This window comes from Poecile atricapillus, chromosome 27 (genome assembly GCF_030490865.1).
Source record: "Poecile atricapillus isolate bPoeAtr1 chromosome 27, bPoeAtr1.hap1, whole genome shotgun sequence".
NCBI classification, from domain to species: Eukaryota; Metazoa; Chordata; class Aves; order Passeriformes; family Paridae; genus Poecile; species Poecile atricapillus.
This window is the reverse complement of record NC_081275.1, coordinates 2,071,501-2,199,708: the sequence shown is the minus strand read 5'-3', so window position 1 is coordinate 2,199,708 and position 128,208 is coordinate 2,071,501. Positions and strand designations below refer to the sequence as shown.

The 128,208-nt window shown below is 54.7% G+C and overlaps 5 protein-coding genes and 2 non-coding genes across 17 annotated transcripts; 5 read left to right on the top strand and 2 right to left on the bottom strand.

Annotated features, from left to right (window-relative positions):
- The first annotated feature begins 632 nt into the window (after nt 1-632).
- FBXL20 (F-box and leucine rich repeat protein 20) lies at nt 633-43,321 on the top strand. 7 transcript variants are annotated; one of them, XR_009279661.1, is made up of 17 exons: nt 2,493-2,510; nt 2,609-2,734; nt 13,100-13,161; nt 19,553-19,607; nt 21,607-21,681; nt 26,062-26,156; nt 27,046-27,114; nt 27,438-27,533; nt 27,736-27,862; nt 30,475-30,549; nt 32,256-32,386; nt 35,788-35,848; nt 36,590-36,634; nt 37,833-37,889; nt 39,723-39,935; nt 40,633-41,489; nt 41,526-43,320. XR_009279661.1 is itself a non-coding variant. In XM_058857857.1 (16 exons), the coding sequence occupies exons 1-16, from the start codon at nt 2,508-2,510 to the stop codon at nt 40,738-40,740; spliced, it is 1,398 nt and encodes a 465-aa protein (XP_058713840.1). In that variant the 5' UTR covers nt 2,493-2,507; the 3' UTR covers nt 40,741-43,320. The 7 variants fall into 7 exon arrangements, 6 of the variants coding, with proteins under 6 accessions (XP_058713844.1, XP_058713846.1, XP_058713845.1 ...); XM_058857857.1 differs by having other exon boundaries at nt 40,633-43,320; XM_058857861.1 differs by lacking the exons at nt 2,493-2,510; nt 2,609-2,734 and adding an exon at nt 633-668 and having other exon boundaries at nt 40,633-43,318.
- A 7,734-nt stretch (nt 43,322-51,055) lies between these two features.
- RPL19 (ribosomal protein L19) lies at nt 51,056-54,668 on the bottom strand. Its single transcript, XM_058858189.1, has 6 exons — nt 54,569-54,668; nt 53,568-53,674; nt 53,054-53,176; nt 52,701-52,821; nt 51,742-51,852; nt 51,056-51,246 (listed from the first exon to the last, which is right to left on the bottom strand). The coding sequence occupies exons 1-6, from the start codon at nt 54,571-54,573 to the stop codon at nt 51,123-51,125; spliced, it is 591 nt and encodes a 196-aa protein (XP_058714172.1). The 5' UTR covers nt 54,574-54,668; the 3' UTR covers nt 51,056-51,122.
- A 4,108-nt stretch (nt 54,669-58,776) lies between these two features.
- CACNB1 (calcium voltage-gated channel auxiliary subunit beta 1) lies at nt 58,777-72,016 on the top strand. Of its 4 annotated transcripts, XM_058858083.1 has the most exons (14): nt 58,777-58,891; nt 60,169-60,255; nt 61,687-61,806; nt 62,184-62,306; nt 62,403-62,539; nt 62,627-62,703; nt 65,427-65,446; nt 65,590-65,670; nt 65,764-65,822; nt 67,248-67,357; nt 67,983-68,134; nt 68,245-68,340; nt 69,460-69,645; nt 70,991-72,016. In XM_058858083.1, the coding sequence occupies exons 1-14, from the start codon at nt 58,805-58,807 to the stop codon at nt 71,366-71,368; spliced, it is 1,713 nt and encodes a 570-aa protein (XP_058714066.1). In that variant the 5' UTR covers nt 58,777-58,804; the 3' UTR covers nt 71,369-72,016. The 4 variants fall into 4 exon arrangements, 2 of the variants coding, with proteins under 2 accessions (XP_058714066.1, XP_058714065.1); XR_009279683.1 differs by lacking the exons at nt 58,777-58,891; nt 60,169-60,255; nt 65,427-65,446; nt 70,991-72,016 and adding exons at nt 60,595-60,672; nt 62,946-63,091; nt 70,042-70,954 and having other exon boundaries at nt 69,460-69,916; XR_009279682.1 differs by lacking the exons at nt 58,777-58,891; nt 60,169-60,255; nt 65,427-65,446; nt 70,991-72,016 and adding exons at nt 60,595-60,672; nt 62,946-63,091; nt 69,972-70,954 and having other exon boundaries at nt 69,460-69,916.
- A 2,202-nt stretch (nt 72,017-74,218) lies between these two features.
- TRNAI-UAU (transfer RNA isoleucine (anticodon UAU)) lies at nt 74,219-74,308 on the bottom strand. The gene is given in 2 exon segments: nt 74,219-74,254; nt 74,271-74,308. It is a non-coding gene; the product is annotated as a tRNA-Ile (tRNA).
- Nucleotides 74,309-77,935: 3,627 nt separating this feature from the next.
- TRNAC-GCA (transfer RNA cysteine (anticodon GCA)) lies at nt 77,936-78,007 on the top strand. Its single transcript has one exon. It is a non-coding gene; the product is annotated as a tRNA-Cys (tRNA).
- Nucleotides 78,008-79,153: 1,146 nt separating this feature from the next.
- Nucleotides 79,154-104,078, top strand: PLXDC1 (plexin domain containing 1). 2 transcript variants are annotated; one of them, XM_058858214.1, is made up of 14 exons: nt 79,154-79,322; nt 80,481-80,605; nt 84,159-84,302; nt 85,199-85,268; nt 86,310-86,432; nt 86,662-86,780; nt 86,908-87,007; nt 87,976-88,071; nt 91,559-91,640; nt 94,348-94,405; nt 95,589-95,724; nt 100,690-100,725; nt 101,521-101,681; nt 102,405-104,078. In XM_058858214.1, the coding sequence occupies exons 1-14, from the start codon at nt 79,268-79,270 to the stop codon at nt 102,522-102,524; spliced, it is 1,425 nt and encodes a 474-aa protein (XP_058714197.1). In that variant the 5' UTR covers nt 79,154-79,267; the 3' UTR covers nt 102,525-104,078. The 2 variants fall into 2 exon arrangements, with proteins under 2 accessions (XP_058714197.1, XP_058714196.1); XM_058858213.1 differs by having other exon boundaries at nt 95,586-95,724.
- An 11,885-nt stretch (nt 104,079-115,963) lies between these two features.
- FBXO47 (F-box protein 47) lies at nt 115,964-127,487 on the top strand. The gene is made up of 10 exons (XM_058858093.1): nt 115,964-116,000; nt 116,413-116,583; nt 119,789-119,865; nt 121,384-121,461; nt 123,013-123,121; nt 124,179-124,355; nt 125,340-125,486; nt 125,920-126,062; nt 126,384-126,543; nt 127,341-127,487. Exons 1-10 carry the CDS (start codon nt 115,979-115,981, stop codon nt 127,457-127,459), a joined length of 1,203 nt encoding a protein of 400 aa, XP_058714076.1. The 5' UTR covers nt 115,964-115,978; the 3' UTR covers nt 127,460-127,487.
- The last annotated feature ends 721 nt before the right edge of the window (nt 127,488-128,208 follow it).

Sequence of the window (128,208 nt, the reverse complement as noted above, 5' to 3'; positions counted from 1 at the left end):
GGAATATTTTTGCTTATTCTCAATTATTTTACATCTTTCAGTATTCAGAAAGATAAAATAAAGTGAAAATTTAAAATATAAGCCAAACCTTTTAATCTCAGGCGGTGAAGCGAAAGCGGAGATTAAAAGAAACTGGTTCTTTTCCTCGATTATCATGATGTACATAAATCCCTGGCTGGAAAAATCGCTGGAATTGTAAATATCCCGGCTGCCGCGGCAGTTTTTTTGGGCGGAAAGTGGAATTTCGACTTTTTTGGAGATATTGCAGAGAACATGTTTATTTACATGCAAATAAACCCCTTTGGTACAAAGCGGTGTGGGCTCCGTGCTGGGGGGGGGAGGGTCACAAGGGCATCCCCGCCACGCTTGATTTTCCCGCGAGAATGACATCACCATGACGTCACTCCCGCGCCGGCCGCTGATTGGTTGAACTCGCCGCTCCCGGAAGAGAGCGGAGGGGCGGGGGACGCCCCCCCCCCCCCTCCCGTTCCCGGGACCCCCGATCCCCGCAGCCCCCCGGACACCGGGGGGAGGATCCTGCGGGCCCCGCAGCCCCGGGAAGGGGGGGTCCCGCACCCCCGGGAAGGGGGGCAGCGACCCTCGCTCCGCACCGGGGGAGGGGGCGGGAGGACCCCCGCGGCGGCGCGATGGGGGCGGCGGCCTGCGGGGTAGGTGGTGGGGAGGGGGGGGAGCCTCGGTCGTGTGTCCCCCCCCCCTCCAACCAACCTTCCTTCTCCCTCCCCATCCCTCCGCCCTCCCCGGGGCAACCCCGCTCCCGCATCCTCAAGGCAGCCCCGGTCCTGCACCCCCTCCTCGCGGTCCCCCCGGGCAGTCCCGCTCTCCGACCCTCTCCCCTCTCCCCCCCCGTGCTCCATCCCCCTCGCCCCTCTCTCTCCCCTCGGCAGCTCCGCTCCTCTCTGCATCCCCCTTTCCTCCCCCATTGCCCTTCCCGGTGCTCTCCCGCTTCCCCCGCGCTCTCCCTTTGCTCCCAAACCCCTCGTTCCGCCCCCCGCTCTGCGCCCCTCTCCCCCCTCCCCTCCCCTTCCCTCTCCCCGGTCCCGCTCCCGTTCCCCCCCCTCCCCTCCCCGCCGCCCCCCCCCGCCGGCCGCGCCGTCCAATCAGCGCTCGCGTTGCTGGCAGGTGCCGAGTGTTTTTGTTTTGGGTCGAAGTTGAGGCCGGAGCGGACGCGGCGGCGGCGCCGGGCGGAGGCCGCGCTCCGGCAGCCCCGCACCCCCCGGGCCCCGCGCCCCCCGCCGCCCCCGGGCCGGCCCCGTCATGCGCAGGGAGATGAACGGGGTCACTAAGAGCCGCTTTGAGGTGAGGCCCCGGCCGGCCCCGCGGGGGGAGGCCCGGCCTGGCCCGGCTGAGGAGGCGCGGGGGGGGGGCGGCCGGGCCGTGGGGTCTGTGTGTGAGGGACCCCCCCCCGAGCGCCCTCAGATCCCGCCCCGCACTGCGCGGCCCTGGGGAAAACCGCGGGGGGACACGGCGGGGTGTGTTTGAATGGGGCTGGGATGGGGGCCGGAGGTCGTGGCTGACGGGTTCTGATTTCTGTGTGTGAAACTTCTCCCTTCCACACCCCCGTTGTCGGGGGGGGGATGTTCCGCCGATGGATGTGAACTCGTTTTTTGGGGGGGGTCTGTGAATGGGGCGGGGGTCGGGGGTGACTGTGGGGACGGGGAGAGGCTCAGGGTTGTGACCCCCAGGTTTGGGGGGTGCTGGTGTGAAGCTTCTCCCCATTTTGGGGGTGTCCCGTGTGTGGGAGGCTGGGGAGGGTCTGCCAGGGGGGTCTGTGGGTGGAGGGGGGGGCTCAGGCCTGGACTCCCGGATTTGGGGAGAAATTTCTGGTGTGAAACTTCTTTCCCTTCCATCCATTTTGGGGAGGGGGTTCCCCCGCCTGATTTAAGCCCGATTTAAACATCCCTGCTGTGGATGGGGCTGGGGTGGATCTGTGGGTGCTGGGGGGGAGTTTGGGGGGGTGAAACTTCTCCCCCGCCCCATTTTGGGGGTTCCCCCATCTGCTGCAAACTCCCGGGGGGATTTTGGGGAGGGGTCGGGGGGGACAGAGCTGCTGCCAACGTGTTGCTGCGGGCCTGAGCGCTGGCAGCGAAGTTGATGATGGAGCAGGAGATGTGGAAAATTGCGCCTGGAAAACACCAGAGCCTTTGGGGAGGGGGAAAGGTGCCCCCAGCGCCGCTTTTTCATTTTTTGGGGCAGTAGCCGGGGGGGAAAAAAATTTGCTTGGAGGGAGGTGGGGGATGGAGAGGACGGAAGGAGCGGAGGGTAAACAATGAGATCTATTGAAAGGACATGGCACAAAGCGGAGTGTGGAGCCAGGGCGATTCCAGCCGCATTGTTGTCCCAGCTGTCTTCCCGGGGGAGGAGGAGGAGGGGGGTAGGGAGGAAGGGCAGCGGCGGGATTTACTTCCCATCGCTGCGGAGGATGGAAATCCCTGCCCGCTCCTTCTCCGGACTGCCCGGCCCGTGCGGGGGACAAAAAAGAGCCTGGAATGGTAAAGACGTGGCTGTTCCCCCTTGGTGGAGAGGGGTGGGATGGCGATCCAGGGAAAATGCTGGTGAATGGTAAACTGAGGCGGCTCTGCTTTCACAGAGTGAAAACTCCGTGTGGAATTCCTCAGCCCTGGAGCTGAGGAAGGTGCAGGAAATGCTGGTGGTCTCATACTGCACGTGGGATTGTTTTCTTCCTCCATCAGATCCCTGTGAGATCTGCAGCAGTGTGAGTTTGGGGGTGGGCTCAGGTTTTTTTGAACGTTGTAATATTCGTGTTTCTGTAGCATCCGGTGCTAAAAACACTGGGCTCACGCTGGGAACTCCAGAGAGGATCCTGCACACGAGCCCTGCATTATCCAGGGTTATTGTATTTACTGTTCTGGGCTCTTCTTGCCTGCACAGTTTGTGGGTTTTTATTTTTTTTTTTTAACTTCTGAGAGCTTTATTTTTTTAATTTTGCACTGCTGCAGATTGTCTGGTTACAGAGCAAAGAGTAAAAGCAGATTTTGGAGGGGAAATATCTCATAGGGCATCCACATCCTTTTCTTCCTCATCCTTCATCTTGCAGTGCTGGAGTTCATTCCAGTTTTGGGAGGATTTTCCTCAGGGTTGCACCAGGACACGATGAACTCGATTCACTGGGGGAAAAAGAGTGGGGAAGAACTTTGGCTTGTTTTGGGTGGGGTTTTTTTTCTTTGCTGGAATGTTATTTTCTTCTCATAGTAAAAAAACAGACGAGTTGGAAAACAAGCAAAATGCTCGAGGAGCCTTTGAGGCCTAAATTAATTTTTCAAACCTATATTTATACAGGAGGAGTTGGTGTGTTATAGAAAGGCTTATTTTGAGCTACAAGAAGTGCCTTTAAACGTCATCCTGTTTCTTGGCTTTTTTGGTTGCTGTGTTTTGTGTTTTGCTGTGGCTGCCCCATCCCTGCAAGTGTCCCAGGCCAGGTTGAAGAGGGATAATCTGGGACACTGGGACACGTCCCTGCCCGCAGCAGGATGAGTTTTAAGGTCCCTTCCATCCCAAACCATTCCATGATCATAAATCCAAGGCATCCTTTATTACCCCAGCACGGATTATCTCTGACCCACTCACCTGGAAACTTTCAGAGCTGTTTTCCTTTAACTCCATCATTAAATCCTTTCATTCCACTGAGGTTATGGCGCTCAGAAGAGCTTCCAAAATGTGTGTTCACACTTAGAAATGGATTTATTTTCCAGAATGGGTGAAAATTCCTCTCTGCTTCCTAGAAACCAGTTTGTAATGGTTGTGCTTTGCAAGGGAAGGGTCTGTGAGAGTTCACATTTCATAGGACGGGGGCAAAATCGGGCAGAAATGGCTGGAGACTGGGAGTTCCTCCTCTTCCTCCTCTTCCTCCTCTTCCTCCTCTTCCTCCTCTTCCTCCTCTTCCTCCTCTTCCTCCTCTTCCTCCTCTTCCTCCTCTTCCTCCTCTTCCTCCTCTTCCTCCTCTTCCTCCTCTTCCTCCTCTTCCTCCTCTTCCTCCTCTTCCTCCTCTTCCTCCTCTTCCTCCTCTTCCTCCTCTTCCTCCTCTTCCTCCTCTTCCTCCGATAATGCCAGGGCAGTTTCCCTGGCTGAGCAGGGCCTTTGAATCTCATTTTGGGGTAAAACCAGCCCGATCAGGGGCTGTGGCCAACATTTTGTGTCTGTTTCAGACTTGAAATGAAGGCTGAGTTGCGGAGGGGGAGGCTGGCTTGGGTTTGCACTTGGTTTATTGTCTTTTGTGGAGCCACGTAAACAGATTCCTGAGCCATTGTTGTTGGGTAATTCACAAATCCAGTCGTCAGGGGGGTCAATAATAATAATTCCTTACTGTAGGAATAAAATGTGGTGTGGAATATGGGCCGAGCCCCTTAAATTGGACTTGCTTGTGGGTTTCTGATTCCAGGAAAAGTGGAATTCTCTTTTTCCTGGGAATGCCATGCCCGGCCCCGGGAGCATATTGGGATTAGTCCCTTTACAGGAGGTGTGGCCACCGCAGAGAAAATCACCACTTACTGCAGCAAAGCAAACAAAAAGGGAAAACATTACCCAGATTGACTCCTAATTCTCTGTGGTGTCGGTTTAATGCAGAACATGCCCCGACAGATCCCAATCCATGCTTCTATTTGGGATTTCTCTGCTCTCTGCCTGATGAAGAGCAGCCAAATATCAGCAGAGAGGAGGGGAGGCATCTCCTGGTGCTTCTGAGTGACCCCTGGTGCTCTGGGAGGACTCCCTGAGCAAGGCCCAAGTTCTGTTGTCCATGTTCTCGTGCCCTGGGATGTTCCCTGGATCTGTCCTGGGTTTTCCTCAGCCACATTGTCAGGATTAAGTAATTCTCTTTCTTTTTTCTTCTCCCCCGACTGAACCATCCATGTTGTCTCCTCTACATCCTCAAAAGCAGCAGCACACAGAAATCTCCATCCTTTCCAGCTTCCTCTGGGAGCCTCCAAACCCTCCAGTGAGCAGGAGGTGTGTGTGTCCATTGGAAATGAAATTTTGGGAACTCCAGGGATGTCTCTGAGGAATGAGGGTCTGTGGTGAGCCTTGTGAGCACCTTCAGCCTGAGAAATGCATCGATCTGTGGCATTTCTGCTGTGGATTCAGGGTGCTCAGTGTGAGGGAGTTCTGAGCCTTCTGAACCTCTGTGGTTCCCAGGTCTTGTTTGATTGTAGAGATGTGAAATGAGCTAAGCTGGATGGGAAACTTCAAATGCTCCAAAATTGAGTTGCCCTCATGAATTAATCCTGTGTTGAGAAATTGAATAATCCCATTTTGGAATCTGCTGTGTTCCTGCCTCTGAAACGCTGTCCCTGTGTTTTCAGGGGGTTTGGCTTTAGGGCTGATCCTTTTGGGTTTGTCCCTGTTCCCTTTCCCGGGCTGCTCCTTGTGCTCCTGGCTGGGGCTTTACTGTTCCAAGGAATGGAGGTTGTGCAAACAGAGGGACACAAACAGGGCAGGGAGCAGGGATAACTTTGCTCTGACTCTCCTTGCAAAAACTGATGTAACACCATGGAATTTGATTTTATATGTGAAGAGAAACTGTTGGTGACATAACCCAGGGAACACCTGAGGTGGCACAGCTGAAACAGGGTTTTTTTTTTGGATGGTATGTAACAATATGGCTCATAGGTAATGAGAAAAACTGTAAAAAAATAAAGATTTGGGGAGGGGGAGTATCCAAGCTGATGGATTTTCCATATTCCTGTTCACTCCCCCACCCTCATTTATTTTTAATTTCGGTGCCGTGCCACATCACACGTAACACTTTTTAAACCAGCGCTTCATTTGGGCAGGTGAATAATAAACTCTTAATTTATTTGGTTCAAAGTGGTTGTTGAAATGATGAGATAGGAAGAGATATAAACCACAGGTTGTGTTTCACACCCCCACTGCTGGCCTGTGTAGAGGGAAGAGGGATTTGGGGACATTGGGAAGCAAAAATCAAATTGGTTGTGCAAAAGGGGCTTGGCCCAGGCCCCAGGGAGAGTGGGAAGGGTTCACCAGGAAAATTGGCCTCAGTCTGTGTCACCCGAGAGACAGAGCTGCTGTCCCACATTTTTATTGCTCTTTTTGCTCCAAATAGGATTCACTTCTTCCTTCTCCCTCTGCCAGGAGTTTTGTCAGTGGCTTGGGTGACAATGGGAATGTTGACCCATCTGATTTTACAGAATCCCAGGATGTTTTTTGTTGGAAGGGCCTTAAAACTCAGCCAGTTCCACTCCTCAACAGTGGCACAGGTTTTCTTCCACAGGCACACAGATAAGGAAAAGGGGAGGATTTTAAACAGAAAGAGGAGAGATTTGGATATTGGGAAGAAATTGCTGGTTGGGGAGGCCCTGGCACAGATTCCCAGAGCAGCTGTGGCTGCCCCTGGATCCCTGGAAGTGTCCCAGGCTTGGAGAGCTTGGGATGGTGGGAGGTGTCCCTGCCATGGCACGGGTGGCACTGGAGGGTTCTCCCAACCCAAACCATTCCACGGTTTCATTTCTGACTCCAGTGAGGGATTTCCTGGGGGTGAACAGCACAGGGATCCCTGGTCCCACTGGGAGCACCAAGGGACATTTTGGGGAGGCTGGGTGGGGACAGGAGCTGTGCCTGTGTGACGAGAGAGGGACTGGGAGCCGGCACCCACGGGCACATCCCATTTATTTTGGACACCGTCATTAATTGGGGCCTGGGACACTGCACTAATTACTGTTTTCGCTGGCTGGGAGCTTCCTTTGAGTCACACCATTGGGAAAGTCAGCCCTGGGAGGGTTTTACCCTCCCTGATCCGGGGTGAAACCTGGATCTGAGGAGGGGCCAGTCCCCCTCTGCTTGGGGTTTGTGCTTCCCCACCTCATCCCACAGTTTTCCTTTGGGACAAACTCTCCCCATGCCCTTCACACCTCAGCTCAGGTGGGTTTTTTTTATTTAAGATGCCATCATTTGACTTTATTTCCTAATATTTATGCCAATGATCCCAGCATCTTCTTACATAATAGCTGGATACAAACCCAGCAGTAAAAAAAAGCAACACTCTATTGCCAATAATAATAATAGTAATAATGATAATATTACCAGTAATAATGACAGAATTGCAGGTGTTGGGGAGGGGCAGAACTATAATTTATCAAAGCAGCTTATTTGAATTGTGATGAGCCTCAGAGAGCTGGCTAAGTCTTGGGTTTAGGCTGAAAATACTGAATCATGTCTCAGATTTTGGGTTTGATTCTTTTTTAATCCATTCTAAATGTATTTGTAGTAAATTGTTGCTCTGCTAAAATGAGCTTCTGACAAGATAAAAATAGTGATGGTGGGTGTTTTATGGTGAGGGACTGTGCCATGGGCTGTCCTGGGGATGTCAGGAAGTCTCTGTCTTATTTTTACTCGTTCTTTTTGGGTCTGGATGTTGTTCTTATGGACAGTGCTCTACATTTAGAACCTTGGTGGGGATGTGTGAGAAAGCAACACCGTTTTCCATCAGAAATCTGTGCTGGCTCACCGAGTCCTCGGGTGTCCCTGTGGGGTGCTGAGGTTCCTGCAGGAACTGGAGCAGCCCTGGCAGCAGGAATGGGGTTGGTGCTGCCCAGCTCTCACCCCATCCCTGTGATCCCTCTGACACTGGGGGGCTGTTTTCTCATTCAGCTCCAGGTACAACTGGTGGGGAATCAAAGCTGATTAACTGTGAGCTGCTGCCTCCCCGAGCTGTCCCCGAGCTGTCCCCAGCTCCTGCCAGGGCCACCCGGAGGAGCCGCTCGGATGCCGCCGGTGGCTGTCGGGTAACTCGGGGTTAACTGGGGGGGATGGAATTGTGATTTCAGCTGAGCACACCGAGGGTTTGGGGTGGTTTGGGATGGTTGGTTTGGGGAGAACTGTCTGGCAGCCAGGACTGGGGGAGGAGAACAAAACAGGTGAACAAAAAGCAGCTGAATGCACCCGTTTGGCAGCAGGTTCTGAAGGGGTTCTCTTTCAGTGGGATACGGACACGTGGCAGCTGAAATGGGAGTTGTGAAATCAGTGGGGTTTTGGTATCTCACCTGTGCCTCTGGAGTTTTCCTTTCTGGAGGCAGCAGCACGACCTTGTCCCTTTGTCACCCATCACTGAGGGATTTCCCTGCGGGGCAATTCCTGCACCAGGGATGTGCAGTGGGAAGAGCTCCATCCCAGCCTCCATTCCTGTAGGGTTGGACTGAGGTCTGGATCACTGCTGGTTCAGAACACCTCAAAAAAAGCTCTTTATTTAATGTGTCCCAAATGCAGGCTGGGCTCAGGTAGCTCCTTCATCCCAGCAGGAATTTAAACTTTCCCAACCAAGCAGCGACCGAGGAAGCGGCGATGCGACGCTGCCCATCCAGCCCCCTGCCTATCCAGCTATTTTTAGGAATATTAAGCCTGTAATAAGCCTTTTTGGCCAGGATCTATTTCTGTTTGTCCTGCTTAGTCAGGATTTTGCCTGAGCAGAGCTCTGGTTGGGAGCCAGAGGGGCGAGCACGGCTGGGGCAGGAGGGCAGAGCCCGCGTTCCCGTTCCTCCCGATCCCCACGGAGCATCCCGACGGCCACACCGGAGCTTGTGACAGCCTGGCCTCATCCAGCAGCCAGCCATTTCCTTGGAGACTTCATGCAGATTAAACTGGATGGGTTTTTAAATAAAATTCCCTGTGAATTTTATTTAAAAAATAAAATTCCCTGTGAACAAGCTAGAGGGAAAATTCCCTGGGTTGGAGCTGCTTGTGGATGTAAACAACTTCATTCTTTGGATGGCGTCCTCCGAGGAGCCCTCGGATTTCGCTGTCACTTCACTGTGACTTATCTCTGCAGTGTAATATTTTCTTTGCCTCCAGGAAGGCAGCTCAGCCTGCTCCAGCTGCTGCTTCCCGAAATCTTGTCCTGGGAAGGGAACCGACGGCTCTCATGTCTCTGTTATTTGAGCCTTGTCACAGCGGAGGAATTTTTGTCCAAAATGAGCAGAACTCGAGGCAGGATGTCAGTACATATTGACCATGTTTGTAAGAAGTCGTCTCAAAGCTTCACTGAGCTTTTCCAAAGGAAATGCAGAGTGAATTCCACATTTTTCCTGTTGTTCTGTGGTTCGTGCTCAGCTGTTTTTTACTCGGTTGGAGTTGTGGGTGAGGTTTGCTGTGAGTTTTGTCTTGTGTCAGTGACTGTACTGGGCTTGTTCATCTCCATGTGGACCATTACAGATAAAATTGGTACAAATTCTACCAGAAATCCTGGAATTTGGGCTGGGAGCCAGCAGCCTTACAGCTGGAGGAACCTCCCAGTGCATCTCAGACTCAGGGTTTAAACTCTGAACAAATTCACACAGAGCTTTCAGAACACAAAAGACTTTTGGAGCTCGGAAGGTTCATCTCCAAAGTGTCTTGATGCAGACTGGGTGGGCTATAAACTCCAAAATATTCAAGCTATGGATGTAATCCATGATTTCTGCCATCAGTGGTTGATTCCCCGCCTTTCCCAACCTAAAACCAGTTTCCAGAGCGCATGATTTGCTCTCTAATAATTAATAATTGCAGCCTGTTTTCTGGCTTGGTTTGAATTGCTTCATTTCCTGTGGTTATGTGCAGTTGTGGAGGGTCTGGGCAGCATTTCCTCGTGGATCAGGGCTCGCAGAACCCTGGAATATCCTGAGTTAGAGGGGCCCATGAGGGCAGTGAGCTCCAGTTTCATCCTCAGCACACCATTACCTGCAAGTTTGTCACCTCACACAGTTTCTGTTCCACAAGCAAACAAGCTGGAGCGGTTTAAAATCAGAATATTTACCAATATTTCATAGATTATGGTTTTAAATTCTGCTTTGTTTCTTTGGTGTGAGCTTTGCTTAACACAGAGACGTGCAGTGCTTTGTTGGTTGAGTTTCTGGGAATGTTTCTGGCTTTTATTTGCTGCTCACCTCTGAGGGTGGTTTTTATACAGAAACAGGCATCACCTTCTCCCTTCCCCGCTCTGTGTCTCCCTTGCTGTTGTGGTGGTGCTTCCCAGGCACCCTCAGGCTCTCCAGAGGTGCCAGATCCAGGTTTTTTTTCCCTGGAGTGAACATCAAGGTGGATAATTCTGTCTCAACCGACCCAGGTGCTTCCTCCAGCCTTGCAGCCAATAATTCCCTGAAGCTCTGAGTTGTCTTCATCCCTTTTTCTCCATCCAGCTTTGAATTTTCTGCTTGAAAGTGTTTGGGTTCGGTGTCGGGCTGACACCGTGTTGGCAGCTGAAATTCCATCAGGAATTCCAGGGTCAGGACAAGGGGAATGGCTTCACACTGATAAAAATCCAATCCTGGATTGGGTGTTAGGGGAAAACTCCTCCCTGTGAGGATGCTGAGGCCCTGGAATGGGTTTTCCAGAGGGGATATGGGGTGCCTGTGCCACGGACCAGGCTCCAAAATCCATGGAACCTCTTGGCTCCTGGAATCAAAAGAGCTTTGGGTGGGAAGGGACCTTAAAGGCCACCAGTGCCACCCCTGCCATGGCAGGGACACTTTCCAGTGTCCCAGGATGCTCCAAACCCTGTCCAGCCCAGCCTTGGGCACTTCCAGGGACCCAGCAGCTCTGGGAATTCCATCCCAGCCCCTCCCCACCCTCACAGGGAGGAATTCCTTCCCAATATTCCATGTGGGATATTGGCTGCAAAGCTGCTCCTCAGTGGAGGATTCTGTGCTGTGATTCTGTAAAATTGAAAATTTACACACAAGAAAAATGTGATTTTCTGTGTCCTGTCCAGAATAATTTCTTCTATTGGACAACACCTGGTGTTAAAGAAGATAAAAGAGACGCTAGGAGAAGCAAATTTGGGGTATTTATTTTTCTTATCCCATGAAGCATTTTGAAAACCTGGAAGTCTAGAATAGCCCCTGACATTTTTTCAGAGCTTTATTTTTGTATGGACTTGCCAGAAGGACCCCATGTCCGTGGTATATTTAGCTGTACATGCTGCCATGACTTAGCAAAATCCCAATTCCAGCCTGTTTTCACCCAGCCTCTGCCATCTGAGCCTCAGGCTTTGAAGGAAGGCTGGAGAAAATAGGTCTGGAGATGCATCCTGGCTTATTCCAGGGGAGGGAGAATTCCAGAGCTGAGGTTTTCCCATGGAGCCCATCCTGCCTGGGCCCTGTCACGGTTTAAGTCCAAGGATTTTTATTTTTAGTAAGACAAAAAACAAACATTCCTTTAGATTAGTGCTGGTCAAAGGGAAACTCCTGCAGAAACCAGTCTGGGGATGGGATTTGTGCTGGGACTGAGGTGAGATTTTCCTGCTGAGGGATTTGATGGGCAGAGTTCTCTGTGATCAGGAGGAGGCTCCTGGAATCTCTGCTTTAACCCTTCTTGCCCTTGTTCTGCTCTGGTTCCTTTGTGGAAATCTGCTCCTTTCATTTTTCTGAGCCTTTTTTTGGGGAGGAAAATCCTGATTCAAGGTCTGGACAGTGGTGGGAAAGGGTTTGGATCTGCCTGTGTGCTCCTGTAACTGGGGGGAAAGGAATCACATCTCATTTTCCCATGAATAATTCCTCTGCATTCCTCCTCCATTAGAGCTCCCTCCATGATTTCCTCAATCTCCTAATCAATCAGCTAATCAATTTAATTAACTGGTGCTGCCCCAGAATGTGCAGGTGCTGCTCTCCCAGCCTTGGGAATGTCTGTTCCCACCCACTGTGGCTCCAGAGTCACCTGGAGATGTGAAGGAAGAGCCCTTTGCGAGCTGGGAATGGCAAAAGCTCCGTTTAATTAAATTAAATCAGCAAATTGGGCTGAGAGCTGCCAGGCTGGCTTCTGCTCAGGACCTGTGATATTCCTGGTGGGAAGTGATAAAAGGGTCTGTGGGGGGAGCAACACTTCTGCTGACTGACATTTTGGGAAGGAAGTTTGAGAATTCCCACTTTGGCACCGTGCTCTGGCAGCCTTGGGATAATTCAAAAGCAAACTGGGATTTGGGAGCACAGCGTGTGGCTCTAAAATCCTGGGGTTTGGTGCTCTCAGGGGGTGATGGTGTTCCTCAATTCCCAGTTTTCCATCACCAGCTGGAGCATTTAGAGGGCCATTTAGTGGCAGCACATTGGATTTGATGGGAAGTTGTGTTGGGATTGGATCCAGGCTCAGGTACAGGATATTTGGGATGTGTTGGGATTGGATCCAGGCTCAGGTACAGGATATTTGGGATGTGCTGGATCCATGCTTGGTACAGGATATTTGGGAGGTGCTGGATTTTCCCCAAGGCCAGACAATACCAAATCTTAGAACTGTTTTTATTTAGGTTCTTCTCAAGAGCCCTGTGAGGCTTTGCTCTCTGTTTTCCTTGGCATTCCTTGGAAAAGAGAAGTTTCTCTTGTTCTTAGAGTGTCTGAGATGCTTTTACCTGGTCCCAAAGTCCATTCCAGGTGCATCAGGTGTTGTCCATGGATTTGGAGGGCTACAAGAGCCAGCTCTGGCTTCGTTGCCTTGGAAGAACACGGAGCTTTCCCAGCATGATCCCTCCTCCTGGTGCAGCACCAAAGATCACAACTCCTTTAAACCATTCTTGGTGGTTTAAACATCAGTCCTGTTTGTCCCAGAGCTCCTGAGGGCTTGGGAGAACGTTCTGGGTTCTGCAAGACTTTGTTGTTTCTCTGTTCACCTTTTCCATCACAGAAACCAACCCTGCTGCACCTGCACCTTCCACCTCTGGTGGATATTTGGACTCCTCTTCCTCTCCCCTCCAGCCCCTTGGCCAGATGTTTGGTCTGTAAAACCTCCCAGTTTTGATGTGTCTGTGCCTTGGTGCACCCCCAAAGTGCTGAGGGAGCCTCCCCAGCTCACAGCCACATCCTAATTATCATTTCCTTCACTGGAGCAGCTGCAGATCTCAGTTTATATTTAATCTCTCAATCCACAGAGCATCCTTGCACTGTGCTTTAAGATATTTTGATGTAATGCTCCACCCAGCTGTGGTCCAGTGCAGGAGCTGGAAAGCTGCAGCACAAAGTTTACCTGTTAGGAATTTACTGGTCCAGATACCTGGAAACAGCCTCATTAACCAACCACTTCTTCCCTGGGGTAAAGCAGCGTTTGTTCCCTTGAGTTGTGGCTAAATTGTGCCATTTTTTTGTGTTTGCAGATGTTCTCAAACAACGATGAAGCTGCAATCAACAAAAAACTGCCCAAAGAGCTGCTGCTTCGGTGAGTCCTCCCTGGCCACCGGTGGGTTGTTATTTGCATCCAGGATTTTGCTGCTCTGCTCCCAAATCATGAGCTTGGATTGGGTCACTCATAAAGCCAGACCCAAACAGAGGCAGGTCAGAGGTCTGTGTCAGCAGTTTGTGCTAAATGGGATTAAGTTTTGGGCTTTTAAATGCTGGATTGATTCGCTGGTTGTGTGGTGAATGAAGGAACTTTAAATCAGGTCCTTAATGAGCGTGAGGATCCTCTCATTAATCCTCGTGGTGAGGCTGATGTGGAGAACAGGATTCTGCTTCTCTGAGGAGTTAAAGCAAAAGTGAATCCCTCTGCTCCAGTTAAACTCAAGTGGACTTTGTCCTGTCCCAGGTGTTCAGCTCCTGGCAGGATGGTCCTGTTGGCAAACACCAAACAGATCAGACTTTGTGCATCGTTAGGGTTGGAAAGCCCTTTAAAATCTCTGTGGATAATTCTGCCCTCTCCTGCTGCCCCTCTGGAGGGGAGTGTGGGGGTGACTGTGCCTCGTTTTAGGCTCTGGAAGTAGAGCTGAGTTTGTCAGTGCTTTGAGCTCAGGTGTTGGACTGGAGATGGGGAAAGCAGAGGCAGGTGGAAGCTTGAATTATTAACAGCAACAGCGTTCTTACACTGCAAGAAACTGGTTCTGTCAACACTCAGTGACAGTGAAGTCTTGGGAGGCAAACATAGCTCAGGGAAATGCTGCTGGCTCACCTCTGGAATGAAAGAAACAGGGAAAAAGGATGAGCATCTCTCATTTTCAGTGCACTGCCTCTTCTGGAAGGGTATTTCCCACCTGATTCAGCTGCTGTTTCCCATCTGATTCCATTTCTTTTGTTCCAGTGTTCCTCAGCCCAGAGCACAAAGTGTGGCTGTTGGAGGCTTCCCTGCTGCCAGGGTGGATGTTTGGGATTGGGGCCTGGGACACAGGAAATGGGTGTGGAGATCCCTGTGTGAAACCCATGAGGAGCAGGATGGAGTCACAACCTCCACAGCAGGAGTTTGCACAGGTGGCAGCTGCTGTGCTTGTCCTGAATCATGGCTGGGATGTGGAGGAGCAAAAGAGTGGAAAAAAATTGTCTTTCTGTGTTTTCTGAGATGATTTCCTGAGTTGAGTTTCTGACAGGAGCAGATGCAACCTGTGCTGAGGTGACAAGAGTGTGGTGGGTTGGGGACAGGTTGTGAAGAGCCCTGATGAGTGAGGCAGGGAATCTCTGTGGCACTGGGAGTGTGGGGAATAAGGCAGGGAGAAAAAGGTTGGGTGGTGGAATGTAAATGGGATTTTGCATGGATTTCAGGGGAAGGAGAAGTGTGAGGGTTTTGGGCTCCCCAGGAACAGAACCTTGCTTGGAGCCAGGGTGAGGTTTCTGATAGCTGGAAGGGGAAGGATCCTGAGTGGAGCCAAAGGCTGAGGTTTGTCTCATTGCTGTGGGTGTGAAGGTACAGCCACCTCCAGGTGTCACCTCCTGGCTCTCAGCTGGCAGGGGACAAAGCTGGGGCAGGCAGAGCAGTGCCAGGACATGGACTGGTCACCACCTGCTGGGGCTGTCCCATCCTGGGAGTGTCCCAGGCCAGGCTGGACATGGTTCCAAGCAACCTGGGATAGTGGGAAGTGTCCCTGCCATGGCACTGGATGAGCTGTAAGGTCCTCCCAAGCAATTCTGGGATTCCATGAGCGCTGCCAGACAAATGGAGAAGGATTTGTGGTAGGAAGGAGGGATGGTCCTGCACAGAGCATCAGGGAATTGCATCAGGACAAGCCCCAGTGTGGCTGAGTTCCCACACTCCTTCCCTGTGGAAATGTCTGTGCCTGTTGTGTCCTGCTGTCCCTGACCATCCCAACCTGCTGTAGAGCAGGGAATTGTTCAGGATCAGGTGGAACCGCGGGGAAACGGGGAGTTGATAAATGTTTAAAGCTCATAAGTAATGGTTTGGAGAGCTGGAATTCACTGTTAGCATACTGTGAAAATTAATTACTGTGCATTGACAGTGCAGCCTTTGAAAGAGAAGCTTGGATGGGTTTTCTGCGGGAATCTCCTGTAAATGGGTGTCACTGTGTGCAGGACAAAGGCTGGTGTGTTTGGGCACTGCTCTGTGAAGTCCTGTCCCTGCTCTGGGCACTCTCAAACGGCTTTGGGGTCCCCTAGTGAAAGCTGCACTTAGGCAAAATAAAGAGGAGGAGGAGGATGTGAAAGAGGAGAACGGCAGCCTTTGTTATCCCTGCAAACGCAGGGTTGGACCAGGAGGGATGGTGCTCCCGAGGGCTGTCCTGGGACATGGCCCTGCCCAGGGTGCAGCAGTGACATCGTGTCCTGCCCCACCTGGAACAGGGACATTTGTCCTGCGTGTCCAGAGAGCAGGACAGGGGTGGGGAGGTCACAGAATCCCGGGATGGTTTGGGTTGGAGAGGATCTATGGGATTGTCTGGTTCCACCTGCCGTGGCAGGGACACTTCCCACTATCCCAGCCTGGCCTGGGACACTCCCAGGATGGGACAGCCCCAGCAGGTGGTGACCAGTCCATGTCCTGGCCCTGCTGTGCCTGCCCCAGCTTTGTCCCCTGCCAGCTGAGAGCCAGGAGGTGACACCTGGAGGTGGCTGTACCTTCACACCCACAGCAATGAGCCAAAGCAGCAAAGAGCAGAATTCCCTCCACTGTCCCCTCCTTCCTTGGCTGCCCCAGCTCCTCCTGGGCAGTGTCTGGGCAGTGACTCCAGTGCTGAATCCATGGTCCCTGCTGGCTCCAGCTGTGGCTGTGTCCCCAGAGGAGCAGCCTGTCCCTGTTTCCCTGCATTCCCACTGCTGTTGGAAAGGTGCTTTCCTTCCCTGAGGCCGCCTGCCAGTCCTGGGAGCCAACCCCCAGCCCCAAACCTGGATTTCCCCTGGCAGAGGAGATCTCTGCTGCCCTCCTGAAGATGTTTCCACTCCCATAGTGATGTGGGGCTGCAGCACAGCTCCTGCCTGGCCTGGGAGCAGGATCAGGCTGCAGGAATTCAGCTGTTCCTGCTGGGTCACAGGCAGGTCAGGCAGTTTTGCAGCTCTCTCCCAGCCTAAGCAGCTTTGCCTCCGTGCTCTGCCCATCCAGCCCTGCCCAGCACATCCCCAGCCCTGGCTCTGCCATCCCCACACGCTGATTTATCCCTCTGCAGCTGGAGCTGTGCCTGGGGGGAGCCATGGTGTCTGTGCCCCTGCCCAGCCCAGTGGGAGCAGGGTGGAACTGGAATTGAACTGGGATGATTTGGGGCTTCACTGGCACAAATTGGGGTGGGTAATTTTAGCAGGCTGGAGGTCTAAGCTGGGCTCACCTCAGAGCCCGCAGCATGCAGGGATTTCATGAGAGTCTTGACCTTAATCTAATTAGAGCAGCAGTGGGAAAGTGAGGAGTCCTAGAAACCCCTGAGTGGATTAAGAGGTTGAAACCTGAAAATTGCTCAAAGTGAGTGTGTTTTACCCAAATTGTGCAGAGCTAAGCTGTTCAGACAAAATCATACGCATAGGGAGTCCCTTTGCAATGAGACAATTTAATCTGCTGCAATTCCAGATTTAATTCCTGTTGGGGAAGCTCAGTCTGCCTTCATCTGTGATCACTCTTGGATGATAAAGTTAATTTTGTGGATTATTTTCTCCACTGTTGATTCTGAAGAATAAAAACTGCTGTAAAAGGGCTCACCAGGCTGCTGTGAGCAGGACAGGAATCCTGCTTGGGTGGAAAAATAAATGTCACAGCACGGTGCCTTTGGGCCTGTTAATGAAGAATTGGGAAAAATCATTCAAGTATTGCTGCTGCAGCTCAGTCACTGCTTATTTGTGGTGTTTGGGGTATTTTAGTGTTGTCCAGCAGTTCCTTGGAGAGGGAAAATCCCATCCTCAGGGCTGCAGGGGAATTCTCAGCTCAGTGCCTGCAGGACTTTACCTGTGCTCCTGCTGCTCTTCCTGCTCCATGGGGAGCAGCTGGATCTGGTTCTGAAATGATGAAAATCCACAACCAAGGAGTGCCTGCTGTGAAAAAGTCCTTTTTGCAGCCTGATTCTGCTGAATTATCAACTCAATGTCTTGGACAAGTGCAGGAGGAGCTGAGGGAACACTGGAAGAGTCTCTGGAGCTCCTCAGAGCTGAGATCTCCGCGCTGGGGAAGGGAGAGGGGTGAGGGTTTGGCCAGGGTGAATCCCTGTTGTTGTGTGTTTCTGGGAAGGGAGGAGCAGGAAGTGGAGGAGGATTTATCCCAGATCTCCCAGCCCTGATGAGGTGGTTATTAACAGTCTGGGATTCCCATGGAGTCGGGAATTTTAATGAAAATAGAGAAAACTTCCGTTGTGAGCGACCAGTAGAACTTGAAGTTTTATTTACTCCTACGATGGGAATTTGAAAGTAAGAATTTTCCCCAGCTTCTCTCATTTTCCCAGGCTTTCCTGGTATTGTTGTGCATGGACATGGTGCTGAATAAACCCTTGGACACCAAGAAATGACATCAGGCTCAGGGGGAGCCTTGTCTGTGGGCAGGGAGGATGGAACTGCTCTGAAATCCAGAATCTGGGATTCCAGACAGCGTTCAAGTGCACGTGGGCTCTTCTCCACTGTCAGATCACTCAGATTTGTCTCTTGATAAGATCAGAAGTGCCTTGAACCCCTTGGATCTTAACCCCTTAACTCCTTGGATCCATGAGTATCCCTGGGAAGTGCATGAGCCACAGGAGGGAGCGTGGCTGTTCATCCTGATTTAGCTGAGTGCTGCTGTGTGATGCCTTTAGCATCAGAGTTCTGATAAATAATCTGCATTTCCCACCAGGAACAGCCTTTTCCCCCAGTATTGGGGTTTCTGAAGGGCTTTTTCCATCCCTGCTTCTCAGGATGCTCGTGGCTGACAATGTTTGCCTTCTCTTTCGGGTGGCCTTCAAGTTGAAAATATGAAATTAAAATATTAAAGCATATTGTGGTTGAACTTTTGCATTATCTTTGCAAAAACTCCAGTTTTATAATTGTTCCCAAAGGGAACGAGACCTTGATGTCCTCCACTTGACCTTGTCTTTTTTGGGACACCATTGTTTGAATAACCATAAACCAACATGGAAATCCCTTTAATTTTATACATTATTGATGTTTTGGTGCAGATTGGGAGCTCTCCATGGGCTCGGTGCTTTCTGCATCCACAGCTGGGCGGGGGGGTGTGATCCCCAGGGAAATCCTGGCACTCTCAGCTGTGGAATTCCTTTATCCCAATAATAGCCTGGCAGTCCTGGGGTGTGCCCTGGCCCAGGGTGACACTCAGGAGTGGCCACGGTGTCATTGTCCCTCCTGGCTGAGCACATCTGGCTCTGCCACTGGTGGAAGTGCAGAATCCTGGAATGGTTTGGGCTGGAAGGGACCATAAAGCCCATCCAGCCCCACTGTGGGACACCTTCCACCATCCCAGCCTGGCCTGCAGCACTTCCAGGGATGGGGCAGCTTCTCTGGGAAACCCAGGGTGGAATTTCTTCCCAGTATCCCATTCATCCCTGTCCTCTGGAAGTTTATCCCCATTTCCCTCTGTCCTGGCGCTCCAGGCCCTTGGAAACAATCCTGATTTATCTTTCCTGCAGCCCCTTCAGGTACTGGGAGGCCACAATTAGGTCACCCTGCAGCTCCTGTTCTCCAGCCTGAGCAATCCCAGCCTTTCCTCACAGCAGAGCTGCTCCAGCCCTGTAATCACTGCTGGGAAACTCGGGAATAATCCAGGCACCAAAACCGGGCTGTGGCACTGCCTGGATCCTGGGATGGGAATGAGGGGTGGCCCTGTGTCCATCCTGGAGCTGGGAATGAGGGGTGGCACTGTGTCCATCCTGGAGCTGGGAATGAGGGGTGACACTGTGTCCATCCTGGGATGGGAATGAGGGGAGGCACTGTGTCCATCCTGAACCTGGGAATGAGGGGTGACCCTGTGTCCATCCTGGGGCTGGGAATGAGGGGTGGCCCTGTGTCCATCCTGAACCTGGGAATGAGGGGTGGCACTGCCACTTCTGGAGCTGTTGCTGAAGGTGTTGGAGTGTTGGAGTCCCTCCTGTGCAGAGTCAGAGCCAGCCCAGCATCCCTGGTGGTGCTCCATGTCCTGGCTCAGCCTGGGGCTCCTGCAAGGGTCACTTGGGGGGAGCAGTCACAGATTTGGGGTCAGGAACCACTCCAAGGTGTGAGGTTTCTGTTTCCCAGTGGCTCCATGGCCGTGTTTTGCTTCCATTTGGGAAGTGCTGCCTCTGCACTTCCTTTCACAGTTCAGCTTTCAGCCGAATCACAAAGCAGTTCTGCTGTCCCAGTCCTTTTTTTTTTTCCCTCTCCTCCCCTTTGTTTTCTGCATCCCCTTTTGTTTTAAATGTCAATAACCAATAAGGTATCTCTTATTTCTGTTCCAGAATTTTCTCTTTCCTGGATGTGGTCACTCTGTGTCGTTGTGCTCAAGTTTCCAGGGTAAGAACCTTCCTCCTTCCTGGTGGATTTTAGCAGGGGGCTGGATTTGGGTGACAATTCTCCCTCTCCAGCCCTCCCCATGGGGGTTGGGCCAGGGAACTTTGTGCCACTCAGCTGGGCTTATTCAGCATCCCCTGGAAGTCCTGGAAAATTCCCATAGCACCAGTGAAGGGGAATTCCAGGTTGGAATAGCATTTTCCAGTGTCCCAGGTACAAAGGGGAGGGAGCTGATGTTTTGCCCAGAACTCTCCCCTCATTCTGGGTTTGTTCAGGGAGCTCACCCTGCTGAAATCCCCAATGTGGGATGAGCCCAAAATGACATTGTGTGGTGGAAATACGTGAATGGGAGTACATTTGGTGAAAATAGAGGAATTTTAATTTAAATTTCAAAGATGCTGCACAGTCAATGAAAGTTCATTTTCTCCTTGGATGTAGCTGGAGTAATCACAGAATTAAAGTGAGGGGTTGTTCTTATCCTTGTGGGCTTCAGTTAATGAAACCCAGCCTGGATTATTTGCTTGGGAGAATTCCTCCAACTGGACTGGAAGGTTCAGTTATCTGGAGCTGCCAGATTTATCAGATGCTTTTTCCTGCCACTGGTAACTCCCAGGGGAAGCAGCACAGCCAAGGGTGGGGTGGTGTCACCCAGCACAGACCCATCAGTGCTGGCTCCAAACCTCAACCACAAACTGATTTAATTACTCCTAGCACATTGGAATTACAAAAAAAAAAAAAAAAAAAGATTCAGCATCGTTAATTGCATTTAAAAATACCCTGTGTGGTGTCTGGGCATTCCAGCTGTCACCTGAAGAACACAGGTTGTGCAGGGAAGAGCTCCCAGCTGGAATCCAGCAGAGCAGAATGGGCTCTCAGGGGTTCTTTGCCCATGTCAGGGTGTTCTCCTGGGCTCTCAGGGGTTCTTTGCCCATGGCAGGGTGTTCTCCTGGGCTCTCAGGGGTTCTTTGCCCATGGCAGGGTGTTCTCCTGGGCTCTCAGGGGTTCTTTGCCCATGTCAGAGTGTTCTCCTGGGCTCTCAGGGGTTCTTTGCCATGTCAGGGTGTTCTCCTGGGCTCTCAGGGGTTCTTTGCCCATGGCAGGGTGTTCTCCTGGGCTCTCAGGGGTTCTTTGCCCATGTCAGGGTGTTCTCCTGGGCTCTCAGGGGTTCTTTGCCATGTCAGGGTGTTCTCCTGGGCTGTCCCAGCTCCTGTTTGCACAGGGAGCACAGCATTCCGTGGCACAGCACGGGAAGTTCCTGCAGGGATGTGCAGGAAGGCTCTGGAACATTTCTGCTCATGGAATTATGCAGCCACTGGGGCATTTCCCACTGCTTTTCTCCTGGCCATAATCAGACCTTAAAACAAACATCAACAGTGAGGTTTAAACCCAAAAAAAAGCAATTAACACTCAGTTCTGTCGTCTGTTGTGGCTCTGCACCAACTCCTGCCCCAGAACTGGTGTTGTGTGATGGGGAGGAGCTGGGATTTGGGATGGAAAATCCCCCTGTGTTTATCCCTGCCTCTTGCACAAGGCTGGCTCCTGGTTACTACAAGCTCCACTTGTTTACCTTGCTGACATAAACCCAGCTCTCTGCTCCCCATCTGGCTGAGGGCAGCTCCGAGTTCCTGCTCCTCCTTTGGGGCAGGAACCACGGCAGATTTTGGTGATTTAAACACAAACCAAGCCCTTTGTCACTGCAGCTGCAGGGGGGGAGCTCACCTGTGTCCTCTGGGAGTAAATCCCAGCCAGGAATGTGAAGATTGCCAAGCTCCAGGTGCTCTCCTGGATCACACCTGCACCTCCCAAGGGAGTGGAAGCAGCCAGGGCAGCTCTTCCCTGGCTGGGGGACTCGGAATTCCCAATTGTGCCTGCCCAGTTCTCCCTGCAGGAATTACCTCTTGCTTTCCCACCTGGAACAGAATGTTGTTTCTCTGTGACTAGGTCCCCACTGACCTTTTTTTTTCATATTAACCACACATTTACATTTTTTCCCCTGATAAAGGCATGGAATGTTCTGGCCCTGGATGGCAGTAACTGGCAGCGAATTGACCTGTTTGATTTCCAGAGGGATATTGAGGTATAATTAAGTGACATACAAACCCATTTTTTTTTTCTTGTTAAAATGTAATTACAGCCTAGAATGGATTCATACTCCCAGCATAACCCTTTCTACCTTCCCTGGAGATAGAAATCATTAATTTCAGTTCTTCTGCTTCAGGGAGTCTTTTAAAAGTCTTGGCAATCCATTCAGCTTTTGAAAATGGACAGAATTCTACATCCCTAGCAAGACTTAAAGGTAGCAATGGCAGGAAAGTAGTTTTTGTCTGTTCTGAAAACAGAAATCGGTAGAAAAGGTTGATTTTTGGGAAAAACTGCTGCTTGTATGGAAAAGAATTTAAGCTACTCCTCCTTGCACTCAGATAAGAACAGACTGAATATCTGTTGAAGCATGGCCTGCAGTGTTTGTATCTTTAATACCAAAAATTGAAATTGAAGCAAAGGTGATTCAGGGTCCTGTCCCTAAAAGATGCAGCTTTGGAGCTGCTCCATTGTGGCTGAACCCGTGGGATGTGGATTCTGCAGCACCAGTGGGGGTGGAGGCTGAAAATTCAAATTGCATTGAGCAGGAAAAGGGATGAGGAAAAACCCGATCCTTAAGTCTCTTATCAGGATGTTTTATCCTGTTTAAATCACACTGGAGGAGGGAAATGGGGAAAGTTTCACATTGGAGGAGGGAAATGGGGGATGTTTCACATTGGAGGAGGGAAATGGGGAAAGTTTCACATTGGAGCAGGGAAATGGGGAATGTTTCACATTGGAGGAGGGAAATGGGGAATGTTTCACATTGGAGGAGGGAAATGGGGAATGTTTCACACTGGAGGAGGGAAATGGGGAATGTTTCACATTGGAGGAGGGAAATGGGGAAAGTTTCATGTTGGAGGAGGGAAATGGGGAATGTTTCACGTTGGAGCAGGGAAATGGGGAAAGTTTCACATTGGAGGAGGGAAATGGGGAATGTTTCACATTGGAGGAGGGAAATGAGGAAAGTTTCACACTGGAGGAGGGAAATGGGGAAAGTTTCACATTGGAGCAGGGAAATGGGGAATGTTTCACATTGGAGGAGGGAAATGGGGAATGTTTCACATTGGAGGAGGGAAATGGGGAAAGTTTCACATTGGAGGAGGGAAATGGGGAATGTTTCATGTTGGAGGAGTGAAATGGGGAAAGTTTCACATTGGAGGAGGGAAATGGGGAATGTTTCATGTTGGAGGAGTGAAATGGGGAAAGTTTCACATTGGAGGAGGGAAATGGGGAATGTTTCACACTGGAGGAGGGAAATGGGGAATGTTTCACATTGGAGGAGGGAAATGGGGAATGTTTCACATTGGAGGAGGGAAATGGGGAATGTTTCATGTTGGAGCAGGGAAATGGGGAAAGTTTCATGTTGGAGGAAGGAAATGGGGAATGTTTCATGTTGGAAGAGGGAAATGGGGAAAGTTTCATGTTGGAGGAGGGAAATGGGGAATGTTTCACACTGGAGCAGGGAAATGGGGAAAGTTTCACATTGGAGGAGGGAAATGGGGAATGTTTCACATTGGAGGAGGGAAATGGGGAATGTTTCACATTGGAGGAGGGAAATGGGGAATGTTTCACATTAGAGGAGGGAAATGGGGGAAGTTTCACATTGGAGGAGGGAAATGGGGAATGTTTCACATTGGAGGAGGGAAATGGGGAAAGTTTCACATTGGAGGAGGGAAATGGGGAATGTTTCACATTGGAGGAGGGAAATGGGGAATGTTTCACATTGGAGCAGGGAAATGGGGAAAGTTTCACATTGGAGGAGGGAAATGGGGAATGTTTCACATTGGAGGAGGGAAATGGGGAATGTTTCATGTTGGAGGAGGGAAATGGGGAATGTTTCACACTGGAGGAGGGAAATGGGGAATGTTTCACATTGGAGGAGGGAAATGGGGAATGTTTCACATTGGAGGAGGGAAATGGGGAATGTTTCACATTGGAGGAGGGAAATGGGGAAAGTTTCACATTGGAGGAGGGAAATGGGGAATGTTTCACATTGGAGGAGGGAGATTTGAAACGTTTCACCTTGGAGGGAAATGGGAAATGTGTGGCTTTAACTTGTGGTAGACGGAGGAATCAAGCAGCTGCTGAGTGAAAGTTCCCACTTTGTGGGAAATCCAGCCCTGATTTTGCAGGAAAGTGTTGAAATCATCCCTTTGTGCAGCTGAGAGTCAGGGATGAGGAGAAAATGGCACCTGGACAGGGATGAGGAGGAGGAAGAGGCACCTGGACAGGGATGAGGAGGAGGAAAAGGCACCTGGACAGGGATGAGGAGGAGGAAATGACACCTGGACAGGGATGAAGAGCAGGAAAAGGCACCTGGACAGGGATGAGGAGCAGGAAAAGGCACCTGGACAGGGATGAAGAGCAGGAAAAGGCACCTGGACAGGGATGAGGAGCAGGAAAAGGCACCTGGACAGGGATGAAGAGCAGGAAAAGGCACCTGGGCAGGGATGAAGAGCAGGAAATGACACCTGGACAGGGATGAGGAGCAGGAAATGACACCTGGACAGGGATGAGGAGCTGGAAAAGGCACCTGGACAGGGATGAGGAGCTGGAAAAGGCACCTGGACAGGGATGAGGAGCAGGAAGAGGCACCTGGACAGGGATGAGGAGCAGGAAATGGCTCCTGGACAGGGATGAGGAGGAGGAAATGACACCTGGACAGGGATGAAGAGCAGGAAGAGGCACCTGGACACGGATGAAGAGCAGGAAATGTCACCTGGACAGGGATGAGGAAGAGGAAATGGCACTTGAGCAGGGATGAGGAGGCGGAAATGGCACCTGGACAGGGATGAGGAGCAGGAAAAGGCACCTGGACAGGGATGAGGAAGAGGAAGAGGCACTTGAGCAGGGATGAGGAGGAGGAAATGACACCTGGACAGGGATGAGGAGCAGGAAGAGGCACCTGGACAGGGATGAGGAGCAGGAAATGTCACCTGGACAGGGATGAGGAGCAGGAAGAGGCACCTGGACAGGGATGAGGAGCAGGAAATGGCACTTGAGCAGGGATGAGGAGGAGGAAATGTCACCTGGACAGGGATGAGGAGCAAGAAGAGGCACCTGGACAGGGATGAGGAGGAGGAAGGGGGCACTCAGCAGGGTCTGAGTGCCCTGGGAGAAGGAAATGGGGGATTTTGGATCTTCATAATGAATCCTTCACCTCATAACGTGCCCTAAAAATCCTGGAGCCATGGAATTGTTTATTTAGAGTGGAGTTCTCAGGGTTCCTGATGTGTGGAGTGGCAGGAGATGGGACTGAGGAGATGGGAGGAGGCAGAGGCTGGGAATACAAACCATGCTCTTCCCATTCCTCAGTGCTTTTTGGGTGGTTTTCATGTCCCTGCACATCAAAGCCATGTTCTTACCCAAGCCCAGGCTTCCCCTCTGAAAACAAAACTCTGGAATTTGTTGTACCTCACCTCAAAGTTCCTGCTGGGCCTCCTGGCATCCTCAGGCTCTGCTGTAAATGGATTTACGTGAAATGGAAATGTAAATGGATTGAAGTTAAATCCATCAATCCATGTAAATTCTTGACAGAAACACATTTGGCTCCTCGAATTTGAGCAGAATTCATAGACTTGATTGAGGAATTGCAAAATCAGGGAGTGTTTCAGCATTTCCAGCCTTTCTGCAGGGCTGTGGAGGTCGAGGGCGCTCCCGTGGTGTCCCCGAGCTCACCCAGCTCCCTTCTCTGATGCTGGGGTTGTGTTGAGCCTGATTTGGGGTTTTTTAGACTGGAAAAGAAGAAAATCCTCATCTTCCAGAGGTCCCAAATCCCAGTTAGTCCTGGAAGGACCAAGGGATGCTCCTGCTCTGTGAGGAACAGCCAAAGTGCAGGGGAAGGTTCTGAGTTTCTGGTACAAATATTCTCCAGTGGTTTTGCTCTTCAGTCCCAGGGGAAAGGTAAATCCTGGCTGTAATGGGGTCTTTGGATCCAGATCAGAAATTAAAAACCCTTTTCTGGATCTCTGGAGCACAAATGGTTGAATTTCCTGCAGGAGCAAAACACGTGGGCTGGTTCTCATCTCTGTTTTGGGTAGAAATTGGAGTTTATCCGTTGGCTGTGCCTGGGAATCCGGGGTGAAGCTGCTCCCACCTTCCTTAGGGAGTCTGATCCCATGTCCAGGAGCTCCAAACCAGAGGAAATTTCTCAAAATGCTTTATCTGCCCTGCTTTAGGTGATTGCTCCTTGTCTCTCCATCTTCAGAAGCTGAATAATTCTCCCTCCCCCTCCCTTAGCCCATCCCCACCGCATTTTTATTCCCTTAGCACCGTTTTCCCTCGAATAACAAATCATTGTTTTATCTGCAAAACCTTCACTTCAGCTTCCTGGAGCTCTTTGGGGTTCTCAGGTGGCTGCTGCTGTCTCCCCCAGGGCCGAGTGGTGGAGAACATTTCCAAGAGATGTGGGGGATTCCTGCGGAAGCTGAGCCTGCGGGGCTGCCTGGGAGTGGGGGACAACGCCTTAAGGTAGAGCTGCACCTTTGGAACAGGCTGGAAAAACCAGGATTGGGACAATTTATCCCTTCAAAACCCTCAGGGATGTCAAAACCTGGACAGCAGGGACAGATATTATTAATTTCTCGTTTAATGTATCAAATTTTTTTTCTTATTATTTCGTTAATAATTTTTATCATATCATTTGTCATTTGTAAAAATAATTTATTGGGGTTTTGTCACTTAATTTAGCATTTTTAACCTCATCCAGCAGTTACTTCTCTCATTTCTCATGAGAATAAAGCCAAGGGGTGAGGGTGATGGGCACTGGGTGCCTCCAGGCTGGGACAACCCAGGGCAGGAGGTGGGGCAGCAGAAATCAGGGATTTTCTTGGGTTTGTTCACGATTTTCTTCTTGATTTTCTTGATTCTTTTCTTCTTTATAGATTCTTTCCTTGATTATTTTCTTATTTCTTGATTTCCTTCTTGGTTTTTTGTGGTTCTTTTCTTTTTCTTGATTTTCTTTTTGATGATCTTGATTTTCTTCTTGATTTTTGTGACTCTACTTTCTAGATGCCTTTCTTTACTGATTTCCTTCTTGGTTTTCTTCTTTTTTTTTTTTTTTCTTGGGTTTCTTCTTGGTTTTCTTGATTATTTTATTCTTGATTACTTCTTTTTTGATCTTCTGGGTTTTCTTCTTTATTGATTATTTTCTTGATTTTCATTCTGGTTTTCTTCTCATTTTTCTGGATTTCTTTCTTGATTCTTTCAATTTTCTCCATTTTCTTCTTGATTCCCTTCTTGATTTTCTCTATTTTTCTTCCCCAGTCTCTTTGAGACCGTAAATTTTGTAAATCGAATTTTGTAAAATTTTAATCTGAATTCCACTGCCTGACAAATCCAATGTTTTCCCTTCCCCCAGGACCTTTGCCCAGAACTGCAGGAACATCGAGGTGTTGAACCTCAATGGTTGTACCAAGATCACGGATGCGTGAGTAAAACCCTTCCCTCTTCCCTGGCTATTCCTCTTCTCCCTCTCTTTTTTAAGGGAAAGCTCCAGGGGTGTGGGAGGTTTTCCATGGAATGGTTTGGCTTGGAAGGGCCTTAAATCCCATCCATTCCCACCCTGCTAGGACAGGGACACCTTTCACCACCCCAGGCTGCTCCCAGCCCTGTCCAGCCTGGCCTGGGACACTTCCAGGGATCCACAGCTTCCATCCTCAGCCCAGCCTGCCCATCCCATGGGAATTCCATGGGAATTCCGTGCTCTGGGATGAATCCATTGCAGGAGTTGTCCCCGTGTGTCTCTTCCAGCACCTGCACCAGCCTCAGCAAGTTCTGCTCCAAACTCAGGCACCTGGATTTGGCTTCCTGCACCTCCATAACCAACCTGTCCCTGAAAGCACTGAGGTAGGAGCTGCCAGCTGGGATTTCCCGTGGAATTCCAGCATCATTGAGGCTGGAAAAGACCTCTGAGATCCTCCAGCCATCCCTCCCTCTGGAGCTGGGCTCTTCCCGCTGTCCCAGAAATGGGAATACCGCAGCTCCTGGCTGGCAGCAGGATTTTTCCCGAGGTAAATGAGCTTTTCCATGTGTGTCCCTGTGTCCCCAGCGAGGGATGCCCGCTGCTGGAACAGCTCATCATCTCCTGGTGCGACCAAGTGACCAAGGACGGGATCCAGGCGCTGGTGCGGGGCTGCGGGGGGCTGCGGGCCCTGTCCCTCAAGGGCTGCACCCAGGTACAGTTTTCCAGGTACACTTTTTCCAGGCCTCTGGAAAAGTGGGAATGGCCCTGGAAATGCAGGGATTTGGGTTATTCCCTTCTCCAGAATCCCCCTGGGGTTGGAGGTCAGGTGCTGCTGTGGAGGATTTTCAGCAGCCCCGAGGAGTGGGACAGGGAGTGAGTCGCTGGTGGAGCTGGGGAATCCTTTGATCCCAGTTTTCCTTTGGAGGAGGTTGCTGTGATCCATGGTCAGATCCAGCTTTGGGGAATCCTTTGATCCCAGTTTTCCTTTGGAGGAGGTTGCTGTGATCCATGGTCAGATCCAGCCTTGGGGAATCCTTTGATCCCAGTTTTCCTTTGGAGGAGGTTGCTGTGATCCATGGTCAGATCCAGCTTTGGGGAATCCTTTGATCCCAGTTTTCCTTTGGAGGAGGCTGCTGTGATCCATGGGCAGATCCAGCCTTGGGAAGGTTCCAGGGCAGCCCTTCCCTCTGGCTGCTGATGGAATTCCCTCCCCCTGCCTCGGATTTGTAATCAGGGAATCTCTTTTTCCTTGGAAAACACCTCTGCAGCCCTGGGAGCACAATCCCGTTCCCTCAGGTACATCCCAGAAACCTGGAGAGTATTTATATATCCCAGAATAAAAATATATTTATTATATTTTATTATCCCACAATAGATACATTTATATATTTATATATCCCAAAATAGAAATATTTTATTATCCCAAAATAGATACATTTATATATTTATATATCCCAGAATAGAAATATATTTATTATATTTTATTATCCCACAATAGATACATTTATATATTTATATATCCCAGAATAAAAATATATTTATTATATTTTATTATCCCACAACAGATACATTTATATATTTATATATCCCAAAATAGAAATATATTTTATTATATTTTGTTATCCCACAATAGATATATTTATATATTTATATATCCCAAAATAGAAATATATTTATTATATTTTATTATCCCACAACAGATACATTTATATATCCCAAAATAGAAATCTATTTTATTATGTTTTATTATCCCACAATAGATACATTTATGTATTTATATATCCCAAAATAGAAATATATTTATTATATTTTATTATCCCACAATAGATACATTTATATATTTATATATCCCAAAATAGAAATATTTTATTATCCCACAACAGATACATTTATATATTTATATATCCCAAAATAGAAATATATTTTATTATATTTTATTACCCCACAATAGATACATTTATATATTTATATATTCCAAAATAGAAATATTTTATTATCCCACAATACATACATTTATATATTTATATATCCCAAAATAGAAATATATTTATTATATTTTATTATCCCACAATAGATACATTTATATATCCCAAAATCTGTATTTTGGGGTATATAAATGCTGAAAGGGATTTTTTTTTAGCCTTTTTTACACTTTTATGTTCTTTAAACTGACTTTTCTCTAATCTTTCTTTATTCTCTTACCTGAGGAATCATTAAGAAGTTTGATAAGTAAAATATCTCCCTTTATTATATTTTATTACGATGGCCACAGTAGTAAGAATAATAGTGATAATTTTGTAAGACTGAAAATAATTATAAATTATGATTTATCATTAATTAAATTTATTAATAAATTTATAAATTTATTAAATAATTAATAAATAATAAAAATAATACATTATAATAGCGATTATAAAATAAAAATAAGAATAAAATAATAAGAATAAAATAATTACTTATAAGGATAATAAGGATAATAATGATGATAATAATGATGATCATTATACTAATGATAATAGTAATAATAATAAAATAAAATAACAATAATAACAATAATAACAATAAAATATAATAATGAGAATAATGAGAATAATAATGATACTAATGATAATGAGAATAATAATACTAACAATAAAATATAATAATGATAATAATAATGGTAATAATAATAATGGTGGTAATAATAATAATAATAATAACAATAAAATATAATAATGAGAATAATGAGAATAATAATGATACTAATGATAATGAGAATAATAATACTAACAATAAAATATAATAATGAGAATAATAATAATGATAATAATAATAATGGTGGTAATAATAATAATAACAATAAGATATAATAATGAGAATAATGAGAATAATAATGATACTAATGATAATGATAATAATAATACTAACAATAAAATATAATAATGATAATAATAATGGTAATAATAATAATGGTAATAATAATAATGGTGGTAATAATAATAATAATAACAATAAAATATAATAATGAGAATAATGAGAATAATAATGATACTAATGATAATGATAATAATAATACTAACAATAAAATATAATAATGATAATAATAATGGTAATAATAATGGTGGTAATAATAATAATAATAATAATAATAATAATAATAATAATAATAATAATAATAATCCTCCAAAGCATTTTTGGGGCCAGGCTCTGCTCCTGATGGGGTAAAAGGCAGGAACGCTCCTGCTGCTCCTGTGCTGCCTTTCCCTCCTTCCCAGAGGAAATCCCAGTGTTCCCAGTTTGAATTCCCAGTGCTCCCAGCTCCCATCCCTGTGTTTTCCTTTCCAGCTGGAGGACGAGGCTCTCAAGTTCATCGGTGCCCACTGTCCCGAGCTGGTGACCCTGAACCTGCAGACCTGCCTGGTGAGTGTCCAGCATTCCCGGCCGGAATGTGCTCTGTCCCCCTGCCCAGGGCTCACCTGTCACCAGCAGCCCCTTGGTGGCACTGCAGGGACACCGAGCCCCACACCTTGGCTGTGTGCAGGGTGTTCTCCCTTCCCTCTGACCCCGTCTGAGGGATGAGCTGGGAAAGTTCTTCCTCTGCCAGGCCTCTGCTCTCGTCCCCGTGTGGAGCTGAGCTCACGGCGGTGCTGTGCCTGCATGGAACAGCAGCTCTGCAGGGCCAGAAATGGCTGTTTGTTTGTGGCAAAAAATAGATTGGCATGGGCTCTGTGTCTGTGCCATCACTGTCTGTCACGGGGACTGGGGTGGATGTGTGCAGGGATGGGGATGGATGGATCCCCAGTGTCCAGAAATGGGGATGGACAGAGTCCTTGTGTCCAGGGATGGGGATGGACAGACCCCCAGTGTCCAGGGACAGGGATGGACAGACCCCCAGTGTCCAGGGATGGGGATGGACAGACCCCCAGTGTCCAGGGACAGGGATGGACAGACCTCCAGTGTCCAGGGATGGGGATGGACAGACCCCCAGTGTCCAGAAATGGGGATGGACAGACCCCCAGTGTCCAGAAATGGGGATGGACAGACCCCCAGTGTCCAGGGATGGGGATGGACAGACCCCCAGTGTCCAGGGACAGGGATGGACAGACCCCCAGTGTCCAGGGACAGGGATGGACAGACCCCCAGTGTCCAGGGATGGGGATGGACAGACCCCCAGTGTCCAGGGACAGGGATGGACAGACCCCCAGTGTCCAGGGACAGGGATGGACAGACCCCCAGTGTCCAGGGATGGGGATGGACAGACCCCCAGTGTCCAGGGACGGGGATGGACAGACTCCCAATGTCCAGGGACAGGGATGGACAGACCCCCAGTGTCCAGGGACAGGGATGGACAGACCCCCAGTGTCCAGGGACAGGGATGGACAGACCCCCAATGTCCAGGGACAGGGATGGACAGACCCCCAGTGTCCAGGGACAGGGATGGACAGACCCCCAGTGTCCAGGGACAGGGATGGACAGACCCCCAGTGTCCAGGGACGGGGATGGACAGACTCCCAATGTCCAGGGATGGGGATGGACAGACCCCCAGTGTCCAGGGATGGGGATGGACAGATCCCCAGTGTCCAGAAATGGGGATGGACAGACTCCCTGTGTCCAGGGATGGGGATGGACAGACTCCCAGGGACAGGGATGGACAGACCCCCAGTGTCCAGGGACAGGGATGGACAGACTCCCAGTGTCCAGGGATGGGGATGGACAGACCCCCAGTGTCCAGGGGCAGGGATGGACAGACCCCCAGTGTCCAGGGACAGGGATGGACAGACTCCCTGTGTCCAGGGATGGGGATGGACAGACCCCCAATGTCCAGGGATGGGGATGGACAGACTCCCAGGGACAGGGATGGGGATGGACAGACTCCCTGTGTTTTTCCAAGCAGGAATTGCAAAGCCCTGCAGGAATCCCAGCACTTTCCCCCATCCCTCACCTGGCCCAGCTCCAAAACCTTTCCCTGCAAATATTCCCAAATCCAGTGAGGTTTATCCTCCCTCTGCTGCACCAGTGAGCCGAAACAGCAGGAATGTGGAATTTTTTGGGCCAAAAGAGCTGGAATTTGGAATGGAGAGAGGGAAATCCTGCCGGGATTGAGGCTGTTGTGGTTTCCTTGGCAGCAAATCACGGACGACGGGCTCATCACCATCTGCAGGGGCTGCCACAAGCTGCAGTCCCTGTGCGCTTCCGGCTGCTCCAACATCACCGACGCCATCCTCAACGCCCTGGGACAGAACTGCCCACGCCTCCGGTCAGTTTTCCCAGGATTTCCCCCTTGGAACACACAGCACAGGCTCCAGGTGGCGTCTGAACCATTCCACATTCCACATTTTTCGGGGTTTTTTTATCCCTGAGTGTTTGGGAGAGGCTGGTTGTGATTTTTGAGTTGGCCCCCCAAATTCTTGAGGTTTAAACTCGGGTAAAAGAGCTCCCAGCGTGGCACCCACAGGCTCCATGTGAATCCATGAAGGAAATTTGGGATTGGGTTACTTCTGTCTTGGGAAATGGGGAAAAAAAATTCCAGTTTAACCAATGTTTCCTTCCACCCTGAGGCTGAACGGGTTTTTCCTGGTGGTTTTGTAGCAGGTGGAATTTGGGAAAACTTCCCCTCTGCCTGGCAGGGAGGGCTCCCATCCTCTGCTTGGTTTTCCTGGCTTTTTTAAGGATTTTTTTTTTATTATTAGGATGTGTTTCCTCTGGAAAATGTTGCTAAAACCCAGAAAAATGGGCAGAAAAGAGGAACTTTTATTACCCTGACAGCCAAGTGCCTCAAAGAAATGGCATCAAATGCAATTGGATCAAATCCAGGGAAAACAGGGAGACATCAAACAACATCAAACCTATGTCTTCCAAGGAAAAACAAACCCCAGCTGTTCCCTGTGATGTCCCATTTTAGGAATTTGGGAACAAAGTGCACAGAAACGGGGTTGGAAAGGTAAAATTCCAGTTCAGTTCCAGCGGTTCCTGTGTTTACATTCAGCCTCAGAGGATTAAGCTCCATCCTGTGGAATACAAAAGGCACTTCAGGAACGTGGGAGGGTTTTTTTTTTCCTATAAAAGCAGAAAAATTGGTTAAAACTGTGGAGGGAACCCCTGTGGAGCTGCAGGAGCTGCCAGGATTTTTCTCCACTCCCACAGGAACGAGCAATTCACCCTGAAAGGCTTCAAACATCTCCATCGGTGCCTTAAATACTAAATATTCCATATTCACCTGCCTGATTTTTGGGAATTCACCTTTTCCATGCTGGGATCTGTCTCTGGGGTGCAAATTAGAGATTTTGTTTCCCAGAACCTTTCCCTCAGCAAGGCTGTGAAGGTTTTTGGGAGCACCTCATTCCAGCATTGGGTGTTTGTTTCAGCCTAATTCCCATTTTTCTGCGGCCCTCTGGAATGGAAGTGGCTGCTCCGTGTAAATTATCCTCAAAACTTTTAGGGATTGCTGGAAGCTTTTCTGGGAAACCCTTGGAAAATAAACCTTTGGGAATAAGGGAACAGGTCAGGCTGAGCCTCTGGAGAGCAGCTCTGTGGGTGGGGAGGAGAGGGATGGAGGGGATCCATCAATCCATGGGAATGTCTCAGATATCCATGGAAATTCCCCATCTGAGAGAGGATCCCATCAATCCATGGGAATGTCTCAGATATCCATGGAAATTCCCCATCTGAGAGAGGATCCCATCAATCCATGGGAATATCTCAAATATCCATGGAAATTCCCCATCTGAGAGAGGATCCCATCAATCCATGGGAATGTCTCAGATATCCATAGGAATATCTCAGATATCCATAGGAATATCTCAAATATCCATAGGAATATCTCAGATATCCATGGGAATATCTCAAATATCCATAGGAATATCTCAGATATCCATAGGAATATCTCAGATATCCATAGGAATATCTCAGATATCCATGGGAATATCTCAAATATCCATAGGAATATCTCAGATATCCATAGGAATATCTCAAATATCCATAGGAATATCTCAAATATCCATAGGAATATCTCACATATCCATAGGAATATCTCAGATATCCATAGGAATATCTCAAATATCCACAGGAATATCTCACATATCCATAGGAATATCTCAGATATCCATAGGAATATCTCAAATATCCATAGGAATATCTCACATATCCATAGGAATATCTCAGATATCCATGGGAATATCTCAAATATCCATGGGAATATCTCAGATATCCATGGGAATATCTCAGATATCCATGGAAATACCCCATCTGAGAGAGGATCCCATCAATCCATGGGAATATCTCAGATACCAATAGGAATATCTCAAATATCCATAGGAATATCTCAAATATCCATGGGAATATCTCAGATATCCATAGGAATATCTCAGATATCCATAGGAATATCTCAAATATCCATGGGAATATCTCAAATATCCATAGGAATATCTCAGATATCCACAGGAATATCTCAAATATCCATAGGAATATCTCAAATATCCATGGGAATATCTCAGATATCCATGGGAATATCTCAAATATCCATAGAAAACCTGTGTGGGAGGGAATCCCATCAATCCATAAAACTGCCCCATGGATCCATACAAATACCCCATGGATCCACACAGATATCCCATTGATCCACACAGATATCCCATGGATCCATACAGATATCCCATGGATCCACACAGATATCCCATGGATCCATACAGATATCCCATGGATCCACACAGATATCCCACATATCCCATGGATCCACACAGATATCCCATTGATCCACACAGATATCCCATGGATCCATACAGATATCCCATGGATCCATACAGATATCCCATCAATCCACACAGATATCCCATGGATCCATACAGATATCCCATTGATCCACACAGATATCATCCCATGGATCCACACAGATATCCCATTGATCCACACACATATCCCATTGATCCATGCAGATATCCCATGGATCCACACAGATATCCCACATATCCCATGGATCCACACAGATATCCCATGGATCCATACAGATATCCCATTGATCCACACAGATATCCCATGGATCCATACAGATATCCCATTGATCCATGCAGATATCCCACTGATCCACACAGATATCCCATGGATCCACACAGATATCCCACATATCCCATGGATCCACACAGATATCCCACATATCCCATGGATCCACACAGATATCCCACATATCCCATGGATCCATACAGATATCCCATCAATCCACACAGATATCATCCCATGGATCCATACAGATATCCCATTGATCCATACAGATATCCCATTGATCCACACAGATATCCCATTGATCCATACAGATATCCCATGGATCCACACAGATATCCCATGGATCCATACAGATATCATCCCATGGATCCATACAGATATCCCATTGATCCATACAGATATCCCATTGATCCATACAGATATCCCATGGATCCACACAGATATCATCCCATGGATCCACACAGATATCCCACATATCCCATTGATCCATGCAGATATCCCATGGATCCACAGATATCCCACTGATAACGGCTCCCTGGCTGGAGCCATTCCCGTGTCCCCCGCTCCGGGTGACGCTCCCTGGGCAGGGGGTTGCACTCCAGAGCTCATTCCCAGCCTTTTCCTGGGATTCTGGGGCTCCACCACGGTTCTTGTGTCCTGCAGAATATTGGAAGTGGCGAGGTGTTCCCAGCTGACCGACGTGGGCTTCACCACCCTGGCCAGGGTAAGAGCCCTCCTTCCCCTCCTGCTTCTCCTTCCTTCTCATGGCAAAAAAACCCCACAAACACAGGAGGTTTGGGAAAACTTCCTTGGGGTGGAAGATTAAATTCAAAAATTTGGTTTTATGGGATCTTTGGCATCGTCCTGGCTCACACACCTGGGAGGATTTGTATCCAAACCACAGGAAATGTTAAATATTTTAGTTATAAACTTTGCTGTTTGTCTATAAATGACCCTAAATTTAACTCCCTTTACTCCATGATTGAAAAATGAGTGAAATTTGAAAGCCAATTGTCTTTGTGGGGGTATATTTATATTTATAGCTATAGCTATAGCTATAGCTATATTTATACCTATATTTATACCTATATTTATAGCTATATTTATATTTTTGTTTATATTTTTATTTATACCTATATTTACATTTATATTTACATTTATATTTACATTTATATTTATACTTATATTTATACCTGTATTTATACCTATACCTATACTTATACCTGTATTTATATTTATATTTATACTTACTTATATTTATTTGTACATTTATTTTTATACCTTTGTATGTTTATATTCTCTTTTTATATTTATACTTTTAACATATTTAATATACTGTTTATATTTAAAATATAATTTAATTATCTTTATTTATAAAACTTTAATTTTTTTTTTTTAATATTTATATTTGCTGTCTGCACTTTACACTCACCCTGGGTGTTTTTTGAATTCTCTTTATTCCTAGAATTGCCATGAGCTTGAAAAAATGGATCTGGAGGAGTGTGTCCAGGTAGGAAATCCCAGCTCAGGCTGTTCCTCTTGCAGCAGTTTGGAAAATTGGTGGAAAATGAGGAGATTTTCCTCCAAATCAGAACTTAATGTGGAATCCTGAGTGGGGAGAGTGGCTGGATTTGGAGAGGAAAAGGTTGGGAATGATCATTTTTGATCATTGGTTTGGATTCCATGGGAACAGTGCTGTAAATAAGAAATATTTAATATTCAATGTATATTTATATCTATTTATAATATATATAATATATATTATATATAAATATATATTATATATAATTTAAATAATATAGATCTATATTATATATTTAATATTATATATTTATATATTTTATGTATAAATTATATATAATTTTTTATATATTAGATATAAAAATATTTTTATATAGTCTTATAAATAAGAAATATTTAATAGTGGGAGCTGCTGGGTCAAATAATGGATCTGTGAGAGAAAATCCCAGATTTTTGAGGGAAAATCCCAGATTTTTGAGGGAAAATCCCAGAGAAAAATCTTACCTTGCTAAAAATAATGGGATTTTCCCCTGGTTTGGAAAACCATGGGGAAAATGATGAAACAACAATGATTTCAGGGGATTGAAACCAAATTGTCCTGAAGCATTTACAGGGAAAAGGGTGGAATTGACTGAAAATTCCTTGGAAAACCCTCCAAGCCCCAGGGTAGATTGGAAATTGAGGCTGAGATGAAGGGAATGGGATTGTGATTCCTGGGAACAGCTGGATCCTGCATTTCCTGGGCAGAAATTTGGGAGATGAAGAGGGAATGGGATCAGCCCGGGCAGGAGGGGATTGGGAATTAACCCCAAAAAGGAGGAAGCAAAGCTGAGCCAGGGCACAAATCCACCCCAGGCAGCTCCCCTGGGAATTTGGGATTGGGAACCTTTGTGTGGGATTCCTTCTTCCTGCAGAAAAGCAGGAACACAAATCCCCAGGGAGTTGGGAGGGAATCTGAGCTCTCCTTGTCCTTCCAGAGGCACATTTGGGACACGCTGGGGAGCTGATTGCAGGAATTTAAACACAATCCAGTGATGCCTCTGCATCCCAGTTCTCCAAGGGCAGATTTCCATGAGGAGATGGATTCCTGAGTGGGGAAATCTCATGGATTAGGGAAAATCCTGCAGTTTTGCAGTTTGTCCTTGTGCCCCAGCACCAACTTGAAAGGGTTTTTCCTTCTTTTCCAGATAACAGACAGCACACTAATCCAGCTTTCCATACACTGTCCACGGCTGCAGGTCCTGGTGAGTATTCCAAGGGACATTCCCAGCATTTCCTTTCTCCAAACAAAGGGATTTTTAATCACTCCCTGAAAAGTTTGAAGAATTCTGCTGGAAACCTGACCCTGAGGAGCCTCTTGTCCCTGCCCTGCTGTTCACAGGAGTCCCACACCAGGCAGGAGAAGGGTTGTGGGGATTCTCCTGGGAGCAGAATTCCCAGTGGGATCTGCTGTCAACCCATCTGTGGGAGAGGAAGGAGCTGGAATGCTCAGTGACTCTGGGAAGCCACATTCCTTTGGGGCTGAATCTGGGAATTTGTTCTCTGTCAGCCCTGGGTTTGTGCCATGAGGGATCCTGTCCTGGCAGCTGTGGGAATGTGGGAATGTGGGAATGGGGGTTCTCCAGTGCAGTCATCCCTCAGGAAAGCCACTTCCAGCTCCTGGCTCAGGCCCTGCTTACTCCTTAAGGACTTTCCAGCTGAATCCCCCAAAAATCCACTCTGAGGGGGGCTGTTGTGCTCCTGCTGCTTCTGGGAGCTGGAGCCAGGGCTCTTCCCACGGTGGGAGAGGCCAGAGGTGTCCCAAAGGTGGGATCTTGGATAGCTCAGGTGTGCTGGGATCTCTGTGCCCCCCTGGGGTCTCATCCCTCCAGAGCTGCCTTCCCCTGGAGCCATGGCAGGGACCCTCAGGATGATCCTGTTCCCATGGCAGGGACCCTCAGGATGATCCTGTTCCCATGGCAGGGACCCTCAGGATGATCCTGTTCCATGGCAGGGACCCTCAGGCTGATCCTGTTCCATGACAGGGACCCTCAGGCTGATCCTGTTCCCATGGCAGGGACCCTCAGGATGATCCTGTTCCCATGGCAGGGACCCTCAGGATGATCCTGTTCCCATGGCAGGGACCCTCAGGCTGATCCTGTTCCCATGGCAGGGACCCTCAGGATGATCCTGTTCCATGGCAGGGACCCTCAGGATGATCCTGTTCCCATGGCAGGGACCCTCAGGATGATCCTGTTCCCATGGCAGGGACCCTCAGGATGATCCTGTTCCCATGGCAGGGACACTTCCCACTGTCCCAGGCTGCTCCAAACCCCTCACACCCATCAGTGATGGATTTGGACTCGTGGAGACCTGAAATGGTTTGGGTTGGATGTTTCCCATGGGTTGCTCCAGGCTGGGACACTCCAGGGATGCAGGGGCAGCCCCAGCTGCTCTGGGCACCCTTTTCCAGGGCCTCCCCACCCTCCCAGGGAGGAATTTTCCCCTTCCAGCTGGAAGTTTTCCCTTTGGAAGCCCATCAGTCCTCAGAAGCCCACGGAGCCCAGTGGCTCCAGTGCAAGGAGCCAGCACAGGCCAGCCCAGACCCACCAAGGACAGAGCATCCTCTCACATCCCCAGCAAGCTCCTGGCTGGTTTTGGGGTGTCAGGAGCTGGTTTTAACCCCTCTGTTTGGGGGGCAGAGTTTATCCCCCACAGAGCATCCTCTCACATCCCCAGCGAGCTCCTGGCTGGTTTTGGGGTGTCAGGAGCTGGGTTTGACCCCTCTCTTTGGGGGGCAGAGTTTATCCCCCACAGACCATCCTCTCACATCCCCAGCAAGCTCCTGGCTGGTTTTGGGGTGTCAGGAGCTGTTTTTAACCCCTCTCTTTGGGGGGCAGAGTTTATCCCCCACAGAGCATCCTCTCACATCCCCAGCGAGCTCCTGGCTGGTTTTGGGGTGTCAGGAGCTGGGTTTGACCCCTCTGTTTGGGGGGCAGAGTTTATCCCCCACAAACCACCCTCTCACATCCCCAGCGAGCTCCTGGCTGGTTTTGGGGTGTCAGGAGCTGGGTTTGACCCCTCTCTTTGGGGGGCAGAGTTTATCCCACTGCGAGCTGATCACGGACGATGGGATCCGTCACCTGGGGAACGGCGCCTGCGCCCACGACCGCCTGGAGGTGATCGAGCTGGACAACTGCCCCCTGATCACTGACGCCTCCCTGGAGCACCTCAAGAGCTGCCACAGCCTGGAGAGGATAGAACTGTACGACTGCCAGCAGATCACACGGGCCGGAATCAAGAGACTCAGGGTGAGCAGGGACAGGGGAGCGCTGGGATCGGGGGGGTTTGTCCATAGGGAGGGCTGAGCTGAGTCCCCATCATCATCATCCATCATCATCATCATCATCCATCATCATCATCTGGTGCTCGTGCTCAGAAGGGCAGTGAGAACCAGCAGTGATGGATTTGGACTCGTGGAGACCTGAAATGGTTTGGGTTGGATGTTTTCCGTGGGTTGCTCCAGGCTGGGACACTCCAGGGATGCAGGGGCAGCCCCAGCTGCTCTGGGCACCCTGTGCCAGCCCTGCCCACCCTCACAGGCAGGAGTTTCTTCCCAGGATCCCCTCCCAAGTCCATTTCTTCAGGTGTAAACAACATTTTGTCTGCAAGGAGAATATGGATCTGTAGTTACACCATAAAATTAGGTGTAAATTAAAATTATGGAGTCTTCGGGTGGTTTGGGTTGGGAAAGCCCATCCAGTCCCACCCCTGCTGTGAGCAGGGACCTTCCACTATCCCAGCTCATTCCAAGCCCCATCCAGCCTGGCCTTGGACACTTCCAAGGATGAGGATCCCACCAGTTCCCCACAACTTCCCAATTACCGGGGCGGGAGGAGCCTCATTCCCTGTCCCCAGGTGCCCCCAGCGTGTCACCCTGTCACCCGTGGCTGTGCCCCAGGAGCTCCGGGCGTGTCCCTGACTCGTTCCCTGTGTTTCCCCTTCCAGACCCACCTGCCCAACATCAAAGTCCACGCCTACTTCGCCCCGGTGACCCCCCCGCCCTCGGTGGGCGGCAGCCGACAGCGCTTCTGCAGATGCTGCATCATCCTATGACACTGGAAGCTGCTCCCGGCCAGCGGGGCTGGAACCACGCCCGTGCCATCCCGGGGGACAGCAGCGATCCCAGTGTCATCTGCCAGGGCCAGTGAGCGGGGCCGGGGTGCCCTGTAGCCACCCACACCCCCCCTGTGATCCCACCCGGCCCGGCGGGATGAGCGACTCGCCACGGGAGCTGCGCCGCGTTTCCCCGGCTGGAGCGGCCCGATCCTGAACCATTCCTGCTGGGAATACCCCGGGGGGAAAAACCCCGTGGGAAGGAGGGGAGGGATCCCAGCCTGGAGGGACTGATGCTGCTGGTGAGGTTGGAAAAGGAGCCGAGGTCCTTGGAAGTGGGGAGAGGAGAGGAACACGCTTTAACCCCGCAGTTGTGCGGGGGAAAAAAACCCCAACAAACCTGGAAACCCCAACAAGGTCTGTGTCCCTTTGTCAGGGAGGGAATGGAACAGCAGCTGCTGAGCCAGGGTTTCCCTGGGATCCAGGATTTATCTGGGATCCAGGATTTACCTGGGATCCAGGATTTCCCAGTGGTCCAGGATTTACCTGGGGCCCAGGATTTATCTGAGATCCAGGATTTATCTGGGATCCAGGATTTATCTGGGATCGAGGATTTCCCAGTGGTCCAGGATTTATCTGGGATCCAGGATTTCCCAGTGGTCCAGGATTTACCTGGGGCCCAGGATTTATCTGAGATCCAGGATTTATCTGGGATCCAGGATTTATCTGGGATCGAGGATTTCCCAGTGGTCCAGGATTTTCCTGGGGTCCAGGATTTATCTGAGATCCAGGATTTCCCAGTGGTCCAGGATTTATCTGGGATCCAGGATTTTCCTGGGATCCAGGATTTTCCTGGGATCCAGGCTTTCCCAGTGGTCCAGGATTCCCCTGTGCTTCCCTGCTCCCACCCTGGTGGTGCTCACATGAGGAAGGCTGTTCTTTCCCATGTGGCATCCAGCTCAGAGGCTTCCCAGATTCTTCCCAAATTGTGTGATAGACCTTGGAGTTTCTAATGCCACATATTTTACCCTCCCCAAATCCTGGTTGTTTTTTTTTTAATTTCTTCTTCTATTTTTCTCCCTTTAAATTTTTTTTTCCAAATTTCTGATTCAGTCATTTGAGATTTTCCAGCCCGAAGCAAAGAATCCATAAGGAATTATTTTCCCAGGAGAAGCCTGAGCCTGTGATGAACTGTCAGGAAGATTTTAGGTGAGCTGCACCCCAGGCTGGGCTCTCCTGGGCTTCCTGACCTGTGTGATCAGGGATTGGGTATCCAAATTTATCCCAAATCCAGGTTTTATCCCAGGCTGGGCTCTCCTGGGTTTCCTGACCTGTGTGGTCAGGGATTGGGTATCCAAATTTATCCCAAATCCAGGTTTTATCCCAACGACAAGGATACAATTCTCTATACAGGGAACAATATATACACAAACACAGAATTCTCAGTACAGGGAGAAAGTTCTAATCCGTGTTCCAGCCACTGTGAGCTCCCTCCTCCTGTCCTTTCCCTCCATCCTTTCCCTGAGGAAAAGCAAAGTCGAGGTTCTTGCTTGTCCTGGTGAAGAATTGAGGATTCCCTGGGGGAGCAGGGCTGGGATCCCCCCGAGCTCCCCACCCTGCACAGGTAAGTGTGGAAGGAGCCCCGGGATGGGCTCTGGATGTGCCAGGCCCAGGGAGGAGGGGTCTGTGGCTGCTTTTTTTGGGGTGTTTCAGGCAGAAATGGGTGCAGGGGAGCCCGGGCTGACCGAACTGCAGGTGTGGAACTGCTGGGCAGATCCCAAGGGTTTGAGGGGGCAGGGTCGCTCAGCCTGGGGCGGCTCCGTGTCCGTCGCTCCCGCTGTCCGTGCCCACGGACGCTTCCCCCGGGCTCCCAGGAAGCTCCTGCTGGGGAAGGAGCAGCTGCAGCAGCAGGAATGGCTGCTCCAGGGGCTGGGAGGGAGCTTTCCCACCAGGAATTCCAAGGAGGATGCGCCGTTCTCCCCCGGAGCTGCACCCCCTCATCTCCCGCAGCCCCCCCGGTCTGCGCTGACGCTCTGCTGGGAGCCACTCCAGCCTGCTGGGGTTAAAAGGATACTGTCAATGCCCTCCTGTAGATGGCTTTTAATCCCTTATATTTATTCAAATCCTCTTTAGCGCTGTGGATTCTCCCCCTCTCCTCAGGCGCCTTCATTTCCAGAACTTTCTCCAGGTTTCAGGGTGGCAGAAGATGGTGGTGACGGACTGGACGGGTCACCCGGCAATCACAGGATTTGCACAACTCTGGGAAAAATAAAACAAAACCAACTTTTGTTTAGTTCCTACCGTGGCAGAGGAGAGCGAAGAGCGGGATTTGGGAGCCAGGGCGGTGTTGACTGACTGATCCCTTTGTAACAGAGCAGAGTTTTCCAGGGAAAACTCCGGAACACAGAACCCAAAGCAATTTATTTTCTGTTTGCAGACCAGGGTGACAGCATTAAGGTAGCTCAAACTTCTTGACAGTGTCCTTTTAAGTCAATTATCCGTCTTCAAATGGACTCTTCCTGATGTTTATATTTATAAATACCAATAAACACCATTTTCCAAGCCGTGTCTCGCTGGGGGAGTCACTGGGTAGAGGAAAATCCACCTCCTGCGTGGGGCAGCTCCCGAGGGGGGGTCTTGGGGTGCTCTGAGTGTTTCCCTGGAGTCATGGAATGGTTTGGGGTGGAAGAACCTCGAAGCTCCTCCAGGGAGCCCTTCCATGGCCCGGGATGCTCGGAGCCCCGTCCAGCCTGGGGCCCTTCCCGGGTGGGAGCCCCATGGAATCGCTCCATGCTGGGGTTTTTGGGGTGTCCCTGGGGGCTCTGGGACAGGATGAGGATCCCATCCCCATCTCTGAGCTCCCTGGCTGTGCCAAATCCCCTCCTCCAGCCTCGGCTGGGCTGGGCTGTTCCTTGGATTTCATTCCCTTTCCTTGGAATGTTCCGTGGTTGTGTCCCCCAGCCCTGGGGCAGAGGCTGGGCTGTCCCCACCTCCCTGCAGGATTTTCTGGAGCCTGGATTTGCCTTCCAGCAGCTGCCCCTGGAGCCCCGAGGGGAGCGGGGACCAAGGGACCCCTCCAGGGAAACAGCCTGGGGCAGAAAATCCCCCAGCAAGGCTGAGCAGATCCAGTGCAACCAAAGGAGGATTTTCTGGGCTCTGGAGACGCTGCAGCGCCTTTTATCCCGATTCTGTGGCAGGGTGAGCATGGGAAAGGTGGAAAGTGCTGTCACAGGGGTTTCAAACCAACAAATTCCTATTTTCTGCACATCTCTGTAATTCCCTTTGTATTTCTGTTTGATTTTCTCTCTGCTGTTCATGGCTGGCTGCTGCTGCCGTGGGTTTGGGGGTAATTGGGGGGTTTTTGGCAGATAGGGGTGGATTGGGATCAGTGTGACAAGGTTCTTGGCTACAGTGTCCTGGCAAACGAGGTTTAAAACATTTTGGCTTCTTCTGGTGAAGGGTCGTGTGCTTGAGGGGCCTGGGGGGGTTTTGGGGGGATTTATTCCTTTTTGCTTTCTTTTCTGGCATCCAGGTCAAGGTTTCTCCTCTCCCTCTCTGCCAAAGCCTGGCAGAGGCTCCTGTGCTGCGGCTTGGGGTTAAAATGATGGAGAAAATCAAGGAGAAGCCGCTTTTCCTCCTCAATTCCCAGCTCAGCCCGTGCCTTCCCAGCCCTCTGTCCTCCCCTGGCCCCTCCAAGGACCCATCCCGGGAGCAGCAATGTCCCATCAGCTCCTTGTCCCCGTCGCTGCCCTGGGGCTCTGAGTGACCTCACGGGCAAGTTTGGGGTTGATTTTTTAGGGGAATCCATCCCCTGCTCCCACCGGTGCCGATCCCAGGCTGGGAACGCCGCCCTGTGCCCGCAGTGCCGCACCCGGGGCTCTCTGTGCCTCATCCTCTGTCCCCAGAGCTGCAGCTGAGCCCAGCCGGGGGTCCCAGGGGCTGCGAGCCCCCTCCTCTGTGCAAACCCCATTCCCGAGCGGGGGCTGGGGGCTCTCGGGGGTCTCCGGGGGGCTGGACACAGGAGCTGGACCTTGGCGTGCTCTCCCTGGCTCTGCGGGACACAGAGGGCTGGGAAATGTCGTTTAAACCGCGTGGTCCGTGCTTGTCTCGACCCTGCGCGTGTAACAACGCCATGGACTCCCGTGAATTTATAAATTCCCGTGGGAAAGGCGGCCCTGGTCCCTGTGACACCGCGGGACATCTCTGGGGGTGGGGGCGGAGGGGAAAGGGCCGGTGGGACCAAGCTCTGGATCCCCACGGAGCGGTTTTGGGAGGGTCGGGGATGTTCCCTTGTCCCCTCCAGGGCTCCGTGTCCTCCCCGTGTCCCCGTGGCTGTGCTGGCAGCTCCGGGGCTGTCCCAGCTCCTCACCCGCGTCCTCCGGCTCCTCCCGGTCCTTCCTCTCCTTTGTTTATCCCAAACCCGAGTTTTGCCCCGCAGTTCCCTCCCAAGGACGTCCCCGGTCCCGCTCCGCCGGCTGTGCCCGAGTTAAAAATAATCCATTCCCGCCTGGGACGGGACCTGCCCTGCCCTGGTGTCCCCTGCCCTGCCCCGGGACTGTCCCCGCACCCCAAATCCACCCTGGGGACCCCAAAACCCAGCGGGCGCCGCAGGGACGAGGCTCGGGGCCGCTCCCCCATCCTTTAATAACCAAGGGGGGCACGGGGAGGGACGCGGCGGCTGCGGGGACAGGACGGGTCCGGCCCCCGGGCCCTGGCAGGGACGGGGGGACAGCTCTGGTGAACCCCGGTCCCCTCGGTAGGGACATGGGGACAGCTCTGGTGAACCCCGGTCCCCTCGGTAGGGACATGGGGACAGCTCTGGTGAACCCCGGTCCTCTCGGTAGGGACGGGGGGACAGCTCTGGTGAACCCCGGTCCTCTCGGCAGGGACATGGGGACAGCTCTGGTGAACCCCGGTCCTCTCGGCAGGGACATGGGGACAGCTCTGGTGAACCCCGGTCCCCTCGGTAGGGACATGGGGACAGCTCTGGTGAACCCCGGTCCCCTCGGTCCCCGCTCGGCTCCGGCTGCCGCGATGTCCCCTGGCCGGGGTCGCAGCTCCGGGGCCGGTTCCTACCGCAGCAGCAGCTGGAAGCCGTCGGGGCCGGGGGCTGCGGGGGGGACGCGGCTCAGCCGGGGCCACCGATCGCCCCCTGCCCGGCCCCGCTCGCCCGCGGCCACCGTGCTACCTTTGCCGATCGCCACCACGAAACTCGTCTCGTCCTGGAGGTTCCTGATCATCTGCGGGGGACAGGGGGGAGCTCGGGGGGGCTCGGGGGGAGCTGGGCCCGCTCCTGCTCCAGCGCTGGGACCCCCGAGGGGCCGGGACGGCTGCGGGGTCTGCGCGGCCCCTCCCCGGCTGTCCCCGTGTCCTCACCGCGTCGCTGACGAGGACCTGGATGCCGGCGGGTCCCTGCCGGGAGAGGCGCAGGATCTGCCCCGGGGGGAGCCCCAGCAGCTCCGCCAACTTCCCGGTGAGCTCGGCCACCGTCAGCTGCTCCAGGTGCAGCTCCTGGTACAGCCCTGGAGAGGGATGGGATCCATGGGATCCATGGGATGGGAGTGTCCACCCTCCATCCCTGCGCCTCTGCACACCTGAACCCCTCCCCTCACTCCTGAGCCCCTCCCCGCACACCTGAACCCCCTCCCGCACACCTGAACCTCCTCCACACACCTGAATCCCCTCCCCGCACACCTCAGCTCCCTCCCGCACACCTGTGCCCCCTCCCCGCACACCTGAACCCCTCCCCGCACACCTGAACCCTCTCCCCGCACACCTCAACTCCCTCCCCGCACACCTGAACCCCCTCCCCGCACACCTGAATCCCCTCCCCGCACACCTGAATCCCCTCCCCGCACACCTGAACCCCCTCCCGCACACCTGAACCCCCTCCCCTCACACCTGAACCCCTCCCCGCACACCTGAACCCCTCGACACACCTGAACCCCCTCCCCGCACACCTGAACCCCCTCCCCGCACACCTGAACCCCCTCCCCGCACACCTGAACCACCTCCCCTCACTCCTGAGCCCCCTCCCGCACACCTGAACCCCTCCCCTCACTCCTTAACCCCCTCCCCGCACACCTGAACCCCTCCCCTCACACCTCAGCCCCTCCACACCTGATCCCGCATCCTCCGCACCCTCGGTCCCGCCGGGCTCCCTCCTCACGTACAGGGTCAGCCGGGGCCGCGGGCACCTGAGGGGGCACAGAAGGGTCTGGGGGGGCCGCAGGACGCGGCCGGGCCCCACGGAGCCTCCCGGGGGTCCCCAAAAAGAGGCGGCGGGGCGGAGGGAGCCCCACCTGCCCGCCAGGGCGTGGCACAGGCGGATCCCGTCGGGGGCTCCGCAGATCTGGATCAGGTCCCTGCGGGAGAGCTTCAGCAGATCGGCTCCTGCGGACAGCGAGGCTCAGGGGGCGGCACAGGGGGGGTCTGGCGCTGCCCCCCAGCCCGGCCCGGGCTCTCACCGGAGAAGTTGGAGAAGACGCGGGCGCAGGCGGAGAAGCGGCGCCGGAGCAGCCACTGCTGCGTCTCCAGGGGGGATGCGCAGGGGCTCAGCGCCTGTGGGGGCTCAGCGGGGGCTCAGAGGGGCACGACCCGAGCGAGCGCATCCTCAGCCCCTCCTGGGGGGGCCGGGGGAGGCTCTGGGGCTGCACCGGCGGCTCCCTCACCTCGCCAGGAGCCTCCGCGGGACCCTCGGCAGCGCCGGCGGGTGACGCGCACACCCTGCGGGGGTGGCCGGGATAAGCGGGGGACCCCAGCAGCGGGAAAAGGGGGGGGTTCCAGGGGTCCCCGCTCACCTCTCGGGGCTCAGCAGCTTGAAGGGGTGCGGGGACGGCAGCCCCGGGGTGCCCGGGGGGCTGCGGGGGGCACCCAGAGCGTCCGGCCAGGGGGGGCACTGAGGAGGGAGGGGGGTGATGGGTGCAGGGTCCCGGGGGTGTCCCCGCCCATGGGGGGGCCGGGGCCGGGCCCCACCTCGGCCAGCACGGTGCTCTCGTAGGCCGGCTGGAATTTCTCCCGCTCCGCCGCCGGCTGCTTCTCCACCTTCTCCCGGTCCGTCTTCTGCTTCCTGTCGGCCCCCTTGGGCTGTGCCGGGGGGTGAGGGCGGCCCCGGGACCCCCCGGGACCCCCGCGGGCACCCGGAGCCCGCCGAGCCCCCACCCCCCCTGCGCTGCTCCACGCCCAGCGCTGGATCCCGGGAGTGGGGGGACACTGGGAGCACTGGGGGCACTGGGAGCACTGGGGGCACTGGGAGGGAGCACTGGGGGCACTGGGAGCACTGGTTTCCCCCGCCCCGATACCTTGAACACCTTGACCAGGCAGCTGGCGGAGTGCAGGTGCTCGGGGGGGTCCCCCTTGCCCCCCGCCCCGAAGGTGTCGATCTGGATGCGGAAGGGGACCCCCTTCTCCCCCCCGTTCTTGCGCAGCGTGAATTCGGTGCTGATGCAGTGAACCTGGGACGGGGGGGGACAGTGGGGTCGGGACCGGGCGCCGTGACCCCCCCAGAACCCCCCCGAGCCCCCCAAAGCCCCGCCCGGGCCTGGCTCCCACCTGCACGAACACGGATGTGCGTCTGGAGGGGTCCCAGAGGAATTCCACCGTGTTGAGCAGCGTGGGGTGGATTTGGGGTTCCAGGATCCCCACGGAGAGCGGGATATCTGCGGGAGGGGGGTCAGCGCCGCCCCCGCAGCCGCCCCCGGACCCCCCCGGCCTCAGCACCCACCGATGTCGAGGATCCGATCGCCCGGGCGGCTCCAGCGCCAGCCCTCGAGCTGCTGCTGCTCCGAGTACTGGAGCCGGCGGTCGTGGAAAACCACCCGGAGCACGCTCTGGACAGGGGTCAGCCACGGCCGGAGCCACGGCCACGGCCACGGGCTGAGCCCACGGCCACGGGCTGAGCCCACGGCCCCGCGGGACACCGGGCAGGAGCGCGGCTGGGCCGGGGTTGGACTGGGGCAGAACTGGGGCAGAACTGGGATTGGACTGGGGCAGAACTGGGATTGGACTGGGGCAGAACTGGGGTTGGACTGGGGCAGAACTGGGATTGGACTGGGGCAGAACTGGGATTGGACTGGGGTAGAACTGGGATTGGACTGGGGCAGAACTGGGGTTGGACTGGGGCAGAACTGGGGTTGGACTGGGGCGGAACTGGGGTTGGACTGGGGCAGAACTGGGGCAGAACTGGGGTTGGACTGGGGTAGAACTGGGATTGGACTGGGGCAGAACTGGGGCAGAACTGGGGTTGGACTGGGGCAGAACTGGGATCGGACTGGGGTAGAACCGGGTCTATGAGGCTGAAATGCGCCTGGGGCTGCACTGGGGCAAAATTGAGGCTGAGATGGGGCTGGACTGGGGAGGAACTGGGGCTGTGAGGCTGAAACGAGACTGAACTGGGGCTCAGATGAGGCTGGACTGGGACTGTGGTGGGTCCGGACTGGGACTGAAGCGGGACCTCAGCCCGGAGCTCTGCCCCGAGGCTCCCCCTCACCCCGGGGGTCCCCACCCCGCTCACCTTCACCATCCTGCGGCTCTCGGCGGGGTCCCCCCGGGGCGTTCCCATCATGCGGATCTCGTAGGACTGTCCTGGGGGAGGGTCCGCAGCAGGAGCTGAGCGCTCAGCGAGGGGGTCCCTCCTCCCCGGCGCCCCCAGACTCACCCTGGTTGAGGTAGGTGAGGGTCTCCTGGTGGTGCCGCACGGCCGGGGAGGTGGGGGCGCTCAGGATGTACTGGAACGCCGGGATGGGCGGCTGAGACGTGGAGATGCCGTTGGGCTCCTCCTGCTTCAGGTAGGGCAGGACTGGGGGGTCCCTGCGGGAAAACCCCCCCCGAAAAGGGTGGGCGCTCGGGCGTGCCTCAGTTTCCCCAAAGGCAGCGGGTGTGGGGGGTACCTGAGCACCCCGGAGCTGGGCAGGGGGAACATGTCCCCGGGGCTGGACCAGTAGTGGTCGGGCTGGCCGTGCCAGAAGAGCATGGTGCGGGGAGCAGGGGGGACACCCCGCGAGCAGAGGGTGACACCCCGCGAGCAGAGGGGGACACCCCGCGAGCAGAGGGTGACACCCCGCGAGCAGAGGGGGACACCCCGCGAGCAGAGGGTGACAGCGGACACGGACAGGTGGGCGGCCCCACCCCCGTTTTATCGGCACCGGGAGGGGTGACGTGAGCGGGGCCGGGCCCAGTTTGGCCCAGTTGGGACCAGTTTGGGCTGTTGACAGTAAATACTGGCGAGGGAGGGGCGCCGTTTGTTGTCCAGACAATGGGGGGACACCAGAGGGCTCCCCCAGTCCCCCCCCGTGCGTCCCCCATTTCAACCCCTTCAATTTCTGCCAGGTTTGGCTCTTTTTGGGCAGAAAAGGGCGTTTGCAGAGCCCCAGGGGTCACGGGGGGGGGTGGGAGGCTGCTGTGTCCCCCCCGTGGGGGTTGGGGCTGGCAGATTTTGGGGGGTGCTGTCCCCTCATGGGGACACTGGCACATGACACGGGGGGTGTCACACACAGGGGGTGTCACACAGGGGGTGTCACACACAGGGGGGTGTCACACACACACAGAGGGTGTCACACACAGGGGGTGTCACACACACGGGGGGTGTCACACACAGGGGTGTCACACACACACAGAGGGTGTCACACACAGAGGGTGTCACACACACAGGGGGTGTCACACACACACAGGGGGTGTCACACACACACAGGGGGTGTCACACACACAGGGGGTGTCACACACAGGGGGTGTCACACACACACGGGGTGTCACACACACACAGAGGGTGTCACACACAGGGGGTGTCACACACACAGGGGGTGTCACACACACACAGGGGGTGTCACACACACACAGGGGGTGTCACAGGGTGTCACACAGGGGGTGTCACACACGGTGTCACACAGGGGGTGTCACACTGGGGGGGGCACCCAGCACCCCCAGCCCGGGTGGTCCCATCACTGTGATGAGCCCCGAGGGTCTCAGCTCCATTTCCCGGGGTGGGGTGACCCCCCCAGGTGACCCCCCCAGGTGACCCCAGGGGAGGGGCAGGGCTCAGGCCAGGCCGTGTCCGTCTGTCTGTCCAGCCATTCCCAGTGCAGGATGGAGCTGCCAAGGAGCTGCTGGGGGTGTTTGGGGGGGCTGGGCCCAGCTCTGGGGGGTCCCTGCTGTGAGCCCCTCCCAGCCCTGGCTCCTTCCCCTCTGCTGATCCCCCCAGAGCTCCCCCAGACCCTCCCTGAGCCTTTGGGGGTCCCGGTGCTGTGGGGAAGGGTCCCAGCCAGGGATTTCCAGCCATTCCCCGTTCCCTCCCTGCTGCACACACAGAGAACTCGCTGAGAAGAGTCCGGGATGTTTTATTGGGAGCCTGGGGCTGGGGAACGCTCGCTGCAGGGCACAGCCCGCGGTCACTTCTTGGCCTCCTCCTCCTTGGACAGGGTTTTGATGATCTCCTCCTTCTTGGCCTGCAGCCGCTCCTCCCGCCGCTTCCGCGCCTCCTTGGTCTTGGAGCGCCGCGCTTCCGCCTGGTCCCTGCGGGGTCGGGGCCGTGAGGAACCATCAGAACAAGCTCACAGCAGCCTGTCCCCTGTCCCTGATCCCCCTGATCCCCTGTCCCTGATCCCCCTGATCCCCCCAGGGTCCTGCTGCCCCACAGCAGCACTGCCCCACTGCCCCACAGCCCATCCCGGCCTCTGCCACTCCCTCCTGCAGCTGTTTCACCTGTCTCTGCTGAAGCCCCGAGTGAGGAGATTCAGCTTTTCCCCTCCAAGGACACAGCGGGATTTTGCAATCCCTCCCCTCCCCTGGTCAATCATTCACCCACTCCAGCAGCTGACGGGGAATTTCCCAGTTCCCACCTCTCTAAACCCCTCAGTGAAACACAAAACCCCAGCACAAACCCCACATTTCTCTGCTCCCCTGCCAGCCCTGCCCACTTTGGGATGGATTCCACGGAGAACCCTCCTGGAATGACCCACAGGGGGAATCATTCCTGACAATCCAACTCCAGTCTGGAGCAGCGCTTACGCCAGGAGCTTCTTGCGGGCTTTGTCCGCCTTCAGCTTGTGGATGTGCTCCATCAGGATCCGCTTGTTCTTGAACACGTTGCCCTTCACCTTCAGGTACAGGCTGTGGTACCTGCGGGGCCCAGCGGGGTGGGGACATCAACTCCTGCCCAGCTCCCGCCTTCCCGAGGCTGGGAATGGCCAGGGAATGGCCAGGGAATGGCTGGGATTGCCCAGGGAATGGCCGGGATTGCCCAGGGAGAGCAGGGAATGGCTGGGATTGCCCAGGGAATGGCTGGGATTGCCCAGGGAGAGCAGGGAATGGCTGGGATTGCCCAGGGAGAGCAGGGAATGGCTGGGATTGCCCAGGGAATGGCTGGGATTGCTCAGGGAATGGCTGGGATTGCTCAGGGAATGGCCAGGGAATGGCTGGGATTGCCCAGGGAATGGCCAGGATTGCCCAGGGAATGGCTGGAAATGGCCAGGGAATGGCTGGGATTGCCCAGGCAGGGCTGGAATTGCCCAGGAAGGGCTAGGATTGCCCAGGGAATGGCCAGGATTGCCCAGGGAGGGCAGGGAGTGGCTAGGATTGCCCAGGGAATGCACAGGGAATGGCCAGGATTGCCCAGGGAATGGCTGGGAATGCCCAGGATTGCCTAGGGAGGGCAGGGAATGGGTGGGATTGCCCAGGGAATGCCCAGGATGGGCAGGGATTGCCCAGGGAGGGCAGGGAATGCCCAGGGAGGGCAGGGAATGCCCAGGGATTGCTCAGGGAATGGCTGGGATTGCCCAGGGAATGGCTGGGATTGCCCAGGGAATGCCCAGGGAATGGCCAGGATTGCCCAGGGAAGGGTCAGGATTGCCCAGGGAGGGCAGGGAATGGGTGGGATTGCCCAGGGAATGCCCAGGATTGCCCAGGGAATCCCCAGGATTGCCCAGGAAGGGCAGGACTCCAGGCTCTGCCCGGGGCACAGGGCTCACATGTGGCGGTCGATCTTCTTGGACTCGCGGTAGCGCCGCAGCAGCCGCCGCAGGATCCGCATCCGCCGCATCCAGGTGACCTTCTCGGGCATGCGGGCGTTGGCCGTGCCCTTCCTCTTACCTGGAGCGGGGGAACGGGGTGAGAGGGAGCCCAAATTCCTGCCAGCTCAACCCCACACTCATCCCCGAGCCTTTCATCGCCCTCCTCAGCTCAAAGAAACAACCACAGACACAACCCAGGGGTTTTCTGTCGCCGTCCCATGCTCAGGGGGACGATTCCCCGGGGTGTGGGAGCGGCAGGAGCTGTGGGAGAGGGGGAATTTCCCCCATTGCCAGCGGGATGCAGCACTCACCGATGCCCATGTGCCGGCCCTTGCGCCGGGCCAGCGTGTTCTTCCTGCAGCGGGCGCGGGAGTGCACGGTCACGGGCTTGCGGATGATCAGCCCATCCTTGATCAGCTTCCGGATCTGCTGCCCTGCAAAAACATCCAGCACCTCCCGTGGGGCTGCCAGGCCAGCGCTGACCCCCTGGGGATGGACAGGATCTGGCCCCAGGGGGGAGGAGGAAGGCAGCCCCCTCCTCAGAGCCCTGTTCTCCCTCCTGTTTCTGCCAGGGAATCTCCAGTGATCCCCATTCCCTCACTCATCACCTCAGAGGACACCACCGGGCACCTCAGCAGTGCAAAACCCCACTTTAAACTGTTATTTCACCTAAACCAAGGGCTGAACCAAAGGTTTTGGGAGATCTTTCCCAGACTCAACGACTTCACCAAATCTCAGCCAACTTCCCCATCACTGAGCTCCCCCAAAGCTCCCTCCCCACGCTCCTGCTGGATCCCTTTCCCACAGGGAGAGCCCCTCACGCACGGGAGTTGGCGTTGGCGATCTCGTTGGTCTCGTTGGGATCCAGCCACACCTTCTTCTTGCCGCAGCGCAGGACGCTGGAGGCCAGCCTCTTCTGGAGCCGGAGCATGCTGCCACACGGGTGGGCACGGGTCAGGGGGTCTGCAGCCCCCTCAGGGACCCCAAACCCCCTCAGGGGACACCAAACCCCCCCTTTAGGGATGGTCACCCCCGCCAAGGGCAGCCCGAACCTCTCTGGGAGCGTCCTCAGCTCCCCTAGGGGACCCCGGACCCCCCTCAGGGACCCTCATCACCCTCACGGACCCTCACCCCCCTCAGGGACCCTCATCACCCTCACGGGACCCGAGCCCCCCTCACGGACCCTCATCACCCTCACGGGACCCCTCAGGGACCCTCACCCCCCTCAGGGACCCTCATCACCCTCTGGGACCCCGTTATCCATTTCAGGATCCCGCATCCCCCCTCAGGGGACCCTCAATACCCTCTGGGACCCCTCAGGGACCCTCAGGAACTCTCATCACCCTCACGGGACTCCACCATCCAGTTCAGGGTCCCGCATCCTCCCTCAGGAGACCCTCAACACCCTCTGGGACCCCTCAGGGACCCTCACCCCCCTCAGGGACTCTTCCCCTCCGCCCCTCAGACACTTCCTCACCCCCCTCAGGCTCCCGGCCTGAGCTCCCGGGACACCCCGAGCTGCTTCAAGGGGCGCATCCAAGCACCGCAGTGCCCGAGCCCAGCCTGCTCAGCGCTCCCCATCTCCCGCCGCTCTCCCAGACCCCGCTCAGGCCCCCCCGGCCCCTCAGCGCGGCCGTCGCGCCCCTCCGCCATTTTCCCGCGAGGCCCGAGGAGGCCGCGGCCGCATCACAGCGCCCGGGGCCGCCACGCAGCACGGCCCGGCCGCCGCCCCGGCTCTGAGGACACTCCCCCGCTGCCCTCGAGTCCTCCCCGGTGCCTCCCGACCCCCGTTAGCCGCAGAAGAGCGGCCGCAGCCCCGCTCCCACCTCATGGCGGCGGCGCCGGGACCGGAGAGAGGCAGCGGCGGCGCTGACCCCGCCCCCTGAGCACGGCACGTACCACCCTGCCCTCCCCCCCGCGCCCATCCCCGCGGCCTCGGAGCAGCTCGGAACCGGGTAAAGGAACAGCCACGGTGAAATCACGCGTGGCCATCCATCTGAAGGACACGCGTGGCGCCGAGACCCACCCTGAACGCGTGGGAGAGGCGTGGGTTGTTCCAGTCTCCCCCCTCCGCTGTAGAGGGATGGTACAGCCCGCGCGTGCGTGGCGGGAAGGGCTGGGCGGGAGCCGCGCATGCGCGGTGGGGACGTGGGAGGCACGTGGAGGGGGTGTGGGGGGGGACTGGGATGGACTGGGATGGATCGGGATGGACTGGGATGGACTGGGATGGATTAGGATGGACTGGGATGGACTGGGATGGACTGGGATGGGATTAGGATGGACTGGGATGGATTAGGATGGACTGGGATGGACTGGGATGGACTGGGATGGACTGGGATGGATCGGGATGGATCGGGATGGACTGGGATGGACTGGGATGGACTGGGATGGGATTAGGATGGACTGGGATGGATCGGGATGGACTGGGATGGGATTAGGATGGAATGGGTTGGACTGGGATGGACTGGGAGGGACTGGGGTGGACTGGGATGGAGTGGAATGGACTGGGGTGGACTGGGATGGGATTAGGATGGACTGGGATGGATCGGGATAGATTGGGATAGACTGGGATGGACTGGGAGTACTGGGATGGACTGGGATGGATCGGGATGGACTGGGATGGACTGGGATGGATTGGGATGGACTGGGATGGATTGGGATGGACTGGGATGGACTGGGGTGGGATTAGGATGGGATTAGAGGATCATCCCGCCCCACTGGGAAGCGCAGGGCTGAGGATTCATTGCTCGTCCCAGCCCTTCCTGGGAGAACTGGACCTGTCCAGGGACCAGTCTGGCCCATACTGGGAGGACTGGGGTTGTGCTGTGCCTCACTGGTCTGTATTGGGAGGCCTGAATCTGCTTTGGGATCATTCTGGCCCGTGCTGGGAGGTCTGGCCCTGCCCTGGGACCAGCCTGGCCCTGTCCTGGCCCATCCCATGCTCTCCCTCCTTGGACCTGCGCACACCTGGACAGAGTTTGTCCCTCCCAGATGTTCCTCAGGACGAGTTTAACACCAGCTTTGCCACTTTATTTCTCCCAGCAGGGAATGGGATCTGTGTCTTCCCTTCTCTCTCAAGAATTCACCCCAAAGCACGAGCTGGGCTCTCGGATTCCAGCTGAGGATCAAGTCCCACCTCTTTTCCAGCGGTTCTGGTGCTGCTGGGAAAACAGAACTCAGGTTTTCCTGGGAAATAAACTCTTGATAGGGCTGGTGAGAGTTGTCAGAGAACATTCCCCCTTCCTGGTGTTCCATGGAGACACGAGCCAGGCCCAGGTGTGTCCATGGCACCATTCTGCAGTTGGGAAACTGAGGCATGGCCAGGCTGGATGATTTTTTTCCTACCCCAAAACCGCTCAGAATCCTGAGTGTGACCCAGAAAAGCGCTGGGAAGAGATTGTCAAAGGATTCCTAGAACAGGGAATTCTTGGGGAATGATAACGTGAGGATTGTGACCGGCCTAAAAACACAGCGGCGTCTCTGTGACCGAATTCTCTCCTTAAACCCAAAATGCCGCTTTTTAACCTCCCAAAATCCCCAAATCCGCCGGTTTGCCGCTGTTTTTCCCTCCTTCCTATCGTCTGGAGAGTGCAAACCCCCCGAAATCACCTGGTTATCCCCCGAAATCACCTGGTGAACCCCCGAAATCCCCTGGTTATCCCCCAAAATCACCTGGTTATCCCCGAAATCACCTGGTTATCCCCCAAAATCACCTGGTTATCCCCCAAAATCACCTGGTTATCCCCCAAAATCACCGGGTTATCCCCCAAAATCACCTGGTGAACCCCCAAAATCACCTGGTGAACCCCCGAAATCACCTGGTTATCCCCCAAAATCACCTGGTTATCCCCCGAAATCACCTGGTTATCCCCCGAAATCCCGTGGTTATCCCCCGAAATCACCTGGTTATCCCTCAAAATCACCTGGTGAACCCCCGAAATCCCCTGGTTATCCCCCAAAATCACCTGGTTATCCCCCAAAATCACCTGGTTATCCCTCAAAATCACCTGGTGAACCCCCGAAATCCCCTGGTTATCCCCCGAAATCCCCTGGTTATCCCCCAAAATCACCTGGTTATCCCTCAAAATCACCTGGTTATCCCTCAAAATCACCTGGTTATCCCTCAAAATCACCTGGTGAACCCCCGAAATCACCTGGTGAATCCCCGAAATCACCTGGTTATCCCCCGAAATCCCCTGGTTATCCCCCAAAATCATCTGGTGAACCCCCAAAATCCCCTGGTGAACCCCCGAAATCCCCTGGTTATCCCCCAAAATCACCTGGTTATCCCTCAAAATCACCTGGTGAACCCCCGAAATCACCTGGTGAACCCCCGAAATCACCTGGTGAACCCCCGAAATCACCTGGTTATCCCCCGAAATCACCTGGTTATCCCCCGAAATCACCTGGTTATCCCCTGAAATCACTTGGTTATCCCTCAAAATCACCTGGTTATCCCCCAAAATCACCAGGTTATCCCCCGAAATCACCTGGTTATCCCCTGAAATCACCTGGTTATCCCCCGAAATCACCTGGTGAACCCCCCGGAGTGAGGATGCTGATGGTTCCGCGGGGATCTGGCGGCCGTGGCGCAGCCGCCATATGGCGCGAGCTGAGGAGCCGCTGCCGACAGATTTTTGGTTCGTTTTCCCAGAAAAACACGGATAAACACAGGCTCTTGCTGTTTCAAAACTGACTCATCATTTTCCTTAAACAAACAGCCGAATCCGGAGGCTCCCCGAGGCGGGAGAGGGCTCGGGGTGGGAATTGCCCGTCCCGGGTGGGGACAGCGCGATGCCGGTGACAGCGGGACCCAGCGTGTCCCCAAACCCTCTGGAAGTGCCACCTGGTGCTTCCCGAGGATCCCAGGAGGAGGAAACCACCCTGAGCCCAAATCTGAGGAGTTTCAGGTAGGGATGCTCCCCGGGGGGAGCTTTGCCATCCCTCATCCCGTGGATTCCTGGGAATATCCACGGCTGGACACGCTCCTGGAGCTCATCCTGGGAGCGGAGGGGAACCCAGGGAGCTTCAGCAGCTCCTCAGAGGGGAGGAGATGCCGTGATTTTGTTGCTCTCCCACGCAGTGCCAGGCAGAGCTGCGCTCACCTCCGCCCCCGGGCAGGATCCGGGATCCACCCCGGAGCCCCCCAAAACACCCCTGGGCTCCCCAGAGACCCTCCAGGGATTTCAGCTCCACCGAGGAGAAGCAGGATTGGGGTCGGGGGGCTCCGGGGTGAGCCGCTGCCGCCCCTCCAAAGCTCCCTTCGCTCTGGGAGCGCTGATGGATGGGGGCCGATGGTGGAAATTGGCTCTCAGCTGTCCCGGGAGCAGGAAAATCCCCTCTGGAGCGGGGCCGGGCTGCGGGGGGTGGGCACAAAGGAATTTTGAACTTTCCGACAGCCGGCGGTGACAGCAGAGCGGGGGGGACTCAGCTGGGTCCCCCCCGATCGGTCCCTCCATCCCCGGGGAGGGAAATTGTCCCCAGAGCGCCTGGGGACAGGGGACACTGCCTGGCACAGTGTCACAGAGCCAGCGGGGTGTGGGGGTCCCTCCCTGTGGCGCAGGGGAGGTTTTGGGGGGCAAAAGCCGGATTTTTGGGGCAGCGCTGGATTCCCAAAGTGGCAGATCCCGCTCCGGGCTCTGACGATCTGGGCATGGGGGCTGCTCCTGCCTGGGGTCCCCGTGACCCCCCGGCTTTCTTTTGGGGTCCCGCAAAGATAAAGGCTGTGGGGGGGGGGAACAGCCCCCCCCGCCCCCCAATTTGGGGAGGGGGGACCCTCAGCACCCCCTTTTTTTGGGAAGGAGCCGCTGCGGGGGGGCCGCATTCCCGCATCCCCCATCCCCCCGGGAAGGCGGTGCGGGAACGGCCGCCCATCCCTCACCCCCCCTGCGCCATCCCCACTCCTCCTCCTCCTCCTCCTCCTCCTCCTCCTCCTCCTCCCGCTCCGTCACCGCGGGGGCCAGGCCTGAGCTTCATCGTCATCGTCATCATCTTCCTCTGTGTGGTTCCCCCCCCATCCTCCCACCCACCCATCCCAAAATCCCGCCGAGCCCGGCGCTTCCATGGTGCGGGAAGGCGGCATGGCCCGGACCCCCTACAGCTCCACGCAGGACATCCAGATGGACGTCTTGGACAACGCCGCGCTCCAGGTGACACCCGCGGGGGTTTGGGGGTGCTGCCAGGGGGTGTCAGCACCCCCCGCACCCCCGGAGGGGACGGAGGGGGCGGGGGGCTCGTCCCGTGTAATTCCCCCGTGGGGCTGGGGGCGAGAGATGGGGCTCAGCGCTGCCCCCCCCGAATCCCGGCGGTGATAACGGGGGGATGCCGCCCTCCCAGCACCCCAGAAATAAAGGGGTGTCCTCCCCCCATGAGCCTCGGGCCCAAATCCAGCCCCATCCCGGTTTCCCAGTCCCCTGGGCTTCCCCCACCGAGGGGGGCAGGTGGGTTTTTGGGGGGGTGTTGCGCCCACCGGGAAAGTTTTAGGAATTGGGAAAACTCTGGGGGTCCCCCCCTTTCCCTCGGCCTGTCCCCTCTGCTTTGGGGGGGAGGGGGGGCGTTCCCCTCACTGGTCCCAGAGGGGTGGGGGGCGCTGGGCACAGACCCCCCCCTCTGCTCGCTCTTGAGGGGGGTGTGACAGTTTTTGGGGTGGGGGTTCCCGGGGGATGGGGGCAGAGGGAGCCTCGTCACTGAGCCCCAGCCCTGTGGGTGGCATGTGGGGGGGGTCCTGGGGGGTGCTGGATCTAAAAATACCCAGCGTGGGGACCCCCCACCCCCGGGCTGGGTGGCAGCTGGGCCCAGCTGTCCCTCGGGGACACTGGGGGGGTGACAGCCCCGCTCCCCCCAGCGTTTTCCCCCCCTTTACACCCCCCAAAGGGAGGGAGCTGCCACAGGGGGGGCACCGGGACACCCCCACATCCCTGGGAGGGAGCGGGGGTCCCGTTGGGGTGGGTACCCCCTATGCTGGGGGGGTTTGGGGCACTGGGGTGGTGGAGGGGGGTGTGGGGAGGTGTCAGCCCCTCTGGGGGGGCTGTTTGGGCTCTGGGAGCTGGAGTTTGGGGGCTGCTCCCCCGAAGCCGCTCAGCCCTGCCCTGTCCCTCCCCGTGGGGTTGGGGTCGCAGCCCCCCAATACTGTGACCCCCGGGGAGGGGCAACCCCATCCCATCCCAGGGATCCCATCCCATCCCATCCCAGGGATCCCATCCTATGGATCCCATCCCATGGATCCCATGATCCCATGGATCCCATTATCCCATGGATCCCATCATCCCATCCCCATCCCGAGCCCCCCATGAGCGGGGTTTGGCTGCAGGCTGGGGGTGGAGGGGGTTGGAGCATCCCCGGCAGGGGGGGTCCGGGGGTGCCCCCCGAGTTTTGGGGGGAGTTTTGTGCTCCAGCGCTGCCCCCTCGCCCCCTCCCCTGTCCCCAGGGCAAGTACAGCAGGCGCAAGAGCCGCTTCAAGCGCTCGGACGGCAGCACCTCGTCCGACACCACCTCCAACAGCTTCGTCCGCCAGGTGAGGGGGGCCCCCGGCACTTTTGGGGGGGTCCCAGCGGTGCTTTGTCCCCCGGGGACTGAGGTGGGGTCACACCGAGCCGGGGCTGGCCGTGCCCTCGGCCCCTCTGCTCTGCCGTGGGTGCTGGAGGGGTGTCCCCCCCTAAAATGCATCCCACCTCCCCAGGGGTCCTGTGTCCCTTTTGGGGTGCCAGGGAAGGGACACAGCCCCGGCTGGCACCAAATCCCCCCTCCCCAACCCTGTGGCTTGGCAGGGCCCCCCCTCCCTGAGCCCCGGCCCCCACCCCCTGCCCGGCACCGGGCTAAATATACCCGGGGCTGAAACCTGAGCCCCCCCGTGCCCAGCCCTGCGCCCGCCCCGCTCGCCCCCGGCCCTGCCACCATGGAGATCCCCGGCAAAGACCACCCCGCTGCCCCGGTGAGCGACCCCCGCCCCCGCCCCGCAGCCCCCAGGACCCCCCGCCCCCCCGGCTGGGTCCCCCTGGGCTCCGTGGGGTCGGTCCCGGGAGCTGGGGGGGATCTGTGGGGTGAGGGGGTCGTTCCCGGGCTGCGGTGACCCCCCCAAAGTGCCCTCGGTGGGGCAGGGGGAGAGGGCAGCTGGGCTGTGCCCCGTGGGGTTTGGGGAAGGGGGTCCCTGCCGGGGTCCGCAGCCCCGGGGTTGGGGGTGGGGGGCTGTGCAGAGGGGCTGAGTGACCCCCAAACCCCCGGGCTTGGGAAGGGTTGGCACAATCAGGGTTGGGGGTCCCACGTGTCACCCACCGTGACGGGGCTGGGGTGTCCCCAGGGTGTCCCTGCTGGGGCTGGGGGTGAGCAGGGGGTCCTCTGGGGGTCCCCAGGGTGTCCCTGCTGGGGCTGGGGGTGTGCAGGGGGTCCCCTGGAGGTCCCCTGGGTGTCCCCACTGTCCCTGCTGTCCCCCTGGCCCCAGTCCTGGGGGGTGAGCAGGGGGTCCCCAATCCCACTCCAGCTCCAGCCCCGTCCCGGGTGACCCCGAGTCGCCCCACAGCGCCCTGTCCCCATTGCCCTGGGCTCCCGCGGTGGGGACAGCGCTGTCCCCCTGGGCTGGGGGACACTCGGGGGGTCCCCTCTGCCTTCCCGGCTCTGGGAGAGGCCCCGGGGAGCGGGATGGGAGCGGGTGCTGGGCCGGTGTCACATTCCCGGCCAGAGCGGTGGTGACAGCTGCCGTGTCCCTCTCCTGCCGTGACCCCACCGTGACAGCTCCGGGTGGCTCCGGGTGGCTCTGGGTGGCTCCGGGTGGCACCGGGTGCCTCTGGGTGGCACCGGGTGGCACCGGGTGGCACCGGGTGGCCACCGTGATGGGCACCGGCACCAGCGAGAGCGTGCCGGGGGTTCGGAGGGCTGGAATTGGGGATGGGTGTCACTCGCTGTCCTGGGGGGGCCCAGGGTGGGCTGAGCCCCCTCCCCGCTGCCCCAGGGCTCGGCTGAGTCCTACACCAGCCGCCCCTCGGACTCGGATGTGTCGCTGGAGGAGGACCGCGAGGCGCTGCGCAAGGAGGCCGAGCGCCAGGCCATGGCTCAGCTGGAGAAAGCCAAGGTGGGACAGCTGGGACGGAGCCCCCCCAGCGCCCCCTGCCCCGGCACAGGGACCCCCCGGTACCCCCTGCTCCCCATCCCTGCCATGTCCCGTCCTCTGGAGCCCTGGGGTCACGGGTGGGGGGCACTGGGAGGGCAATGGGGGTTACTGGGTGGAACTGGGTTCTCACCTTGGCTGAGAGTCCGTCACACTGCGGGGCCCGGGGCAATTAGCTAATGAACCCCTCGTTAGCTCCTGGCCGGGCTTGTGGCCACTCTGCTGAGGAGCCGAGCCCGGCTGGTGACGCCGGCACCAGGGGTGGAATCTCCCAGTTTGGGGTGGCAGCGGGTGGGATCTCCCCGTTTTGGGGGAGCTGCCGACCCCTCTCCCGTTGGCAGACGAAGCCGGTGGCGTTCGCCGTGCGCACCAACGTGGGCTACAACCCCTCGGCCACCGACGACGTCCCCGTGCAGGGCATGGCCATCTGCTTCGAGCCCAAGGACTTCCTGCACATCAAGGAGGTGGGACAGGCTGGGGGGGCTGGGGAGGGGCGGGGGGGCAGCGCTGGGGTGGGTTCAGGGGGGTTTTAAGGTGTTTTCCCCCCCTCCCCGGAGCAGAAGTACAACAACGACTGGTGGATCGGGCGGCTGGTGAAGGAGGGCTGCGAGGTGGGCTTCATCCCCAGCCCCGTCAAGCTGGAGAACATGCGGCTGCTGCAGGAGCAGAAGATGAGGCAGAACCGCCTGAGCTCGAGGTGGGGCTCACCCCGACCCTGCCCGGCTCTCCCTGGACTCCCCCCCCATCCCACCCTCATCGCTCTCTCGGCGCTTTTCTCACGCAGCAAATCCACAGACAACTCCAGCTCCAGCCTGGGCGATGTGGTGACGGGGACCCGCCGGCCCACGCCCCCGGCCAGCGGTAAGAGTGTCCCGGGTCCCCCCGGCCCCGCCAGCTCCAGCCTGGGGGTCCTTCCCCCACCTCCCCATGGGTGACCCCTCTGTCCCCCCCAGCCCCGGGTGCAGGCAGGGTGACCCCTCTTTCCCCCCGGGACCCCTCTCCTCTGCTTCTCCTCTTCCACCCCATTTCCATTTTCGCCTTCTTCCATCGCCATTATCGCTCTTCTTCTCTCCCTGCCGTCTCGCGGCTCCGGCCGTCCCCAGGTGGCCTGGACATGCCTAGCTTTGCCTTTGATCCCGATGAGTTAGAGGAGGAGGAGGCCATGGAGACCCAGCGCTCCCCTAAGAGTAGCGTGAGCAGTGTCACCACCCCCCCCGCCCACAACAAGCGCATCCCCTTCTTTAGGAAGGTAACGGCCCCCGCCGGCCCCCGCCTCGCCTGCTGCACCCGCTGCCTGCCCTAACACTGCCGGGGGGCTGGGGGCACCCCACGGGGGCTGGGGGCCACCCCACGGGGCTGGGGGACACCCCACGGGGCTGGGGGACCACCCCATGGGAGCTGGGGGACACCCCATGGGAGCTGGGGGACACGCACTGCCCCGGCGCTGCAGCACGGGGTGAGCTCTGCGCCCAGGCAGGGCTGACTCCCCCTGTTGTCAATGGGATGGATCAGTCCGTGGCTGCATCCTCCCCCCATGGGCTGTGGGATGGATCAGTCCGTGGCTGTGTCCCCCCCCATGGGCTGTGGGATGGATCAGTCCGTGGCTGTGATCCCCCCCCAGTCCATGGGATGGATCAGTCCGTGGCTGTGATCCCCCCTGGTCCATGGGATGGATCAGTCCGTGGCTGTGATTCCCCCCCCCTGGTCCATGGGATGGATCAGTCCGTGGCTGTGATCCCCCCCAGTCCATGGGATGGATCAGTCCGTGGCTGTGATCCCCCCCTCCCAGTCCATGGGATGGATCAGTCCGTGGCTGTGATCCCCCCCCCGGTCCATGGGATGGATCAGTCCATGGCTGTGATCCCCCCCCGGTCCATGGGATGGATCAGTCCATGGCTGTGATCCCCCCCCGGCCCATGGGATGGATCAGTCCGTGGCTGTGATCCCCCCTGGTCCATGGGATGGATCAGTCCGTGGCTGTGATCCCCCCCGGTCCATGGGATGGATCAGTCCGTGGTTGTGATCCCCCCCCCAGTCCATGCGATGGATCAGTCCGTGGCTGTGATCCCCCCTGGTCCATGGGATGGATCAGTCCGTGGCTGTGATTCCCCCCCCCCCGGTCCATGGGATGGATCAGTCCGTGGCTGTGATCCCCCCCGGTTCATGGGATGGATCAGTCCGTGCCCCCCCCCCCCCCCGGTTGCCTCCCCCCGCAGTGTGCGCATGGTGTGTTCCAGCACGGCCGGTGTCTCATCCCCCCCACGACTGAGAATGGACCATTCCTCCCCCATAGCTGGCCATAAGCTGGGGGGGTTTGGGCGCAACCACTCCGCGGGGCGGGGGGGGGTCTGCAGGGACTTTTGGGGCCAGCAGGCCTGGGGGGTCCCAGCCACCCCCCAAGCCCCCGCTGTACCCAAATCTACCCCCGAGGGGGTGTGTGACTGTCCCTGGGTCACCCTGGGGGTCACACACGTGTCCCTGGGTCACATCTGGGTCACACGTGTGACATTGGGGTGTCCCACAGGGTCATGCACGTGTCCCTTGGGGTGTCCCTTGGGTCACACACGTGTGCCTGTGTCACCCCAGGGGTGTCCCCTGTGTCTGTGGCTCACCCCGGGGGTCACACATGTGCCACCGTGACATTGCAGGTCACACATGTGACATTGGGGTGTCACTTGTGTCACACACGTGTCCCTGGGTCACCTCTGGGTCTCAGACATGTGCTTGGGTCACCCTGGGGGGTCACATGTGTGTCCCTGGGTCACCCTGGGGGTCACATGTGTGTCCCTGGGTCACCCTGGGGGTCACACGTGTGTCCCTGGGTCACTCTGGGGGTCACATGTGTGTCCCTGGGTCACCCTGGGGGTCACACGTGTGTCCCTGGGTCACCCCTTGGGTCATACACATGTCCCTGGGTCACACACGTGTGTCCCCTGGGTCACCCTGGGGGTCACACACACGTCCCTGGGTCACCTTTGGGTCACCCCCGTGTCCCTTGGGTCACCTCTGGGTCACACACGTGTCCCTTGGGTCACTCCAGGGGTCACCCCCATGTCCCTTGGGTCACTCCAGGGGTCACCCCCGTGTCCCTTGGGTCACCCCAGGGGTCACCCCCATGTTTATGGCTCACCCCGGGGGTCACCCCCGTGTCCCTGGCTCACCCTGGGGGTCACCCCCGTGTCCGTGGCTCACCCCGGGGGTCACCCCCGTGTCCGTGGCTCACCCCGGGGGTCACCCCCGTGTCCCTGGCTCACCCCGGGGGTCACCCCCATGTTTATGGCTCACCCTGGGGGTCACCCCCGTGTCCGTGGCTCACCCCGGGGGTCACCCCCATGTTTATGGCTCACCCTGGGGGTCACCCCCGTGTCTGTGGCTCACCCCGGGGGTCACCCCCGTGTCCGTGGCTCACCCCAGGGGTCACCCCCGTGTCCGTGGCTCACCCCAGGGGTCACCCCCGTGTCCGTGGCTCACCCCGGGGGTCACCCCCGTGTCCCCGCGCCCCCCGGTGTCCCTACCCGCGGGTAACACGCATGCCTTGTTTGTCTCCTCTCGCCCCCCGGCCCCCGCGGCCCCCCGGGATGTAGCGAAGCAGAAGCAGAAGTCGGTGAGTAGCGCCAGGACCCCCGGGAGGGGGGGGGGGGTGAGGGAGGCGCCCCCCGCTTGCAGCCCCCCAAAATCAAACCCCGGAGCCGCCCCCGTGGCCCGTGTCCCCCTCCCGGCCCCGGTGACCCCCGGCTCTGTCCCCAGACCGAGCACGTGCCCCCGTACGACGTGGTGCCCTCCATGCGCCCCATCATCCTCGTGGGGCCGTCGCTGAAGGGCTACGAGGTGAGCAGTGGGGCCGGGGGGAGCGCTCGGGGGGCTCGGGGGGGACCCCAGCCCCACGCTGTCCCTCTGTCCCCGCTGTCCCTTCACCCCCAGGTCACGGACATGATGCAGAAAGCGCTGTTCGACTTCCTGAAGCATCGCTTTGATGGCAGGTGAGGGGGGCGGGCTGCATGGCCAGGGACCCCTAAACCCACAGAGGGACCCCTAAACCCACAGAGGGACCCCAAAATCCATAGAGGAACCCCTAAACCCACAGAGGGGCCCCTAAACCCACAGAGGGACCCCAAAATCCATATGGGGGCACCACAGTGGGGACCCCTAAACCCATAGAGGAACCCCAACCCTATAGATGGACCCCCAACCCCATAGAGGAACCCCCAACCCCAGAGAGGAACCCCTAAACCCATAGAGGAACCCCAACTCCACAGAGGAACCCCAACCCCATAGAGGAACCCCTAAACCCATAGAGGAACCCCCAACCCCAGAGAGGAACCCCTAAACCCATAGAGGAACCCCAACTCCACAGAGGAACCCCAACCCCATAGACGGACCCCCAACCCCATAGAGGGACTCCAAGATCCATATGGGGGCACCACAGTGGGGACCCCCAAACCCATGAGGGGACCCCTAACCCCATAGAGGGACCCCTAAATCCGTGAGGGGAGGACTCTAATTTAATGAGGGGGACCCCAAACCCCAAACCCCATGGCGGACCCCTGAAAGCACAGGGGGGAAACTCTGAAGTCATGGGGGGACCCCTCCTGTGTGGAGAACCCCTAATCCTGTGGAGGACCCCAAAGCCATGGAGGGACCCCCCAGCTGTGATCCACAATCCTGTGAAAGATCCCTGATCCCACAGGGGGACCCCTAAAACCACAGGGGGGCCCCAAACCCATGGGGGGAGCCCTGTAACCACAGGGGGACCCCTAAAACCACAGGGGGGCCCTAAACCCATGGGGGGAGCCCTAATGTCATGAGAGGGAGACCAAATCTCACAGGAGGGACCCCAAACCCCATGGGGGGACCCCAAACCCCATGGGGGGACCCTAAACCCCATGGAGGACCCCAAACCCCACGGGGGGACCCCAAACCCCATGGAGGACCCCAAACCCCACGGGGGGACCCCAAACCCCGTGGGGGGACCCCAAAACCCCATGGAGGACCCCAAACCCCACGGGAGGACCCCAAAACCCCATGGGGGGACCCCTAACCCCATGGGAGGACCCCAAACCCCATGGAGGACCCCAAACCCCATGGAGGACCCCAAAACCCCGTGGAGGACCCCAAACCCCACGGGGGGACCCCAAACCCCGTGGGGGGACCCCAAAACCCCATGGGGGGACCCCAAAACCCCATGGGAGGACCCCAAACCCCATGGAGGACCCCAAACCTCACAGGAGGGACCCCAAACCCCATGGGGGGGACCCCTAATCCCATAACGGGGGGACCCCTAAACCCCCAGCCCCGATGGGGGCGGCTCCAGCAGCCGCGGGTGTGGGGTGTGGGGATGGGGGTGCCGGGGGGGGGTCCCGGGGGGTGGCTGTGGATGTTGGGGGGTCCCCCCGCTGTGTCCCCAGGATCTCCATCACGCGGGTGACAGCCGACATCTCCCTGGCCAAGCGCTCCGTGCTCAACAACCCCAGCAAGCACACGATCATCGAGCGCTCCAGCACCCGCTCCAGCCTGGGTACGGCCCCCCCGACCCCCCCGGGACCCCCCCGGACCCCCCCGGACCCCCGGGACCCCCCCAAGCCTCCATCTGTATCAGCCCCCAGCCCAACCAGGGGTGCTCGTCCCGCTCCTGGGGGGTGGGGGTGGCTAATGGGGGGCTCTGTGCTCCCTCAACCCTGTGACTCAGTGCCTCTCCTCCTCCTCCTCCTCCTCCTCCTCCTCCTTCTTCTTTTATCTTCTCTCTTGTGGTTTTGTTTTTTGGTTTTTTTTTTTCCTCTTTCTCTTTTCTTTTGGGGTTCCTCCTCCCCTCCGTGCTGCCTCCTTCCTCCCCTGCTCCTGATACAGATGTCTTGGGTACGTAACGGGGACCCCTCGGTCCCCCCGTCCTCCCCACCTGGCCCTGCCCGGGCGCTGGGGCAGAGTCTGAGGGTTGGGGACACCGTGGTGGCAGTGCTGGCAGTGTCCCCTCGGCGTGTGCCTGCTTTGGGGTGGTGGGGTTGCCCAGCCGGTGCCACCTCCCTCCTGCGGTGACCCCGAGGTGGCCAAGCCCCAGGAGCAGCACCACTGTCCCCTTCCCGTGCCCCTCATCACATCCCCCAGCCGTTGTCCCCTCACCCTGTCCCGTGTCCCCTCCACCCCAGCCGAGGTCCAGAGTGAGACCGAGCGGATTTTCGAGCTGGCCCGGACGCTGCAGTTGGTGGCCCTGGACGCCGACACCATCAACCACCCGGCCCAGCTGGCCAAGACCTCCCTGGCCCCCATCATCGTCTACATCAAAATCACCTCCCCCAAGGTGGGTGCAGGCCCTGGGGGCAGTGCCAGCCCCTCCCTGCCGGCCTGGGGGGCCCAGGCACGGTCCAGCCGTGTCCCCACGGCCACCGCGGGCTGTCCCCTCCTGCCCAGGTGCTGCAGAGGCTGGTGAAGTCCAGGGGGAAGTCCCAGGCCAAGCACCTCAACGTGCAGATGGTGGCCTCGGACAAGCTGGCACAGTGCCCGCCTGTGAGTGTGCCCTGGGCACCGCGGTGCCACCCCCCGAGACCACCCTGAGACCCCCTGAGACCACCCTGAGACCCCCCGAGACCCCCCGAGACCACCCTGAGACCCCCTGAGACCACCCTGAGACCACCTGAGACCACCTGAGACCACCTGAGACCACCCTGACACCCCCCGAGACCACCCTGAGCCCACCCTGAGACCCCCTGAGACTGCCCTGAGACCACCCTGAGACCCCCCTGAGACCACCCTGAGACCACCCTGAGACCCCCTGAGACTGCCCTGAGACCACCCTGAGACCCCCTGAGACCCCCCGAGACCACCCTGAGCCCACCCTGAGACCACCCTGAGACCCCCTGAGACCACCCTGAGACCACCCTAAGCCTGAGACCACCCTGAGACCACCCTGAGACCACCCTGAGACCCCCTGAGACCACCCTGAGACCAGCCCGAGACCACCCTGAGACCCCCCTGAGACCAGCCCGAGACCACCCTGAGACCACCCTGAGACCATGCTGAGACCACCCTGAGACCCCCTGAGACCACCCTGAGACCACCCTGAGACCCCCTGAGACCACCCTGAGACCACCCTGAGCCTGAGACCACCCTGAGACCACCCTGAGACCACCCTGAGACCAGCCCGAGACCACCCTGAGACCACCCTGAACCCAAACTGAGACCACCCTGAGACCCCCCGAGACCACCCTGAGCTGCCCCACACGCCCCCTGCCCATTATCTGCCCACACTGTCCTATAGATCCCGCCCTGCCCCATAGATCCTGCCCTGCCCTATAGATCCTGCCCCATACCAATGTCCCTGCCCTGCCCCACAGATCCTGCCCTGTCCCATAGATCCCACCCTGTGTCCCATTGGTCCTGATCTCACTCTGCCCTGGGTCCGATAGGCTCTGCCATCCCAGTGACCCCACCCTGTCCTATTGTCCCCACCCTGTCCCACAGGCCCTGCCCCACACCCAGCTGCCCCTCCCTGTCCCATGGACCCTGCCCCACACCCAGCTGCCCCTCCCTGTCCCATGGACCCCTCCCTGTCCCATTGTCCCTGCCCCACACCCACCTGCCCCACCCCGTCCCACCGTGCCCACCTCGCGCCCATCCCTTCCCCAGGAGATGTTTGACATCGTGCTGGACGAGAACCAGCTGGAGGAGGCCTGCGAGCACCTGGCCGAGTACCTGGAGGCTTACTGGAAGGCCACGCACCCGCCCAGCAGCAACCCCCCGAACCCGCTGCTGAACCGCACCATGGCCACGGCCGCGCTGGCCGCCAGCCCCGCGCCCGTCTCCAACCTCCAGGTACAGGTGCTCACCTCCCTGCGCAGGAACCTCAACCTCTGGGGCCGCGAGGCCACCCCCAGCCCCCCCGGACCCCTCGAGGAGCACGCGCTGTGAGGCGGCGGAGGGGACGGCGGGGACATCCCCACCCCCCCCCAAAGCTCGGGGGACCCCGGGATCGGGGATGGTGTCACAGCCCCCCCAGGTGTGGGGCGGTCCCTGAGGTCACCTGCTCCAGGGGGATGTTCTGCACTCTGGGGTTGGGGGCTCCAGGGGAACCACGGTCCCTCGGGTGTGGGACCATCCCTGGGGTCAGGGTCACCTCAGGGGACTGTGACCCTCCCCAGGTGTGGGATTGTCCCTGGGGTCACCTGTCCTGGGGTCAGGGTCACCCTGAGGGACTGTGACCCTCCCCAGGTGTGGGATTGTCCCTGGGGTCACCTGTCCTGGGGTCAGGGTCACCTCAGGGGACTGTGACCCTCCCCAGGTGTGGGATTGTCCCTGGGGTCACCTGTCCTGGGGTCAGGGTCACCTCAGGGGACCGTGGTCCCGAGGTGTGGGGTCACCTGGGGACCCTGGGATTAGGGCAGCCCATGGGATTGGGGTCACCATGGGGAATCACGGCCCCCCCAGGAGTGGGACCATCCCTGGGATTGTTCCTTTGGGAACCTCTGCCCCCCTCCCCGGGGTGCTGCAGGCCCCTGGTGTGGGACAGGTCCTGGGATTGGGGTCACCCCAGGGACCTGCTCCCGTTCCTGGATTGGGGCTGGCACTGGGATCAGCCCTGGGGATCTCTCCCTGCCTGGGACTGGTGCCAGCCCCACATTCGGGGTCTCCTGGGAATCTGTGCCCCCTCCAAGGCCTGGAGCTGCCCTGGGGATTGGGAACCCCCAGGATCTGTCCCCTTCAAGACCCACCCTGTGCCTTCGGGGGGGATGCCGGGGCTCCAGACCCCCATTCCCACCTTTCTGGGGGAGCCGTGGTGGGGGCGAGGCTTTGGGGGTGTCCTGGGCGGGCCGGGTGGGGGGCACAGCCCCATCCCACCGTGGCCACTGCGGTGCTGAGCCGGGGGTCCTGCAGCCACCCCCGGGGCTGGGGACAGAGGGGGGACACGTCTCCTGTGTCGTCTGTCGCTAAACCTTCCAGCGAGCCGGACTGGCGCTCCACGCCCTGCCCTGCAGCCCCCCACCCCGCATCCCCCTCCCCATTCCCGGTGTCCCCCCCGGCTGTGCCCCGCTGCCACCGTGTCACCGGCAGGGCTGGGCAGCAGCGTGAGCCCCCCTCCATCCCCGGCTGCCCCCCACTAACCCCCCACTAACCCCCCGCCCGTCCGTCCCCGCATGGTGTGGTTGCTTCTCGCACCCAGGCTCCGTACCCGGAGGGGGAGCACGGCCGCCTCCGGCAGGGCCCGGGGGACTCGGGGGGCCGCGGGCAGGGCAGACCCCCCCCGCCGCCCGCCCGCCCGGGCCCCCGCAGCCTGTCCCGCCAGGACACCTTCGACTCGGAGGCGCCGGGCAGCCGGGACTCGGAGCCCGGCGATTCCTGCTGCATGGACATCGAGATGGACCCCGTGGAGGAGGAGCCGCCGGGCACCCCCGGGGCCGGACCGCAGCCGCCCCCCGGCTCCTGGGACGGGGCCGAGCCCGGGCGGGAGGGCCGGGGGCTGCGGGGCCGAGCCAAGGGCCAGGAGCCGCTGGGCCGGGGCGAAGGGGAGGGCTGGGGCAGGGACGTTTACATGCGTTAGGACCAGGGGGTGCGGGCAGGGGGTCCCCCCCCAGCGCTGGTTTTGGGGCGCGGGACATCCCCCCCGGTTGCCCTTGTGCCCCCCCGAGCCCGGCCAGCAGTGCCATGGGGAGCCCCCGCTTTGTCCCGGGGGGCTCCCCCTGCCCCACTCTTGGCTGAGGAGGGGTCTCCCCCTGCCGCAGCCCCCCAGCATCTCGCGGTGCCTCGGGCCCTCCCTGCCCCGCAGGGACAGCAAGTGACCAAAGGGGACCCGGCGTGTCCCCGTCCCCCGGGCGTGTCCCCAGCCCTGCCCGCCGGGTGTCCCCCGCTTCTCCATGGTGCTCTCGCAGGGACCCCCGGAGCCGGCCGTGGCGGTGGGGGGGGGGTCCCTGCCAGCTGCCCCCCACCCCAGCAGTGCCCGGCACTGCCCCCAGAGCCCCCGGCGCTGCCGGGGGGGTGCATGCGTGTGCGGTGTGTGCAGGGCTTTGGGGGCTCCCCGCTGCCCCAGGCTGCGCCCCCCGAGGTGCTGCCTGCCCGAGGGGGGGGGGGGGGGAGCGGTTTGCATGTGTTTGCCTTGGAGGGGCTCTGCCTGAATTGGGGGGGTGGGGGGTGAATCTGAGCCAGTTTTGGGGGTCTAACCTGTGCTAACAGCTGCCCAGCCCTGGCCTGCCGCGGGGGGGGGGGGGTCCCGCTGCCCTGGGACCGCCAGGCCCCGGCCCCCCCCCCCCCCTTCCCCAGCCCCCAGCCCCCCCTCCCTTCCTGTTCCAACCCCCCCCGCCCGCCGTGCCTGTCCAGCCGTGTCTGTCCGTCCGTCCGTCCGTCTGTCTGTGAGCCTCTGTCCGTCCCCCCTTGGCCCCCCCCCGGGGCACTGCCTTGTCCTGTGCCCGCCCCGGGGCATCCCTTGTGCCCCCCCCCCCCTCACCAAATCTGCGGGGTGACCACACCAGGGTGGGCCGGGGACACCCCCATGTCCAACCCTCGGGGACAGGGGCTTGTCCCACTTCTGTCCCACCCCTGGGGGCAACGCCGGGGGTCACTGCCTTACCCAGACCACCAGCCCGGCTCGGGGGGCTTGGGGGGCACCCAGCTCTGCCGCTGCCAAGCCGCCACCCACGTGTGCCTCAGTTTCCCCCCTTGTTTTGTTTTGGGGGGGGGGGAACTCGGTGTCACTGCCTGCCAAGTGCTTTGAGCCCCCCCTGCCCCAGCGCTCGCCCCCTCGGCGGCCACAACCCGGGCAGTGGGGCCCCCCCCGCGGGCAGAGGGACGTCCCGTATTTATGTCACTCCACAAACTTTTAATTTAAAGACCCGACAAAAATGTATTTTATTTATTTATTCTCGTTGGTTTGTGTGTGTGTGTGTGGGGAGGGGAGGGGGACTCGCCCCGCTCGCTTGGTTTCTTTGTAATAAACATTTCGGTGAGACCTGCCCCACGCCTGAGCCTCCTGGGGGGACACGGGGGGGCCCGGCTGGGGGGACACAGCGCTGCAGTGACCCCTGCTCGGCAGGACAGGGGCTCAGGTGAGGATGGAGCCGGGACCTGCCCGGCTCTGGGGAAGGGGCGCTCGGGGGGCTCCAGCCCCCCCAGCCCGGGGATGGCCAGCGGCAGCCGCCGGGCTCAGCGCGGGGCTGGGCCGGCTTTATCGGGATAATATATTTATTTACAGAGACAATAAATACAGGGGGGGAGCTCAGGGCTGCCGGCACCGCCACTCGCTCTTCTCCGGCCGGTACTCGAACGCTTTCCTGCGGACAGAGAACGGCGACATCGGTGACACCTGAGTCCCTGTGACAGCGCCATCCCCCCGACCCAGGGCTGTCCCCCCGACCCAGGGCTGCACCCAGCTGTGTCCCTTAACCCAGAGATACACCCAGCTGTGCCCCCCGACCCAGGGCTGCACCCAGCTGTGCCCCCCGACCCAGGGCTGCCCCCCCGACCCAGGGCTGCACCCAGCTGTGTCCCCCGACCCAGGGCTGTCCCCCGACCCACAGTTGCACCCAGCTGTGCCCCCCGACCCACGGCTGTCCCCCATGCCCCCCGACCCACAGCTGCACCCAGCTGTGCCCCCCGACCCACGGCTGCCCCCCACGCCCCCCGCCCAGCCCCGCACCCCGTACTCACTCCCTGGCGGGCACGGAGGGCCGGCAGACCAGCCCGGCCTGGCACGGGCACACCTGGTTGATGCTGAAGGCGAGTCCCCCGGGGGGAACGTGGCAGCTCTGGGCCAGCTCCAGGCGCCGCTGGCAAACGCGCTCCCCGTGCTGCCGGGCGCAGCAGCCGCCGGCCCCGCACTCCTCGTCCCGCTGGCACCGCGCTCCTGGCGCCACAAAAAGCGACCTCAGGGGACGCTCCGAGCCCGGCCTGGGGTTCAGCACCGCATCCCCCCGGCTCGCAGAGCTTGTCCCTCGTGTCCCCCCCGCCACGGCAGACCCCCACTCACCGTCCTGCCCGGGGGGCACGGGCTGCTGGCACTTGCCGAACATGCAGACGAGCCCGCGGGCGCAGTGCGGGTCCTGGCGGCAGTAGTGACCCTCGGGCCGCTCGGGCAGGCACAGCCCGAAGTGCTCGTCACAAAAGTGTCCCTGGGCGCAGGGTGTGGCCGGGTTGCACGGGGTGACCTGCGGAGGGGGGGACACGGCCGGTCAGGGGGGCCGCACCTCATCCCACACCCCGAAACGGCGCAAAACCCCGTCAAAGCAAAGCAAGCTTAGGTGTGGGGGTGTCGGGGTGGTTTTGGGGGGCCGAGTCTGACGGCAGTGCTCTGGGGAGCTCCATCCGCAGCGGTTCCAGGATTTTTTTTTTCCTCGGGAAAAGAAAACCGGGCTGGGGGGTAATACAGGGGTGGGGGCGGCGCGAACCCCTGTAAAAGTCCTGCTCCAGGTGAGGCTCGAACTCACAACCTCGGCATCGCTCGTGTACCGCCCTATAAGTACCGCGCGCTGACCGATTGCGCCACTGGAGCGCCCGGGGCCGCCCGGCGCCACCGCGCCCCCTGCCGGCCCCGCCGCACCGGACCCGAACCGGACCCGAACCGGACCCGAACCGGACCCCCGGGTCACCCCCGGCTGGAACCGGACCCTCAGTGTCACCCCCGGCCGGAACCAGACCGCCCGTGTCCACTTCTGGACGGAACCGGACCCCCGGGTCACCCCCGGCCGGAACCGGACCCCCGCTGTCACCCCCGGCTGGAACCGGACCCCCCCATGTCACCCCCGGCTGGAATCGGACCCCCGGTGTCACCCCCGGCCGGGAGCGGGACCCCCCGTGTCCGCTTCTGGACGGAACCGGACTGCCCGTGTCACCCCCGGCTGGAATCGGACCCCCGGTGTTACCCCCGGCTGGAACCAGACCCCCCGTGTCCATTTCTGGACGGAACGGGACCCCTCCCGTGTCACCCCCGTCCGGAACCGGACCCCCCGTGTCACCCCCGGCCGGAACCGGACCCCCGGCCTGAACCGGACCCCCCGTGTCCACTTCTGGCTGGAGCCGGACCCCCGGTGTCACCCCCGGCCGGAGCCGGACCCCTCCCGTGTCCCCCTCCCCAGCAGGACACTGTGGGCTCTCCGCGGGTCTCATCGCCCCCGCTGCAACCCCAGCTGAGAACTCCGGGTCTGAATTCCCCTTCCACCCCTGTGCCTCGCAAATTCTGCGCCCACCCCACCGCGAACCCCCCTCTGCAGCTCCTGCACCTGCCCCGTGCCCACCCCGCTGCAAATCCTGAGCCCTCCCTGGCTCCAAACCACCCTCCTACCCCTCCTCCCACCCCTGAGCCCACCCTGGCTGTAAATTCTGCCCCCACCCCTGCACCAATCTCTGCTCTGTGCCCACCCCGAGCCCACCCTGGCTGTAAATTCTGCCCCCACCCCTGCACCAGTCTCTGCTCTGTGCCCACCCCGAGCCCACCCTGCTGTCTCCCATCCCTGCTCGCACCCTGCTGTCCCCTCGCCCCCCAGGACCCCCCTCACCTCCTCCAGATCCGCCCCGGGGCTCCTGCCCAGGGCGGCCGCATCGGGCGAGTGCTGGGGCAGGGAGAACATCCATGCCCAGAGGTGTCCGGCGGCGGGGGGCAGGAGCCAGGCCAGGAGGCACAGGACGGCCGGGGATGTCACCATGATGATGATGATGGTGATGATGATGATGATGCTGGCGCTGGTGGCAGCTCGGCCGGCCCGCTGGGTTTATGTAGCCACGGGCTATCTCGGCCCCCGCCGCTAAAACTGTTTGCTCTCCTAATGGGGTGGGAGGAGGCAATCAGGGGTTAAGGGATTTCCATAATTGCCAGCCTTCCCCTCGGGGTGGGCACCAGCCCCACAGCAAACAGCCCCCCCCGGGGCAGTCTGGCTCCGGCGCCAGCCGTGGGTACAGCCTGGGGTGTCCCGGGTTCCCCCAGAGCTCAGGGGGGCGGTGGGGGAAGTTTGGGGTGTCCCCCCAGAGCTCAGGGGGGCGGTGGGGACAGTTTGGGGTGTCCCGTGTATCCCCAGAGCTCGTGGCGGCAGTTTGGGGTGTCCCGTGTCCCCCCAGAGCTCGTGGGGGGCGGTGGGGGCAGTTTGGGGTGTCCCGTGTCCCCCCAGAGCTCAGGGGGGCGGTGGGGACAGTTTGGGGTGTCCCGTGTTTCCCCAGAGCTCAGGGGAGCGGCGGGGGCAGTTTGGGGTGTCCCGTGTCCCCCCAGAGCTCGTGGGGACAGTTTGGGGTGTTCCCCCAGAGCTCAGAGGGGCGGTGGGGGAAGTTTGGGGTGCTCTGTGTCCCCTCACATAGCTCGGAGTGATTTTCGGGGCAGTTTGGGGTGTCCCGTGTCCCCACAGAGCTCAGGGGGGTGGTGGGGGCAGTTTGGGGTGTCCCGTGTCCCCCCAGAGCTCGTGGGGGCAGTTTGGGGTGTCCCCCCAGAGCTCGTGGGGGGCGGTGGGGGCAGTTTGGGGTGTCCCGTGTCCCCCCACATAGCTCGAAGTGATTTTGGGTGCACTTTGAGGTGCGTGCCCCCCCAGCCCTACAATTCCCTGTTTTTTTCCCCCTTTTCCAGAGCGGGGACAGCGAGGATGAGGAGGAGGCAGAGGGAAAAGCGGGGGGACAAAGGCCGGGACCCCCCAAAGGGGCAGCGGTGGGCACAGGGCTGGCATCTGCCCCCCCGTTCGTGCCCCCCCATCCGCCGCCCCCTGCCCAGCCGGGGTCCGGGGGTCGGCACCTCCCCGAGGCCCCCGCGAATGGGGTGCGAGCCCGGCCCTTATCGCCCGGCCCTTATCTCGGGCCCCCCCGAGCGCATCCCCCAGACAGTGTCACCTCCGTGTCCCCAAACACGCGGGGGGCTCAGCGCGCCCCCCCAGACCTGCCCAATACACTTCGGGTCCAGGCCGGGATCGTTCCCGGCTCCCCGGGGGGATTGGAGGAGGGGGGGTTCGAGGAGCTGGGAATGGGGTGCGCTGGGGGTCTCCAGGGATGTGGGGATCCCCCTCCCCTCGGTTTCCCGCCCCCCCCCCCCGGCGACCCTTCCTGGGCGAGTCCCTCCGTGCCTCAGTTTCCCCAGCGGTGAGATGGGAAGCTGAGGGGTGGCACAGGGACATTGCGGTGATCCCAAACTTTTCTCCCGGTGCTCCGGGAGCGCTCAGTGCCCGGGAAGGGTCTCCAGGATCCGGGGCCCCCTCTCGCCCCCCCCGCCTGTTTGCCCGGCGGCTTTGGGAGCAAATATTGACCCCGCTCCGGGACACCATCACTGTCCCCATCCGTCCCCTGCTGGCACCTCCGGATAATCCCCCCAACCCCGCGGGGGTCCCGGACGGCGGCTCTGGCAGTTTTGGGGGGGGTCCCACGCACCCCCCAAACCCTGTGGGGGCCGCCCCACGCCGCTCTCGGGGTTTTGGGGGGGCCGTGTCCCCCCACGGGGGGCTGGGGACACGGGGGGTGTGGGGCAGCGAGTGTGGGGGGGTCCGTGAGTGGGGGGGTCCCTGGGGGGTGTCCGTGGGTGGGAGGGGGTTCCGTGAGTGGGGGTGTCCATGACAGGGGGTGTCCATGACAGGGGGTGTTGATAACGGGGTGTCCGTGGCCGGCTGTCCCCGCAGTGCCGGTGCCACCAGCCCCGGTGTTCCCTCGGTACCGGTGCTATGAGTCCCGGTGTCCCCTTAGTGCCACCAGCCCCGGTGTCCCCGCAGCCCCGGTGTCCCCTTGGTACCGGTGCTATGAGCCCCGGTGTCCCCGCAGTGCCGGTGCCATCAGCCTCGGTGTCCCCTCGGTGTCCCCTCAGCCCCGGTGTCCCCTCAGCCCCGGTGTCCCCTCGGTGTCCCCGCAGCCCCGGTGTCCCCTCAGCCCCAGTGTCCCCTCAGTACCAGTGCTATGAGCCCCGGTGTCCCCTCGGTGTCCCCTCGGTGTCCCCTCAGCCCCGGTGTCCCCTCGATGCCACCAGCCCCGGTGTCCCCTTGGTGTCCCCGCAGCCCCGGTGTCCCCTCAGCCCCAGTGTCCCCTCAGTACCAGTGCTATGAGCCCCGGTGTCCCCTCGGTGTCCCCTCGGTGTCCCCGCAGCCCCGGTGTCCCCTCGATGCCACCAGCCCCGGTGTCCCCTCGGTACCGGTGCTATGATTCCCGGCAGGCCCGGCTCCACAGCGGGGGTATAGCTCAGTGGTAGAGCATTTGACTGCAGATCAAGAGGTCCCCGGTTCAAATCCGGGTGCCCCCTCTTTTCTTCCCTCACATTTTTGGGGGGTCCCCACTGTATTTTTCGCACCCCTTCTGTTTGACCCCCAACCCCCCGCAGGGAGGGGAGGCCGCGTCTCGCCCCCCGCCGCTCCCCCAGCCTCGGCTGTCGGCTCTGGGGCCTTTGTTTTGGAGAGGGATGGACCCGGCTCTCAGGGATCCCCAAAAAATGTTGCTTTCCCCTGTTTGCTTCCTCAGCTCGGAGCAGCCGCGGGGCCGCAGGACCCCCACATTGTCCCCGCGGCCCCCCGGTTTTGCCGGTGGGATGGGGGGCAGGGATGGGGGGTGTCAGGGTTGCTCTGCAGGCCCCGGGCACGGAGCACATTTTGGGGGTCGTGCAGCCTCGTCCAGCCCCGACACCCCGGGCTGAGGGGCTGGGGTGCAGCCGGAGCCCCCCAAAACGCTGCCCAAATTATGGCGTGGCCAGGAGTCGGTTTGGCTGAATGTGGGAGCTGGAGGCTCGGGCTGCTCCGGGGGTCTGCGGAGCCTGCGGGACCCCCGCTCTCTGCCCCCCACCCTGTTCCCCCCACGCCCTGTGCCCCCCACTTTGTGCCCCCCACCCTGCCCCCCACCCTGCCCCCCACGCCCTGTGCCCCCCATCCTGCGCCCCCCAGACCCCAATGTCCGCTCTTCCTTCTCCAAAGGGAAAACCTGGGGGATTGGGAAGGGCACAGACCCTCGGGCCGTGGGGACCCCTCCCCTGCGGGTGTGTGGATGGGGGGCCCCGGCTGGGCGAGGGATGGGGGTGAAGGGGCGCAGGCCCCCCAAATAAGGGGGCTGCAGTGGGGCTTGGGGGGCTGCGCACCCGGGCGGGGCCGGTGGGCTCAGCCCAGAGCTCTCCCTCCTCCACCCCAGCGGGGTCACCGCAGGGCTGCCCGCAGTGGGGACATCCCGGGGGACCCCGACTCTCGCTGGTGTCTCCAGCCGGCCCCCAAAAACCCGGGGTGGGGAGGGGTGAGCCCCCCGGAGATGTCGCTCCGGGGCGGGGGGCGACATCCCATCCCATCCCAGGGCTGGACGAACATTCCCGAGCCCCCCCCCGGGCGCACGGGGGTCCTGCTGCGGGCTCGGGCTCCATCCCTTCCCAACCCTTCCCAAATCCATCCCCGCCCCCGGTCCCGCCCCTGGCCCCGCCCGGCTCCGGCTCCGGCTCCGCTCGGTGCGCGGCTCCCGGGGGTCCCGGCCCATGGCGGGGCGCTGAGCCCCCCGACCCCCAGCACCGCCGGGGCCGCCGCCCCCCACCATGGGCTGGGGGGGTCTCCTCGTGCTCTGCCTGCTCCGCGGGGCGCTGGGCGCAGGTAGGGGGGGGCCGGGGGGGCTCCGGGTTTGGGGGTGCAGGGGGGTCCCGGGTGCAGGGGGGTCCCGGCCGTACCCTGGGGGTCTGTCCGGGGGTCCCGGGGGGGGTCTGTGTGCCCCCCTTCAGCTGTGCTGTGGGGGTGTCCCCGTGCCCCCCGAGCCCGCAGGTGCGTGTCCCGCTGCTCCCCACGCCCCCACTGCCCCTGGGGGTCCCGCTCCCCTCCCCGTGCTGCCCCGGCATCTCCGCGGCCAGGGTGGGGTGTCCGGACCCCCCATTTGTGCTGGGCAGCGCTGGGACAGAGGGGAGGGGGCTGTGTCCCCGCTGCCGGGGGTCCCCACGCAGGATTCCCCCACCCCCGGCACCCCTTGGCACGGCTGGGGGTGCCCCGTGAGATTTTGGGGAGCCTTTGGGGGGGTCTCTGCTCTCTGGGACACCCCACACCTGCCCGCAGTGGCGAGGGCTGGACCCCCCCTGTGCCCCCCAGGGATGGCGAGTGTGACCCCCGGGCACAGAGCCCCTCTCTGACCTCACGTCCAGCTCAGCCCTGCTCCCCCCCTGCCTCAGTTTCCCCTCCCGGAGAAGAGAATCCAGCCTCGGGATTGCTCGCTAGGCAGCAATTAGCAATTAACTGTCCAGGGATGACGCTCCCAAGGGCGGGGGGAGCAGCCCGCGGCCCCCCCGGGCTGTGCAGTGTCCCCTCTTGGGGACAGACGTCCCGGCTGTGTCCCTGCCCGTGGGCGAGCTCCTGCCGTCCCCACCGCCTCCGCCCGCGCCGCGCTGCCAGCAACCTCCCGATTCTCGGCAGATTTGGCCCCAAATGGCTTTTTTATCCTCCCCCCAGCACTCCCCAGCCGCGTTTCCGGCCTCCGCTGCCTCCTCGGGGCTGGAGGGGGTGAGGGACGCGGTTTTTTTGGCTCTTTGGAGCCTGCCCTGACAGGGGAGCGACGCTCGGGGACATCGAGGACGCTGAGGTTCCCCCCGCGCCGGGGGCTGCGGTTTGGGGGTGTCCTCCCCTGGCCGGGGCCACTGTCGCCTGTCCCCGCAGCCACCCCGGAGCCTTCCCCGCCTCTCCATCCCCCTCAAACTGGTGTCACAGAGCCGGGGACAGCAGCGAGCCCAGGGGTGCCGCTGACCCCTCGCTGTGTCCCCCCCACCCCAGGACGCCCCCCCGGGAGCGAGGGACGGAGGGTTCGGGACGTGTCCGAGGGGACCCGCATCTCCCAGGACCTGGTGGGCGGCAGCCTGGCCATCGACACCCTGCGGGCCAACGAGAGCCGCATCGTGGTGAGCCCGGGACCCCCGACCCCCGACCCCTGCCCCGATCCGCTCCCGCCGCTCTTCCCAGCCCGGCTCCGCTTCGGATCCCAAATCCCAGAGGATAAATTCCAGCCCTGGGATGGCTCCGTCCCCTGGAAATCCCGGTGGGGACAAGGCCGCTGTCCCCAGGGGATGCCGGGGGGGTTGGGGGTGTCCTCTGCTCACGTGTCACCACCACGAGCGGCGGTGTCACCTCGTGGGACACCTCCCTCGGCTCTTCCCAGCCTGCTTGTGCCTAATTACCCGCCCTCAATTAGCTGGCGGTTAATTGTGCAGCCTGGGGGGGCTCTCTGGGGGTTGGGGGGTGCGCGGGGTTTGGTGCTGGTGTTTTTGGTGGCCCCGGTGTTTTTGGTGGTCCCGGTGTTTTTGGTGGCCCCGGTGTTTTTGGTGGCCCCGGTGGCACAAGGAGCAGGGGACGCGGCGGCTCCAGCTCCAGCTCATCCCTCGGGGATGGAAAGGAGCCACGAACCGGGCAAAGTCCCAACGTGGAAATGTTTAAAAATACCCCAAAACCAGCCCAAACCCGCCGGGGAACCGCAGGGAGGGTGCGACGGTGCTTCCCTGGAGGGAAAGGCAGCGATTTCCTGGGAATTTGGGATCTGCGCCGGGTTTGGGGACGCGGCCACAGGCGCGGGAGGTGCCAGTGCAGGGCCTGGAGGAGTTTTCCCCTCTCTCCTCCCAAAATATCCCAACTTTGGGGTGCGGAGAGGCAGCTCCGAGCCCAAAGGACGAAACCTCCGCTCCCTGCCCGAGCTCTGCCCCGCTAATCCCGGTGTCCCCAACCTCCCCTCTCCCGATTCCAACAGCCCCGTGCCTCAGTTTCCCCAGTCCCTAGCGAAGGGGGGAGGTTCTGGGATGCGTCAGGGCTGTAATTCCCACAGGGAAGAGCTGGGAGAGGCTGAGGAGGGCAATGACTCGCCCTGAACTTGGCTGGAGCAGGAAAACCCACGAGTCACGGGATTTTCCTGACGGCGTTTTTATTCCATCCCGAGCTGCCGGCTCCTTCCAGGCCCCAGAGCTTGAGCGCAGGGGCTGGGACGAGGGGTCAGAGAGGAATTTTGGGGGGCCGGAGGGGGTTTTGAGGGGTCAGAGAGGAGTTTTGGGGGGATCAGAGCTGTTTTTGTAGGGACAGATGAGGTTTTTGGGGGTCAGAGAAGGGTTTTGGGAATCAGAGAACGGTTTTGAGGGATCAGAGAGATTTTTGGGGAGTCAGAGAAAGGGGGTTTGGAGGGATCAGAGCAGGTTTTGAGGGGTCAGAGAGGAGTTTTAGGGGGGTCAGAGAAGGGTTTTGGGACTCAGAGAAGGGTTTTGAGGGGTCAGAGAAAGGGTATCAGAGCGGGTTTGGGGGATCAGAGGGGATTCTGGGTGTCAGAGGAGATTTTGGGGTGTCAGAGGGGATTTTGGGTGGTCAGAGGAGGGTTCTGGGGGTCAGAGAAGAGTTTGGGGGGGATCAGAGGAGGTTTTGGGTGATCAGAGAAGAGTTTTAAGGGGTCAGAGGGGGTTTTGGGTGATCAGAGAAGAGTTTTAAGGGGTCAGAGGGGGTTTTGGGGGTTCTGAGAAGGGTTCTGGGGGTCAGAGAAGGGTTCTGGGGGTCAGAGGGGATTTTGGGGGGTCAGAGGGGGGTTCTGGGGGTCAGAGGAGATTTTGGGTGGTCAGAGGAGATTTTGGGGGGTCAGAGGGGGGTTCTGGGAGTCAGAGGGGATTTTGGGTGGTCAGAGGGGATTTTGGGTGGTCAGAGAAGTGTTCTGGGTGGTCAGAGGGGATTTTGGGTGGTCAGAGGGGGGTTCTGGGAGTCAGAGGAGATTTTGGGGGGTCAGAGGGGATTTTGGGTGGTCAGAGGGGATTTTGGGGGGGTCAGAGGGGATTTTGGGTGGTCAGAGGGGGGTTCTGGGGGTCAGAGGGGCCGGCAGCAGATGGGGACAAGGTCCGGAGCACCGGAGCGGAGCTTCCCCATCTCCCCCCGCCCCGCCGCGGTGCGCAGCGGCCTCCCCTGCCCGGCGATGGCTCCCAGCTGTGTGTCCGTCCGTCTGTCCGTCCGTCCTGCCGCTGTCCCCGGCAGCTCCCTGACCCGGCTGTCACCAGGGACAGGCGGCTCGGGGGGCTCTGGGGGCGCTGCTGGTGCCTCGGGGGGGGGAACATTTGGGGTCCCTCTCTTGGGGAGCCGCTCCCAGGCCCTGGAGCGGATCCCGATCCCGGCTCCCTCTCCCATCCTCACCCCCGGGCCGGGGTTCAGCGCTTCCCCCGGGTTTGTTCGCTCGGTTTGGGGCGGTCACTGGGGCTGTGCCCCCCGGGCCCTGCCGCGGTCACATCCCCGGCACTCCCCGCGCCTTCTCCACGCTGGATCCATCCCGAATTTATCCCTGGTTTGTGCCGGGAGCGCTTCCCCAGCCCGGGATTGCCCGGCTCTCCCTGGAGGACTTGAATTAGGAAACGAGGGTTCAATATCGCAGCAGCCGAGGTTTAATTTCTCAGGAGACAAAACCCGTTATTTCAGGGTTTTCAATAATTTTTATGAGGTGTTCCCGTACAGGTTGACCCGACTGGTACAAGGAACAACGCCTCCCTCATCCTATTATTATTATTATTGTTATTATTATTATTGTTATTATTGTTATTATTATTATTATTATTATCATTATTACTATAATAACTTTTATTGTTATTATCGTTATTAATAATATTAATAGTAATATTATTAATATTGATAATATTGATATTGATAGTAATAGTAATTTAATTATAATTATATATAATTATTTATTATATATTACATGTAATTATTATATTTAATATAATTATATTCAATTTATATATTTAAATGATTTTTATTTTATATATTATATATAATATATATTATATATAATTATATATTATCTTATGTTATATAAATTATTTTATGTTATATTTTATATTTTAAATTCTATTTTTATATATAATTATATTATATTATTAAAATAATTATTATTATTATGGGTCAAGAGAAAACCACTCTCAGAACATCCATGTCGCTGTTTTGAGAATTAAAATCTTATTTTTACACCAACCCTCGGGAGAGCAAAGGTTCCCTGGGGAATCCGAGCATCCCCTGGGAGCCTGGAGCTCTCTGAGGCTCTCAGGGAATCCCATCCCCATGTCCCATCCCCGTGTCCCATCCTCGTGTCCCATCCTCGTGTCCCATCCCCATGTCCCATCCCCGTGTCCTGTGTCCTGTGTCCCATCCCCGTGTCTCATCCCTGTGTCCCATCCCCGTGTCCCCGTGTCCCATCCCCGTGTCCCGTGTCCCATCCCCATGTCCCGTGTCCCATCCCCGTGTCCCATCCCTGTGTCCCATCCCCGTGTCCCGTGTCCTATTGCTGTGTCCTGTGTCCCATGTCCTGTGTCCTGTGTCCCATCCCCGTGTCCTGTGTCCCATCCCTCTGTCCCATGTCCCATCCCCATGTCCCCATGTCCCCATGTCCCGTGTCCCGTGTCCCATGTCCCCATGTCCCCTGTCCCATGTCCCCTGTCCCCATGGCTGCAGGAGGACAACCACAGCTATTACGTATCGCGGATCTACGGCCCCGGGGACGCGCGGCGCGGGCGGCTCTGGGTGGACATGGCAGCGACCAACGGGAGCCGAGCCCGGATCCACGGGATCCTCTCCAACACGCACCGGCAGGCCTCGGTGAGACTTGGGGAACCTTGGGGAACCTTGGGGAGCCCTGGGAGCCTTGGGGGGACTTGGGGAACCTTGGGGAACCTTGGGGAGCCTCGGTGAGCCTTGGGGAGCCCTGGGAGCCTTGGGGAGCCTCGGTGAAACTTGGGGAGCCCTGGGGAGCCTTGGGGAGCCTCGGTGAGACTTGGGGAGCCCTGGGGAGCCTTGGGGAGCCCTGGGGAGCCTTGGTGAGACTTGGGGAGCCCTGGGAGCCTTGGGGAGCCTCGGGGAGACTTGGGGAGCCTTGGGAGCCTTGGTGAGCCTCGGTGAGACTTGGGGAGCCTTGGTGAGACTTGGGGAACCCTGGGGAGACTTGGGGAACCTCGGGGAGACCTGGGGAGCCCTGGGAGCCTTGGGGAGCCCTGGGGAGCCTCGGTGAGACTTGGGGAGCCCTGGGAGCCTTGGGGAGCCTCGGGGAGCCTCGGTGAGACTTGGGGAGCCTCGGTGAGACTTGGGGAGCTTTGGGGAGCCTCGGGGAGCCTTGGGGAGCCCTGGGGAGCCCTGGGCAGCCTCGGTGAGACTTGGGGAGCCTTGGGGAGCTTTGGGGAGCTTTGGGGAGTCTTGGAGAGCTTTGGGGAGCCCTGGGGAGCCCTGGGGAGCCTTGGGGAGCCTTGGGGACCCTCGGGGCACCAGCCACGCGCTCGAAGAGTGTCGGGGTTTGGGAAGTGTCTGTGGGCCCACCAGGAATTCTGGGGAGGAAGGAAGATGCAGGATTCCTCTGCCATCCTTTTTTTCCCACCCCTTTTCCCATCTATTTTCCCATCTATTTTCCCACCCCTTTTCCCACCCCTCTCCCATCCCTCCCCACATTCCCAGCGCTGTTTTCCCGAGGGCTGGGCTCGGTTCTCACCTCCCCTCTCTCCCAGAGGATCGTCCTGTCCTTCGATTTCCCGTTCTACGGCCACCTCCTGCGGCAGGTCACCATTGCCACGGGCGGTGAGCGGGGACCCGGCACGGCCGGGAGAGAGGGACGGGATAACGGGATGGGATAACGGGATGGGATAACGGGATGGGATAACAGGATGGGATCCATGGGATGGGATAACGGGATGGGATAACGGGATGGGATTAGGGGATGAGATAATGGGACGGGATAACGGGATGGGATAACAGGATGGGATCCATGGGATGGGATAACGGGATGGGATAACAGGATGGGATCCATGGGATGGGATAATGGGATGGGATAATGGGATGGGATAACCGGGCAGGATAGTGGGAGGGGATAACGGGATGGGATAGCGGGACAGGATAATGGGATGGGATAACGGGATTGTGTGGATTCCTAAATTTGCCCTAAACCAGGACAAATACGATAGTGGGATGGGATGGGATGGGATCCATGGGATAGGATGGGATGGGATCCATGGGATGGGATGGGATGGGATGGGATGGGATGGGATGGGATGGGATGGGATGGGATCCATGGGATGGGATGGGATGGGATGGGATGGGATCCATGGGATGGGATGGGATGGGATGGGATGGGATGGGATGGGATGGGATGGGATGGGATGGATGGGATGGGATGGGATCCATGGGATGGATGTGATGGATGTGATGGATGTGATGGATGGGATGGGATGGGATCCATGGGATGGGATGGGATGGGATCCATGGGATGGATGGGATGGGATGGGATCCATGGGATGGGATGGGATGGGATGGGATCCATGGGATGGATGCGATGCCCACAGGGGGCTGGACACAGCTCTGGTGCTGGCTCTAACCCCCCCCACATCCCGGAGCTCAGAGAAGGGGGCACAGCCCTTCCAACCTCCCCCTGCACCCCAAATCCCCCTGGGGCATCAGGAGCTGCTCCCTCTGTTCCCGCAGAGGCTGGGGGGACACAGGGGGGGTCCCTGGGGCTCGGATGAAACCCAGAGGGGCAAAAAAAGGGATGGGAGAGGCAGAGCGGGGTGGTGGGAACGGGGCGGGGAGGGGGAGCGCGCGCTGCTTCATCCTCTGCCCGCTCAGGTTTTATCTTCGTGGGGGACGTCATCCACCGCATGCTCACGGCCACGCAGTACATCGCGCCCCTCATGGCCAACTTCAACCCCAGCTACTCCCGAAACTCCACCGTGCAGTACCTGGATAACGGTGGGGGCCGGCTCCGGCCGCCTCCCCCTGCCCCTTCCCCATCCCCGGGCTCCCGGAGGGGCTGGGGGCTGCGGGGAGGGGTCCTGGGGATGCGCAGCCCCCGGTCAGGAGCTCGGGGATGTTTTGCTCGGGTGGGGGGAGAGCAGGGTGAGCCTGAGAGGACGGGTGGGGCCGGTGAGATGAGGAGCAGGGGGAGAGGGAAGGACTGAGCGGCTCTGGTCACCCCCAGGGACGGTGTTTGTGGTGCAGTGGGACAAGGTTTATCTGCAGGGCAAGGAGGACATGGGCAGCTTCACCTTCCAGGCTGCCCTGCACAGCAGCGGGAGGATCGTCTTCGGCTACAAGGAGGTGAGAGAGGGGTCCCTCAAGGGCCAGGAGGGTCCCTGGGGGTTCCCTGGGGTCTGGGATGGGGGGTTGGATATTCCCGGAGCCGGGGCAGGGCTGGGATCTGTCACATTCTCTGTTCCCGGCGCAGATCCCGGTGCCGGTCCTGCAGATCAGCGCCAGCCAGCACCCGGTGAAGGCCGGGCTCTCCGACGCCTTCATGGTCCTCAACCCCTCTCCCGATGTCCCTGGTGAGTCCCTGGAGGAGCTGATCCCACGGGGAGCGGGGCAGGAGAGGTGTGGGATCCTCGGCTTTGGGGGTTTGGGGATGTGAGGACGCCCCGCTGGAATTCCCAGGGAATGTGAGGAGGCGTTTGGGGTTCTGCTGCCCCTCGTGTTCCCTCATTTTTGGGATCCCTGTTTGGGATCCGTGCTCCCCATGCCCGTGACCATCCCTCGGCCTCGGAGCTTTGCTCCGTGAGCAGCCGAGCTCTTCCCTGATTCCCAGGAGACAAATCCAATTCCTCTTCCATCCCCAAGGGAGCTGCAGGCGGAGGAGAGGCTCAGGGCGTGCAGGGTGCCCCATTCCCATAGAAAAGGGAGGTTTGGGGGGGTCTGCAGCCGCCCCGGTGCGTGTCAGGGATCCGCAGGATGTGGGAATTCTCACATCCACGTTTATTCCCCGTGAGCCCTGAGCTGCAGGGCTCCCCAAAAAAATCCTCTCAGGTCACGCAGAGCCCGACCCCGCTCCTCCCTCCCGGTTTTTCCCGTTATTCCCGGAGCCATCTGGCGCTGCCCGCGGTTCCTCCCGGAATTCCTCTCGGGATTCCCGGGCCGTGAGGGCAGGAGCGGGCAGGGGAAGCCGGGTGGGCTCGGAGGGATGGAGAGGAGCGGGGGATGCTCGTCCTGGAAGGAGAGCTCGGATTAAGCGGGCTGTGTGCCGGGACAGAGCCCGGGGTGGAGGAACGTGGGGCAGGAGGGGATTTTGGGGGGAGGCTCCGGTGACTCAGAGCCCAGCGATGTTTGTTTGGGAGCGGAGCAGGGCTGGAGGGGCAGGGAGAGCTCAGAGCTCCTCCGGACAGGGCAGGAGAGGGAATCTGTGCCCTGGCACCCCCCCAAAGGGAACAACCCCACCCCTGGGGCTGCCCCGAGCCCTGGTGGGACCCAGCCCCGGGCAGGGGGGGTTTGTGCCCGCTCTGAACCCCGGGCTCTGCTGCAGAGTCCCGGCGCCGGACAATCTACGAGTACCACCGTGTGGAGCTGGACACCAGCAGGATCACCAGCCTGTCCGCCGTGGAGTTCACCCCGCTGCCCAGTGAGTCCCAGAGCCCCTTCCCAGCCGCAATTCCAGCCACAAACCACGATTCCCAGCCCAAGGGGGCAGCCAGGGCTGGGCCAGAGGTGCTGGGAGGGTGATGCCGCCCATCTCCCGGAGTTTGGGGTCCATGGAGCCGTGGAGAGAGGGGGTGCTGTCAGCAGGGAGCAGCTCACCCCACCCTGGGGTATTTGGGGAGCAGCTCATCCCGTCCTGGGGTATTTGGGGAGCAGCTCATCCCGTCCTGGGGTATCTGGGGAGCAGCTCACCCCATCCTGGGGTATTTGGGGAGCAGCTCACCCCGTCCTGGGGTATTTGGGGAGCAGCTCACCCCATCCTGGGGTATTTGGGGAGCAGCTCACCCCGTCCTGGGGTATTTGGGGAGCAGCTCACCCTGTCCTGGGGTATTTGGGGAGCAGCTCACCCTGTCCTGGGGTATTTGGGGAGCAGCTCACCCCGTTCTGGGGTATTTGGGGAGCAGCTCACCCCACCCTGGAGTATTTGGGGAGCAGCTCACCCTGTCCTGGGGTAGCAGCTCACCCTGTTCTGGGGTATTTGGGGAGCCCCACATCCCCGTTCTGGAGTATTTGGGGAGCCCCACATCCCCATTCTGGGGTATTTGGGGAGCCCCACATCCCCATTCTGGGGTATTTGGGGAGCCCCACATCCCCATTCTGGGGTATTTGGGGAGCCCCACATCCCCATTCTGGGGTCCCCAGCTGTCACTGAAGCTCTCCCACACCCAGCCCTGCCTGGATGGATCCGGGATGATCTCGCAATCAACCTCAGCCAGCAGAAATCCCAAACCTCGCTCGTTTGCCAGCCCAGCTCAGGCAGGAGGCCGGGACACAGCCCAGGAAGGGCTGATAAAGGAGGGATCTGCAGGAAATCCCTCTTCCCTCTGCTCACAGCTCCCCAAAAAGGGCCGAGGTCGGTGGTCCCAGCCCCCCGTGGCCGGGGGGGGACACACGGGGCTCCCAGGCTGTGCCCACCCCTCAATTCCTCCCAGCTCTTCCCACTAAAACCCCTTCCCAGCTGACTCTGCTGGACACCAGCTCACTCCAGCTCTGTCTCCAAGACATTTCCAACGCCTCCACACCCGGCTGAGCTTTCTGGGAGGCTCCTCGAGCGGTTTTTTAGCTGCTGGATCCAAGGACAGGCGGGCACACGAGGCAGAGCCGCCCGTAAATCCGGGCTGAGGGTAAATCTGCCAAGGAAACACCCAGGGGCTGCGTTAAACGCCCTCCCCGGGGTGTTGGATGACAATTTTAGCAGCAGGCAGGTTACTGCGAGCTGAACATAAATAACCATCCTGCAAGAGCTCTCTATTTTTTCCCTGGTTTGTTTTTTTTCCCGTGTTTTTTTCCCCCAGCAGCTCGGGGAGATGGGAGCTGCAGAGGAGCCGCCACCAAACCGGGGGGGTTTCATCCAGGGGGGTTCAGATTTTAGGGTTTTTTTTGGGTCAGAAAGGAGGGATTTGGGCTCTGCCTCCTTCTGCAGAGGAGCCACCACCAAACCGGGGGGGTTTCATCCAGGGGGGTTCAGTTTTTAGGTTTTTTTTGGGTCAAAAGGGAGGGATTTGAGCTCTGCCTCCTTCTGCAGAGGAGCCACCACCAAACTGGGGGGTTTCATCCAGGGGGGTTCAGTTTTTAGGGTTTTTTTTGGGTCAGAAAGGAGGGATTTGAGCTCTGGTGCTGCTGCAGAGGAGCCACCACCAAACCAGGGGGTTTCATCAGGGGGGGTTCAGTTTTTAGGGTTTTTTTTTGGGTCAGAAAGGAGGGATTTGGGCTCTGGTGCTGCTGCAGAGGAGCCACCACCAAACCGAGGGGTTTCATCCAGGGGGGTTCAGGTTTTAGGGGTTTTTTGGGTCAGAAAGGAGGGATTTGAGCTCTGCCTGCTGCTGCAGAGGAGCCACCACCAAACCGGGGGGTTTCATCCAGGGGGGTTCAGATTTTAGGGGTTTTTTTCGGTCAGAAAAGAGGGATTTGGGCTCTGCCTCCTTCTGCAGAGGAGCCACCACCAAACTGGGGGGTTTCTACCAGGGGGGTTCAGTTTTTAGGGTTTTTTTTTGGGTCAGAAAGGAGGGATTTGGGCTCTGGTGCTGTTGCAGAGGAGCCACCACCAAACCGGGGGGTTTCATCCAGGGGGGTTCAGATTTTAGTGGTTTTTTGGGTCAGAAAAGAGGGATTTGGGCTCTGCCTCCTTCTGCAGAGGAGCCACCACCAAACCAGGGGGTTTCATCCAGTTCAGTTTTTAGGGGTTTTTTTGGGTCAGAAAAGAGGGATTTGGGCTCTGGTGCTGCTGCAGAGGCCTGAGGTCGCTCCCTGCCTCGGGAAGGGCTCGGGGTGGGAGAGGAGCTGAGGATTGGGGGGCGGGGGCAGGTAGCCCAAGGCTGGGGGAGCTCGCCCAGGCTCGGGGGCAGAGCTGGGGGCTCAGGGAGGGAGGAGCTGCTCCAGCTGCCCCAGGGATGGCAACACAAAATCACATTTTTATATTGTTATATAAATGTGCTTTTATTAAAGAGCTCTGAGCCTCAGGGGCACACAGACCCAAATGTGACCCTGTTTGGTTTTGAGATGAGCATGTTTTATTGTGTTAAATATAATATAATATAATATAATATAATATAATATAATATAATATAATATAATATAATATAATATAATATAATATAATATAATATAATATAATATAATGTAATATAATGTAATATAATGTAATATAATGTAATATAATGTAATGTAATATAACATAATATAATGTAATATAATGTAATATAATGTAATATAAAACATAATATATATGATATATGTTTTTATACTCTATTGTGAATATAATATAATAGAATTATAATATAGTATAATATAATATAATGTAATGTAATATAATATAATATAATATAATATAATATAATATAATATAATATAATATAATATAATATAATATAATATAATATAATATAATATAATATAATATAATATAATATAATGTAATGTAATATAATGTAATATATATAATATAATGTAATATAATGTAATATAATATAATGTAATATAATGTAATATAATGTAATATAATATAATGTAATGTAATGTAATATATATAATATAATGTAATATAATATAGTGTAATGTAATGTAATGTAATGTAATATATATAATATAATATAATATAATGTAATATAATGTAATATAATGTAATATAATGTAATATAATGTAATATAATATATGATTATATTATATTATATTATATTATATTATATTATATTATATTATATTATATTATATTATATTATATTATATTATATTATATTATATTATATTATATTATATTATATTAATAATATTATATATTATTTATATTTATATATTATATATTATTTTATATTATAAATAAATATATTATAATAAATATAATATAATATAATATAATACAATATAGATATATAAAATCCAACACGGAGCCCCTCTCCTCTCTCTTTTCCAGCCTGTCTGCAGCACCAGAGCTGTGAAATGTGCGTGAGCTCGGAGCTGACCTTCAACTGCAGCTGGTGCCACGTCCTGCAGAGGTACCTCACCAGCCTCCCTTTCCACCTCTGCTCCTGATTTTTTTATTTTTAAATTATTTCCCCATTTTTTGTTGGTTTTTTTGTCATTTTTTGGGGTGCTGAAGTGCTGCTGTTGCCCCACAGTTGAGCCGTGAGCCCATCTCCGGTTCCAAACCCCTCCAAGGTCGCGTTTCCTGGGGTTTTGAGTCCTGCCATGAGCTGGGAGATGAGGCAGGACTCACATTTTTGTCAGTGAGGTGTTAAAAAATGGGGAGAACTTGTCCTGACTCGGGCAGGGAGGATGGAAGGGCTGCAGGGAGGTGACAGCAGGGAGGTGACAGCGTTGGGGACACCCCTCAGTGCGGGACAGACCCGGCTCACCAGGGGTGGGAGCAGCAAAAGTGGGAATTTCCTGAATTTTTGGGGCTGAATAGAGCAGCAAAAGCAGGAATTTCCTGAATTTTTGGGGCTGGATGGAGCAGGGATGAAAGGAGCACCAAAGGTGGGAAATTGATGATTTTTGGGGGAGGAATAGAGCAGCAGAAGTGGGAATTTTCTGATTTTTGGGGGCTGAAAGGAGCAGCAAAAGCAGGAATTTCCTGAATTTTTGGGGCTGAGTGGAGCAGGGATGAAAGGAGCAGCAAAGGTGGGAATTTTCTGATTTTTGGGGGCTGAATAGAGCAGCAAAAGTGGGAATTTCCTGAATTTTTGGGGCTGAGTGGAGCAGGGATGAAAGGAGCAGCAAAGGTGGGAAATTGATGATTTTTGGGGGCTGAGTGGAGCAGCAAAAGTGGGAATTTCCTGATTTTTGGGGCTGGATGGAGCAGGGATGGGAGCACCAAAGGTGTGGAGGGAATTCACTGAATTTTTGGGGGCTGAATAGAGCAGCAAAGGCAGGAATTTCCTGAATTTTTGGGGCTGGATGGAGCAGGGATGAAAGGAGCAGAAAAGGTGGGAAATTGATGATTTTTGGGGGCTGAAAGGAGCAGCAAAAGCAGGAATTTCCTGAATTTTTGGGGCTGGATGGAGCAGGGATGGGAGCACCAAAGGTGTGGAGGGAATTCACTGAATTTTTGGGGGCTGAATAGAGCAGCAAAGGTGGTAATTTTCTGATTTTTGGGGGAGGAATAGAGCAACAAAAGTGGGAATTTCCTGAATTTTTGGGGCTGAGTGGAGCAGGGATGAAAGGAGCAGCAAAAGTGGGAATTTTCTGATTTTTTGGGGGCTGAAAGGAGCAGCAAAGGTGGGAATTTCATGATTTTTGGGGCTGGATGGAGCAGCAAAAGTGGGAATTTTCTGATTTTTGCGGACTGAATAGAGCAGCAAAAGTGGGAATTTTCTGATTTTTTGGTTCTGGGTGGAGGACGTGGTGCTGTCCCTGCTCCCCTCCAGCTCGGGCAGGGTTTTCCAGACAGGATTTTAATGAGATTGAGCTGCAGGATTTATTGAGAGCTGGTGGCAGGGGAGGGGACCCAGTAACACAGATCCTGCTGCGTGGAAACCCCGCTCTCCTGGGGGCTCCTCCCAGCCCCCTCCTCATCCTCTGAGCCCCCCCAAGGCAGGACAGGGGTTTTTGGCTCGGTGGGGACGGGACATTCTCATTCTGCTGAGCCCAGACCAGGCTTTGGTGGCAAAACTCGAGCCTGGGCTGCAGCGGGTCCAGCTGAGCCCGGCTCAAACCCTTCCCTGTCCTGCTTGTTCCGAGCTGGAGACCTTGGAAAATGGGATTTCATCCGATGATGGAATCCCGGAGTGGTTTGGGTTGGAAAGAGACCTTAAATCCCATCCTGTGCCACCCCTGCCATGGCAGGGACACCTCCCGCTGTCCAGCCTGGTCTGGGACATTCCCAGGGATCCGGGGGCTCTGGGAATTCCATCCCAGCCCTGACAGGCAGGAATCCCTTCCCAATATCCCACCAATCCCAGCCCTCTGGAGGTTTAACCCTTTTCCACCCTCCCGGCTGCCGTTGCTGGTGTTTGCTCCTGTTCCTGGGGACAGTTCAGGCTCCAAATGGGAATTCCAGCTGGCAGAAACTGGGAATCGTTGGCTTCCAGCCGGGCCGGTCCTGCAGAGCCCCCTGATCCTTCCCAACGCAGCTCCAGGCTTGGAGCCGCTGTCCCAACCTCGTGATCCCAACCCTGAACCCTCCCAGCTCTCTCCCAAACAGCTAAAATCCCTTTTTCTGCCCAAAACTGGGACAGGAACCGGGCTCTGAGCGGGGATCTCAGCAGGAGCTGAAGTTTTCCTGAGGTTTCTCCTTTCCCTGCTGGGTAAATGGCACAAACCTCTTGTGGCTTTTCCTCCCCGAGCCTTTCCAGAGGTGGGAGCGCTGCTCCGAGCGCTGTTCCTGCAGGGAATTCTCCGGCTGGCGTTTGCCTGATGTCATTTGGAATTCCTGCGGTGTTTTTCCCGTGCAGATGTTGCTGGAATGAGCCCAACCAACCCCGTGGATCTGGCGGCCTTGCCCTGGCAGCGACTCCGGGGATGGAAACTCGAGCTCAGCCGTGCCTCCATCCCGCTTTTCCCTCTCCTTTTCCCTTGGAGAAGCGCTCTTGACCCTTTTCCCCCTCTGGGAAGGGGAATGTTTGGGCTCTTCCAGCACAGCCACATGGATAAAATCCCGGCTGTCGCCTTTCCGAGCTCCGTTTGTCCAGCTGTTCCCACCCAGCAGCCATTTGGGACTTTTGGGATCCACCTGGCCCTGGATGATCCCGCTTTTCCCCACAGGTGCTCCAGCGGCTTCGACCGCTACCGGGAGGAGTGGCTGAGCTACGGCTGCGGCCAGGTGAGCCCGGAGAATCCCATCCCCTCCTGCTGGGCTGGGAATGGCGCTGAGCCTCGGGAAAACCAATGGCCCTGCTCAGGAAATGAGTGCTGGTGTCAGCTCGGGATCAGACCTTGGGATTTCCCTTTGTTCCCTTTGGATACCCCTTGGGATTTCCCTTTGTTCCCTTTAGATACCCCTTGGGATATCCCTTTGTTCCCTTTAGTTATTCCTTTATTTATTTCTCTTTATTCCTTTATTTCCCTTTGTTCCCTTTAGTTATTCCTTTATTTCCCTTTATTTCTCTTTATTTCTTTATTCCTTTATTTCCCTTTGTTCCCTTCAGATACCCCTTGGGATTTCCCTTTGTTCCCTTTAGTTATTTCTTTATTTCCCTTTATTTCTCTTGATTCCTTTATTTCCCTTTGTTCCCTTCAGATACCCCTTGGGATTTCCCCTTGTTCCCTTCAGATATTCCTTTTTTCCCCTTTATTCCTTTATTTCCCTTTGTTCCCTTTGGATACCCCTTGGGATTTTCCTTTATTCCCTTTGGATATCCCTTTAAATATCCCTTTATTCCCTTAAGTATCTCCTTATATCCCTTTATTCCTTTTAGACAGCCCTTGGGATATTCCTTTATTTCCTTTGGATATCCCTATATTTATTCCCTTGGTTTCCTTGGGATACTCCTTTATTTATTCCCTTGGGATATCCCTTAATTTCCTTGGGATATTCCCTGTTTATTTCCTCAGGATGCCCCTATATTTATTTCCTTGGGATATCCCTTAATTTCCTTGGGATATTCCTTATATTTCCTTGGGATACCCCTATATTTATTTCCTTGAGATATCCCATTATTTCCTTGGGATATTCCTTATTTATTTCCTTGAGATATCCCATTATTTCCTCAGGATATTCCTTGTTTATTTCCTCAGGATGCCCCTATATTCATTTCCTTGGGATATCCCTTTATTCCCTTTATCTACACCTGTAAACCGTTATTTATCCCCCTTAAACACCCCTTGATTCCCTTTTCATCCCTGGATTCCCTTTGGATTCCCCTTCACCTCTGCCTTTATTCCCTTTATTCCCTTTATTCCCTTTATTCCCTTTATTCCCTTTATTCCCTTTATTCCCTTTATTCCCTTTATCCCCTTTATTAAGAAACATGGAAAAGCAGCTCCAGGTTTTCCTTTTCCAGCAGCAGGACGAGGGGAGCTGTGAGGATCTGGCGGAAGGCGAGCGTTACCCGGCACCCCCGGCCAGCCCCGCGACCCCGCGGCCACAGCGCGGCTCCTCCGCCACGGCCTCGCTCTTCCTCGGCAGCCTCACCACCGAAGGTGTGTGCCCGGGAGCCTGGATCCCGGGATGGGGATCCACTGATCCTGGTCCTTGGGATGGGGATCCACCGATCCTGATCCTTGGGATGGGGATCCACTGATCCTGATCCTGATCCTTGGGAATAAGGGATCCACTGATGCTGATCCTTGGGATGGGGATCCACCATTCCCAATCCTGATCCTTGGGAATAAGGGATCCTGATCCTGATCCTTGGGATAAGGGATCCACTGATGCTGATCTTTGGATGGGGATCCACCATTCCCAATCCTGATCCTTGGGACAAGGGATCCACCATTCCTGATCCTTGGGATGGGGATCCACCGATCCTGATCCTCGGGACAAGGGATCCACCATTTCTGATCCTTGGGATGGGGATCCACTGATCCTGATCCTTGGGATGGGGATCCGACATTCCTGATCCTTGGGATGGGGATCCACCATTCCCAATCCTGATCTTTGGGATGGGGATCCACTGATCCTGATCCTTGGGATGGGGATCCACGGATCCTGATCCTTGGGATGGGGATCCACCATTCCTGATCCTTGGGATGGGGATCCACCGATCCTGATCCTGATCCTGATCCTTGGGATGGGGATCCACCATTCCTGATCCTGATCCTTGGGATGGGGATCCACCATTCCTGACCCTTGGGACAAGGGATCCACCATTCCTGATCCTGATCCTTGGGATGGGGATCCACCATTCCTGACCCTTGGGACAAGGGATCCACCATTCCTGATCCTGATCCTTGGGATGGGGATCCACCATTCCTGACCCTTGGGACAAGGGATCCACCATTCCTGATCCTGATCCTTGGGATGGGGATCCCCCATTCCTGATCCTTGGGATGGGGATCCACCGATCCTGGTCCTTGGGATGGGGATCCACTGATCCTGATCCTTGGGATGGGGATCCACCGATCCTGAGCCTCGGGATGGGGATCCACGGATCCTGATCCTTGGGATAAGGGATCCGACATTCCTGATCCTTGGGATGGGGATCCACTGATCCTGATCCTGATCCTTGGGATAAGGGATCCACTGATGCTGATCCTTGGGATGGGGATCCACCATTCCTGGTCCTTGGGATGGGGATCCACGGATCCTGATCCTTGGGAATAAGGGATCCACTGATCCCAATCCTTGGGATGGGGATCCACCATTCCCAATCCTGATCCTTGGGATGGGGATCCACCATTCCTGATCCTGATCCTTGGGATGGGGATCCACCATTCCTGATCCTTGGGATGGGGATCCACCGATCCTGATCCTTGGGAATAAGGGATCCTGGTCCTGATCCTTGGGACAAGGGATCCACCATTCCTGATCCTTGGGATGGGGATCCACTGATCCTGATCCTTGGGATAAGGGATCCACTGATGCTGATCCTTGGGATGGGGATCCACCATTCCCAATCCTGATCCTTGGGATGGGGATCCCCCATTCCCAATCCTGATCCTTGGGATGGGGATCCACCATTCCTGGTCCTTGGGATGGGGATCCACTGATCCTGATCCTTGGGATGGGGATCCATCATTCCTGATCCTTGGGAATAAGGGATCCACCGATCCTGATCCTTGGGATAAGGGATCCACCATTCCCAATCCTGATCCTTGGGATGGGGATCCATTGATCCTGATCCTTGGGATGGGGATCCACTGGTGCTGATCCTTGGGATGGGGATCCACCATTCCCAATCCTGATCCTTGGGATGGGGATCCACCATTCCTGATCCTTGGGATGGGGATCCATCATTCCTGATCCTTGGGAATAAGGGATCCACCGATCCTGATCCTTGGGATAAGGGATCCACCATTCCCAATCCTGATCCTTGGGATGGGGATCCATTGATCCTGATCCTTGGGATGGGGATCCACTGGTGCTGATCCTTGGGATGGGGATCCACCATTCCCAATCCTGATCCTTGGGATGGGGATCCAACATTCCTGATCCTTGGGATGGGGATCCACCATTCCTGATCCTTGGGACAAGGGATCCACCATTCCTGATCTTTGGGATGGGGATCCACCAATCCTGATCCTTGGGATGGGGATCCACCATTCCCAATCCTGATCCTTGGGATGGGGATCCACCATTCCCAATCCTGATCCTTGGGATGGGGATCCACCATTCCTGATCCTTGGGATGGGGATCCCCCATCCCTGATCCTTGGGACAAGGGATCAATCCCCCATCCTGGATCCTGATCCCTGGACAGGTCTTTCACTGCCTCAGAAAATCCAGATCCGAGTAAATCCCAGGACCGGATGGGCTTTGGAGCAGAGTCAGGGAATGGTTTGGGGTGGAAAAGGACCTCAAATCCCCTCCAGTGCGCCCAGGGACACCTCCCACCATCCCAGGCCAATCCAAACCCCAATGTCCAGCCTGGCCTTGGGCGCTCCCAGGGATCCAGGAGCAGCCCCAGCAAATCTGGGAATTCCATCCCAGCCCTCACAGGGAGGAATTACTCCCCCAAATCCCCTCCCAAGTTCATTTCTCCATCTGTAAAAGAGCAGCGGCGACCCCCGGATCTGTAAAAATCTGGAATCCCAGGAGGATTTGGCTTGGAAGGGAGCTCCAAGCTCATCCCATTCCAAGGGCAGGGCTATCCCGCTATCCCAGGGCGCTCCAAACGCCGTCCTTGGGGAGGGATGGGAGCAGGAGATGCTGGAAAAGGGAAGGAAGGGCAGCCCAGAGGTGCCAGCCGGGGGAGCGAGGCACGGGAAGAGCTTTCCAGTTTTTCCAGCTTTTTCCCCCATTTGTGAAGCAGCCAAGCCCCGGTGGGCAGAACCCGCGGGATCCTGAAGGGGTCGATCCCGGGATTCGGGGATTCCTCAAGGCCGGAATTCCCGCGGCCATCACCATTTCCTTGGGAATGCTGCTCCACAAAAATCCTCCCTGGAGACCCCCCAGCTCCATAATCCCATTAATGCGGGACCCGCCGATCCTGGCGCAGGTAGCGCCGCAATTCGGCTGCTTAATTGTCCCTACCGCCGAGTGCTAATTAGGGTAATTAGGAGCGCTCCTAATTGTCCTTCGGCGCCGGGAAGGAGCCGGGTGGGGGAACGGAGCTGGCGCCTGCCGGGGCTGGCGGGGAGAGGAGCGGGGAGAGGCTCGGGGGGGTGGGAATCCAGCATTTTCCAGCCCGGGAGAACGGGAGGATGCGCGTGACACGGGCGCCAGGAGAATTCGGGATCTGGGAAGGAGCAAACGGCGGGGGGAGGGAGGGGATTGGGCCTGAGGGGTCCTTCCCTCCATCCCAGATCCCTGGATCTGTGTGATTCCCTCCATCCCAGATCCCTGGATCTGTGCAATTCCATCCATCCCGGATCCCTGGATCTGTGCGATTCCCTCCATCCCAGATCCCTGGATCTGTGCGATTCCCTCCATCCCAGATCCCTGGATCTGTGTGATTCCCTCCATCCCAGATCCCTGGATCTGTGCAATTCCATCCATCCCAGATTCCTGTGTCTGTGTCCTTCCCTCCATCCCAGATCCCTGGATCTGTGCGATTCCATCCATCCCAGATTCCTGTGTCTGTGTGATTCCCTCCATCCCAGATCCCTGGATCTGTGTGATTCCATCCATCCCAGATCCCTGGATCCATATCCTCATTATCCCAGATTCTTGGGTCTGTGTCTTCTCCATCCATCCCAGATCCCCGGGTCCACATCCTTCCCTCCATCCCAAATCCCTGGGTCTGTGTCCCCCCAGCCCAAATCCCTGGTTTTGGGATCCATGTCCTTCCCAGCCCTTCCAGCTCCCTGGATGTGCTCCTGGAGCTCTGGGGCACAGCCGGACTCACCGGAGCCCAGCCAAGCCCTGGGAATTCTGGATCGGGATTTGGAGGCTGAGCCAAGCCCTGGGAATTCTGGATCAGGATTTGGAGGCTGAGCCAAGCCCTGGGAATTCTGGATCAGGATTTGGAGGCTGAGCCAAGCCCTGGGAATTCTGGATCAGGATTTGGAGGCTGAGCCAAGCCCTGGGAATTCTGGATTGGGATTTGGAGGCTGAACCAAAATCCAGGAATTCTGGATTGGGATTTGGAGGCTGAACCAAGCCCCGGGAATTCTGGATTGGGATTTGGAGGCTGAGTTGAGCCCTGGGAATTCTGGATCAGGATTTGGAGGCTGAGCCAAGCCCCGGGAATTCTGGATTGGGATTTGGAGGCTGAGCCAAGCCCTGGGAATTCTGGATTGGGATTTGGAGGCTGAGCCAAGTCCCGGGAATTCTGGATTGGGATTTGGAGGCTGAGCCAAGCCCTGGGAATTCTGGATTGGGATTTGGAGGCTGAACCAAGCCCCGGGAATTCTGGATTGGGATTTGGAGGCTGAGTTGAGCCCTGGGAATTCTGGATCAGGATTTGGAGGCTGAACCAAGCCCTGGGAATTCTGGATTGGGATTTGGAGGCTGAGCCGAGCCCTGGGAATTCTGGATTGGGATTTGGAGGCTGAACCAAGCCCCGGGAATTCTGGATTGGGATTTGGAGGCTGAGTTGAGCCCTGGGAATTCTGGATCAGGATTTGGAGGCTGAACCAAGATCCAGGAATTCTGGATCAGGATTTCACCCTTGTGGGGGTGGCCGTGTGGAGCCTGTTGAGAGACAAAGCCTTGTCCGATAGATCCTTCCAGAATGAGCCAAGGAATGGAAGTGGCTTTTGAGCATCCCATGGAATTTTTGGGATGCTTTGGCCGCAGATTCCATCGGCTGAACACGGACACCCGGCCATGGATCAAAGCTCCCGCCGGGAGCAGTGAACGACCCCTTCCCTGGGATATTTGTGCTCCAGGTGCCCCTCAACCACGGAAAACCTCACCCCACTCCCACTCTGGGCTTTTCCAGGTGCCTCCCTTTCCCACAGAGATCCAAAATCATCCGGAGATCCCATCCCAGGGGGAGGGAATGGGGCGGGAATCGCGAGGATATCCCAGAAACATCCTGACTTTGTTGTTTTCTCCTTTCAGACGACACGAAGCTCAACCAGTTTGCGGGAGGAGAGGGTAAGGCCTTCATCCCTCTCCCTGCTCCAAGGGAACTCGGGATTCCCTGGATTCGAGCCTTCATCCCCCTCCCTGCTCCGAGGGAACTCGGGATTCCCTGGATTCGGGCCTTCATCCCCCTCCCTGCTCTGAGGGAACTCGGGATTCCCTGGATTTGGGCCTTCATCCCCCTCCCTGCTCCGAGGGAACTCGGGATTCCCTGGATGCAGAGGCTGTGGGGAGGACCCCAGAGAGATTAGGATGAAATTCCCATTGTCCTCACCCTGATCAGCGCAATTCCAGCCAGGGGAAATTTGGGAATACTCTGTTTTATCCTGATGCTCTTTGTCCACGTTTCCCACTCGCTCCTGCTTTGCCAGCTCCAGTTTTCTCCTTCTGTATAATTCCCATTATTTACAATATTTTTATGGACACAAAGCTCTTTTTCCTTTGAATTTCTCTGGCTGGGACATAAAAACAAGGTAAAATCCAACTATAAATTATCCTTTGCCTGGATTTTCCCTCCCTTTTCCCGGGAATCCTGGCTCAGCCTCAGCCTTTCCATCAGCCCCAAACTGCTGCCTAATTCCAGAGGTTCTGGAAGGTTCCAACCCCTCTTCCCCTGCTGTCAGGTCCTTGGCAAAGCAGGAGCGAATCCCAGTTCCTGGGGAAGTTCACCCAGCAGGGTGGGGCCTTTTAAATCCACATCATTCCAAATTTTAACCAAACCTCTCCCCAAATCCCCGGGAATGTCCCCGGGAAGGGTCCCTGGGTGGGGTTGCCGAGGTCTCAGCCTGGCTGGATCCCGTTTTCCAGGCACGAGGAGCAGCATTCCCTCCGGGAGCGGCGGCGCCCCGCTGGCCACGGGCACCGTGGTGGGGATCGTGGTGGCCGTGCTGCTCCTGGCCGGGATCATCCTGGCCGGGATCTACATCAGCGGCCACCCCACGTCCAGCGCCGCCCTCTTCCTCATCGAGGTGAGTCAGATCCTCCCATGCTCCCCATCCTCACTTCCCTGCAGCTGGGACAGCCCAAATCCCTGGATCTGTATTCCCAACCCAGCCCAAATCCCTGGATCTGTGTCCTCCAACCCAGCCCAAATCCTTGGATCTGTGTCCTCCAACCCAGCCCAAATCCTTGGATTTGTGTCCTCCAACCCAGCCCAAATCCCTGGATCTGTGTCCTCCTCTCCAGCCCAAATCCTTGGATTTGTGTCCTCCAACCCAGCCCAAATCCTTGGATCTGTATTCCCAACCCAGCCCAAATCCTTGGATCTGTGTCCTCCAACCCAGCCCAAATCCTTGGATCTGTGTCCTCCTCTCCAGCCCAAATCCTTGGATTTGTGTCCTCCAACCCAGCCCAAATCCCTGGATCTGTCTTCCCAACCCAGCCCAAATCCCTGGATCTGTGTCCTCCAACCCAGCCCAAATCCTTGGATTTAATAATTCCAGAGAATTCTTCTGAAATTTTCTCTGTCTCCAGCCAGAGAATTCTTCTGGAATTTTCTCTGTCTCCAGCCAGAGAATTCTGGAATTTTCTCTCTCCAGCTGGAGAATTCTTCTGGAATTTTCTCTGTCTCCAGCCAGAGAATTCTTCTGGAATTTTCTGTCTCCATCCTGGAGACCGCGGGAAACCTGCGAATCATCCCTTTAATGTTATTTTTCATGGAATTTTCCTCACGCCTCTGTTTCCCTCCCCAGCGGAGGCCGCACCGCTGGCCCGCCATGAAATTCCGGAACCACTCCAACCCCTCCTCGTACGCCGAGGTGGAGGCGGCCAGCCAGGAAAAAGAGGGATTTGTGGAGGCCGAGCAGTGCTGAGCGCTTCTCCTGAGGAATCCCCAGGAATCCCAAGGAATCCCCAGGAATCCTGAGCCTCCCGCGTCCCAAAGCGCCGGAATCTTCCCTCGTCCCACGAGTCTGTCCCCTCTTGGAAAAGGAGCGGCGAGGAGAGGGAGAAGATCCCAAGAAGGAGATTTTTTTTTTGGGAGGAATTTTGGGAGGGGATCCGTGCCGGGCGTGCCTGGATCCTCGCGGATTCCCGGCTGGACACTCCGGGAAAACAAAAAAACAGCGGCCGATTTTTCCAGCTTGGTGGGGATTTCTGCCTTTTTTTTGGTTGTTTTTGGTTGTTTTTCCTCTTCCCTCTTCTGCTGGAGCCTTCCCGGGGGCTGGGAATGTGGGGGAATCTCCCTGTGGGCTTGGCTGGAGCAGCAGGGAGGATTTTTGGGGCTCTGTGCTCGGGAACGTCGTGCCGGCGCCTCCGGAGCGGGAAGAGATTCCGTGGTGTCCCAGGAGAGGCACCCAGGGCTCCTCTCCCACCTCCTCTGTCCCTTTCTCCGCTCTCCCTTTCCCCTTCCATCGATATTTTCATTTTGCCCTCGTGGCCCAGCCGCCATTCCCGCTTTTCCCATCCTTCCTCTGTTTTTCCAACCCTCCCCAATTCCAACTCTCCCTTCCCAGCTTCCCCTTCCACCCCCTGCTCCCAGGAAAGGGAAATTTGGGTTATTTTGAGACCAAAACCCCGCTGAGGATTCACCTCCGGGACGAGCGTGGGCCGGCGGCTTTGCTGCGCTTTGGGGCGCTTAATTAGCTCGTTAAATTGCTAATTGTGACCCTTGGCCCTGAAGGAGACGAGGAGAGGGGTGAAAATAAATCTGAGATTCCGCCAAAACGCGTCCTCTGATGGCCACGGATGCAACGGGAAGGGAGTGGGTTGGAGGGGCAGAGCTCCGGGATAAATCCTGGAGGAAATCCAAGCTCGTCCTTGGGGTTTTCAGATCCCTGAGGAGCGCCCGGACATCGCGGGAAAACTGAAAATCACCCCCATAAAAATCATCATTTTCAGTTTATTTCTCCTTTTGGTTTCATTTCTGGGACCAGCCCCTGGGTTTGGATGGATTTTGGGATCCCAGATCCCGACCCCAAGGAAGGCTTTGATCTGGGATCTCTTGGGGTTTTCTACTCCTCCCCATCACCAAAATTCAGGATTCACCTGCGAAATAATCCCGCAGATCTGACCCTAAACTGAAGGAAATAAAACCCCCAAAATCCCAAATCCAGAGGGAATTAGAATTTTTTTCTCCACACCACAAAAACCGTTGGATTCTGGAATTTTCCCCCTCTTTATTTTTAATTTTCTCCTGCTCCTCAGCTCATTATTCCGATAATCAAATCTGGGGAGGATTTTTCCCCTGGAAATGCAAGCACAGGTCCAAAGCAGCGTCTTGAGCCGTAATTAACGGGAGGAGGGAGCAGATTGCTCCGGCAGAGACCGTGGGTGGAGGAATAAAATCTCAAAGAGATGCTCGGAATCTGAATATTCCAGGCTCTGGGTGCGAGTGGGAGCTGGGATTTGGGATTTAAAATGGATTTAAAATGGATTTAAAATGGATTTAAAATGGATTTATTGTGCCTCAAGTTGCAGGGAGGGATGGAATGGAGCTGGGAAGGGTTTGGAGAACCAGGAATGGAGCTGGGAAGGGTTTGGAGCAGTGGGAATGGAGCTGGGAAGGGTTTGGAGCACCTGGAATGGAGCTGGGAAGGGCTTGGAGCAATGGGAATGGAGCAGGGAAGGGTTTGGAGCACCTGGAATGGAGTTGGGAAGGGTTTGGAACATCGGGAATGGAGCTGGGAAGGGTTTGGAGCAGTGGGAATGGAGCTGGGAAGGGTTTGGAGCAATGGGAATGGATCTGGGAAGGGTTTGGAGCACCTGGAATGGATCTGGGAAGGGTTTGGAGCAGTGGGAATGGAGCTGGGAAGGGTTTGGAGCAATGGGAATGGAGCTGGGAAGGGTTTGGAGAACCAGGAATGGATCTGGGAAGGGTTTGGAGCACCTGGAATGGAGCTGGGAAGGGTTTGGAGCAATGGGAATGGAGCTGGGAAGGGTTTGGAGCAGTGGGAATGGAGCTGGGAAGGGTTTGGAACATCGGGAATGGAGCTGGGAAGGGTTTGGAGCAATGGGAATGGAGCTGGGAAGGGTTTGGAGAATCAGGAATGGAGCTGGGAAGGGTTTGGAGAATCAGGAATGGAGCTGGGAAGGGTTTGGAGCAATGGGAATGGAGCTGAGAAGGGTTTGGAGCACCTGGAATGGAGCTGGGAAGGGTTTGGAGCAATGGGAATGGAGCTGAGAAGGGTTTGGAGCAATGGGAATGGAGCAGGGAAGGGTTTGGAGCAGTGGGAATGGAGCTGGGAAGGGTTTGGAGCACCTGGAATGGAGCTGGGAAGGGTTTGGAGCACCTGGAATGGAGCTGGGAAGGGTTTGGAGCAATGGGAATGGAGCTGGGAAGGGTTTGGAGCAATGGGAATGGAGTTGGGAAGGGTTTGGAGCATCAGGAATGGAGCTGGGAAGGGTTTGGAGCACCTGGAATGGAGCTGGGAAGGGTTTGGGGCACCTGGAATGGAGCTGGGAAGGGTTTGGGGCACCTGGAATGGATCTGGGAAGGGTTTGGAGCAATGGGAATGGAGCTGAGAAGGGTTTGGAGCAATGGGAATGGAGCTGGGAAGGGTTTGGAGCAATGGGAATGGAGCTGGGAAGGGTTTGGAGCAATGGGAATGGAGCTGGGAAGGGTTTGGAGCAATGGGAATGGAGCTGGGAAGGGTTTGGAGCAATGGGAATGGAGCTGGGAAGGGTTTGGAGCAGTGGGAATGGAGCTGGGAAGGGTTTGGAGCAATGGGAATGGAGCTGGGAAGGGTTTGGAGCAATGGGAATGGAGCTGGGAAGGGTTTGGAGCCCCAGGAGCGACTGAGGGAGCTGGGAATGTTTATCCTGGAGAAAAGAGGGATCAGGAGGGACCTTCTGGCTCCACACAAGTCCCTGGCAGGAGGGGACAGCCAGGGGAATTAGGGCTCTGCTCCCAGGGAACAGGGACAGGAGCAGATGGAACAGCCTCAGGATGTGCTGGGGGCCTCTCAGGTCGGACATCAGCAGGAATTTCCTCATGGAAAATCCCTGGAAACATCCCAAAAACCCATAGAGGCGGCACCTGGGGCCAGCAGCTGGTACTGGACACTGGGACTGGTTTTGTTGGACTCAAAGCTCCTTTCCAGCCTGAACAATTCCACAATTCCTCGATTCCACAATTCCACAATTCCTCAATTCCACAATTCCACAATTCCACAATTCTACAATTCCTCAATTCCACAATTCCTCAATTCCACAATTCCCATTTCCACAATTCCACAATTCCTCAATTCCACAATTCCCATTTCCACAATTCCACAATTCCTCAATTCCACAATTCCCATTTCCACAATTCCACAATTCCACAATTCCACAATTCCTCAGTTCCACAATTCCTCAATTCCACAATTCCTCAATTCCTCAATTCCTCAATTCCACAATTCCACAATTCCTCAATTCCTCAATTCCACAATTCCACAATTCCACAATTCCACAATTCCACAATTCCACAATTCCTCAATTCCACAATTCCACAATTCCTCAATTCCACAATTCCACAATTCCACAATTCCAAACCCAAAATCTTGAAGCAATTATCAGATTAATTAAGAGTTTTGCCATTTGTGGCATTCCCACCATGCAGGCTGGGCCGTTTCCAGCAACTTTGGGAACCAAAATCTACCAAAATATTCCAATTTTTCCATGGAATAACAGCTCAGGGAAGCTCATAAAGCAGAGCTGCTGTGGATTCCGAGCTGTTCCGGAGCTTTTATCCTGCCTGGTGCTGACAGCTTCCCATCTGTCCAGGGCTGGATGCTGCATCTTAAAAAGCAGGAGAGAGGAAAAACAGCGATTCCAGCAGGAGGAGCTGGGATTGGGATGGTCACGGATTCTCAGGAACACGCGGATGTTTTGGGAGCTGCTCTCGGTCTGTGTGCAGAGCTGGAATTCTCAGGGATTCTCAGGAATTTTCAGGAATTCTCTGGGTTTTGGGGACTGGTCTGTGAGCAGAGCTGGAATTCTCAGGGATTCTCAGGAATTCTCAGGAATTCTCTGGTTTTTGAGGACTGGTCTCTGAGCCGAGCTGGAATTCTGAGGAATTCTTAGGAATTCTCAGGAATGGTCTGGTTTTTGGGAGCTGGTCTCTGTGTGCAGAGCTGGAATTCTCAGGAATTCTCAGGAATTCTCTGGTTTTTGGGAGCTGCTCTTTGTGTGCAGAGCTGGAATTCTCAGGAATTCTCAGGAATTCTCAGGATTTTGGGAGCTGCTCTCTGTCTGTGTGCAGAGCTGGAATTCTGAAGAATTCTGAGGAATTCTGAGGAATTTTCAGGAATGGTCTGGTTTTTGGGAGCTGCTCTCTGTGTGCAGAGCTGGAATTCTCACGAATTCTCAGGAATGCTCTGGTTTTTGGGGACTGGTCTCTGAGCAGAGCTGGAATTCTGAGGAATTCTCAGGAATTCTCAGGGATTCTCTGGAATTCTCTGGTTTTTGGGAGCTGCTCTCTGTCTGTGAGCAGAGCTGGAATTCTGAGGAATTCTTAGGAATTCTCAGGAATTCTCTGGATTTTGGGAGCTGCTCTTTGTGTGCAGAGCTGGAATTCTCAGGAATTCTCAGGATTTCTCAGGAATTCTCAGGAATTTCAGGAATTCTCAGGAATTCTCTGGTTTTTGGGAGCTGCTCTCTGTGTGCAGAGCTGGAATTCTGAGGAATTCTCAGGATTTCTCAGGAATTTTCAGGAATTCTCTGGGTTCTGAGGGCTGCTCTTTGTGTGCAGAGCTGGAATTCTGAGGAATTCTCAGGAATTCTCAGGAATTTTCAGGAATTCTCTGGTTTTTGGGAGCTGCTCTTTGTGTGCAGAGCTGGAATTCTCAGGAATTCTCAGGATTTCTCAGGAATTCTCAGGATTTCTCAGGAATTCTCAGGAATTCTCTGGGTTTTGGGAGCTGCTCTCTGTCTGTGAGCAGATCTGGAATTCTCAGGAATTTCAGGAATTTCAGGAATTCTCTGGGTTTTGGGAGCTGCTCTCTGTCTGTGAGCAGAGCTGGAATTCTGAGGAATTCTTAGGAATTCTCAGGAATTCTCTGGTTTTTGGGAGCTGCTCTCTGTCTGTGAGCAGATCTGGAAGGTGGAGAAGAGCTGGAAATCAGCAGGAATATTTAGAAGGAAGAAGCAGCAGGCAGGAAAATGCAGAGGGAAGAACCTCACATCCCAAATCCTGGGATTTGGAGAACGCAGGGATGAAGAGACACAAACACCTCTGTCCCCACCCCACCCTTATCCTGCCTCTCTTTTTGGGGAAAAATTCCCAGTTTTTCACTCCTCCAGCTCAGGAAGGGAATTCCAGAAGAAAAAGAAAACCCTGAGGTGAGAATTCCTTATCTCCTTCAGTTTTCCAGCTGGAGGAATTGGGGATAAATCCACCCCCTCCATCCCAGAGCTTTGTGAAATTATCCAGAGCTGGAATTCTGCCTCTGGAATCTTCCAAACCACCTTGGAGAGAAATCCCTGGGTTGGGTGAGGCCAACACCTCCTTCCCAAACTCCAGGGATTTTAAAGAATTAAGGAATTTTCAAATCCCTGGAAGGATTTCAAATCCTTCCCAAACTCCAGGGATTTTAAAGAATTAAGGAATTTTCAAATCCCTGGAAGGATTTCAAATCCTTCCCAAACTCCAGGGATTTTAAAGAATTAAGGAATTTTCAAATCCCTGGAAGGATTTCAAATCCTTCCCAAACTCCAGGGATTTTAAAGAATTAAGGAATTTTCAAATCCCTGGAAGGATTTCAAATCCTTCCCAAACTCCAGGGATTTTAAAGAATTAAGGAATTTTCAAATCCCTGGAAGGATTTCAAATCCTTCCCAAACTCCAGGGATTTTAAAGAATTAAGGAATTTTCAAATCCCTGGAAGGATTTCAAATCCTTCCCAAACTCCAGGGATTTTAAAGAATTAAGGAATTTTCAAATCCTTCCCAAACTCCAGGGATTTTAAAGAATTAAGGAATTTTCAAATCCCTGGAAGGATTTCAAATCCTTCCCAAACTCCAGGGATTTTAAAGAATTAAGGAATTTTCAAATCCCTGGAAGGATTTCAAATCCTTCCCAAACTCCAGGGATTTTAAAGAATTCAGGAATTTTCAAATCCCTGGAAGGATTTCAAATCCTTCCCAAACTCCAGGGATTTTAAAGAATTAAGGAATTTTCAAATCCCTGGAAGCGAGGCCTGCTGGAAGGGCAGAGCGGGGTTAATTCATCTCAGCCCAAAACGAGGTGGGAGAAGCGAGGAAATGACAAATCCTGACATTAAATCCAATTCTGCTCCCACACAGAGAGTTCTGATCCCAGGGGGAGCTGGAAAATCTGATTTTTAGGGAAAATCCTGCCAAGGTTTCCTGCAGGCCCAGGGCCCAGCAGGAGGGTGGGATCAGCCAGGCCTTAATTCTTGAATCCTCATCCAAGGATTTAATCCCTCTTTTTTTCCTATTTCCTGTTCAATTTTCCTTTTTCCCCATTATTTTTTTATCCCTCCTGCTGTCTCTGCACGGCCCCATAAAAAATAAAATGGGATTTTGGGGTTAAGCCCTGCTCAGCTTCCCCAGGGATCGCTCTGGGCTGGGAGATTGGGAATAAAAATCCCTAAAATCCCTAAAAATACCAGCTGAGGGGGATAGGGGGAATTTATCCAAAGAATTCCTGGATTATTATTGTTATTATTGTTATTATTAATAATATTATTATTAACATTAATATCAATATTATTATATATAACTATTAATATTAACAATATTATTAATATTAATATTAATATTATAAACATTAACATGGATATATTTTAATTTATTCTTTTTATTATATTATTATTCATTATTTATTATTAATATTAATATTAATATTATTATTTTGGGGGTGGAACAAAGGGGTTTATGGATTTATGGAGGATTTCTAAGGTGGATTTATGGATGCTATTCCAGAGATTCAATCTGATCCTGGATACCAGGAGGAAAAATAAACAGGAACAGAAAGAGGAAGAAGAAAAGAAACAGGCTCATTATTTTTGTACATTTATTTAATTTAACTTTTCAGCAAAAATGTTGCAGTCACGGTGACGTCACCATCTTGGTAATTTAAGGATGCAATTTCCTTTTGTTTCAGGGTGATTTTTGCTTTGTTTCTATTTCAGTTTCTCAGAGGAGAGTTTTTTCAATGAAATAAAAAAAGGGAATAAAATAGAAAATTTAAAAAAAAAAACAAAAAACCAAAAATAAAACCAATAAAGCCCAGAAGGAAAATAAACCAAGGAATTGTCTGCGGGGGAAAAAATAAAAATACTGGGAAAAAAATTCCATCAAAGCAGCTGCAGACCTCTGCTGCCATCGTATGGGAGCTGCATTTGGAGCAGCGAGGAAACTTCTGGGAGCTCCAGCTGCTCCTGGGAGAATTCCCGGGAGAATTCCCAGGAAAACTCTGCAGCTGTTCCGAGTCAGCCCCTTCCAAAGTGGAATTAATTAAAAAAAAAAGATATTTTTGGAGTTGTTTTAAAGCTGGTGTGAACAGGAACGCGCGGCTCCGGCGTTCCTCGGAAAACAGGAAATCCAGAGAATTCCTGAGAATTCCTGAGAAATCCTGAGAATTCCTCAGGATTTCTCAGGATTTCATGAGGTTGCAGCCGTTCCAAGGGAAATCCAGCTGGGATTGCAGGATTGGATCCTTGGGATGGTCCAGTGGGGACAGCTCCAGAATCCTGGAATTCTGCTCTGGGGGGAAGGGACACCTGCCACCGGCCCACCGTGCTCCAAACCACGTCCAAACTGAGCTGGGACACCGAGAGGGATCCAGGGACGGACACAGCTTCACTGGGGAGAGGTGGAGAGGAGGGGTGGAGAGGAGGGATGGAGAGGAGGGATGGAGAGGAGGGATGGAGAGGAGGGATGGAGAGGAGGGATGGAGATGAAGGTTGAAGATGAAGGTTGGAGATGAGGGTTGGAGATGAGGGTTGGAGATGAAGGCTGGAGATGAAGGTTGGAGATGAAAGCTGGAGATGAAGATTGAAGATGAAGGTTGGAGATGAAGGCTGGAGATGAGGGTTGAAGATGAAGGCTGGAGATGAAGGCCGGAGGTGAGGGTTGGAGATGAAGGTTGGAGATGAGGGTTGGAGATGAAGGTTGGAGATGAAGGTTGGAGATGAAGGTTGGAGATGAAGGCTGAAGATGAAGGTTGGAGATGAAGGCTGGAGATGAAGGTTGGAGATGAGGGTTGGAGATGAAGGTTGGAGATGAAGGTTGGAGATGAAGGTTGAAGATGAAGATTAAAGATGAAGGCTGGAGATGAGGGTTGGAGATGTTTTTGGTGCTCTGGGCTCCGGCAGAACCTCTGTGCAGGGTGTTGGGTTTTAGGTCCACAGGCCGAGGTCCAGGGCAGGTCCAGAGAAACTCAGAGTTCTGCAGGTGCCCCGTGCTCCCATCGCAGAGTGGAGACACCCCCACACCTGAGATACCCCCAAAACCCTGAGATACCCCAAAACCCTGAGATACCCCAAAACCCTGAGATACCCCCACACCTGAGATACCCCAAACCCCTGAGATACCCTCACACCTGAGACACCCCAAAACCCTGAGATACCCCACACCTGAGATACCCTCACACCTGAGATACCCCAAAACCCTGAGATACCCCACACCTGAGATACCCCCACACCTGAAAACCCTCACACCTGAGACACCCCCACACCTGGGATACCCCAAAACCCTGAGATACCCCCACACCTGAGACACCCACACCTGGGATACCCCAAAACCCTGAGATACCCCACACCTGAGATACCCCCACACCTGAAAACCCTCACACCTGAGACACCCCCACACCTGAAAACCCTCACACCTGAGACACTCCACACCTGAGACACCCCAAAACCCTGAGACACCCCCACACCTGAGACACCCCCACAGCTGAGATACCCCAAAACCCTGAGACACTCCACACCTGAGATACCCCCAAACCCCGAGATACCCTCCCACCTGGGATATCCCACACCTGAGACACCCTCACACCTGTGACACCCCAAAACCCTGAGATACCCTCACACCTGGGATATCCCACACCTGAGACACCCCAAAACCCAGAGACACCCCCACACCTGAGACACCCCAAAACCCTGAGACACCCCCACACCTGAGACACCCCAAAACCCTGAGATACCCCAAAACCCTGAGATACCCTCACACCTGAGACACCCCACACCTGAGATACCCCACACCTGAGACACCCCATCCCTGCTGTACCCCACACCTGAGATACCCCAAAACCCTGAGATACCCTCACACCTGAGATACCCCACACCTGAAAACCCTCACACCTGAGACACCCCACACCTGAGATACCCCAAAACCCTGAGATACCCCACACCTGAGACACCCCAAAACCCTGAGACACCCACACCTGAGACACCCCAAAACCCTGAGACACCCCACACCTGAGACACCCCAAAACCCTGAGACACCCCACACCTGAGATACCCCAAAACCCTGAGACACCCCACCCCTGCCGTACCCCACACCTGTGGCACCCCACACACCTGAGCCTCCCCACCCCAGGTGCTCTGAGGACACCAGGTCACCCCTGGGACCCCCCGATGTCCCCTCACCCCTCCGGACTTTCCCGCCAAAACCCATCCGACCCTCATTCATTATTCATGAGGCTCATTCACCAAACGAGGGGGCGTGGCCACAGGCGGCGCGCGCGCTCCCGTCATCACGAGGGGCGTGGTTTAATTTGAATATTCATGAGATGGGCGGGAAAAGCCGCGCTCGCGCCCCGCCCCCCCTCCCCCGCGCGCCGAACGGGGCCGAGGGCGGAAAAGGCGGGAAAAATCGTTATTACCCAAAAGCGGCATAAATTCACCTAAAACAGGGGCGGAGTCCTGAGGAAACACCGCTGAAGGGACACGCTGTTGTCGTCTGTGATTGGCAGCCACCAAATCGAAACTTAAACCGTGTTGGTTTTTAATATTTGCCAACATTTCTGCTCCCAAACACAGCTGTGCTGCCTGTACACACCCGCCTCTGCTCCTACGACCAGAACTCCTTTTAACCCAAATAGCTAGCACAGTTTGACTGAAATGAAGCTTTGAAGAGTTGAATTTAAATAATAATAAGTTTTAAATGGCTGTTTGGGGTTTCTTTCCCCCTCAGGGACGCGGGGTTTGGTGACCCCACACCCCCATCCCCTGCTGCTCCCTCAGAGCTCCCTGTGGGCGCCAGGCTGGGGGTGTTTGTGGAGAGGGGGTTTCCCTGAGGTAAAAAACCGGCTGATAAAGTGTTTCATGTGAGTACCGGCAACTGGGAGACATCCTCTAATAATTTTATGTAGGTTTTAGGGTGTAGGTCCCCCATTTCAGCCCTTTAGCCACGAGTTTTAGTAGCCTGGGGGAGAGGGGCCATGGTGGAGGACACAGCCCGCCCCGTCCTTTGGCCTAAAGGTCACAGCCCGTCCAAATCTGACCCCAAACCACAAGTGAAAGGCCAAAAAGAACAAGTTTTGTCAAATATTGAAGCCTGAGGAGCAAATGCAGGCTGGAGTGAGGGAAAAATAGGCCATTTTTAGTGTTTTCCCCTTCTGTTGGGAGCCAGGCCCCTCACACCACAACCCGGCCAACAACAACAACAGGGCCAGGAACCCTCAGCTCTGCTTTATATTCACATTATTCCCCAATTTAGGTGGTTTGGGGACCGATTTGCACCATCAATCTTCCACAGAGTCTTTATCATAAATAAAACCACTTTTTTTAAACAAAAATTTTCATTATAGGTTAAGGGTAACAACTCCATGGGTGCACCCAGTGCTCTAAGGTTTGTCATCCCCCACTTCGGCTTGTACTTGAAAATTATTATTTCATTTTCTTCTATTTTATTTGATTTTTATACCACAATAGACAAGAGAAAATCGGGAAAAAAACCAAATAAAAACCCCCATCGAGTTAACATTCAAAGCCACTGGGTTTATGGTGATGAGGAAGGGAAAGGGAAACATCCCAAACCAATCTCTAGAGTAAACACCCTTTTTGCAATAAATGTTTGCCAAATGCTAACACAGGGCTCCGAGAAATATCAGGACTAAAGTGCATCCATTAGCAGGAGTTTAGCGACTGCTTAAGGGCAACATGGGTGGAAGTTGATGCTTTCTGCCTTGTAAACAAATTACTTTATAGCGACAAATAAGATGACCCTTCTTAGCTAATATTATGAGTTTAGCTTGTTAAATATTTAACATTTACCTTTCAATTTCCAGTGTGGATTAAGCAGTTTTCCAAACATTGGTGTCCCAGCAGCAGATGGAGATGCACAGCCCATTGCCCAGCTCTGGCTCAAGTCACTAAGAAAAAAAAAAAAAGCACTTTAAGTCAAAGAGGAAGCAAATGGGAGCTTTCAGGAAAGGCTTTAAAACTGACTGTTTGCACTCATTTTTATTTACATTAATTTTATCTAGCTCTGCTCCGCATTAAAACAGCGATAATCGATTTAATTTCGACCAGATTGGACAGAAACAGACAAATATCAGACAAATCCTTCCCAAAAACCTCGCTGGTGGCAAAGTATTTTTCCTTCCACAGCTGGAGAGCCAAGGTAAGATTTTTAAAAACCACTGAAAGATCCCACAAATCCCTGCAGCTCCAGACAGAGAGTGGGAAGAAAAGAAAGTAGCATAGGATTGCAACTTTATTTCTAAAGCCTGGATCAGAAATATGCACCAGATTTAGCCAACTTTAGAGGTGCCTGGTCCTAAACAGGGAATGAGCTGATTTTTATGTGATCCACAAGGAATCTATGTGGAATCCACAATTCTGGGTGTAAAAATCCCTTGCTTTTAGAAGATAAGCATTTTTAATAGAATTTTTATCTATAGCTGATTTTTCTTTTCAATTTCCCCTCCTAAAATCCTAAAACCCACTAATTTTAGCAGCACTCACATTTCCCCCCAAGCCCTTTAAAAGTTTTCAGCTGCTTTAGCAAGCCAGAAATATCCCACAGCTAAATTAAAAAAGCTCCCAGCGACATAAAAAAAAAATTCCTGAAATGTACAATTCCCAGTGTCCCCAGAGCCAGCACAGTTCCACTTTTCCCAAAATTCCCTCGATTTCTCAGCACAAACAGAGCCCCCATTGTGGACTGGGAAATTTCCCTTCCGTGGAATATTGGAGAGGCTGGCTGGAGCGATTTGGTGACAAACAGGGAGGATGTTTGGAGCTCGTTGTCTGTAATTTTGTAAATTTTTAATCCCGGGAACAATGGGCTCTGTTCTCCGGGAGAATTTCCCCACTGCAGCTTGGAGCTGCTCCAAGGATGTTCCAGCCTGGAATGATCCCGCAGCACTTGGCAATCCCCCCGGAGCCTCAGCTGCTGCAGTCGGGGATGAGTGTGAAAAATCTCAGTTAGAACATCAATTTAAACCACAGCTCCCGGTGTTGCCTGACATTGTGACGTGTGGCTGTTCTAGACACTCAAACCCCAGAAGGTGAATCAAATAATCCCATTTATTGATTCTTTCACAGCTCGTTTTCAGTCCCCAGTGATTTTGGAAAAGCCTGAGGCACTGACATTTTCGCGGGGCAATGCCGTATCATTTATTTTTATATCACATTATATTAAATTAAGCCTCGCACCAACTCAGGAAAAGGAGGTTTGAAGCATCGCTTTGGTGCTTTTAATCTTCGGTTTGGTCCTTCTCAGTCAGTAATTATCGCTCTAAAGGAACGGTGATGATCCTTTCAATAACAGCCCTGGAACTCTGGTGTTCTGTTGAATAATTAGCGTGACAAATTCCAGCGATGTTGTTAATTACTGCAGCTTGTACCCTCACATGTAATTCCCCAAGAATTCCCTTCCAGAAATGTTTTCCTCACTTTCTGTTCTCTCAGTGCTTTTGTCTCTTCCTCCCCCAAAATCAGCTGAGCCCTCCATCCCCCCAGACATTATTTATACTTTTCAACACACTAAATTATTAGCTAGAACACCTTTTATTCTTTATATACTAAAAGTTATTTAGCGAATTGCTTCCACCGCGCTGAACCCAAGCATTTTATCCCCCACACACACAGACGAGATTTTCACTTTGTGCATCTCCAAGGGAGTCATTTCCTCTCAGCATCATTCTGGGAGCTTCTTCCTCCTCAGAAAATCAGAATTTAATCTGGTTTTTGCTGTTATTTTCTTTTCTCCAGGTATAATTTATGGGAACACCAAAACAATGAGCAGCTGCACCTCGGTCCCCAGGCAGAAGCAGAGGAGGAGCAGCCGCCGCTCCGGCCTCACCCCGGGCAGGGATTCCCAGGCTCTGTCAGCGCTGGGGGATTTCCAAACCCTTCCCTTAGAGATCTTCCAAATGGTGCTGAATTATCTCTCAGGTGAGAAAACATCAGAAATATCGATATCTGAAAATTACCGTCGATTCCCCTCCGCCTTTTTCAGTTATTGTTTAAAATGTCGTCGATTTTAAGTACTTAAAGTAATTTGTGTGACTTGAACTCTGAATTTTCAGCTTTTTAAGCACAGAAAAAAAAGCGCCCAACATTTTAGTGATAACCACAATCCACTTGAAGCCGGTTTTTGCCTATCAAATGTGAAAATTATTCCTCAGATCTGTTAGCTTCTAATTACTCCAGCTCTCTGGCAAAGCAGACCGACAGCAATTAATTCATTCCTGTTTTATTTATAAATCTTCTTTCTTGGCCTTGTTTCTGAAGGCAGAAGAAGTCATTATTGACATTTTTCCCTTTCAGTGGGGATTTAGGAGTGTCCCGGGCTTTGCTTTTGCAGTGAAGGACATCAGCATGCTGAGCATGGTGTCCAAAACCATCAGCGGCCGCCTGATTAATTACATCTCCACCTCGTCAGGGAGCCGCCGGCTGCTGCTGCAGGACTTCCACCGCCCCGAGCTCCTTGCCAGGAGAGAAGGAGCCTCCATCCTGGAGCACTACAAAGCTCTAGGTGAGAGCAAAACTCACTCCAAATCTCCCTCCTGGGATGTGCCTTAACAGGGGATGTGACCCAAAAAAACACAGGAGACAAAGGGCTCCTTCCTGCACCGAGGAATTGCCTGGAGTCCTTCCAGAATTTCTGAGTTATGGGGAAAAAAACCCAAAAAACAGCGTGTCCTGCCTCCTCTGGGAGTCCAAATTCCCAGGGAACAGGGGGAGGATGAGCTCGCAGGAGGAGGTGATCCCAAATTCCCTGGCAGGAGGAGGTGATCCCAAATTCCCCAATAGAAGGAGATGATTCCAAATTCCCTGTCAGGAGGAGGTGATTCCAAATTCCCTGGCAGGAGGAGGTGATTCCAAATTCCCCAGTAGGAGGTGATTCCAAATTCCCTGGCAGGAGGAGATGATTCCAAATTCCCTGTCAGGAGGAGATGATCCCAAATTCCCTGTTAGGAGGAGGTGATTCCAAATTCCCTGGCAAGAGGAGATGATTCCAAATTCCCTGGCAGGAGGAGATGATCCCAAATTCCCTGGCAAGAGGAGATGATCCCAAATTCCCTGGCAGGAGGAGGTGATTCCAAATTCCCTGTAAGGAGGAGATGATCCCAAATTCCCTGGCAGGAGAAGGTGAAGCAGAAGGATTTCTCAGCCCTTTGGAGCAGAGCACATTCCTCAGGTTGGGAAACTCAGCCTAAATTAAGCCAGGCCTAACTCCAGTACCAAGCACCTCGGTTCTGATGGGCTCCACGTCGTTCTGTCCCAGGTGGAAATGAAATGGAAATGTCATTTAGTGTTCCCCCACTGATGGAAAAATGGGGATTTGACAGAGAAACCACTGCCAGGGTTAGCTGGAGAATTGTGAATGTGGGTTGAAATGCAGACACTGACTAAAGGCATTAAAGACGTTAAATAAAGGCGTTGGAAACATTAAATAAAAGCATTAAATAAATTTAAAAAACCATTAAAGACATTAAATAAAGGCGTTAAAATACATGAAATAAAGGAGTTAAAATCCATTAAATAAAAACACTAAAGACATTAAATAAAAGTGTTAAAATACATTAAATAAAGGTGTTCAAATACATTAAATAAAGGCACTAAAGACATTAAATAAAAGTGTTAAAATATATTAAATAAATGCATTAGAATACATTAAATAAAGGCATTAAAGACGTTAAATAAAAGCACTATAGACATTAAATAAAGGTGTTAAAATACATTAAATAAAGGCACTAAAGACATTAAATAAAAGTGTTAAAATATATTAAATAAATGCATTAGAATACATTAAATAAAGGCATTAAAGACATTAAATAAAGGCACTATAGACATTAAATAAAGACATTAAACATATTAAATAAAGACATTACAGACATTAAATAAAGGCATTAAAGACATTAAATAAAGGCACAAAAGACATTAAATAAAGGAGTTAAAATACATTAAATAAAGGCACTAAAGACATTAAATAAAAGTGTTAAAATATATTAAATAAATGCATTAGAATACATTAAATAAAGGCATTAAAGACATTAAATAAAGGCACTATAGACATTAAATAAAGACATTAAACACATTAAATAAAGACATTACAGACATTAAATAAAGGCATTAAAGACATTAAATAAAGGCACAAAAGACATTAAATAAAGGAGTTAAAATACATTAAATAAAGGCACTAAAGACATTAAATAAAGGTGTTAAAATCCATTAAATAAAGGTGTTAAAATCCATTAAATAAAGGCGTTAGAGTACATTAAATAAAGGCGTTAAAGACATTAAATAAAGACACTAAAGACATTAAATAAAGATATTAAACACATTAAATAAAGACATTACAGACATTAAATAAAGGCATTAAAGACATTAAATCACTCAAGGTAAAGGAAAGCTGCTCGAATAATTTCGAACAAAAACCTATTGTAAGCAAACCATTCTTTTGTGGTGTCTTAAAACACCTTTTAAAATCGATCTGAGTGTTTCCTCTTTAAAACAAAGCCTGAAACCTTGTAATTCTTTAAAAGAAATCAGCATTGGTTTGAGCTTTTCAGTAATCTCACCCAAAATGGCACCTGGTTATTTAAATGTAGGTGTGAGCCACCCCTGCAGGAGCTAAAGAGGAGTAAAAGACAAAATATGTATTATTTTTTAAATATATATATATATAAAATCTTCAGCTGTGTCACAGTGGGAGGCTCAGGGGAAGCTGAGGTAGGGCTGGCTGCAAAAATCAATATTTACATTGCAGCAGGAATAAACTGCATTTAAAAAAACACCTTTTACTCGACCCCTTTTTAACTCCCACACATTTTCATTTTCCCCTGGCCCACGACTCCATCCCGGAGCTGAGCTGTCCTAACAGCTGCTCCTCGGGGAGAGCTCTCCAGAGCCTGATCTAGTCAATAAAAAATGGACTTGGCTGAGCTTTGGAGCAGATCTGAGGCTGATGAATAAATCATGGCTGGCTGCAGGAATGCTGAAACGCTCGGAGCAGGGAAAGAGTCACTTCACAACCACAGAAAATCCACAAAGTTCTTTCTGACCTTGGGAAAGAAAAAAAATAGAAGTGTTTTTAGCATTTTTAATTTTTTTTTTAAATTTATTTATTTCCCCTGGGAAACTCCAAGCTTTTCAGTGGATTCCTTGATTAATTAACAAGCAGTATATATATATTTTATTCTGGTGAAAGGCTTTGAGTGCAAGCTGTTAACCCAGTTTCTGTCAGGAGAGTAGAAGAAATTCTGCTCAACAACCAGCTGTTCCTCAGGATAATGAGCTCCAGACTCTGACATCCCAAACATGAAAATAAATTTCCCTCTCTGCTATGTTTTACATTAAGGAAATTCAGAATATTTGCTTTTCAGAGCATGTGTCTATCCTGAAAATAAACTGGGGGGTGATGTAAGGGGAAAACCAGCATAGGGTTACAACAAGTTAACATTTCTGTCCCATATTTTGAACAGCTGTAATTCCCAAACCAAGGCAGGAATTTTAATACAGCTCCAACTGTGAGTAACAGGCGCTTTAAACAACACCATAAACAACTTACAGCGGGCTCAGGGAGCTGGAAACTCCCTGAAAATATTCCTTTGGGAAAAGCCAGCTTTACTCCAACCACAAATCAGCAGAAAGCAGCGGGTTTTTCTCAGTGGCGGCATTTTTGGGTCAGATTTGTTGATTTTGAATCCCCTGAGTGTTGATCCCCTCTGCCACAGGGCTGCTGCTCAAGAGGTGCACGCTGCTGCTGCCCACCAGGGACAGGCTCAAGTACGTGCACAAGGTGCTCGCAGGGGTAAGTGGGGCCAGCATGGATTGTTGTCTTTTCTATAGGTGTAGAATATATCTATATCTCTATCTATATCTGTATCTGTATCTGTATCTGTATCTATATCTATATCTGTATCTGTATCTATATCAATATCTGTATCTATATATCTATATATCTCTATATCTCTATCTCTATCTATATATCTATATCTCTATATCTCTATCTCTATCTCTATCTATATATCTATATATCTATATATCTATATCTATATATCTCTATCTATATATCTATATATCTATATATCTATATAACTATATATCTATATATCTATATATCTATATCTATATCTATATATCTGTATATCTATGTATCTATATATCTATATATCTCTATATCTATATCTATATCTATATCTATATATCTATATATCTATATATCTATATCTATATCTATATCTCTATCTCTATATATCTCTATCTCTATCTCTATCTCTATCTCTGTATCTATATCTATATCTATATCTATATATCTATATCTATATCTATATCTATATCTATATCTATATCTATATATCTATATCTATATAACTATATATCTATATATCTATATCTATATCTATATCTCTGTCTCTATATATCTATATATCTCTATCTCTATATCTATATCTATATCTATATATCTATATCTATATCTATATCTATATCTATATCTATATCTATATCTATATCTATATCTATATCTATATCTCTATATATCTATATCTATATCTATATATCTATATATCTATATATCTCTATCTCTATCTCTATCTCTATCTCTATCTCTATCTCTATCTCTATATCTATATCTCTCTGTATCTATATATCTATATCTGCATCTATATGTCTATATCTCTATCTCTCTATCTCTATCTCTATCTATATATCTATATAATATATATAGAATACATTTATAGAATTTTATATATATATATAATGTAAATATAAAAATATTCTAGATGATGATGATCTATAATAAATATATATTTAAATGTATATTATATATATTTTATTATAGATAAAAATATGTATAAAATCTAGTATATTCTATTATATAATAATATATATAATATTATTATATATTATTATATAATATTATTTATTATTATATATATTATATAATATAATAATGTTATATCTATATAATATATAAAATATATATTCTATATATTATAGATATTTATACATATATTTAATATATTATTATTTATATAGAACATATTATTTATATAGAATACATTATTTATATATAATATATAATATGAAATAATAGACATAGTTTATAAAAAGATAATAAAATGTATAGAATTAATATAATATATTATATATTATAGATATTACATATTATATTACATATAAGAACTCACTTCCACAACATCCCCAGAACCCCCACAGAGGAGAGACAATCCTCCTGAACTCCTCTGCCTCCAGGAGCACAGAGAATTCCCAATCAGAGCAATTAAATATCACTTAATTAATTGTTATTTTTAATTTGCACTTGCAGGTTTCCTGTTTCAAGCTGAATGGTTGTGCCAGCCCTCTGCACTGCCTGGGCTTGCAGTGCTATGGGGTTTTCTTACAGGTACAGTATCCCCACAGACACAAGGCAAGTAGCACCAATAAAAAAAGAAAATTAAGGGGTTTTTCCTTAAATTCATCTGTCTTTTGAGAGATTTAAACAAAATATAAACTTTTTTTAAGGTTTTTTTGGGGGGTTTTTTTGGGTGGTGTTTATTCACACGGTTCTCAGAGTTTTCTTTCTGGTGCTGAAAAGTTGCTGATTTGGCTGCTGAGAATTCCTTGGCCTGGATTTCACTCCCAACCAGTCTGGGTTTTGATCAGCAATTTATTACCTAAGAAAACCTAAGAAAACAGGGGAGAAAGAGAACATTTTATCACACAGCTCCAAATTCACAGCTCAAGAGCAGAGATGCTTTAGTTTCCAGGGAAATTGTTCCACACATCAGAGGCCAGAGCAGTTTCTGCTTGTGGTAGCTTAAAATTAACCTAAAACAAATATAAAAATTAAAATCCTGACTTAGAAAAGCAGGTGATTATTGCTGCTGGGACATTTTATAGCAAATACCCCACGCAGAGCAGTCACAAATCAGATTTTGGGACACTCTCAGCAGCTTTTGGGAGGCATCAGGCTGATGAATTCCTGCTTTCTAATTCTTCAAATCACGTTAGAAAGTTTCTTTTCTGGCCAATTTCGGTATCAAGGCCCTAAGCACCACCTGAGGCAGGTGAAGGCTTCCCTGCCCTCCACTCAGGTATGACCCTTCCCCCTTCTCCCTAAAGACTGCAGGGTAGATTGTGTTTATCTGCTGTCAGTGCTGGCTTGGGAATGGGATTTCTGCTCAATCTCCTCATTTTCACTCCCCTTGGGAACAGAATTCCTGCTCAATCTCATTTTCCCTTTCCTTGGGAAAGGAATTTCTGCTCAACCTCCTCATTTTCCCTTTCCTTGGGAACAGGATTTCTGCTCAATCTCATTTTCCCTTTCCTTGGGAACAGGATTTCTGCTCAATCTCCTCATTTTCCCTTCCCTTGGGAATGGAATTTCTGCTCAATCTCATTTTCACTCCCCTTGGGAACAGAATTCCTGCTCAATCTCATTTTCCCTTTCCTTGGGAACAGAATTCCTGCTCAATCTCATTTTCCCTTTCCTTGGGAAAGCAATTTCTGCTCAACCTCCTCATTTTCCCTTTCCTTGGGAACAGGATTTCTGCTCAATCTCATTTTCCCTTTCCTTGGGAACAGGATTTCTGCTCAACCTCCTCATTTTCACTCCCCTTGGGAACAGAATTCCTGCTCAATCTCATTTTCCCTTTCCTTGGGAAAGGAATTCCTGCTCAATCTCGTTTTCTCTCCCCTTGGGAACAGAATTTCTGGTCAATCTCATTTTCCCTTTCCTTGGGAATGGGATTTCTGCTCAATCTCCTCATTTTCCCTCTCGTTGGGAACAGAATTCCTGCTCAATCTCATTTTCTTTCCCCTTGGGAACAGAATTCCTGCTTAATCTCCTCATTTTCCCTCTCATTGGGAACAGAGTTTCGGCTCAACCTCCTCATTTTCCCTTCCCTTGGGAACAGAATTCCTGCTCCATCTCCTCATTTTCCGTCCCCTCCAGATCCTGACCGCAGGCTGGGATGAGCTCGAGTGCCACCGGGTGTTCAACTTCCTCTGGGAGCTCAGCAATTTAGCCCGGAAGGTGCAGACGGTTGTCAGCAGCAAACCAGGTAACCCAGAGCAGCCCCAAAACCCCGAGATTCCAAAGGGCAGGAACAGCTCCAGACAGCCCCAAAACCCCGGAATTCCAGAGGTCAGGAACAGCTCCAGACAGCCCCAAACCCCGAGATTCCAGAGGTCAGGAACAGCTCCAGACAGTCCCAAAACCCCCCGAGATTCCAGAGGGCAGGAACAGCTCCAGAGAGCCCCAAAACCCCGAGATTCCAGAGGGCAGGAACAGCTCCAGAGAGCCCCAAAACCCCGAGATTCCAGAGGTCAGGAACAGCTCCAGACAGCCCCAAACCCCCCGAGATTCCAGAGGGCAGGAACAGCTCCGGGCAGCCCCAAAACCCCCCGAGATTCCAGAGAGCAGGAACAGCTCCAGACAGTCCCAAACCCCCCAAACCCGGAATTCCAGAGGGCAGGAACAGCTCCAGGCTGCTGCCAGCGGGATGTGGGTGGGACTGAGGCTCGGCTCGGCTCCTCACCCTGCTGGGAGCATCCTAGAGCGAGTTCTGGGCCTTCAGCCCCATGGACAGGGCTCCCCAGGAGCGGACAGGGGTGATTTTTGTCTCTGATTTCTCTTGAGAGGCCTTTAATGATTTTAAATCATTCCCTTATCCATTATCATCACTTGGATCTCTTCCTCAGTAAAGCGGATTTGAATCGTCCCTGCTCTACACCAGTGAAGTCAGTGGGAAATGGACCCAGTTAGGAATAAAATGAAACAGGAAAAAGTGAGGTTTAACATTTCTAAACCCCAACATGGGTGGGACAAACGCCTCTCAAGAAATCCTCCCATTTCCCAGCAGTGGGAATTTCTGTGGAACTCTCCACTCCTTCCTCCAGAAGGATGAAACCTCCTGGAAAACCCCAGGCAACCAAACCCCCCGAGCTGAGAGCCCTGCAGGCTCCCAGCGGCTACACCCACACATCCCCCACCCAAACCGGGGCAAAGCATCAAAATTCAGCGAGCAGGAGGCGAAAACCCGAATGAAAAACATCAGGAAAATGCCTTTTCCCTTCCCTTTGGAGGGAGGAAGGCCGAGCCCAGCCCGTTTTCCCCAGGCAGTGCCCGGAGGCTGGAGCTGCGGATCCGCCTGTTCTGCCGGGGGGTGCTGCTGTCACCCGGGAGCCACCGCAGCGACTGCGCCTTCTGGCTCACCCGCATCCTCAAACCCTGGCCCATGGTCAACCAGGCCCGCCTGCTCTACATCATCTTCGGACCCGTGTCCTCCCGTGACGGTGAGAAAAGGGGGGCCCCGGGGGAGGAGATCCCCCCCAAAAATGTGATTTGGAGTCACGGAGTTATGGGGTGGGTTGGGAGGATGTGGCAGGGATGTCTCACGCTGTGCCAGGCTGCTCCAGACTGGATGGGGACAATTCCAGGGATCCAGGGGGAGCCACGGCTCCTCTGGGAAATCCATTCCAGCCCCTCAGCATCCTCCCGGAGGGGAGGGGAGGGGAGGGGAGGGGAGGGGAGGGGAGGGGAGGGGAGGGAAGGGAAGGGAAGGGAAGGGAAGGGAAGGGAAGGGAAGGGAAGGGAAGGGAAGGGAAGGGAAGGGAAGGGAAGGGAAGGGAAGGGAAGGGAAGGGAAGGGAAGGGAAGGGAAGGGAAGGGAAGGGAAGGGAAGGGAAGGGAAGGGAAGGGAAGGGAAGGGAAGGGAAGGGAAGGGAAGGGAAGGGAAGGGAAGGGAAGGGAAGGGAAGGGAAGGGAAGGGAAGGGAAGGGAAGGGAAGGGAAGGGAAGGGAAGGGAAGGGAAGGGAAGGGATTCCTTCCTAAGGCCCAGTCTAAACCTGCCCTCTGTCCACCTGAAGCCACTGGAGTCATTGCACTGCCTGGGAGAAAACTGTTCTGCTCAACCAGACATCACTGCATAAAATATATAAATTATACACACACACACACACAAATATAAGTTACAATTCAATGAACAATTCAGTTCAGCTCTGTTCCTCTATTCTCCCCTGCTTGGGGTAGACTTAAATCCATCTCAAAGAAGCCCCCATTTCCCTGAAGGAAAACACCTTTTCTCACCTAATTATTTAACCTGGGTTTCTTTAAGTTTGACTCACTGTCCCTTCTAAAATGACAGATGGAAAATAATCACAAAACCTCAGTGGTGTCACTTGAACTCCTCTGCTCTGCCCCTGCTGTGAGGCTCAGTTTAGCAAGTTCCTTGTTTAAAGAATGTCACTTACTAGCAGTTGTGATTGATATATCACTCAGGACACGTGGTCTGGCAGAAAATGATAGAAGGACCAACAGATGAGACCAGTCTGAAGGGTTTAGCTGATGCAATTAAGCTGCTGTATGGTACAGAAGCTAGAGAATGGACAGCAGATGATGTTATCAGTCTTGTGGATGAGCTGTCAGGTGTGTTTTTGCCTTTATCATTAATCCCTGGGATTATGGATCCTCAAGTCCTCCAAACCCAGCTGAGTGCTGCAAAATTCCTCTCAGTAGCTGTGGCTTAACTGGAAAAGTCACCACACTGGGAAGAGAGAAACCCAGTGTCCCTTACACATCCAGGCTGTCTTTCCCCATGGAGAAATCCTTTAAGAATCCATGCAGATTTTTAAAATTCAAATCCTGCCACGAATTATTCAGGAAACATTGTCCAAACATTGTTTGCTGGGGAAAAATTCTCCTGAAGAATTTTACCAGCTACACTGAGAGTTTTTGCCGAGGTTGTGTCACAGAGATGATGTGGAGAGCTCTGATTATCACTGGCAGGGATTATTTGTGCAATTTCACTGCTCCCTTTTTGCCCAGAGGTGACTGAAATCCTCTCTGCCTCCTTCCAAAGTCCTTCCCCAGGAGTGGCTGATGGAGAACAACGCCCGGCTCCTCCTGCTGAGTGGGAACAGCATCTGCTTCACCTTCATGGCCAGCAAAGCTGTCAATGGCAGAGCTGTGGAGCTGGCCAGGCTCATGGTTTTCATGGCTCTGGTGAGTACAACTCAGCTCAGCCTCCTTGCCCCAGATTTGCTGCCTCAGCCTGGAGAAGTTTCCCCTCCCCTGCTCCCACACACTGGGAATCAATCCAGGCAGGAGCTGGCTGCTGTCCCACCTCTCTGCTCCAGCACATCCCTGAGGAAAAGCACCACCAGCAAAAGGTTCAGAATTCCCTTTGTGCCAGCAAGAAGGAGCTCTGTGTCCTTGTCACAGCCCCTGATGTTCCTGGCCTTGTCACAGCTGATCCAGAGCCCAGAGCCAGCGCTGAGATCTTGCTTCAAAAGCTGTGGTTTTAACCCTTCCCTTGCCCTGCAGGTGTGTGAGAAGGACCTGTACTGCATGGACTGGGCAGTGAAGATGATGCAGAAGGTCTGCAAGGTTTTCAGCACTCCCTGGGAGAGGAACAACTTCCTGCAGTGCCTGGAGAACACCTTTGCTCACATGCTCATGGATATGATGCAGGCAGTGCTGGCTGGTAAGGCTGGGCCCCTGGGCTGGTTCTGGAGCCAGGCACAGCATCCAGAACAGCCTGACCTTCCCTCCCTCCCCAGGCAGGGCAGTCCTGCACAGCCTGAGGGGTTGGAGATCATAAAATCCCAGATTTCCAGAATTTCACAATGGTTTGGGTGGGATGGGGCCTTAAAGCTCATCCAGTGCCACTCCTGCCATGGGCAGGGACAGCTTCCACCATCCCTGGTGGCTCCAAACCCCATCCAGCCTGGCCTTGGCCACTTCCAGGGATCCAGGGGCAGCCACAGCTGCTCTGGACAACAAAAATAACCAAGCCAGTGTCAGAATTGGGAAGAAATATTTATTTGAAATGATTTCTCTTGCTAAGAGATTCCTGGTGCAATGGATGGTGGAACCAACAGTGGTTTCAAATCTGTCCCACCAGAAAGCTGGGCCTAAAGTCCAGGTTGGGCTGAGCCTAAAGCTGCAGCAGCTGCAGCTGCAGCCCTGCTGGAGTGAGGAACACCCAGCTCAGTTCAGCTCAGTTCAGCTCAGTTCAGCTCAGCTCAGCTCAGCTCAGCTCAGCTCAGCTCAGCTCAGCTCCTTGTCCTGGCACACAGTTGTTCCTGTGTGTCCCTGGGCAGGCTGGGGAGGGAATTTGGGAGCTGTTCCCTCCTGGCTGTGCTGCCGTGGGGCAGAGGCTGAGGATAAAGCCCAGCCCCAAGCACAGGCTGCTGCCTCCCTCTGCAGAGCTCACTGAGCCTGCCTGGGTGAATTCTTCACCTTCACTGCTCCTTTCCCGTGGTTTCTGTGCCCTGCCAGGGGAGAGGGATGAGGAGGACAGCAGCTTCCTGAACCTGTTCCACCTGGTGAATGCACAGGCCAACTTCCACAAGGAAATCCTCTACATGGCCATGGGCAGCAACAGCAGCACCACCTGAACCTCACAGAGCCCTCCTCCCTTCCTGCTGGATTTCTCTTTCTTTCCCTTTGAACATTCCCAAAGAAGTCCCTGATTATTTCTGCGATTCCCAGTAAGAGCTGGAGCGGCAGAGGCTGGGCCCAGCCGTGTCAGGCCAGCTGAGTGAGCTCATGGAGGGCTTGGAATTCCATTCCCTGTGCTCTGCTCCTCCAGGGGAGAGGCCTCTCCGTTGGGAACACAAACTGCACTCTGTTCCCACTGTGCATGTTTGCACACACAATAAAAATGACATGGTTTCCACAGCTGATGTGCAGACACCAACTGAAACTCGTGTTATCTCAGCCCAGAACCCAAAACATTCAGAGCTCTTACATTTATTTTCTCTTGGGAATCTGAGGAGAAAGGGAGGGACGGGGATTTGAGGAGCTGCATTTTTCCAGCTTGCCAAAGTCTCTGACTCAGGCTCTGTGACAGAAATGCTCCATGGTTTGTACATTCAGCTCGAGGGAAAAGTGATTTCTGAAAGCAATTCCAGGGTTTTGATCAAACAAGGCATTTTTTCCTCTCAATCTCCAGTTTTTTCTAAAGCAGAAGAAACTTCAAATCTCTCCCCCTGCCCCAGGTAGCGACTGTTGAAGTGTTTTAGGATTTAGCAGAGTTGAAGACACCCATTAAACACATTAAATTAGAGCTCTGGTTCATTAAATGGATAAATATTTGCTGCTCAGAGAAGGGTTTGATTTTCTGCTCTGTTACCTTCCAGACAAA

Bases quoted from the DNA above. Each gene is read 5' to 3' on its own strand.
- FBXL20 (XM_058857857.1), top strand. The intron at 2,735-13,099 runs GTGAGTTTGGGG...TTGTGTTTGCAG, and splicing joins CCTGTGAGATCTGCAGCAGT to ATGTTCTCAAACAACGATGA. The intron at 19,608-21,606 runs GTAAGAACCTTC...CCCCTGATAAAG, and splicing joins GTTGTGCTCAAGTTTCCAGG to GCATGGAATGTTCTGGCCCT.
- RPL19 (XM_058858189.1), bottom strand. The intron at 52,822-53,053 runs GTGAGTGCTGCA...CCCCCGCTCCAG, and splicing joins GGGCCGGCACATGGGCATCG to GTAAGAGGAAGGGCACGGCC. The intron at 51,853-52,700 runs GTGAGCCCTGTG...TGGGCCCCGCAG, and splicing joins AAGAAGATCGACCGCCACAT to GTACCACAGCCTGTACCTGA.
- CACNB1 (XM_058858083.1), top strand. From the start codon at position 58,805: ATGGTGCGGGAAGGCGGCATGGCCCGGACCCCCTACAGCTCCACGCAG. The intron at 65,671-65,763 runs GTGAGCAGTGGG...CTTCACCCCCAG, and splicing joins CGTCGCTGAAGGGCTACGAG to GTCACGGACATGATGCAGAA. The intron at 68,135-68,244 runs GTGGGTGCAGGC...CCTCCTGCCCAG, and splicing joins TCAAAATCACCTCCCCCAAG to GTGCTGCAGAGGCTGGTGAA.
- PLXDC1 (XM_058858213.1), top strand. From the start codon at position 79,268: ATGGGCTGGGGGGGTCTCCTCGTGCTCTGCCTGCTCCGCGGGGCGCTG. The intron at 85,269-86,309 runs GTGAGCGGGGAC...CTGCCCGCTCAG, and splicing joins GGTCACCATTGCCACGGGCG to GTTTTATCTTCGTGGGGGAC. The intron at 86,781-86,907 runs GTGAGAGAGGGG...TTCCCGGCGCAG, and splicing joins TCGTCTTCGGCTACAAGGAG to ATCCCGGTGCCGGTCCTGCA.
- FBXO47 (XM_058858093.1), top strand. From the start codon at position 115,979: ATGGTGCTGAATTATCTCTCAG. The intron at 119,866-121,383 runs GTAAGTGGGGCC...TTGCACTTGCAG, and splicing joins TGCACAAGGTGCTCGCAGGG to GTTTCCTGTTTCAAGCTGAA. The intron at 124,356-125,339 runs GTGAGAAAAGGG...TATATCACTCAG, and splicing joins ACCCGTGTCCTCCCGTGACG to GACACGTGGTCTGGCAGAAA.